This window comes from Pungitius pungitius, chromosome 20 (genome assembly GCF_949316345.1).
Source record: "Pungitius pungitius chromosome 20, fPunPun2.1, whole genome shotgun sequence".
Lineage (NCBI taxonomy): Eukaryota > Metazoa > Chordata > Actinopteri > Perciformes > Gasterosteidae > Pungitius > Pungitius pungitius.
In genome coordinates, this window is record NC_084919.1 from 1667154 (window position 1) to 1802931 (window position 135778).

The 135778-nt window shown below is 49.3% G+C and overlaps 15 protein-coding genes across 18 annotated transcripts in view; 5 read left to right on the plus strand and 10 right to left on the minus strand.

Annotated features, from left to right (window-relative positions):
* The window catches only part of ube2j1 (ubiquitin-conjugating enzyme E2, J1), an 11694-nt gene extending 10195 nt beyond the window's left edge, over nucleotides 1-1499 (minus strand). Inside the window, exon 1 of the mRNA XM_037449542.2 lies at nucleotides 1118-1499. Coding sequence (XP_037305439.1) covers nucleotides 1118-1148 — 31 coding nt within the window. The 5' untranslated portion in view covers nucleotides 1149-1499. The remainder of the gene's footprint in view (nucleotides 1-1117) is intronic.
* A 4850-nt stretch (nucleotides 1500-6349) lies between these two features.
* On the plus strand, nucleotides 6350-14710 carry LOC119195262 (gamma-aminobutyric acid receptor subunit rho-1-like). Its single transcript, XM_037450071.2, has 10 exons — nucleotides 6350-6557; nucleotides 8789-8842; nucleotides 9350-9456; nucleotides 9744-9811; nucleotides 9914-10137; nucleotides 11442-11524; nucleotides 11613-11753; nucleotides 11848-12000; nucleotides 12482-12678; nucleotides 13078-14710. The coding sequence occupies exons 1-10, from the start codon at nucleotides 6454-6456 to the stop codon at nucleotides 13372-13374; spliced, it is 1428 nt and encodes a 475-aa protein (XP_037305968.1). The 5' UTR covers nucleotides 6350-6453; the 3' UTR covers nucleotides 13375-14710.
* A 164-nt stretch (nucleotides 14711-14874) lies between these two features.
* On the minus strand, nucleotides 14875-19116 carry cfap206 (cilia and flagella associated protein 206). The gene is made up of 12 exons (XM_037450069.2): nucleotides 18874-19116; nucleotides 18613-18696; nucleotides 18314-18404; nucleotides 17585-17773; nucleotides 17331-17486; nucleotides 16835-17049; nucleotides 16530-16649; nucleotides 16234-16432; nucleotides 15837-15977; nucleotides 15571-15758; nucleotides 15291-15434; nucleotides 14875-15205 (listed from the first exon to the last, which is right to left on the minus strand). Exons 1-12 carry the CDS (start codon nucleotides 18991-18993, stop codon nucleotides 14984-14986), a joined length of 1869 nt encoding a protein of 622 aa, XP_037305966.2. The 5' UTR covers nucleotides 18994-19116; the 3' UTR covers nucleotides 14875-14983.
* Nucleotides 19117-19581: 465 nt separating this feature from the next.
* Nucleotides 19582-32779, minus strand: LOC119194817 (uncharacterized). Its single transcript, XM_037449228.2, has 23 exons — nucleotides 32363-32779; nucleotides 32058-32135; nucleotides 31710-31833; nucleotides 31523-31625; nucleotides 29724-29837; nucleotides 29529-29645; nucleotides 28491-28651; nucleotides 27969-28115; nucleotides 27734-27836; nucleotides 27505-27633; nucleotides 27191-27373; nucleotides 26822-27063; nucleotides 25648-26541; nucleotides 25381-25477; nucleotides 25122-25229; nucleotides 23415-24737; nucleotides 22929-23051; nucleotides 22695-22823; nucleotides 22373-22565; nucleotides 22085-22209; nucleotides 21562-21752; nucleotides 21332-21465; nucleotides 19582-21229 (listed from the first exon to the last, which is right to left on the minus strand). Exons 1-23 carry the CDS (start codon nucleotides 32379-32381, stop codon nucleotides 20997-20999), a joined length of 5070 nt encoding a protein of 1689 aa, XP_037305125.2. The 5' UTR covers nucleotides 32382-32779; the 3' UTR covers nucleotides 19582-20996.
* A 2189-nt stretch (nucleotides 32780-34968) lies between these two features.
* rmdn3 (regulator of microtubule dynamics 3) lies at nucleotides 34969-40563 on the plus strand. The gene is made up of 12 exons (XM_037449832.2): nucleotides 34969-35598; nucleotides 36207-36396; nucleotides 36553-36693; nucleotides 37103-37439; nucleotides 37638-37740; nucleotides 38230-38290; nucleotides 38397-38472; nucleotides 38782-38859; nucleotides 38986-39084; nucleotides 39291-39344; nucleotides 39543-39623; nucleotides 39739-40563. The coding sequence occupies exons 1-12, from the start codon at nucleotides 35400-35402 to the stop codon at nucleotides 39793-39795; spliced, it is 1476 nt and encodes a 491-aa protein (XP_037305729.2). The 5' UTR covers nucleotides 34969-35399; the 3' UTR covers nucleotides 39796-40563.
* Nucleotides 40564-40681: 118 nt separating this feature from the next.
* Nucleotides 40682-44052, minus strand: rad51 (RAD51 recombinase). The gene is made up of 10 exons (XM_037449834.2): nucleotides 43907-44052; nucleotides 43440-43539; nucleotides 42981-43118; nucleotides 42700-42817; nucleotides 42518-42609; nucleotides 42325-42419; nucleotides 42125-42238; nucleotides 41817-41946; nucleotides 41470-41591; nucleotides 40682-41352 (listed from the first exon to the last, which is right to left on the minus strand). Exons 2-10 carry the CDS (start codon nucleotides 43521-43523, stop codon nucleotides 41229-41231), a joined length of 1017 nt encoding a protein of 338 aa, XP_037305731.1. The 5' UTR covers nucleotides 43524-43539; nucleotides 43907-44052; the 3' UTR covers nucleotides 40682-41228.
* Nucleotides 44053-44354: 302 nt separating this feature from the next.
* On the plus strand, nucleotides 44355-45380 carry smim8 (small integral membrane protein 8). The gene is made up of 2 exons (XM_037449462.2): nucleotides 44355-44625; nucleotides 45148-45380. The coding sequence occupies exons 1-2, from the start codon at nucleotides 44497-44499 to the stop codon at nucleotides 45304-45306; spliced, it is 288 nt and encodes a 95-aa protein (XP_037305359.2). The 5' UTR covers nucleotides 44355-44496; the 3' UTR covers nucleotides 45307-45380.
* Nucleotides 45381-45708: 328 nt separating this feature from the next.
* ddx51 (DEAD (Asp-Glu-Ala-Asp) box polypeptide 51) lies at nucleotides 45709-50744 on the minus strand. The gene is made up of 16 exons (XM_037449461.2): nucleotides 50522-50744; nucleotides 49721-50058; nucleotides 49049-49230; nucleotides 48803-48953; nucleotides 48523-48668; nucleotides 48338-48409; nucleotides 48156-48262; nucleotides 47833-47941; nucleotides 47588-47733; nucleotides 47079-47265; nucleotides 46869-46984; nucleotides 46681-46797; nucleotides 46351-46452; nucleotides 46195-46258; nucleotides 45947-46081; nucleotides 45709-45815 (listed from the first exon to the last, which is right to left on the minus strand). The coding sequence occupies exons 1-16, from the start codon at nucleotides 50542-50544 to the stop codon at nucleotides 45798-45800; spliced, it is 2013 nt and encodes a 670-aa protein (XP_037305358.2). The 5' UTR covers nucleotides 50545-50744; the 3' UTR covers nucleotides 45709-45797.
* Nucleotides 50745-50851: 107 nt separating this feature from the next.
* Nucleotides 50852-68397, plus strand: cenpe (centromere protein E). The gene is made up of 53 exons (XM_037449460.2): nucleotides 50852-51360; nucleotides 52193-52320; nucleotides 52399-52488; nucleotides 52586-52704; nucleotides 52798-52917; nucleotides 53240-53321; nucleotides 53414-53481; nucleotides 53559-53633; nucleotides 53728-53779; nucleotides 53879-53966; nucleotides 54164-54293; nucleotides 54432-54551; nucleotides 54629-54781; nucleotides 54876-55201; nucleotides 55351-55972; nucleotides 56105-56161; nucleotides 56315-56482; nucleotides 56573-56647; nucleotides 56738-56806; nucleotides 56968-57099; nucleotides 57185-57362; nucleotides 57445-57599; nucleotides 57762-57929; nucleotides 58045-58161; nucleotides 58241-58345; nucleotides 58441-58557; nucleotides 58635-58802; nucleotides 58882-59013; nucleotides 59161-59232; nucleotides 59338-59451; nucleotides 59541-59618; nucleotides 59692-59904; nucleotides 60177-60251; nucleotides 60471-60554; nucleotides 60835-61056; nucleotides 61506-61739; nucleotides 61894-62127; nucleotides 62340-62423; nucleotides 62808-62924; nucleotides 63008-63229; nucleotides 63680-63901; nucleotides 64247-64372; nucleotides 64475-64630; nucleotides 64696-64881; nucleotides 65096-65308; nucleotides 65447-65650; nucleotides 65728-65904; nucleotides 65993-66093; nucleotides 66194-66291; nucleotides 66379-66514; nucleotides 66588-67009; nucleotides 67097-67135; nucleotides 67834-68397. Exons 1-53 carry the CDS (start codon nucleotides 51308-51310, stop codon nucleotides 67911-67913), a joined length of 7776 nt encoding a protein of 2591 aa, XP_037305357.2. The 5' UTR covers nucleotides 50852-51307; the 3' UTR covers nucleotides 67914-68397.
* Nucleotides 68398-68967: 570 nt separating this feature from the next.
* Nucleotides 68968-70977, plus strand: gjb7 (gap junction protein beta 7). Its single transcript, XM_037448666.2, has 2 exons — nucleotides 68968-69039; nucleotides 69760-70977. Exon 2 carries the CDS (start codon nucleotides 69769-69771, stop codon nucleotides 70555-70557), a length of 789 nt encoding a protein of 262 aa, XP_037304563.2. The 5' UTR covers nucleotides 68968-69039; nucleotides 69760-69768; the 3' UTR covers nucleotides 70558-70977.
* Nucleotides 70978-71297: 320 nt separating this feature from the next.
* Nucleotides 71298-82778, minus strand: znf292b (zinc finger protein 292b). The gene is made up of 8 exons (XM_037449665.2): nucleotides 82600-82778; nucleotides 80144-80298; nucleotides 79948-80026; nucleotides 79701-79836; nucleotides 79365-79567; nucleotides 78950-79086; nucleotides 78619-78760; nucleotides 71298-78238 (listed from the first exon to the last, which is right to left on the minus strand). The coding sequence occupies exons 1-8, from the start codon at nucleotides 82762-82764 to the stop codon at nucleotides 71924-71926; spliced, it is 7332 nt and encodes a 2443-aa protein (XP_037305562.2). The 5' UTR covers nucleotides 82765-82778; the 3' UTR covers nucleotides 71298-71923.
* Nucleotides 82779-83253: 475 nt separating this feature from the next.
* On the minus strand, nucleotides 83254-84494 carry LOC119195064 (5-hydroxytryptamine receptor 1E). The gene has a single exon (XM_037449666.2). The coding sequence runs from the start codon at nucleotides 84492-84494 to the stop codon at nucleotides 83349-83351; it is 1146 nt and encodes a 381-aa protein (XP_037305563.2). The 3' UTR covers nucleotides 83254-83348.
* A 19602-nt stretch (nucleotides 84495-104096) lies between these two features.
* LOC119194569 (G-protein coupled receptor family C group 6 member A) lies at nucleotides 104097-109629 on the minus strand. Its single transcript, XM_037448698.2, has 6 exons — nucleotides 109224-109629; nucleotides 108308-108599; nucleotides 107259-108101; nucleotides 106957-107169; nucleotides 106143-106260; nucleotides 104097-105989 (listed from the first exon to the last, which is right to left on the minus strand). The coding sequence occupies exons 1-6, from the start codon at nucleotides 109430-109432 to the stop codon at nucleotides 104845-104847; spliced, it is 2820 nt and encodes a 939-aa protein (XP_037304595.2). The 5' UTR covers nucleotides 109433-109629; the 3' UTR covers nucleotides 104097-104844.
* Nucleotides 109630-110455: 826 nt separating this feature from the next.
* On the minus strand, nucleotides 110456-113562 carry zgc:112001 (uncharacterized protein LOC550384 homolog). Of its 3 annotated transcripts, XM_037450173.2 has the most exons (3): nucleotides 112997-113562; nucleotides 112800-112885; nucleotides 110456-112723 (listed from the first exon to the last, which is right to left on the minus strand). In XM_037450173.2, exon 3 carries the CDS (start codon nucleotides 112637-112639, stop codon nucleotides 111746-111748), a length of 894 nt encoding a protein of 297 aa, XP_037306070.2. In that variant the 5' UTR covers nucleotides 112640-112723; nucleotides 112800-112885; nucleotides 112997-113562; the 3' UTR covers nucleotides 110456-111745. The 3 variants fall into 3 exon arrangements, with proteins under 3 accessions (XP_037306070.2, XP_037306071.2, XP_062415706.1); XM_037450174.2 differs by lacking the exon at nucleotides 112800-112885; XM_062559722.1 differs by having other exon boundaries at nucleotides 112800-113562.
* Nucleotides 113563-118208: 4646 nt separating this feature from the next.
* The window catches only part of lrfn2b (leucine rich repeat and fibronectin type III domain containing 2b), a 57955-nt gene continuing 40385 nt past the window's right edge, over nucleotides 118209-135778 (minus strand). For both annotated transcript variants that reach the window (XM_037449597.2, XM_037449596.2), the window contains 2 exons: nucleotides 123876-125278; nucleotides 118209-119214 (listed from right to left, as the gene is read on the minus strand). In XM_037449597.2, the coding sequence (XP_037305494.2) occupies nucleotides 118242-119214; nucleotides 123876-125257 (2355 nt within the window). In that variant the 5' untranslated portion in view covers nucleotides 125258-125278 and the 3' untranslated portion in view covers nucleotides 118209-118241. The remainder of the gene's footprint in view (nucleotides 119215-123875; nucleotides 125279-135778) is intronic.

Genomic DNA, 135778 nt, shown 5'->3' on the forward strand with positions numbered 1-135778 from the left:
TTTGCATACGTGGATCTGTATCTGTGTGTGTGTGTGTGTGTGTGTGTGTGTGTGTGTGTGTACACGAGTTGTACACCTGCAGAGCAAACATTAAGGAAGTACTCGTGAAACGTGGCATGAACCTTAATGTGACAATATGTTCAGCCGGAAGCGCCTTCTCTAGAATAGTGCGCCTGATTATCTCTGCAATAGTTACATATGAACAAGTGCTGGTGATGATATAAATTATTACCATACACACACACACACACACACACACAATGTATGTCCAACCATAACAAAGTCCTTTTTGGATTATATAAAAATATCCTTTATTCAGATGCTGTGGGAAGAGGAAGTCCTAAAAGTCTTCCTTTTAGTAAATATATTACAGCCCAATCTAATGATTTGCAGGATATTCCTCCTTGGTTTCTTTATAACGTGTTTATACATCGTCATGAGGCCAGTGCGTCCCAGGCCTAAATGAGACTGAATTAAACCCAACCATCACGGTCAGGATTGATTAATTGGCTAATTACAGTCTTACTGCAGCCACATTCAGAGATCTCCATTCCTTCATTGAGAGAATTTCCTTTCAGATGTTTTTTTATTACCAACGCGGCCTTTAACTGTAAAACCTGAGCACAGAATACTGAGGAGGAGTCAAGGTGCCACATCACTTTGTTCGGTGGGATTTGTCAAAATCACAAAATCAGCAGCAGTGCATTGAAAACGTGGGTTGTTATCGTGTTGCTGGTGGTTAGGGAAAATAACCAATAAACTCTATACACTATAGACTAAAGATCACCACTATTCCAACTAGGTCCTCTTCTAGTACATCAGAAATAGGTCAATGATTGACACACGAGGACACAACGTGTAGCTGTGTCCCACAGCTGAGCTCCACGTAGTCCTTCAGCCCAGCGAGAGACAAAACAGCAGGTCACGAAGTAATAGAATGTCGATAGATTTAAGATCGGCTTATGTGAGTTCAATAATTTACATTTGGCTCGTGTGAGTCATGTAATTTACATTTAACTTCTGACAATCTGTTGTCAGTAGTGAGAACATGCACATGAACAGATTAAACAGTTGTAACCCTAAGAGCTGCAGGACAGACATTATAAAGAGAGCTTACCTGGACTCTTGAGGTTATATTTATTCTCCATAGCAGCAGATGTTAGCACCCCGTTGTTCGGGATGAAGTGCTGCTGGGTTTCTGTTGCTAACTCGCTAGCTAGCTCCCAAGCTACCTAACGCTACTTTACGTTGGCCGCAGTTAGCTAAACCCGGCTAGCTTCCTTCGGTCCCGAAATACGAGCAGGACAGCGGACACCGGAGGTCGACGGCTGTCCCCGGTGTTCCGGTATTCCGCTAAAGTTCGACGTGTTGGTATCCAGCCGTATTTGGAGAGAGTTTTCTCAAGTTACCGGCTGTTTCGGTTTCTTAAAAGTGGTAGTTGAACGTTATTCTCGTGACGTCATTTTTAGGAACGTAAACAGGAAGTGAATGCCTATTGGCTCCCTTCTCTTCTTCTTCTTCTTCGTCTGGAGAGATCGACGACAGCGCGTGCGTGCTGTGACACTTTGTTCATCATTAAAAACAGCAACAAAAATCACCATGAATGTTGGAATATGATGAAAAATTCACAATTTAATTGCACAAATGTAACCATGGCTGAGTTTAGACACGCCTACCAGTGTATATTATGCGCTGAATATAATAATATAACAAGTTGTCAAGACAAATTAAAACCTTAAATAATGAGCTTATAAAGAAAAAAAATCAACAATGTATGCCTATGGTGACTTTTTTCATCCTGAAATGGATTATGTTCACATTCATAGAATTAAATACTCTGCACACATTTCTAATGTGGAACAATATATCAAAACTACATTGGCTGTGGTGGAAGCTGCTGCATTAGCGGGTGCAATCAGGTGTAGAGGGGAACAGATGAGGTACCATGTCCCATCTTTTGTTTAATTTTCATCTGAGTCGAGCGCGTCGACAATCCCAGTCGCTCTCTGTGAGTCTGGCAGAGGCTCGAAATCTCCCGTTGCCCCTGGAGACGCTGTTGGAAACTCTCTGCCTGTATGGTTTCTCTCTTCTTCGTTACGACAGCAGAAAACAGGTGAAGGTTTTGTCACTTTCTTTTTTGGACCTTAACAATAAGTAACTGAAAATCTGAGATCACAAGTGAGTGTTATGAAGCACACAGAAACATGTGACTAACAGAACAGGTTTACAGAACTTCTCTCTCGAGAAGTATATGCAATGTAATTGTTTATACTTTATTTCATTCTTTATTAAAACTAAAACAAAACCCGTTTTGCAACTTCAAATGTAATTTTTAATTCAGCTTGACACTTTTCTACATAGACAGACAAATAGAAAGAAAGACAGATAGACAGATGGATGGATATAAATAGATAGATAGATAGATAGATAGATAGATAGATAGATAGATAGATAGATAGATAGATAGATAGATAGATAGATAGATAGATAGATAGATAGATAGAAGGATACAACGATAGACCCGTTTGTTTGATTTGACCCCCCCTCACTCTGCAGGGACTTTCTCACACTTGATTCGATGTCAGGTGCTCTGAACTCATCTGGGGTGACTTTGTAGTTTAGTTGAAAGCTTCGCGATCAGACACAGAGGGGGGGGGGGGGGGGCGACAAAGCCTGGATATTTGACGAGCTGGGAGGTGAAATAATCATCTCCCATCACCGACTTTCCCCCGAGTTCCCCGGCAGAAGATAACAGCCGCCGATGATTAGCGAGCAGCATTCCAGGACTCACCCTTCATCCATCTAAAAGTTGGGGCTTTTCTTCGCCCCCTCACCCACAGCCCCCCCCCTTCACTGTAAGCCAGAGCAGAACCGCTCACTTCAGCACAACGATAACGATGTCGAACCTCAGGATCACGTCTCTAAGCGACGAAGGGGACGCCGGCGTCTCATCACAGCACACTGACATCACACGTCATCCAGCTGACGCTTTTATCCAAAGCGACTTACATTATAAGCCTTATCTGGGGAGCAATTAGGGGTTGGGTGTCTTGCTCAGGGACACTTTCACATGGCACATGGGGCAGCCGGGGTTCGAACCGCCAACCTCTCAGCTCCCAGCGCACCACGCTGCTCCCCCCCCTCCCCCCCCCGGTCCGTTGCTGGGGACACGTACGGACCGCCCGAGGCGATTCAAAACACAAAAACACAGTCCCTCAAGGTTGAAGCCCGCAGAAGGACGCGGCTCACAGACCGGCGGCGACCTTTGACCTTCGGCCGCCGCGCTGAATGGTGTACGTTCCAGCCTCCGGTGGCTCCACTTGGAGCCCAAATACACGTTTTATTACAAAGCGTCTGCGATGTATTTGCATTAAACATGAGGCCGTTGTTTTAAATGCAAATGAGGGGGTGTTGAGTCAGAGACGAGGTGCATGTTCGACTCATGCTGCTCATCAAAAGGAGCGAAACGTGGTACAAACAAAGCTCTGCAGAGGTGAGGCTTTTTGTTCAACTCTTAAGTAGGAAAATAAACCTCCAAACTCCTTTGACAAGTTGACTTGAATGTCTGCAGCAGATTCACAGGACAATCGCAGCATAAACAGCCAAAGTGCAGACGCCCTCAAAGGCCCTCACACATCTCAGCGTGGAAGCTGCAGAAAAGGACAGAAGAAAAAGTGGATTTGATGCCATATGGAAGAGTTTAGTGTTATGTTTGTACGTTTGTATTTAGACAACTACTTAAAATTCATCCGGCGTGCGCGTTTGTTTGTTTGGTTCACAGGGAAGAGGAGATTTGTTTGTGTACGCCGGCTCACACGTGGTACTCCAGCTCCGATCTGCAGCCCACCGTCCACACGGCGTTTGATTGGGACGCGTCGGTGGGGTGGGGGGGGCGGGGCCATATGATCATCCGACAGTTGGCGTTTGTATAGATGAACCTCTAATGAGGGGAGAAAAAAAGCTTTATGTAACGTCCCGATGTTGGCTCTCCATCAAGTTCAGCAATCTTCCACTTGCCAAATCCAGATTAATTCTGCTTGTGTTCGTGTGTGTGTGTGTGTGTGTGTGTGTCTGTGTGTGTGTGAGCGTGTGCGTGTGTTTAAATCTGTTGGTTGCTGAAAGAAACCTGCACAAAGTTTATGATTGTGATGATTTACGACCTGACGCTGACAAACGCAGCACGTCTTGTCTTTTAAGATGATTTTTTTCTAGGAAAAGGTATTGGGGACGTCATTATTTTCCTTTTTGACAGGCGTCAAATTAAATCTGCGTTCTCTATACTGACCACAAGGGGGCGACTCCCCTGGTCCCATAGAAACCTATGAGAAAACTTCTCTCTTGGTTTATTCCCTCAGTAAACATTGTAAACTTGAGTTTATGGTCTCAGTCTGTAGCTTCAGGTCTTCTTCAACACAGCATGATGTTATATTCAGTGAATGATGGTCCATCCACTTGTTAAATAAAGTAAATGCTACTCGACTGAAAGCCGTGTTTCTGTTTTCCAAGATGGCCGACGTCCCCGCTGGCGCTGAGGGTTTGACCTCCGTCTCCCCGTCCCCGAGTCGTTGAGCGGCGTCACGCCTCCCTCACAGACATTTGCAGACCATTGTGTGAGTCTGCATTTCAGCAGAATTTGCCTGAGGGAATTACCCACAATTCATAGCATGGTGCCGTTAAACAAGGGATTAACAGGGGAAGCCCGGAGGCCATAAAAAAAAAAAAAAAAAAAAAAAAAGAATGTAGGATGTAAAACTTTAGCCTGGAAAATGAAAAGCACACAGAAACATCGACATTAAAGCAACAGCTCACCTCAATGTTAAACACTTTTCACTTTTTACCTGTAGCGATATTTTAAAAGTTTGAATGTATTCTGAGGTATCAGATGTAGAGTTATCCTATGAGTATAAGTTTACTACACGTAAGAGGATAAATCTGCACTTTTGATTATGACATGACTGCACACCTGTTTGTTTTAAACTAAAGAAAACGGGTTACATTACATTACATGTGATTTAGCTGATGCTTTCATCCAAAGCGGCAATTAGTGCATTTCAACCATAAGGAAACAAATCCAAAAGTGCCATTTCATCAAAGTAAGAAAGTAGATTATTTGACATGTACTTCTCATGTTGAGGGCTTTAATGGGATCACTGGGATTGTGCTCATGACTCCACTACGTTTTAAAGTTTAGTGTTTGCTGCCCTCCTCTGGTAAAATGAACAAACTGCACAGAGATGATCCAAAATAAATATTTAACCGACTTTCACGGATTGAATAAGAGGTTTAATATTTCATTCAAATGAATTGAATTAAATTAAAATGAAATAGAATCCAAACATTCAGTTTTCTGTGTATAAGCGTAAAGTGAAATGTTTTAAGAGTTAGAAGATTAAGAAGATTAAGACATTGACATTAACGTTTTATTAAGCATTAACTGCATTTTTGACTAGTGGAAAGTTAACATCAATAATAAACATTTACATTTTACTACTCTGTCGCTTCTGTAGATTTCAGAAGTCGATGTAATGTAAAATAACGTCTAATAATTAGATGTAACAAACGGAAAGAAAAAATAACAACATCTATGTCATTTTAGTTTCTGAGAGGTTATTATTTCCCTAAACATTGAGTGGTATTTGTATCCATTTTGAGTTAATTAATGAACGAACATTCATTAATAAATGCTCAGGTGGAAACAGGAGATGTTAGAGATGATGGTGAGTTTTGTGCTGAAGGTGGAAATGAAGCAGACTGAGGTATGATATGATGCTCATGGATTGAGAAATAACCCCAGTGACATGAAGGCACTCTGCTGGCATCAGATTCATGGATTAAGAGGCGGTTGCGTAACTTCCTATAGAATACACTCATTGATAATTAGGGATGTGCTTTATAAAACGTGTGTTTCACTGCTAATCTGATTCCAAAAGATCCCAGAATCACACATTCTTCATGTTCCACCTCTGATCATTCACCCGTTGGTGTTTAATTACACCGGATCCCGTCCTGACGTCACTGTGTTACAGGTGGAATCAGCCGGCGGGAATAAAACAAGAGGAAGAAGAAGAAGAAGAAGAAGAAGAAGAAGAAGAAGAAGAAGAAGAAGAAGAAGAAGAAGAAGAAGAAGAAGAAGAAGAAAGAAACACGCGGACAACGTGCTGCGTGCTGCGGACGCGGAGAGTAAATCCGCGGAGGATTTGCAGGTTTCGGCGACATCACCCCCCCCCCCCCCCCCCCCACCCTCCCTCCCCCCCTCCAGCCCCCTCCCCCCCCCCCCCCCCCCCCCCCCTCCCTCGATCTGTGGGATTAAACACCGTGACGTCCATGTATACATTCTCACTATGTTTGCGGCGGGCGGCGAGTGCGGAGTGCGCGTCATGTGCGGGAGTAGCTGCGGGAGCGAGCTGCGGTTGTGAGCGCTTGTGGAGAGGGGGGGCCGGCGCGCGGGGCACCATGCACACGGACGTGGTGCTGCTCTTCCTGCTGGTCTGGTCGGCCGGCGCGTCCGGGCAGACGCGCCCGAAGGCGCAGACGCTGCAGCGGTGCCGGAACGTCAGGTCAGTCCAGACTCCTCCGGTGCGCAATTACGCGCAAAGACGAGCAGAAGAAAAAAAAAAAGACATCCGGTTGAGTCATTAAATGCTGTGTAAAATCCTACATTCATCTAATTGTTCTTTTTTGGTGGATAATGACGTGGCAGATCAACGGCTTCCAAAATAAATACTAAAAAGACTCCAACATAAATGATGCAGTTAATTCTTTACCCGAAAAACAACAGCTGGTAAAAACAAGGTCCACTTACAGGCTCACACATGATCCTCATCGAATTTAAATGTTCGATGAGCCGCTTTGGTTTCACGTCATCGTTTGTCTCCAATCGGCCTTATTATTACATGATTATTGTTTTTCAATCACAGCTCTGCAGCTCTGTTGATGTTTGAGCCTCCAACGCTCTTCACAGCATCACATGTTTCATACATGTGATGTTAGTGATATTAGTTGGCCGTTTACAGGTGAGTGTGTGCACGTCATTTAACACATCTGACGTGCACCTGCTGCGGAGGGATGTCAGTGGGCACCATTTCTCTAAAAGGTGACTGTGTGTGGATCGTTTTCCATTAAACACACCTTTAGTTTGTGTCATGGCGTTGACCTGGAAGCAGCACATGGCGCTGGAGCGTTTGGTCGTAGGGGCAGTAATGTCATTTCCCCTCCTTTGTCACGCCGGCTTCTGTCACGATGATGTAATGTTATTAATTATTCTGAATTAGGGGCAGCGTGGGTCTGATGTTCTCAGAGAGCCGCTGTGGGTTTAGTACATCTGGCCATAGTTCTCAACAACGGAATTTACAGACTAAATCGCCGAATAATTGTCGTTTGTCACGAGCCAAGTTCGGGTCAAACATTAAATGAGGGCATCACAAACCCAATCGCAGCTGCGCTCCAACCCCAAAGGTGACGTGTGCCTGGTTAGAGAAATCACTCACTCTGATTACGTAACCTGTAATCTGAGCGCGTTAATGTGCTTTCTGAATTATTGCTATTGTTGTGGCTTTGTGGAAGGTCGGCAGGAGCGGAAGGAAGGTCAGCAATCAAATGTCACTCTCAGTGTGTAGCGCGTGATGCTGCGTTTCTGCTGCGCATCCGTCAGAGGATGCAGTTACGGATTTGAGAAGCTTATGACTGGAAATTGACTTTACTTTGCCAGAGAGAAAAAAAAAAAATCCTCTGGTGGGTTTAAAGGTCAAATGTGAGAAGCAGAGCACATTAGATAGCGAGAGCGCAAATAGAAAATAATTTCCCTTATTTGCAAAAAAACCCATAGAATTACATATTTTAGATCTAAAATCCATCATGTGACGTCCACCCATTGACATTGTACGAGTCCTATCTTAAAGTCAAGTAAAGAAAAGCCCTTTGTTGGTTTATGCACAAAAATCACGGCATTGAAGTAAGTCTTTGCGCCTTCATATGCGAGGTATTTGGGAATCAGCCTCGTCGCGTTTTAAGAAGACTTCCGTGTGATTACTGTGTCGTCAGCGTACATCCGGACAGAAGCTCCCAGCACATGCTGGAGGCAGATCACTGGTAATGTGACAGACAAGCGGAAGAGGAGGAGACCTAGGATAGAGCCCTGGGGTGCTCCAACCAACCATCTGGCCGCAAAGAACAATGAAACGTTGCTAGTTTTACAAGGAGACGTTCGGGTTCGCTGGTTTCTGAGGGCGGCGCTGAGGCGTGTTTCAGAGGCGCCACGCGTGGCTTTAGCCCCCCGTCGGGGTTTGAGCCGACTGTGCATTTCGATACGGGATGTAAAGCAATCTGAAGTTAATCTCCTCCAAGCAGACGGCGGCTCTGTGACCTCTGTGACCTCTGTGACCTCTGTGTCCTCTCTCCAATCAAACGCTCAATCGCGTCTCCGGACTGATGAGTATCAGCTGGACGGAGTGAGGACCAGACGGGGGGGGGGGGGGTCTCGAAGGGGGGAGACGGCTCAAGGCGACCAAAATGTTTCACAGTGTGAAAACAAGGTGGAGAAAGATCTGATCTGATTGAAAATTTCACAGAACCACACCCTGGCAGAGGCCTGTCAATCAGAGGTTAGCCCCGCCCCTAAAAGCGTATATATACTCTGCTCCACCCTAAATCCCTTCAGCCGAAATGTCTCAAACTTCCTCAGCTCAACTCGTCTTGTTTCCCAACGAGCTTCGCTCACTTAACGAGTACTTTGACTCGGCGCTGCACAGCGATCGGGTAGAAATCCCATTTGGTTTATTCCCTCTTTCAGATTGAAAAGAGAAATGCCTCTGACGGAAGGAGCCCGCCGCTTCAGGAACACCAGGTATGACGCACGTCTGTTTGTTTTATTTATTTTTATTCAGTCCAATTAGAACGATAACAGGGGCTAGAAAGAAGGATCTGATAGCGGAGATTAAAGCATCGCGGATTTAGGGGCACACGGTCAACATTTTAATCACACTATTGTTTGCAGTATCTTGGAGGATGGGCCGCCTCCGTCTATTTTACTAAGCCCAATATAATCCATTCTTATCCCTCAGAATCGGGGGAAAGTCATGAGATTATTTTGCGCCAACTCACAAGCCACGACGCACAAACCCAGGAGTCCGGTGTAGGCCGCGTGGGAGGGGGGGGTGAAACCTTGAATACTGGCTCAATAGAGGCGGTGATTAGAGACCGACCCGTTTTGACCGTCATCTCACAGGCTGCAAAGTGCTCGTCACTCACTTCAAGTCACCCGTGGTTCGTGGACTCCCCCCATCGAAGGGAGTCGGGGGCCGAACTCAAAGAGATTAAAACCCGATTTGTTTTTCCAACACGTTTCCACCAGCTCCATTTTCAAGAGGAGTCCCGACATCACCAAAGTCTGGGGCCCGAAGTCCGAGCAGCTGCTGAAGATCGACAACCACGACTTCACCATGCGGCCGGGGTTCGGAGGTGAGGGGGGGGGGGACGCCGTCTTTCCTCCTTTCTAACGTCTCGCTGCCTTCCACAGAGTGAGAGAACATGAGTGGAGCGTCACGGTGGACTTAGTTGAGAAGAAGAGGAAGAAGACGAGCAGAAAGCAGTGGTTTCAGTTTGAGGATAATTAGCAGATATGATTGGGTGTATTTTGTGAAGGCGACGTTCCTCATGTGACCGTAAAGAAGCAGCAGCTCGTTCTAAGCCCGTCTGATCTGGATCCCCCCCCCCTCCCCTAAAGCCTGACATGTCTCTCTCTGCAGGGCCCGCAGTCCCGGTGGGAGTGGATGTGCAGGTGGAGAGCCTGGACGCCATCTCGGAGGTGGACATGGTGAGAAGTCGGGGGGGGGGGGGGGGGGGGGGGGGGGGGCCGAGGGAGGGGGGCGGAGAGACCGACTTTGACGCCGCGCGTTTGTCTTCTCGTCCCCTCCAGGACTTCACCATGACGCTGTACCTGAGGCACTACTGGAAGGACGAGAGGCTGGCCTTCAAGAGCAACACCAACCTCAGCATGACCTTCGACGGGCGCCTGGTGAAGAAGATCTGGGTGCCCGACATGTTCTTCGTCCACTCCAAGAAGTCCTTCACCCACGACACCACCACCGAGAACGTCATGCTGCGGGTTTACCCGGACGGAAAAGTCCTCTACAGCCTGCGGTAAGTCACCGATGCTGCTGCAGCCACGTTAGCTTCATGCTGCTCAGCAACAGATTAAGTGCAGCTCGGGATTTAGATTTATATGTATCTAAGGATTAAATATCATTTACTGCATCATTAGTATGATCTCTTACTCTCTCTCTCTACTATGTAATCCTCGACTGAGGGTTACTCGGAAAGAAATGAATGTTTCCTTGTTAAACTCTTGTTTAAATACAAAAGAAGAAAATCACATGCTTTTCCAAATTAAAGCCCCGGACACGGAATGTTAGACTAAAGACAGATGAGGTTCTGGTGCAAATGGAACGTTAAGAGTCTTTGTTCAGCCAACAAATGTCGGCCACTTTGTTCTTTTTATTACACCTTTATTAATATTAGGCCGGATAGGCTTAGATATACCGTTATAATCTGTCCTTATAGTTCACCAATACTCAGAGATTTGAACCCAAATGCGTCTCCTGAGGATTAAATTGTCCGTATGGTTGGTTCAGAAAACATGATGCGGCGGGGGTAAGGGGGTGGGGGGGGGGGGGGCACGTACGCTACAAGATGGGCATTTAACTGCCCGCCAATGACGGGCGCCGATGCCGCCGAAAAAGACCCCCGGCGAGCGTCGGGATGTCCGGGGGGCCAAGATGGCCGACTTCGTAATCCCGAGTCGGGACAGAGATTCTTCCAGCTGGCCATCTGCCCCCGGGGCCCCCGCCGACCCAACAGGCCGGAGCAGGAGCAGCCAAAGTTCTGCAACGATGACATCGAGCATCTGCAAATGGCCGCTCGCAGCGCTGTGTGGTGAACGGGGGGGGGGGGGGGGGGGGAAGAGTAGCCGGATGGTAAGCGGTGGACGGAGGCGTGCTGGTCACATGGGGAGGGTGGGGGGGGGGGGTTAATCCGTGCTGGTCGGAGATTTCCCCGGACTAAAGGCAGATTGGCGGGTGAGGGTGCGGCGTCTTGTCCTATGAGCTGGATTATGTATTTTCATTCATCATCTCTTTCTGGAAGCCAAAATCTGCTGAACCGCCGCCGTGCGCGCACTGCGAGGCGCGTGGCGCTCTGCTGGAGGTCAGGCGAGTGCCCCCCCCGCGAAGTCACCAGGTCCTCCTTCATCGGGCCGGGCAGATTTTCGGCAAACTAGAGCGCACGAAAACGCCGTAGTTTAAAGCAAAGTAAAGCAAAGTAGTTTAAAAAAGGGGCCAAATATTGGATTCGTGATGCGATTGAAGCCAGAGCCTCTAAATGCACGGCGGTGAATGCTGATTGGAGCATTTGTTGATGCATTGTTTCCCTCGGATGCGTCTCTGCAGGGTGACGGTCACGTCCATGTGCAGCATGGACCTGAGCCGCTTTCCTCTGGACACGCAGACGTGCTCCTTGGAGATAGAGAGCTGTAAGTTGGCCGTTTCCGTTTCCCCCCCCCCCCCCCCGCCGTGTGAAGTGTCTGAAATCGGAGGTGGCCGTGCTCTCTGCCCTCTCAGACGCCTACACGGACGACGACCTGATGCTCTACTGGAAGGAAGGGAACCGCTCGCTCAACACGGACGAGAAGATTTCCCTCTCCCAGTTCCTCATCCAGAAGTTCCACACCACCACCAGGCTGGCCTTCTACAGCAGCACGGGTCAGACAGGAAGTGCAGGGCGGCGTTTTTTTTTCTTCTTCTTTCCGGGCCTTTCCGAGTCCCCGCGTGACCTCTGACCTTCCCTCCCCTCCAGGCTGGTACAACCGTCTGTACATCACCTTCACCCTGCGGCGCCACGTCTTCTTCTTCCTGCTGCAGACCTACTTCCCCGCCACCCTGATGGTCATGCTGTCCTGGGTGTCCTTCTGGATCGACCGCAGGGCCGTCCCCGCCAGGGTGCCGCTGGGTAAAGCTCCGCCCCCCCCCCCCCCCCCCGCGCGCCAATGCAGAAGCCGGGCTTTTGGCGGGATTTTTTGCGTAATCCCTGGAAACGTGTGCGTTGTGTTTCACAGGTTGTCGTTTCAACCTGTACCAACAGTCCTGTAGAAGGTCTGTTGTGTAGTGATAAAATACAATAAAATATACATGCAACATTTTGCTATGTGTATGTTAGCGATTAGGATTAGCGCGCTAGCGATTAGCATAAGCCGTTTTATAGGAAGTGGGGGGGAGGGGGGCTCGACGAAAGCTGCATCCATAAAAATTCCCATAAATTGCCATTGCAGCCAGTCGGCTCGGGGGCAGATTTACTTTTCAACCTTCTGCTTTCTTGTGACTTTTATTATCGGCCGTCTCACATCTTCATGGAATCCGTGGAGGTCAGCGACAGTCGATAAGACTAAAACGTGTGCGTTCCCCCCCCCACCCCCCACCCCGCTGCGCTTCAGGCATAACCACGGTGCTCACCATGTCCACCATCATCACCGGGGTCAACGCCTCCATGCCCAGGGTGTCCTACATCAAGGCCGTGGACATTTACCTCTGGGTCAGCTTCGTCTTCGTCTTCCTCTCGGTGATAGAGTACGCCGCCGTCAACTACCTGTCGACTCTGCAGGAGCGCAAGGAGAGGCTCCTCCGCGAGAGGGCGAGTATCCGCGAGCATCTACCCGCGCGTCGCCGTGACGATAGATTACATCACTAAGGGGTCCCTAACTATGTCCGATGCTTTGCTTCATCGCCAAATTCCCACCAGCCTTTGCTTTGCTTTAATTGGTGATAATTTGCTCCTTTTTTGGCGTGCGATGGAGAAAACATTAGCATGTTGATTAGCATGTAGCTTAAGGGCAGCAGACAATTCTAACCTGGATTCTACTAACAATTGTCGAGCCACTTTATTCCCAAATGGAAGGCTGTCAACGTAATTTGCTAAATAAAAAAGAGCCGATCTTTTTTGCGGTACTTTGAAAAAACAGTAATTTACTGTTAAAAGCTCTCATGACCCCCAGCGACCCCTCCAGCTAAAGTAGCCGTTGTCTACCTGCAGCTGCCGTGCACCTGCGGCCTGGCCCATCCCGGCATGATGTCGGCCAGCTACAGCGAGGTGGAGGCCAACGCCACGGGGAACTACGGCCTGCCGGAGTCCAACGGCGTGAAGCGGGAGAGGATGCTGGTGCAGCTGGCGATGGAGAGCGACCAGGTCACGGGCCACGTCGGCTCCAGCGCCTACAGCAACGTGTGGATCGACACGCACGTCATAGACAAGTACTCCCGGGTCCTCTTCCCCGGCTCCTACGTCCTCTTCAACATCTTCTACTGGTCCATCTACTCGCAGACGGGATGAAGCCTTCACGGATGCTCTCGTGCGGACCACAATTTGGGGCTTTTTTTTGGGGGGGGGGGGGTCTTCAGATTTGAAGGAAGAAGATGGACCTTTAGGCTGTCATCGCGGTGGAAAAACTGATGTTGTATGATTGCCTTTGTGTACACGCAGGTTCTTGATAATCTTCTGTCGTTGAGAGATAATGTTTCTATTTTCAAACTAATACCTAAAATGATGAAGGCACTTGCAAAAAGTGCTTCAGTTTTACCTCTTTACTTTTGATCTCATTTCAATCTTCTCCTTTTCACAAAAAGAACTAAAACACGGACCCCGGAGACGCAGAAAGTAACGGTTGTGAGCACAGGGGTGGTTCCTGGTACCTGAGGTGTAGCAGAGGACGTCTGTGTGAGGAAGGACTTGGGTCACCGGGTCCAGTCACTGACAAACAGCAGCTGTTTGCCATGTACATTATGGTTTTTTTTGTTTTTTTTTAAAGTAAAATCTTCAGGGTTTCATTGTTATATGTCATTCTTTGTTATGTCATTGTTTTATTACTTAAACCTGTTCCTCATATGCTTGAACGTACACTTTGTCGTAGTCACGGACAATCTCACTTGCAAATGGAGCTTTTTTTTTTTTCTACCGTCACGTCTCCGTCTCTCATTAAATGTTCTCCTCAACATGTTAAATCATGTAGTTGGCAAGTTGTACAGAATAAAATACCCTTTTTCTTAGTTGTTCTCAGGCTGTTGACTTTACTCACATAGTCAGCTTTCATAGATCAACGGGGGACATTTTTCAAAATGTGTCCTTCTGTTGCCTTTTAGCTTACGTAACGTCTGCTGTGACATCTGTCCTGGCTTATGTCAAATTTAAGACAAAGCCGAACCGGCAGACATGGTAGACATAAACGGAGAGCTTAGTGAAATCATTGTAAACTGCCCAAATGAAAACAACAATCTCTCTGTCGCTCCTAAAAAAACACGTTATGGTTCAGTGGCTTCATTTAGAAGTAAATGGATCATAATCATTGTCGTTTATTATCATCATTATTATTGTTCACTTGGTTTGGGTTTGATTCTGGTCTCACTAAGCTGGATCATTTATAACCATGGTAACCATGGTAACCTACGTGTATTTATATCTACGCTATATTAAATCAAAATATGACATCCTGATATTGATTTTCATGTGCAGCAGGCTGTGAAGGACGACAAAGGCATTGAACTGTGTAATTATTCAGAAGTGTTTAACATAAGAACTATAATATAATGAATTAATACAACAATAGGCCTATATGTTAATAGCGCAGATAAGTGTCCTTTTTTTCTTTTTCTTTTAAAGTGATGAATTAAAAATATGCTGTAGTAATGTATAAAATGTAGACGTGTAAAATGTAAAAAAAAAAAACATTTTAATTGTCAGCGAAAGGGTTAAATTGACAGTGACCTAGATTCACAAAAGCATGAGAAGCTCGACACACAACTCTGCGAAATGTTTAAAGGAATGAAAGATGAAGGAGAGAAGATGACGATTCATTTAATGAGCTCCATGGCTGTACGTCGTCTACAGAAGTAACAGAACGTTTCCTCTCTTGATGACTTCATCATTGAAGCATCTCGTCTGCTGCTCATTCATCCACCGACCTGGTCAGGTCGGTCCTCACCACGCGTCCGTCCCTCTGTCCCCTCAGACCGGACAGGTAGACCTGAGGTTTGGGCGCGCCGCTCTCCCCGTCCCGCTTGCTCTGGCAGGCCGCGTCCTTGGGGGGCCACGTCTGAGTGGCGCCGTCCCGCCTCATGTGGCTCAGATCCGTCTGCGCCGAGTGCGTCACTTTGGTCCTGATATCGGCCTGGAACGACGACAGGAAGACAAGTGCGTGTGTGAAAGACGTGTTCGCTGTTACCCGCGCGGCCTCCTGGTCTGCTGCGGCTCACCAGCTGGATGGCTCTCCTCCGGAGGGCCCACTCGTTCCACTCGTACGCCCGAACGAGGCCCGCCCCCGCCGGGTGGACGTCCATCTGCGTGCCGCTCTCACACTGAGTGGCGGGCTTCACCGGCGGAGTCTCTGCCGGCAGAATCTGCAACGTCCACACGGCGACACCTCAGTGTGGACCACAGAGTTATTCTCTACGCTGCCAACCGGGCATGACGGCGAGCAGAGTGAATAGTATTCTGAGGGACAGCGGCGTCCAAACCGAGGGACACGCTGCTGACCTCTGGGCCGACGCAGGAGAACTGTTGGTGCAGTTTGAGGAGGCGGATGAGTTCGGGGCGCTGCTTGGCTTTCTCCGCCACCTCGGCGACGAAGGCGCCCGGACTGGAGGCGAACTTCAGCGCAGCTTCCTTGGAGCTGAAGGCGTAGAGCTTCCCCTCGTGGCTGAGGACCCCGATGTGAGGGTTGCCTGCGACATGAAGGACGCTCGTCAGCGGCGCGGCGTGCGTGCGTTCGGTGGAGCGGTGGGAGGGAATGAACGAGGTACCTGGGAGCAGGAGCCCATCTCTGCTCACCAGAGCGTGGCCACACACGGCGTTGTACTGCAGGGGCAGCTCGCTGAACCCGGCGGTCGTTTCAGGAAGGAGCCACTCCTGAGTGGGCATCTCCGCGGGGACGACGCGCTCCACTGAAGGAGACAAAGAAAACACATTTTAAGGGAAATATATATTATTAGATCATGTTTATCGTCTAAACTATTCTTCCTCAAGGGGAAGTGTGAGAGGCCTCATCCACATTGCTAAAATGAGCTATGTGACAATTGAAAATCTTTTAAATAATTCCAACTTGGAGCCGCTACACACGGCCCTCAGGCCTTAGTTAAAGTGATGATGTTCTCCTGTTCCTGGCACGGAGGAGATGAAGCAGGCCGCACGCTTCCGTACCCGAGGACGCGGCCATTCTCTGCTCGTCTGTCTTCACCTCGCACGCCTCCAGCAGGACGTCCAAATACGCCTCAGAGAAGATGTGGGCCTGGGAGGCCACAAAGGGCTGCATGTTGAGCGTGATGCTGTAGAGGACGTTCAGCAGCTCGGCCTCATCCTGAAGTCTCAACCACAGCTTCGACGTAGACTTGAAAAGCGGCTGAAAGACAATGTGAGGCGGGACCCAAATGAGGGAAAAGGAATCTAATAATAATAATAATAATAAAAGCAATGACGACAGGCAGAAAGGCACTTACAAAAACCTTTGCAGTCGGTACAGCCGTCTTTGATTGCACAGTTTCTCTCAGCAGCTCCAGGTGCGATGAGAGCTCAGCCTGCAGCATCTCAACGTGCTCAGCACACACACACGCATCAGACTGGTGGAAAAGGAGTAAAACAAACCAAGCTGTTATTTACCCTGTAGTTCACTCTGAGACACAAAACACAAATTCACCTGCCTTCCTTTACTCAGCTGCAAAATGGGTGCTTCTTTTGCCCTAAACTCACACAGTAATAGTAACAGATGGCATCGCCACAGGCTGCAAACTCTGTGTCGCCTCACCAGTAGCATTTTGAGGAAGGCTTCATGCTGCCTGACGTTGTAGAGCGCCTGTTTGAGCAGGACAACGAGGGCGTCCCGTCCCGCAGGCGGAGCCACGCGCTCCGTGAGCCTCTCCAGCACAGCCGTGTACTTCCAGGCCCGAGTCTGCGAGGCATTCAGCGCCTTTTCCACGCTCTGAGCGGTGACCGGAAGAGCTTCGGTGAGAACCGCGGGCACTGAAGGAAGGAAGTAGCATCAGTACCGGATGCAGCATTGGTCTTAGATGTCTTCTGGTCGAATGAAAACGACGATTCTAATAAGTGAATTCCAGCATACGAGACAAACCAAACGACTTCTGCATTGTAATAGTGGGAGTTCCGTTGGGTGTTGTGAAACGTGAAATACTTTACTCAGAAGGTGGTATTCTTTACACAAACATTTAAAGCTTTGATGTGACCTGCAAACGGCTCCACACACGGCCTGTAATGTAACCCAGTAAAGTAGCCGTGTCCCCTACTTAGTTCACTGAGGTCAGCACTCCTGCCGGCTTTGTTGAAGAGTCGGATCCCCGTGACGAGCATGCAGAGCTCGTTGAGCTGCTGCTCCTTGTCCCTCTTTAGGAGCACCATGAAGGCTCCCAGTTCAGCCTGAGGGAAGACGCTCTGCAGGGCAGCTGGGACGAACAGGACGAAGGGGGGGTCAAGAAAATGTGCACCGCTGTTAACTCTGTCATCGCTCACGAGGCTTGGATGGAACAATGTGACGTTGAACCTGCGGCCTCTTGCACAGCGCCGTCGTCCGTGGGCGAGCCCATGCCCGACCGCAGCTGGATGTACGTGATGATTTTACGGTACAAAGCGTGTAATTCGTCCCGTGTTTTCACTCTGCTGTCGGTGATCTCTCGGCTCACCGCACTCAGCCTGGACCCCCCCACCCGGTGGATTTCCTCAAGAAACTCACCTGCGTGCACACAAGTACCTGTTTGGTCACGATATTCATATTATAAACAAATGGTCATTTGTATTTTTGAGATTTTTCACGTAATTTCAACATCTGAATGACCTGTACAGCATATCAAAGTCAATACACCACATAGAAAAATGTGTTATCATCAACATCACATTTTCTCAGCTCCGCTCACCTTACCTACGCAGACAAGAAACTATATTTCCTTTCTAAGAGTATATTTCCACTTTAGTACAACGGAAAAAACTATTATTATATTGACAGTATCTATATTGACAGTTTCTCATTCATCAATGGATGGAATATGTTTCTAAAACGTGAAGGGTTGCTGCTTTTCTGTTTTGAAAGCTTGTGATCCGCATTTCACTGTATGGGAGGCGTTGAATAATCAAACCATATAGTGACGGATTGATTGATGCAATGCGGCAAAACGTCATTCACAGGGACGGCACAGTTAATACATGGGATCCGTAAGATAATTTGGTTTATTCCTTATTTCCGAGGTCATCTGTTGTGATTTCATGCAACACTTACGTCGGGAGGTGTAATTCATATCGAAATACACTTGCATCTTGATGGTTTCGAGCGACGGGCTGCACTCTTCCATCAGTTTATCGAGACACAGCTGGACAACAGATGGAGGGTTAGGAAAAACTAAAACAGGTTGGGTGGAAGAAAAAGTGGAACTTTGGGACAAAACATTTCAGTCAATGGTAGAACTTTACATGTCAAATGGTTCTTTGAGACATGATTTGATTCCCAGCGGAAATGAATTAATTCAAGATATTCATTTAAATTAAGACCCTGTATATACAGTAAATACAGTAACTCACCCCTTCCAGTTTCTGGATGTCTTGTTTTGTGAGTGTTCGATCAACATTAAACCCATTTCTTGGGTCCAAAACCACAGCTTTCACCTGAGAACATTTAGAAAAATAAAAAATTGTAATATATATATATTTATATATAAAAAAGTTTAAGAATTGGCATTAGCATCCGGCTAGCTTTCGCTGACGTCGTTACACTAAACGTTGACCTAACGTTTGTTAGCTAGCATTAGCTCCGCTGCTAGCATCTAGTTACGGTTCACTGACCATAAAAGCCACCAAAGCGTCCGGCGCCGCGCGTCCCCTCACTGCGCACTCCCGCGCTACTGCGCCTATAATGCTTTTAATCACGCTTTCTGCGCGAGCTCCGGACATTCCCTCCGACATAATGTCCTTTATCTCGATGGTTTACGGTTAGTTATTTGGTACGGATTCAACTAAGCTAACGTTGCCATAGTAACTGTTGGCGTGTGCTGGAGACGGGTCGCCAGTCACCGTTGCTAGGCAACGACTTGGGTCTTTTACTTCCGGCTAGTTAGGCTTTTACTTTGTCAGAAACACATTGGGACGTTTTTAAGTGTGTATTATAAAATACTACGTTAACGCAGTTTCATGTCGCAAATTAAATGCGAATCAATTTTCAGAAGATGGAAATAATGACAAGAAATTTTAGGGCAGTATGTTAAACTTCACTTTCCTTCCAAACAGTGGAATACTGAAAAAAAAAAAGCAATGCAAATGCATTTTATTTTGCTGGTATTTAAGAGGGATATGGAATAATGCTTAGGCAAAAATTGAATTAGAACTAGTTATAATTCGTCCCATCTAATTTAACGTTTGTTGTCTTTCCAGCCTGTTACCATGGAGATAATACTAAATGCAGACATTGGCAGAAATATATTTACTTACTTATACTAAAATCGCGACAAGGCGTAGACCTGATCAACAAAGAGGAACAACGCAAAAGAATGATGATTAAAATATTTATTATAAAAACAGACATGACAGAAAGATCATGCTTTGGGTGAAACATTGCGAGACTCCGTCCAGACAGTTCGGGTACGTTCAGGAGGAGGAGACCCAGTAAACAAGGCACACCGAGCGCGTCAGAGTATTGTGTACGAAGTAGTAAGTGCAAGTCACATTTCATGCCAATTTCCAGTTGAGATGAACTTGGGTCACACATAAAACGCCAAAGAAAAACATGCAGACACAAAAGTGCACATCACATGCAACATAACAGCATGCAAAACAGAACATTCCAAAGAAACAGATCAAGTATAAATATACACAGGATTGGAAAAGTGAGTTTTCAGAATCAATAATATTGGATAAATGCAGAAGTTTGGCACCATTGGAAAACTGATCAAAAATATCATCACTAACTGTGCAAGTGTTAAATCAGATCAGACATTAAAACAAAACACTGCAGTCAAATAGAAAAACATTAACTTAAACTTCAGAAAATGGACAAAACACTTGCAGCAGTAGCATTTGACATCATCGGCTCAGTGATGGCGTAACCAGAACACTGCACTCATTCCTCATATTAAAATAGTCATACAAACCTTCCCAAAACCAGAAGTTCACTCAAGTGGAGGATCGACATGTGACTGAAAAACCTCATTACTTCTTACACCGAGACCACAGTCTCCTCTCCAGCTCACATTACTGTGTCATCACGTATTGATTTCATTCAGGAGTATTAGGGCCACTGATGTGGAAAAAATGTTTTCCATGTATAAATATTCTAAGATTTTAGAAAAAAAAAATGTGAGTTTGCAAAACAAAGCAATATACGAAAAAAAAAAAAAATAGTTAATCATTTTCGGGGAAATTAATTGAACAGTAAAAATCAGTGGCCCTAATAATCCATAATATAATTCAGCGATAATACAAAAAATAAAATCCTTGTTCTGAACACCACACAGAACTTCGAAAGGAACGCAACTTCACCAAGTCTATCACATAAAAAAACAAATTCACTTGTTGGATAAATACACTTCATAATTTGATATTAGATTAATATATAATTTGGAGTCGGCACATTGAGTTTATTCCTGAAACAAAGTTGGCAGACGTTGATCAAAGGCCAGCTTCAATTCTAGTCCCTGAAACCACACTTGCTCTTAAATTCCAAAAGACAGAAACATTTTCCCAAAAAGGGAAACAAATAAAAAAAGGTTCTTTAGGACGCCGACTGACATGAATTTCATGGACAAACAGATTTCATCGGTAATGTTGTTGGACCCTAGTAGATAAGATCTAGTGACGACGAGGGTCAAACAGACTCCACAAGGAACTCGAGACATGAGAGACAAACACATAAAAGCCTTAAAAACGGCTCGTACCATATTGCACTCGGGGGACACGGCGTCAACGGCGCCGCCTCAGAAGCACTTCCTGAAGACGATCTGCGGCCCGTGCTCCTCGTATTCCTCCTGGCTGATCCACGCCTCGCCGAAGGCGGGCAGGTTGGCCAGCACCGCCCCCCCGCGCCACACAGAGAAGTCTCGGTCCCCGGGGCTGGTGACGCGGACGCTCTCCCCCACGTCGCCGGGAACCAGCCCCCGGATTTCAGCCCGCAGCCGCTCGGGGAGGCCCGGCAGCAGTGTGTTCCCGCCTGCATTACGGGGGGGGGGGGGTGGAAGAGATTTAAAAGTGACCTGAAAGGAGTCTCTGTAGATCACGTTTGTGCAGCCCCCTTAAAAAGAACAAAAGTTACCCGAGAGCACGATGTTCCCCAGGAAGCAGCGCCGCAGGTCGATGTCCGAGCTGAGGACGGACTTGAAGATGCTCTCGTGCATCCCGTAATGGTCCCGTCCAATCAGCTCGGGTTTGAAGAGAATCTCAGGAGCCCTGCAGGGACGAGGAGGCGGTTTTGAGAGAACTCAGACTTGTCTGATAAAAAAAAAAAAAAAAAAAGAAGGGGGGGAAACCTCCCAATTGAGTTACCTGAACCGCTCCGTGCCGAGCGTGACGATCTGTCCGTCTGGCATGCTGTAATGCTTCTCTCTGCGGGGGTCAACCCCCCGACTCAGCTCCGCTTCGTAGTCGACGGCCACACAGCAGCAGCTCTCCTTCATCTCCCTCACGATCTCCACCTCCGCCGTGGTGCGCATGCTCACCCCTTGTTCCTGCAGAAGCTTTAAGCACATCTCAAAAGGGTCACGCACACCGACCCACACGCCGCTTCTGTGATCAACGCACACAGAAGCAAAGAGCTCATTTAAAGACATTGTCTAGCTCACTTGTGGGTGAGAAGTGAGTCAATAAATAAAAAAAGGGTTCTCATTTAAGAACAAACTTCTCTATTTGCCTTCCTGCTTTAAACAAAGCACACGGTGCCAACTCAAAACAATCAGTGTTGACATTCTAATAGAAAAGTAAAAACCTCTTGGTCCAAGCCCCGTATGTTCAACTTCTTCACCTGTGGGTTAGAAGCGTCATACAACAGTCAACAGAGCAAAGTGAATACCTTCTTCAGGTGCAGGGTCACGTCTGCACCGGCCAGAGGGAAGCGCTGCACGGCGTGAGGGAGACAGTATCCCTCGAACACAGGCACGCTGTGGCTGACTCCGTCTCCAGAGTCAAACACCACACCTGCAACGAAAACAACACGTCAGCAGGACAGTAAACTTTATTCAATACTACCATGTTACTTTATCGTGAAACACTTCCCTGAGTGACTGTTTGGTGACTTATTGAACCATGTATAGTCATGCAGCATAGTGCGGAAGTGGAATGCATAAATGAGTCAAGTCACCAGTGGACCTCCCTGCAGCGTAGAGCGCCAGCACCGCCTGCATGGCCACGTAGGTGAAGGGAGCGTTGAAGCACTCGAACATGATCTCCACCATGCGCTCGCGGTTCTGCGAGGGGTTCATGGCCGCCTCGGTCAGCAGGACGGGGTGATCGACTGGATCCACGCGCAGCTGCTGGAAGGTGTGATGCCAAATCTAAAAAAACAAAAACTCATTAGAAAACAGTTGAGGTAACGAACCCGCTGATTCAGGTCCTGAATCAGCGGGTTCAATGTTTTCCTGGAAACTAAGTTCTTGAGTCATCTGGCCTCTGCATCACTTCACCTTTTCCATTTCATCCCAGTTGCGAATGATTCCGTTCTTGATGGGATGTTTAAGAGCCAGAACCCCTCTCATGTGTTGAGCCTCATGTCCAATGTAGATCTCCCTTTCAAGGTTCCCATTCATTATTTCCTGCAAAAATAATACGTCTGATCAGAAAAGGGCTTGAGGCAAAGCCGAATCCTTAGTCGAGGGTATTACTTATTTTTATTGCCAATTAGCTGGTAATAATAATACCTCATATTTCGGCATTCCAATAATTGTTGGAAAGATAATGTTTGGGAGGTCTTGATCTGCAAATCCGGCTTTCATCAAACCGGACCCCGTATCCAGGACGATGGGGGTCTTGAAATCCGTCATCTGCAATCACATTCAGAAGGACATCCATCTGAATCAAACAATAATGGAGACCATGCTCTGCAATCTTTGCTTTTTATACACAATGGTTGCCAAATATCTTTAAACATATTACCTAATAACAGATGTGCTCTGAATAAGCGCTAGAAATTAACAGGCAGTTTCATCTTTTATTCTAACACATTATGTAAACTATGACTTGCACAATTTAATATCAGGAGGTTATGGCAATGGTCTTTAATAAAATGAAGGGAAAAATTTTGGGTTTTTGGAGCCTTTAGCTGTGCAAAGAAGACGTAGCAGTCTTTATGCTAAGCTAACGACGTCATAACGAGACGCCCTGCTGTGTTACAGGAGATGGCGTACCTCTCTCGTGTTGATGTTTAGCTGGGCCCGAAGGCCAGGTGACCCGGAGCCCGATATCCTCATGGCCTCTGAGCTCTGAACACCAACAGCCTGCTCAGCTCTTCCACCGGGGTCAAACCCCAGAGGTCGGCCCGGGGGCAGCTGGGGAGCCGACTGCCCACCTGCAGCAGGTACAGTCTGGTCCTCCTCTGCAGCTTCTTCTGATGCATCCTCTTCACATTCAGCGCTTATTTCAGTATTCAGTTTCAAGTGCTCCAATGAAACACTGCATTTCTCTGTGAGCACACTGTTGTTATTGTTGTTGTTGCAGCTGCGTTCCTCCACATCTGGACAGACTAAGGTTTGACTGGCGACTGGGCCGACATCCTCGGGCCGCCCGGCGAACGTCACCAAAGCGGGATCAGAGGCACCGGCGGGCCGAGCTGGACCCTGCAGCTCTGTGTCAGGAGGAGGTTCGTGCTCAGCGAGGTTGTCGCGGTTCACGGGAAGAGCAGCCGGTCTCTGCTCGGGGGGCTCGGGCGATTTCCCCCCGGGGTCAAACGCGCCAACATCTGGCTCAATTCCAGAGGGTGACGAGGCATCTTCACAGGATTTGTCTAATTTGCTGATATAGATGGAACCTTGAGGTTGGATTACCACCTCTTCCGCGGCTTCCTTCACATCTGAGGTGGCTTTAATAAATGCTAACGAGCAATCACCGTGACATTGGGAATCTGGAGGTGGAACCATGTCTTGTGGTGTAGCGTCTTTGGCAACACCGGGACCCGACACAGCTGGAACATTCTCAGTGTTACAGGTTTCCTGAGAATCCTTGTGGACCGGAGGTGTACTCGGAGATCTACAGCTACCTGCTAAAAGCTCATCACACAGCCAGAGGTCTTCTTGGTCTTCCTTATCCTGACTTCTAGCCTTCTCCATTACAGAACATCTTACGACCCTTCTAGCTCGGCCTTTGTCCTTCGCTTTACGTTCCCTGTCCAAACTCTTCTCGAGCTTCTCCACCTCCCGTTTCTCCTTTGCGAGCTGCAGCTGAAACGCCTGCCTCTCCTTGCTCATACTTGACAGCCCGTTGGTATCTACAGGTTCCTCTTCAGGGTTACCGTCGCAGCTTCGCATGTCCTGGATCTTCAGGTTCTCCTCCATAATCAGCTCGTCCAGGATCTGGACTTTCCTAATCTCCGTCAGCAGGTCCGGCTCGTTGTGAAAAGCCCCCGTGGCAGCTTCAGTCTCAGATCTAGACTCACAGAGGTAGTCCGAGTCTGCGGGGCTGAGGTAATCCTCGAGGCCAAGAACACCAGCTTCAGCCAGCTCACTAGACGACATCTTTGAAATATGAACACAAGCAATCCAGGTTAACGGCTTTTGTTAAATGTGAACCTGTGCTGAATACTGCAGTTCTTACTTAAAAGTACAAGTTGTCATAATATATTATTGTCGTCATTTTATTACATTTGTTCAAAGAAAGTGCTTCTAGTTACTTAAAAAAAAAAGTTAGCATCCCTGGGCTGGATGCTTTTAATTCTTCAATTAGCTGAACTTAAGTTTCTCCCCTTTTGTTGTTCAGAAGATGAAAATCACCTGCTCGATTGGTATAATTAAAAGAAATAGCACGTTTAACTTTGCACTCCTGAAGATCGTGAAGTATCACTTTATCTCGAGGAAATGTAATGCAGACAAGAGGGCATTAGATGCTAAACCCAAACGTACCGCACCGAGCTGGTCCTCACTGTCCCAGGGGGGCCACTGATGGTGCCTCTCCTCAGACCTCAGCAGGGCATCCAGCACGGCCTCCTGAGCCAGAACGTTTTCTTCTTTCTGAAGAGGACGACGTTTAAAACAGGCTTTTTTCTAACTTGAAGTGAAGGGCTTCGGAAGTTAGAATCCTCATTTTGCAAATAGTGAAAACCTCCCCGGCTGGGGGCCTTTTAATGGCGACCATCGTTCGCTCCTCTACGCAGACTCTTACCTCCAGGATTTCATCTGCCCGGTCCAGAATCATCTCCACTGCCCTTAGATCCTCCTGCTCCTTCACATCCCAGTCATTTAGGGAGACATCCACCGCACTTAGGGAATCAAACAAACAAAATGCTTTTTTTTTTAAAGCACAGAACGTGCAGCATTTGGAGGTTGAAGTAAAAAACAGCAGATCTTAAGTCGATGTTTTAAACAAACATCTTTGAACTCTGTACGAAAGAACAAGTGTGGAATGGTTTAAGTGATTTAACTGCGTTACCCGTCCACAGCGTCCAGATTCTGGTCCCGGAGGTCGTACGAGTCCCAGAGAAGAGTAGGAATCCCCTCCGTGGTGCAGACCGATCCGTCTCCTCCTCCTTGTGTGATCGTGCTGGAGAGGATGTGGCGAACGGCGCTCAGTTCCGGATCCTGCGGACTGCTTTGCGGGTGCAGCCTCCAGTTGGCGCTCCGTGAGCGTCCGGGCGGCGTGGCGTTCAGAGCCTCCGTCTGCGTGGGCTGATCTCGAGACCCTTCGGCCTGGTCGGGGTCGGAGGGCTGGCGGGACAGCAGCTCCCTCTTCTGCGGCGTCGGGTTCTGCGTGATGGTGACCGTGTACGAGTTTTCCAGATCGTCTATGGGCAAGCTGAGCCAGGGGTTGTTGGGCGGCGCCGCCGAGCGCTTCACTTTGATCTCCAGGTTGAGGGACTCCGCGGTGACCTTGGGGACGATCTGGATGCTGGCCCGGGAGGAGTTCCCCAAGGAGCCAAAGTCCAACTCCTCTCTGGGATCCTCGCCGCCCGAAACACCGGAGGCCTTCTCTCCGTGGAGCAGAGGCTGGCTCAGGGCTCGTCTCGCACAGTCCCCGTCCCCGCACGCCTCCGGGTGGTTGGTCCCGGCGCCATCGAAACCCGAGTCGAATGAGCTGAGGGAGGGGGGTTTGCCCTCAGCCAACGCGGAAACAGCAGACTTTTCTAGGAGACGGCTCGCTTCCTTCCCGCCGTCACATCGATAAAGGTCCTGCGCATGCTCGGTCGCGCCGTTTGTGGCGCCGGCGGAGGAGGAGGGGTCAACGCTGCCGCTCCGCAGCAGCTCGTACTGCCACTGTAAGGCCAGCTGGAGGTGACCGACAGCCACGGGGCCCGAAGACATCAGCAGTTTCCTCAGGGTCAGGCACCTGAAGAAAGTAATCTTTAGGTTAATTGATCTTCCTGAAGATTGTACGACTCCAATCGTCGTCACAGCTGATATAAACGCCATCGTCACTGCATCGGAGGATTCAAATCCATAAATCAGAAGCAGTTTCTACTTCACTGGTTTGATAGTGAACAGAGGAAACGGACCTTCCAGAGGTGCGCTTCATTTAACAAACAAGCACGTACTTCTATTAGCATCCATTAAAACAAAGAAAAGCCAACGTTTTCTACGGTGACATCAGGCTCCATGCTCTCGCTCACCTATGAGACATCAGCTTTCCTGCCTCCTGGACCTCGTCATCCGGAATGGCTTTGGACAGATGAGCCAGGTGAACCAGCTCCTCCGTATCTGGAGGTGGATTATTCTTCAGGAATGTGGACATCTTGTACCTCCACGCAGGGATCGTCCCCCAGTTCCTGCTCTGGACACCGTCTCCAGCGACGCCGGACAGCAGCAGCTGGAGGACGTTCTCGCAGAGGACCCGGTGGTACCAGCTGTCGGCCTGCGGGAGGAACAGACACTTTAACACACAAGTGTTTGTAGATTGAAGGGTCAACAGATCTCTTCAGATTAGAGACAAAACGTCAATGACCACATGTTCAAAAGGTCCTCGGAGGGGGAGAACCTGCCTTGTTGTAGTGATGGTGGTAGCTGGAAACCGCTCTGAGGGTTCGGCGGACGAAGTTCACGGCCGAGTGGAGTTTCTCCTTCAGCCTCTCCACATCCAGAACCCAGCGCTCTCTGGTCTGACCGTCATACTGAAGGATCTCCACCACTGCGTGGATCACATCCTCAGCACGGCCAATGAGGGCCTGGTAGGGGTGGAGGGGTCATTTAGAGAAGCAGGTCAATCACAGTGCTTACCCCAAAGAATGTACAGATAGGAATACGTAGGTCATAAAGAGGCCTCACTATGAAACAGAGCAAACAGTAAAACCGTTACCATTGCAGGCGCGTGAATGGACACCTCAAATTCTGACACCAACATCACTGCCTCCGCAGCATCCTTTGCGATCTCTATTTTGTAAAGCTGGAGCTTCTCTTGGAGGAGAGTTTTGATCTGCTCTGTGATCTGGAAACAAAGAGGAAACACATTGGTTCATGGAAGGAGTGCCAACATTTGAGAGACAAACGCGGCACGGCGCGTTTAAACCGTGGAAGCACGGACTCGCCTGCAGAGCCTCCTCTCGCAGCTGGAACACCTGCAACTGGAGGCGGGCCTTAGAAAAGGCCTGCTGCCACAGAAGCTCCACTTTTTCCATAGCAGCAGTTATTCTGTAAAACAAAGACATCTTTAAACGAATAAAAAGCTCTTGGCTGTAACAGTAGTTTTGAGTTAATTCATAATTGATTGCTCAGTCGATTGTGAAATGTTTCAAACAAAGGCCGCACAAGTGAAACTTGTACCTGCTGTGGTTCTGCAGCATGTCGAAGGCGGTGTGGGTGAAGAGAGCGGTGCCGGCCAGCGCCTGGTAGCACGGCTCCTTCTCGGGGTGACGTAGCTTCTCCACGACACTCTCGCAGTGGTTCAGCAGTTCATCCAGGCCCAGCTCCCTGAAGACATGAACAGGCATAGAAAGGCGGGTTAGTTTCAAGATGCCGCTAAAGGATACATTATCTATAAAAATGTGCCAACTGTGTATCTTGTTTCCCAGTGAGGAAAAACTAGCAAAACGGGAAATGATGAAAACACATGCGAATGACAAGATACCATAAAATACAGTTTCTTTTTTACCAAAACACTGGCTACACGTCGTTGATAATTAGAATAAAAGGGAAGTAAGCAATAAGTCACAGAGGGACACTTAAATAGCGCCGCTTTGCCTCCATTTTCCAAAATCATTCTAATCAGACCATCGACTAAACAGCCGTTGCCCCACAGGAGGAAAGAGAAAGGGGGGGGGGGGGGGGGGGGGTTGTGAGCCCGACCTCCTCAGCTGCTGGAACTTGGCTTCGTTGGTGGAGCAGAAGTGCCGGAGCTCGTCGAAGGTGGAGGGCGGAGGCAGCCTGGACAGAGCCTGCAGGGTGGAGATGCACGCGGGCAACCGCTGGACCACGGAGAGGAACTCCTGAACAAACTCATTGATCTCCTGCGAGGGGGAGCAAAAAAAAAGTCAATATTTAAAGGACTCCTGGTGTTTAATAATAAGTGATCCTTTAAATTTAAAATAATTTATACTATAGTTTTACAATTTAACAAGCTGCTGATTGACGTAACAGTTGTTTCTGAGCTGCCAGGGTTAATGAGTACCGCCATCATGGCAAAGTGCCCCAGATAAAAACATGAATGAATGTATAATGCAATGGGAAGACAGGGTTCCTTTCACTTGCTAATAAGGTCAGCTGACCACGCCATGCGTTCGCTCAAGCTTCACCACGGTAACGAGACAATAGCGCCCATGAATGGATTCACACATGAAAACCTCTCCTGACTGAGTGAGCCGAGCGACTCCCTCGTCACAAAGAAGCGCTAGTCGGAGTAAATATTTTGGTCCTCGGCTCGTAAAGCATTGGGTTTGTGGGGGGGGGGGGGGGGGGGGGGGGGGACTATTTCTGTGTGCGTGAACCCAGGAACAGCCGTCGAGGACAATGTGACTGTGTGTTAAACCCTCCAACTAATCACAAGACAGATTCATGAGACAGTCTTTGATTTGCTCAGAGGCCCAAACACGGGTTTCAACCAGAAACCAGAAACCATTGCTCATATTTAATGATCATCTGTGTGCATTTGTCAAAATAATCTAGGGTCAAGTGATTAGAGCTGCAGATGCAAACTGTTCACTTCACATGTAGGATTTTTGTCCTATTCTCATTCTGCAGACCCAGATTTTCCCCCCACGTTTGCATGCATCAAATCTTACACACACACACACACGAAAAGTGACAGATGTTATTTTTCTGCTTTTTTAAAATGTTGCAAATAACGTGGCTCATCATTCAAAGTGCGTTTTAAAGGGAAGAGATGACCTTGATGAAGGCCACCCAGCTGTGGTGACAGTAGACCAGGTAGCCGCCCAACGACGCCGTTAGCTGGCTTCGGTCAATGTGGTTGGAGAGCTCTGGGATCTCTTTAAGAAGAACCTTCTGCAACGAAGATGAGATGAACGTTTATCTCCCAGAGCCAACGGGCCAAAAAGCTTCAGCACGAGTCGCGTCGCTCACCGTGAAGGAGGCCGTGGGAGACTTTGAGGGCGTCAGCAGTTTCAGCAGCAGCTTGACGCCGTCCTTCTTTTTGGGCTGAACGATGTACACAGTGTGTACGGTCCGCTTGTTCCGCTAGAGAAGACGGGGGATAGAATGAGGAAATACAAGTAAGACAAAAAGGATGATCTGATGGATTCATTCTGTGGTTTAATCATAAATTACAGCCTTTTTTGGCTGTCACCATCTTTGTTTTCTCCAACAAGAGATTGTATTGAGGTGGAAACCCCTTCTGCACTTCAAGCAAACTGTTGATCACAAGGTAGCCCTGCCCCACCCTGACTTTTATAAAACTTTGAGATCATAAACTCATGTTTACGAAGGGAATGAATGAAGTAATTTCTTTGGACCAGAGGATTCGCCCCCTGGTCGATAGTAAAGAGAATACAGGTTCTCGGCATCAGAGTCACTTTGAAAAGCAAGGGGTTTCCGTCTGAAATTACAAAAAACCCATCGGCATTCAGTGAAAAGAGACACTTCCCCCCCCCCCCCCAAACGCAAACAGCATTCTACATGTCATTCCCCACGAACTAAACACATGTAAACAAACTGTGCTTTCTGGGGTGGACGAGAGTTGTTCAAAGGGGCAGTACATAATGCAATATATAGGCTTTTCCATCACATAACCAAGCATATGACCAGAAATGCATGTGACCCCTCCCCCGACCCAGGATTTCTACTCCCACTACAGACTTCCCACACTTTGTGTTGTGCCTTGAACAACCACTCAGGCTATGGCTCTTTGAAACTATGAAGCACTTGTTGCATAACTTAAAATGCTGCAAGAAAGAGCTCCGGCTAGTCAAGAGGGCAAATCACAAGGTGAGCGCGTCACTGTACTGTGTGCAGAGAGGACCCACTCTAAATCCTGCATGCATTATTCATACAGAGCCAACTGCAGCGACTCCAAGCTACGGTTTCTCAAAAGATCTGTGCGGAACACACGCACAATACTTTCACTGTGAAACTAATAAAATAATACCGGACGCCATCCTTTCAGCAGCAGAGAGCAACGCTCTCTGGACATTCCTCTCAGCCCTGATTCAGTTCTGTGGTTGCAGTTGGACTTCCCTCACAGGAAATTACACATCAAAAGCTGAAATGAATCCTGCACAGATCCTACAAACAGAATCTTTTAGTCCGGAGCAGTTTGTTGCCAACATGAACTGGAAGTCAGCGTTTATTTATCCATCCCACAACCGGCATATTTCAGTAACGGCACTCCTGTAGTCCCATGAACACAAACAAAGTAAGTAATTTTTTTCCCTTTGTCTAAACATAACTTTAGTTGCATTGAGATCTTAAAGCAACTATGTTTCTCACCCACCCCCATTGAGTTTAAGCATGTGGTGGATGAATTAAAGAATTCAAGAAAATATTCATAAGAAATGTAATTTCAGCAGATTTCAAACATTGGACTCAGTTTCTATGAAGGAAACCGACTCAATTCAAAATGTGCATCTAAAAACGGCGTCGTTTACATCCATTTGGCGCGTCATCTTCCACATCTTGGCCCTGCAGTTGCAAGAGATTCTAGTGGAATCGTTTGAAACCCCTGGACGGCGTGTGAAGAGTCACATCCTGGTGCGTGCACAGGATACATGCTTCTGGATGGTTACACTACTAATCAGGTTGTTGTTGTTGTTTTTGTTGTTTGCATCAATACAGAAGGTTGCAGCGTTCCATCTGCAGAGCACACATTCCTTAAACTGCAGGTGCAGAGGGCATCCACACACGGCGGCACTCGGCCAGGACCGTACCTCAAGCAGGAGCAGCGTCTCGGCCACGAATCTGGTGGTGTGGAGCGAGGCAGACCTCAGATCAGCCACCGCCGACACCAAACTCCTCTTCTCCTGCCGCTTACTGCGGCGAGAGGGCAAATCCATCAGTCAATACATCCTCCCCATCTCAAAGACACACGCACAAAGAATGTGCGACTTGACGTACTTGTGCAGACATAGGAAGTAATTTATGAAGTCCACCACTTCTGCTTTGCTGAGTTCTGAGGAGAGTTTGGCTTGTTTGTCCGCCGGGAACACGATCAGAGGGCAGCCGTGTTGATCGAAAGCACCTGGACAGACAGGTAACACGATAAATGATCAGTCAATCCTGCCCATACAACTCTTGTTTAGGATTATTGTCAACATGCAGCACTTGAATGCAATTACTCAAGTACCCTAATAGGCTCTACAAGTCTTAATTGGCGGTTTTCCTCCCTGGCGGAGCTTCAATACAAACCTCACAACTGTGCATTTAAACCATATTTAAAAAAGAGGTGGGGGATTGAATAGCTACCAGGGAATAGCACGGCTGCAGAGTCGAGCATGTGATCAGCAGGCAGCGGCGGGGACTCCTGCGCAGACTCATGGAAGTCTGAGGAAAAGGAAAATAATAAAAAAAAAAGTTTCGTTTTATTGAAAACACGACAAGAATGTTTGAGCAGCGGGGAAGAAAACCGGCTCCATTTTCTCCAATTCCTCACCACAGTTTAAAAAGGGGGGGGGCAACTCTGTGCAGTGATGAAGTGTCCACGTGAATAAAAGGTGCATGAGAGGAAATATAAAAGTTATCACTGCGCGTTCACGCGGCGAGCCTCCTACCTGTTGCGTGTCGGCTCATCTTTCCTCACTAACAGCTCCTTCTCCGTGACAGGTTTTTTTTTTTTTTTAATTTTCTTCCAATCTTTGTCGTGTCCACTGACCCTTCCCCCCCCGGTACGCCAGAGGACCACGGGGCAAGGTTCTAGTGCGTCGCCGGTGAGCCGGGCCGGTGCTGCTCCGCCATGTTGTTCGCCTCTTCACCAACGGCTGACCGCGCTAACCCCGCGGACGGGACGCCGCTCGCCTCCGTTTATACGAGCCGAAGAGGGCGGAGAAAAAACAAAAGGAGGAGACCAACTGGGGGGCGGGGGGGGCCCTCCTCCCTCGGTGAGGAGAAGTGCTGTGTCCGACCCATCGTAAACACGAGTTTTATGGTATTATAAAACCAGCTTCGCGTCTTCTTCAAAACTACGTGATGTTTATTCAGGGAATTATGGTCCATTTAGAGGGAAGCGGAGTGCGCGTTGGGGGCGTGGTTACCTTGTGATTGACAGGCTACCATAGACCACACACACACACCAGTGGCTGACGTCACGATAACGGCCTTTTTGTCAAACATACTATGCGGCAAGGTAGGCTAAAGGGCGGGGCTACCTTGTGTTCGACAGGACGCCGCGGTTACCATAGACCACACACACACCAGTGGCTGACGTCACGATAACGGCCTTTTTGTCAAACATACTATGCGGCAAGGTAGGCTAAAGGGCGGGGCTACCTTGTGATTGACAGGTTGCTACAACGTCGTTGACCGATCGCTGACCGATTTTTACTTTTCATGGTGTCCCCAAGTCCATGAAGGGTACTTTTAACATTTTGGTTGCGTAAAAATGTCGTTTTCAGCGTTCAGTTGTTCTTGTTTCACTTCTTGTTGCAAAACATTAAGAAAACTTTGGGCTTCAAAACCTGTTTAAAACTGAATTCCAGGAAACCAATGAGTGAGGACATGTCATATTGTGTTATGAGAAAGGTAATTAGATATCTCTTCTGCTTCAGTTTTTAAACATTCTTTTAAATCTGTTCTCTTACAAAAAAAACCTTATGGGATGGCAAAGGTTCATCTCTAAAATACTACTACACCTTGTCCTTTGTGTCACGTTCATGTAGCTATGATGACAAAATTATGTTTATGATAAATTAATAGACAAAAGAAATTCACACGTCTTATCTCTTATAAGCAGCTAATCTGGTCACCTGTGAAAACAGGCTTTTCCTGTGTAGGAGCAGCCATGTGTCACCTTTCTGTTGATACACCAAACAGGCCCGACAGCATGGAAAATTGTTCTCAAACAGAATCTCTGTCAAATCTAAGTCCTTCACTTAACTTTGTAAGATAAAAATCAAAGGCTGCTTTCAGTCATTCAAGGGGTTCAGCATTCTATAGATCACGCCAGTACTTCTTAGGCATAGATGTAGATATATTAGTAAAAAGAGTGATTTTGTAAGAATTTTGCTGTCAGGATTTTCAAATCTTCCTGCATGACATTTTAATTTCCATTGAACACATTCTTGGCACGCCTCAGTTGCAACACGAAGAAACTAACAGAGTTTCATCCATTGTCTTTGTGTGTCTGGGTAAGACTCACAGAACAAACATGGCTCAGCAGCGGCCATTTTTTGTGTTACAAGTCTTCAGACGGTCTTCATTCCTACCCTCACCTATGGTCATGAAGGATGGGTCATGACCGAAAGAACTAGGTCACGGGTCCAAGTGGCCAAAACGGGTTTCCTCAGCAGAGTGGCTGGCGTCTCCCTCAGAGACCCTTAGAGGGTGAGAAAGGGAAGTTCGGCGTCCCCTGCTGGAGCTGTTGCCACCGCGACCCGACCCCTGATAAGCGGTTAAAGATGGGTGGATGGAAGTTTTCAGAAACGTAACATTTGAACATGAAAATTGAGCATTATTGTCTTAATATATAATAATATATATGTGCTATTTAGCCTATTTCCAGAACTGCATTCTGAACATGATTGTTTAATTATAACGACATATTAAAGTCAATAGTTTTTTAGGGAATTTAGGTATTAGTCCTATCATAACAGATGTCAAAAAGATTGTACTGCCATAGGAATGGCCTTTACAGATAAATTGCAGGTGACACTAAAGATGATTCAGATGTACTAATAGATATCATCAGGATAGGTCTATGAACTCTTCCATATTATATGCTTCTCCAGCAAATCATGTGAGACACCATGTGATCAGCACATGGCTTTCTGTTCATAAATAAACATCCCCGGCATCAAAGGCAGACGGTAAAATAACTGCAGGGTCGGATGAGGCCACTTGAGGGCCGTAGAGGACAAATTAGCTTCCAATATTTGGTTCCATTCTCAAATCCACAAAACAGCCTCTCTTTTCCACAGAATCCATTCATACAAACACTGGGCCATTTAAACATTTTAAATAAATATTCTGACCTACACACAAATAATACAACTCCTACAATAAGTCGACTTAGAAAAGCTTTCAATTCAAATACCCCCGATACGTTTCTATGACTTTTATCCTTCCCCTATTTTAAGGGCTGACTTTTATGTCTTATATGTTTTATATTTATTTTATTTTCCTAACCCCATAAACCCGTCAAAATCTTTTATTTTTTAAGGCAGAACCGGAAGTTGTTTTCAAGCGACATCGGCGCTGATGTGATCTAGTGACGTTAAACGTGTTCCTCGCCGCTAGCCGACACACATTTACACACCTTATGACGATGTTAACAGACCGCCTTTTTTCTTCCTTTAACAACACAACGTGTGTTTTTTAGCATAAACTCGGTTGAGTCTCATACGAAAGTTGTAGCATCAAGCTAATTATCGTTGTTATTATTATTAGCCAGTTAACGCTACAACGGTGACATGCTAATGAGCTAACGTGCTAGCAGTGAGCGTAACCCGTGCCGACCGTTATTCGTCGGAGCAGAGACGGTTGACCCGAGGAGCTGTTAAAAGATGTCCGGATATCTATAACGGAGGCAATCGCTGTTTTTTGTTGTTGTTGTTGTTGTTTTAAAAAAAAAAAGAAGAAATCTGCGGGGTTGAGATGAACACGCCGCTCGGCAGGAGCGGCTTGGTCGGGCTCGCAGTCGGAGCCACGGCCGGTTGCGGCTTGATCGCCTTCATGATTTTCCGGGAGATCAGTCGGAGGAGATCCCGGAGACTGGTGCTGGAGGCCCGGCCGGCTCCCCGGCTGGGTGACGGTTCCGAGGAAGCGCTGCTGCGGGACACGCTGGATGCTCAGGGTGGGTTCGGGTCGTCCCGGGACCGACCGCTCTGGCTCTAATCTTTAATCGCATTTAACAAAACATTTAGTCATGATGATAAAACATCACACACACACATATAAAGCTTGTATCCGATGGGTTAAATTGTTAACTAATAGGATATAACAAGCCTTATTTCATGATTGAGTTTGGTCAATTTAAGGCTTTTCAACATTTACAACAGAAACATTGACTGGCATGTAAATTTCAAAATATCTAAACATTTTAAAGGATGACTTTTACTGTGCAATCATAAACACCCGAAAAGGCAGAAGGCAAGGATCACCCAAAGTAAACTGATCCCAGGTCAGTCGCACTGCTGAGATGAGATGAGATGAGATGAGCTCAAAGATTTACCGAGACGTTGACGGGTGACACCTGAGATGTTTCAGGCACAACGAAGTGGAAGGAAACCAGGGGCGGCCTCGCGTTACGCTGAATAAAATATCACGTCTAGTTAGAAAGTGCTCGCTGCGAAGAGCGACGTGCTGGGCCTGCTGCCTCCTCAGCCTGCTAAGCAGACAGATGCATGTGCCTGCCCCCCACCCCCACCCCCGGTGTAACTTTTTTTCTGTCTCCTCCTCCAGAGGTGGAGGCCCAGCAGCAGGCCCTGGCCGCGGTGGAGGCGGTGGTGCAAGGCCTGTCCCCCGAGCAGCAGCTGGAGCTGCGGACCCAGCTGGACCAGGTGCTGAACTGCGTGGTCTCGCTGCGCTCCGAGGTGGCTGAGCTGAGGGGCGGCCTGCAGGACATCGCTGTGCAGATAATCCAGGATGTCAAGTGAGTCCCGCTGGTGAGACGTCCGCTAGCTGCACGACACCTGACGGATCCAATGGGCAAATAAAACCGCTCACCATTGTCAGAAGGAGAATGTGTGAACACACAAACGTAAAGGCTACGGTCACATTGTAGACACCCCTCCTCCCCCCCACCCAGGAAGGGCGTGGAGGAGAGTCAGCGGGTACGTCGGCGGCGCCACATCGTCCACAGGGAGCGCACCGACTCCACCGGCTCCAGCTCCATCTACTTCACTGCCAGCCAGGGCGCGGCCAGCGCGTACGAGACCAGCGAAGGGGGGTACGACGCCCATTCCGCCTGTAGCCGCCTGAGGGGACCAGTGCACACACACACACACACACACACACGTGCACTAAACAGCATGCGGCTGTTCACAAAGCACACGGGAGACTTCATTGTTTTGTTGCCATCCAACATCTTTACATTAGTGCTAGAATAGAGGAACGTTTTCATAATTCCTCAATGCAACTTCAAAGTTGAGATTATTCTTTGGCGGCACAGATTAGGTGACAAAAATGTCCAGGCTTCATTAGCTAATTCAAATTAATCACTAAAACCGTTACAGACTGTTAACCAAACAGTGCAGAGTGTGGCTAATAGTAAATGACTCTCTTAATAGTAAATGATTACTACTACTTTTACTACTCAAATTAAAAAACAGTTAAATAAAGAATGCGCTCGCCCCCAGGTACTCTACGGCCTACGCGGAGTCGGACTACACCGATCGGGACACGGACAAAGAGGAGGGCGAGCGGGAGCCGGAGTCCGAGGGGGAGGACGAGGACAGGAGCTGTGCCACTGTCCTCACCCTCCGTCAGGAAGACTCCCAGGAGGAGGAAGCGGAGGACAGAGGGCTGCTGGAGGAGGAGGAGGAGGAGGAGGAAGAGGAGGGCGGGCTGCAGCTAGTGACGGAGGTCCCCAGCGGGGAGCTGGCTCTCCTGCTGGCTCAGAGCGACGTCCTGCACACCGGAGACGGCAGTCTGAAGGCAGAGGGCTTTCGCCTGCTGCTGGACAACCGAGCAGAGGTGAGGCGCTATGATCAGTGTCATTATACAGAAGAGTTAGAATACATAATGCAAACTACACATGATGCAGGTATGAAATATATATATATATATATATATATACACAGCTTTTTTGATTCAGCTGACTAAGCAAAGACCCCAAATATTTATCGGTAACATTGATGCTGACTGGTGTTTTTACTGATTCTGTGTTGGCAGTACGGAGACAGCAGGGAGTTTCTATGGCGACTGGCTCGGGCTTACAGTGACATGTACGAGTCCACTGAGGACAAACAAGAGAAGAAGACCTATGCTCAACAAGGTGATGGACACACACACACACAACCCAAAATAAAGAAGACTCTAACTGAGAATTAAATCAGAGGAAAAAAAAAATGTTAGAACAAATCAGTCAAATAACTTTCTGTTTGTATATTGGCAGAAAACATTTAAAACATATCTTTAACCCCAGCAGCAGGTCGTCAGCTTTGACTCCTAAGCGGCACCTAGTGGCAGCTTGATGAAAGTACACCAGAAATATACATGTACTTCTCTCCACTTCTTACAAATCAATTCTGCACGATTGATTCACGTTTGTTGCCATGGATACTTAAGCCTGCGTGTCATTACGGCGTGTACCGTATTTTCCTAAAGTGGAGTATCCATGTCAACAACACCGTAAAAGGCTGTTCGAGGAACCTGGGAGTTTGTCACATACACAACGTGAACAGAACTAGACGGACTGCGTCTGACCGTGACCCAGGTGTGACGGTTGTGGTTCCTGTCACTGAGCTGTGGGCTGGTGTTACAGGTCAGGAGGAGGCCGAGTTGGCCCTGAAGAAGAACGGCCTCAACGCCGAGTGTCACAAATGGTAAAGTAACACTCTGGATCTCCACCACGTTTGGACCGTTGCTGCGCGTTCTGACGTCGGTGCTCTCTGTGTGTGTGTGTGTGTGTGTGTGTGTGTGTGTGTGCAGGTTTGCTGTGCTGACAGGACTGAGCTCCAAGCATGAGAGCATGCACGGCAAGCTGAAGAGCAGCAACATCTTAAAGGTACCACAGGCGCACATCGGGGGTATTTAGCCAGTGTTTGTTTTCACAGGCTGAGACGCTTACTCACCAACTTACTTATTTGCTACTTTAATTACTCACTAACTTGCTTACTTAGTTGCTTAATGACTCTCTTACCATCCTTAAGGGGAATTTGCCTCAGGCACAGAGCTCTAGTCTGTTGCCTTAAAATACAAAATAAATCCTCAGATAATCTACATCAAACTCATGTTCATCTTCGGAGAAGAGAGGATGTTGACTCCTGTCAAGTTTTGTACTTTGATGTGATTTTTCTTCTTCTCTCTTGTTCAGGAGCATCTGGACCGAGCCCTCGCCCTGAGGGACGATGACCCCATGTGTTACTACTTGCTCGGCAGATGGTGCTACGAGGTGAGAGGCCGCCTGATACCTCCGGTCCTGTAAGATCCAAGCGGTCACACACTCTACTACTCGTACTCTATCCGCCACTCGAGATTGAAAGTTGTTTTGTGTGTGTGTGTGTGTGTGTGTGTGCAGGTAGCTACTCTGGACTGGCTGGAGAAGAAGGCGGCCGCCGCCCTCTACCAGAGCCCCCCCACCTCCACACTGCATGACGCGCTGGAGAACTTCCTCAAGGTACCGGAGTTGCGGAGATGACGGGGGATTTCTGTGCTCATTTCAATTATAATGAACTCAAATTCAGCGATTGTCTCGAGCACCGTGACGTTTTGAGAAAAATGAGGAGGGGAAAGTAGGAGATTGTGTTTTTATTTTGTGTTAACTGTGTGGTTGAGGAAGCCAACGTTCATCACTACAGTATTTACTCTTGTGCTATATTTCAGGCAGAGGAACTCAGTCCAGCTTTCTCCAAGACTGTGAGACTTTACATCGCACAGGTAACGCAGCGTCCTCAACACGGACACGTCAGTAGATTAGGTTCTTCATCATTGGTACGTTTCTCTATATTATGAAAGCGTCACATCTCGGACACACAAGTCCACTAAAAACTAACGACATTCAATGACGTTTGATGGCAGCAGATTTTATACCTCAGCATGTCTGACCTTTAGCGTGATGTGGACTTTGAACTTTAGTGTCACAAGGAGCTGGGAAACATCTCTGAGGCCACGAACTGGACTGCGCTGGCCCTGAAGACCCCCACAAACTCTGATGATGTAAGAGCAAGCCGTTTAACAACCACCACCAAAAGTGTATTTCTGTTCATAGCTTTTGAGTTTGTGGTGATTTTTGTCACAATGTTTCCCCAAATGTGTGCATTTTTCTTTGTAGGATGAAACGGCTAAACTAGAGGCCCAGCTTCGAGTCCTAATTGACAGAAGCATCTGAAGAAGAAAGAAAAACTATATATTTATATATATATATATGTCCTTGTATCCAACTGATGAGGCCAATGGCCCAGATTGGCTCGTCAGGCCGCCAATCTGATCTCATCCCCTTTTCATTGGTGGATACTCGTGTCATACCCTCACTGTGAAAGATGGACTATTGATGTATATTTATTTTCTTTAATTGAGCAAATATGGCTAAAAGTAATATTTATTGTGATGTTTGTAATATCTCTTGTTTAACTATTGATCTGCCTTGTTAACTGATCCTTTGATTTATTTTAGTCAAACATAGTGTATCATTTCTGTAGACTGACTGCTAAATGTTATTTGGTCCAGATTAATTAATCAGGGATGTTCTCAGATCTTTAAGTCAAAGAGGGACTTCAAAAAGGATACTTAATTAACTTATGCATCCATTAATTAAACTTTTGTTCTCCTGTATTCTAGTTGTGCTGGGTCCATCCCAAATTGTCTTTGAATGATGTGTTGACACAATTGTAGTATTATAGTAATTTGATCTGAATATATATTTTTCAGCTCCAATTTCCATCACTTGATTATGTAGTTTAAAGCATCTGCACTGATCCATAATCTGACTGAAAAGCAGCTCTGTATTTTTCTGCCTTTTAGCTTTCAGTGTTTTTTCATTTGTTTCTGAAGTGAAAGTTAAGCTGCTTTGATCTAACATGTTTTCTAATTTGATCCTGTGATAAAAAGTCAATATGCACTCAAATGCCCTGCGTATAACACAATACAATTTTTTTTTTGTATTCATGTCTTGTCAACTTGTGTTTAGCAACCAAACACCATAAAAATGTCAATTTAATGGAAAACAAATTTAATTTAACTATGACAAAGACAAACTAGTAGAGCTGGAAGAAGAGAAATGACAGTGAAACAAAATAATGGCATTCAACAGAAACACCATGAAAACAAAGAAACGCAAAAAAGATGACAGTTTAGACTTTATAATTTCTTTTTACCACCGAGACAAAACTCAAGAGGTGCATTTAAGCAAACAAAAATAAAATGACAGTATCTTTAGTATTTTATATAATTACTGAGACACTAACTTATGAGGCACATCCGGTAATTACACTCCATTGTCTCAATGCAGAATGAGACAAATATCTGGTGAATATAATCCAGTGTCCTCACAGATTGTGTAATTATGAGAAACCTCTTCTGTGTCTTACATGCTTGGGTGTGAAAGAAAAGGAAACATCCCATGTTTGTGATGCAGATCTGCAGCCTGGACCGTCTCATCCGCTCTGCCTCCGTCGGCTTCAAATCAAATCATACAACCTTTCCTCTCGGGACTACTCGTCAGTGCATCGCTCCGTGTGAAGGCCGCACACTTCCCTTTTGTCCGGGATGGAGTCCGAAGGCGTGACAGTAACATTTAGCCCCTCCCCCCTGCTTCCTGCCAGCTCAGTCCTTGGCGTCGCCCACTCCATCGGGGTTAATAGCAAACATGGCTTCGGCCTCCGGGAGGCAGGGCGAGTCGTAGATTTTGCAAATCCTCGTCTCTCCTCGGCCTTTCCTCAGATACAGACTGCACAGACAAATAAAGAAAAGCGAGCGCTCTTTAAAAGTCGTCACGGTGCTGTAGAGCCTCGTGTACCAAGCGGTCTCTCCTCCTGCTCCGTTCAAAGGGCATCCCGTCACTCACCGCGTGGTGGAGGCGTGAGCCAGGATGTTGCCTCCTATCGGTTTCTTGGGATCCGCGGAAAACATGGCCGCCCCATCCACCTGCGCCACCACCTGGTTGGATATCACCACGGCAACGCCGAACTGTCGCGACGTACGATTGAGTCAGCCACAAAAGGATTAGAAAGTTAAAATGCATCGTCACAACCATGTAGATTCAGAAGGAGTTGGACAGTGAACTGGACTAAACATCATGTGTATTTTAACACGCTGCAGCAAAACCACCGAGTGACACAAAGCAAGGCGTTCACTGCAATGGGAGTACGGTCACACAACCAGCCCGCCTCGGCCTCTCCAGAGAGCACTGACCTCGTCTGCCAGGCGGAGCAGCATGCGGAGGAAGCGACCCAGGTGACCCTGTCGCGCCGACAGCTCGCCTCTGCCCGAGTAGTCCGTTCTGTACAGAGCTGTCGCGCTGTCCACTATCAGCAGGGCATACCTGACACAAGGGGGAGGGAGGGAGTGAGAGTTATACAAAATGACTACACTCAAAGGCTTTTATTTTAAAAACATTTATACCCATTTGCAGTTTTAATTTAGTACAATTCCACAACTCCTACATCTTCACACGCAAATGCATTTCAAGCTGAGGCGAAAAACATTCAGCGCTGCCTGACCTGGACTCCGCCATCATGGCGGAGGCTTGGTACAGCAGCTGGGTCTGATGGTCCGTGTTGAAGGCTCGGGCGTAAGCCACGTTGTCCAGAACGTCACTGCCTACCAGCCCGTACCTGCAAACACGGAGAGGACGCGAGAAGTTCCACCAACAGCTCCCCAGTGTACATCAACTGTTGAAGATAAAAAGGTGCTGACTCACCTCTCGGCTACAGCGAGAAGTCTCTCTGGTCTGAAAGTTCCCTCTGTGTCGATGTACATGGCTTTGCCTTCTCCCCCCCCCTGATCAATGGGCAGCTGTGGACGGGAAAGACACCGTTAACAAGAACCAATGAGAGTCTTTCATATTATTCTGTGTATCTTCTGCACAGTTGATGCAAAAATCCAGTGACTACCTGACAGGTGACGGCGAGTGTGTGGCACAGCTGGGTCTTCCCCGTCCGAAACTCCCCAAACATCTCTGTGATGGAGCCGGTCTCGATCCCGCCTGCAGGAGAAACAAATAAGTGGAGAATGAGAGAGTAAACCTGATTGTTTCTACCACCGGTAAGCATTGAGTCCACAAGGCTTCGCTCACCCTGCAGGAGTTTGTCGAGCTCCTTGGAGCCGGTGGAGATCTGGATGATCTCCGCTCTCCTCTGGTGGAACTCTGTAGCCGTGGTGAAACCCATCGGCACAAGTTTGGCCGCTTCCGCCTGGGAGGGGAAGTGTTTTTTATGTGCCAAACAAGAAAAACATTAGAAGTGAACCAAGAGAGAAGTAAATCACGAGTAGAGTCATTTTCTCATAGAGGAGTCGTGCCCTGGTGGTCAGTCCGACCAGCACTCATTGATTCCTCTGGAGACTGCAGTTTCTTACTAGAATTTTGTCGGCCTTGGCCTCACTGATGCCTTTGATGTTGAGCAGCTCCTTCTTGGGTGCGTAGGCCACTGCCTCGATGGTGTGGAAACCCGACTCCCCCAGCTTCTTGATGTCGCTGGCACTGACGCCACATTGCTGCATGCAGAGACAATGGAACACGAGACAGCCCAGCGTGACTCCACCAGGAGAGAAGAATTAAAAACTTTCTAAATCCTAAATCTCACTTTATTTGTAACTTTTCAGTAAATATAATTGAATCGATGTCCATGAGGCTGACATGCAGGATTGTAAAACAATCATTTTACATAATAAGGTGCATGTCATAGCTATAGGTTTGCATTACAAATGAGTTGTGAAGACTGTCAACCTCCCCAAACAAAAGCCCCCCCCCCCCCCGCAGGGCAGGGAAGGGGCGACTACAGGTGCACAAAGTGGAGCACAATGCAGGATACAAACCTCCAGCCTGCTCAGCGGCTGTGGCCCGAAGCTTTCCTCCTCCTCCACCTCCGTCTCCACCCTGGCCTCGCTCCTCATAGCCATGGTCCGAGTGTGAAACCTGGTCAACAGAGAGGAAACCGGACAATCACAGCGCCGTCTTCCCTAGAATGACTCCGGTTGTCATCATTGCGTCACTTTGCTTCCCTGGACTTAATGACGAATAAGTTTTAACCTAAACATCTAACATGTTAAGTTAGAACAGTAATAACTAGTGTGCTAGTAACCCAATGTGCCCTGCGAAACCAATACACAACCAATATGGCTTGTGTTATGAAATTGGTAGTAGTTTTTAAGCCCGACACTGTTTTGCCGTTAGCTTATTAGCATTAGCGGAGTTTTTGCATCAGTTCGCTGCTTTTCGGCAACGTAAACCCGCCAAAGTCCGCTTATAAGCCAACAAGTTCAATACGTTACGTATTTCTTACCTTTCGTTTATAATAATAAATTATAAAAGGTCGTTTTTCCTTTGACACGGCCTAGGGATTCGCGTACTTGCTGTCTCCTAGTTTCTCTCGATTGACTGTTTAATAACCGAAAGCTCCCGCGCGCGACGTACAAACAAAACGTGATGACGTTGTCATGATGACGTCGAGAATGAAACCAATCAAAACTCAGTCGATGTATCCTTCAAAGTAAACGTCCCAGCAGGGAGTCCAAAACAAGTAAAGTCTGAAATCATCAAATAATAGAAGACTGATGAATATAATTTAAGGGTTTAGTTATCATCATCACCATTATTATTAAGTTTAGTTTTGTAGGTAATGCCCCCAAAAGCTAACTGCTTTAAAAAGAAAAAGACGAATAATTCAATGATCTTCCGCTCCCCACCACCAGGAGGTGCTGTGACATTTCTAGTCCTCGATCGCCTCCTCTTCTTCCTCTACATGATTCCTCGGCCTTGACTTTCAATACATGGCTACGCTTTAAGGAGCCAGCCCTGGACCACCGAAAAACAAGTCTGCAATGCTCATTTTCTGAGTTTGTTCGTTACCCCGCTCGTAGCTTTTGACCCGACATGTCGGACAAAGAGGTCAGCGGAGGGAAGGACAGTGCCCCGGAGAAAGGGTTCAGGACCCCCGGGCTGAGAGGCGTACAGACCTCCACGCTGTTCCGAGCCTTCAACCCCGAACTCTTCATGAAACCGGTGAGGCTCGAACCACAAATAGTCTCTCCATGAACGTTAGCTCAGCAGTTAGCCTAGCTACATAAAAAACAGTGCTAACCGGGTTCAAATGACGTAATCACTTGTTTTCTGTCTGTACATGATAATACACCGTATCTGTAGTGTTGAGATTACTTTAAGTTATAACACTTCAAAGGGCAGCAATACAGGTTTCTTTCTCGTCTGCAGGTGTTTCCTTAACTAGTGTGGTTTAATAATCTTACCCGTCTTCATCAGCAAAAAGAAAAAACTTTTTTGCTTTTACAGAAAGGGGTTTTCTAATTGACACTGTTAATTCAATTCATGTTTGACAATGACAATCAAAAGATCAAAATGTGCAGGAATCCAGAATCGGGACGAGAAATGGACCCGATCTTCAGACTGAGTGACAGCAGCTGCTGTTGTGTGATTGGCTGTTTAATATGTTGCGCTCACACAGAACGGTGCCGGCTGGATGCATTTCATCCAAAGGCTTCACCGACACATACCTGCGTTGTTTTTCAGAATAAACCCGTGATGGCGTTCGGACTGGTGACCATCACCTTGTGCGTGGGCTACCTGGGCTACATGCACGCAACCAAGGAAAACGACCTGCAGCTGTACGAGGCCATCGACAGCGAGGGAGAGAGCTACATGAGGAGGAAGACCTCCAAATGGGACTGATGTGTTCTATGACTATATGTATTATATTAATATGTTGTGTGTGTGATTGAATTAAAACTGGATGGAAGAAAGGACACCTGAAGACTTCAATAACTTCTATTAAAATGTGTGTAGAAATATGACGAAACTTCGCAGTAAAACAAAAAGATCTATGAAAGATATTTTAAGATGTTGGGTGTTTCAGTGAGATCCATATTGTTGATCAACCTAAAACCATTTAAGTAAATGGTTAGTAAAAAATATCTTGGGTTGGGAGCTGATCGGATCAATGAAAGAGAATTGGGACCGCTGACCTTTTTATTAAAATTGATAAAATTCCAAACCCTACTTTGATCATCAGGCTCTCATTGATCCACCTGAATCATTCGCTCATTTAAAAGACAGCCGGCTTCACCACAAACAGACACTTTATGTTTTATTAAACATATATAACTGTAAAAACAGTGAAAGCTGGTCTTTGACGCAAAGACGTCCGCTCGCAGGTTGCGCCTTCATTGAAATTTCTCTTCCTGCAACATCAAAGATAAATTGACAGTGATGATTAAACGGGAATTCAGTAATAACAACCAGATATGCATTGGAAGCTGTTAGACTGTGGACATTCTGTCCTTTTAACCATTTAAAGAGTGATCGGTGGTACCTTGATGGCGTTGGCAAGCTCCTGCAGAGTTTGTTCAAATCGAGCCTCCATCCCCTTCAGGTTCTCCGGTTTAACGATCTGCTTCTGGATCCCAGGAGTTCCTGCTTCCACCACCATCTGAAGGAAGCTCTTCTCCTGAGTGGGAAGAGAGAGAAAAAAACCCCCATTAGCTTTGTTTTCAACCATCTTTACACACGGTTAATGTACTCTCTGATCCACATTGCATCATGCATGAGGAAGAGCTTCACCTGCACTCCCAGCAGAAAGGTGAAGGCCAGGCCCGGCTTCCCCGCTCTCGCTGTTCTTCCAATCCTGAAGCAAAAGGACAAAGTCTCAGGCAAAACACAAAGGAGAAAGGATGTATAAATGTAATCCCGGTCCGACGTTGGGGGGGGACCGCTCACCTGTGGATGTACGTCCTGATGTACTGCGGCGCGTCGTAATTGACGACACATTTGACCCCGTTGATGTCGATGCCTCTGGCCGCTGCGTCTGTGCTGATCAACCTGCAGGACGGAGCGCTGGTTTAATTCATAGCTCGTTGGAAATTATATATAGAAAAATACACATTTGCTTTATTAGGTCTATGATCATGGTGACTACTTTGTTCAAAATCCAAACAATCCGACTTGAACTGAAATGCTTGGTAAACAGAAACGCAGACGATCCAAAAAGTCACATTTTACACTTTGGCGGCGAGCCGGTCACTTATTCTCAAACAGAACAGAACTCACAGTTGGATCTTTCCTTGTTCAAACTCCTTCAGCGTCTTCTTCCTCTCGGCGGGAGACAGGCGGGAGGAGAACTCAGCCGCCTGGATCCCCCCGAAGAACTGCACCAGCAGATGGAGCCTGAGGAGGGAAAGAAAGACGCTCACTATGTATGAATACACGCGTATTTACCCATGGAGACCGTGTCCGACCTGTGGGCGGTCTCTCTGGAGTTGGTGAAGCAGAGGACGGGGCTGAGCTTCATGCGCAGGATGAAGTGGAGGATGAGGAGGGGCTTTTTGCTCATCGTACAGGGCACGTAATATTCCTAAAAAAACAAACATCAAACAAATCAGTCATTAACAAAGTTTAATCCGGACAGGACGGCGCCCCCTTCCTGGAGGTCAAAGGTCGCCCCTTACCGTCAGCCCTTGGGGGAAGTCGAAGCCGCCTTGCGTCTGGGCGGAGGCCTGCGGCGTGCCGGAGTGACTGTGGATGGAGCTGAAGAGTCGGGGCTGGTGGAGGCCCAGCTGCTGGAGCTTCTCCGGGTTCTGTGTCAGCGTGGCAGAGAAGAGCAGCTTCTGCAGCGGCATCTGAGGCGGAGACAGACTGAGGGGGGGGGGGGTCGGACGCTTAGGTCGAATAATAATAAACAGCGAGGATTTTGTCAAAAATGAAAACATATGGCTACCAGTAGATCAATTTATTATTAATTATCCGGAGGCTTATGTGCTGAAACTATTTTTCGCACCGAGCCATGCAAGCTGTTCCCACCTGCTTCTAGTCTTTATGCTAACCCACACTAACCAAGTCCTGACTGCAGCTCTGTACCTAACGCACAGGCATACATTTAATATCAATCTAACTCTTTAAATGATTGAAACAAAACTCCAAAGAAGAACTCTGTCTCTGATGGAAGCTTCAGGCTCACCTGGCTGCTGTGACGTGTGCCGGCTCATTCCGCCTGAAGATGGACACGGGGTCCGCGCCGCCTCCGGATCGGTACACCGCCTTCACCACCTGGCTGAGCCAAGACTGGTGCATGCTGTCAATCATCCTGTCAGCCTCGTCAATAATCTGGGATGGGTGAGAGGATCACAGACTTAACAAAACAAAAAAAAATGCTCTGTTTTTTTTTAATTTTCTTTTTAGCTGAACTGTTTTTCAAACACTCACCAGAAACCGAAGGTGCTCCAGGCTCAGGCCTGAGTTCTTGTTGATGTGATCGACGAGTCGACCCGGTGTGGCAACGACGATGTCGGCTAAACTGCGTCTCGTTCCCCCTCTGGAGGCAAAACCCGAGCAGAATGAGCTACAGTGAGTCCTGGTCTGGTATGTATCCATTTAATCATCCTCCCGATGCAAAGTTGCAAAAATGTAGCTTTTCATGTAGCTGTTCATCGCCTGTGCTGCCCCCTGGTGGCAGTAAAGACAAAGACAGCAATCGGTGGATCAATTCTTCTTAGTTTAAATACGACTTTCAACCGGAGGACACTCGCCTGAGTTCGGAGAGCGAGGCCTCCTCGGCAGCAAGAGACTTCTGACCCGCCAGCATCACCACCTTCAGAGAGGTTCCCTCGGCGTACGACTTGAACACCTTGCACACCTGTGCAGGAAGAACATGTTCAAGGATGGACACAGCAGAACATTGTGGGATTACTTCATATCCAGAGGTTCTGACCTGCTGGGCGAGCTCTTTGGTCGGCAGCACGGCCAACGCCCGGACTTCACACACCACACGCTCCGTCAGCACCTGGCGGTGGAGAACGTCTTCATTTAACCTGGAGAGTCCTCCCCTCTTCAAACACACACTCTTTACCCGTAGTTTGACTCCCGCGATTAAAGGATTGCTTGAGGGAAGCTCACCTGTATGACAGGTATGACAAACGCGAGGGTCTTGCCACTTCCCGTCGGCGCCGACACGCAAATGTCTCTGGGCTTGTAGCCGCCTCGTCCAATCAGAAGCCCCTGCTGTGCGCTCTCCAAGATGGCCGGGATTACCTCTGCTTGCACTGGGAAAAGGTGACACTACTCTTCAGAACTCATATCATAACACACACAAATATTAATGGGAAAAAACTGCTCGTTTAGAACAACTTCAGAAACCTGTTGCTGAACAAAAGGAAAAAGAGCCGAGTGTCATCACCTGGAAAGAGTTGATGAATTCCATTAATCTGCAGTTTTTTCACCAGCAGAGCGGAGAGCTGCGGGAGGTCGGCGACGGGGACCAAGTTGCTTCTGATGTCTCTGTGAATCACGTCCGGCTGAGCGAGCCACTGAGGCAGCACTCTGTGTACCTGCGAAAAGAACAACACGCACACTGAAACTCCAGAGGTTGAACGCAGTCGCTGTCGGCGGCGCCGCGAGTGCCTTCCGGACCAGGAGACGGTACCTTTTGGACCGGTTTGCTCTCGAATCCACCCAGAACCGTGAACCCAGTTGGAGCAGGAGTTTTCTCCGTGGTTTCTATTAGTGTCACATTTCCCGCCTGTGCCTCCTCTTCTTCTCCCCCGGTGACCTCTGGCTCGTCTCTCCCGGTCTCTGGAGTGTCGGGAGAACCTTTAACTGGACTGGCTGAAATCCAAAGACCGATAAATCAATCAATCCATGCAAGCCATATTTTGGTCTTTTGTTCATTACAGAAGCGACATCACAATAAGGATTGTGGAGAAGTGAATTACCACCACGTGCTTGTAAATGTAGCATCTGAAACATTATCAAATCTAACAAAACATTCTTAAATGTTGCTGTTTTACCACTTTACAGCATTCTGTCAATTTCTGTTGTTTCAAAATGTAGAAATAAACTTCTTGCATCCTTCTTGTCTCTTGAAAGTTGCACGTGCTGCATGAGTCATGTGGACGTTCAGTACTGAAAATACAAATGCCTAAATTACAATTTCTTGCTATTTATCAGCAGATATATGAAGGCAGTCAATTACCGCCACTGAGCTAAGACTGGCTGATAATATTGGCCGTGCAAATGTTTTGCTCTGTCAATCATGTGAATGACTTTATATAAATTGATCGTCCGGTGTGGTGTCAACATCTGAGTTTATACACACATGACTTCTCCGTTTTTGTCTTCTTCTTCTTCTGTTTGTCGTTTGCACCCGTCTCGTTCCTCTGGGCCTCTTCCACAGGCTCGTGATCACAGTTGGCATTGAATAGAGGCAGATCTTCTGATTTCCTCTTTTTGCGACATTCGGGCTCTTGAGTGCTGTTCTTGTCAGCTTTCCTCTTCTTTTTCACTTCTTGTTCTTCGGTCCGTTCTTTCAGCGGTCGTTTCCTCTCCGTCTGACTCTGTCTCTGCTTCTCTTTGGCCTTCTGCTGCAGTTTAGCCAGTAAGGCCTGAGAGCGAGACTCCTTCGGGACACTCTCATTTTCATTTTCTCCAAGATATCTGTGAGCGACATGACAGAATGTGATTTGATACGCAGTCATCGGTTCACTTCTTCATTGCAGAATTCACAGTCATATCAAATGACATTTATAAAACTGTATAAAATCGTAGCTGATCTGTTGAGCTTATTCAAATATATTAAAGCATAAGTGATTACACTAATTCATATATTTAGTTTGGGTATTTTAACAAAGTAACTGGCAATCGTCTGCCATGTACATGCTTCTTTATACCATAGCAGAAACAAGCCAATAATACATACTCACTATCAGACGGTTCTACTATATGCTACACATGATTTGTTACACGTTACATGTCATATTACATGTGACAGGTTTCTGATACAATATACCTAGCGTTTCGGTCTAAAATATGAACAGCAGAAGAAAAACGTGATATAACTATTTAAAAAGAAACCAACTGTGAAAGCTACAACAGAAAAAAATAATGAACGGTAGCCTACCTGTTTACAACAAACAGAGACATTCCAAAAGCAAGATAAAGCACTCCAATAAAATGTTAACACTGAACACTAATCAACGTCGTCAAGACTCGTTCACAAGTACTATTCTTTAAATCACTGTAATAGTCTAATTTCTATTAAACTAACGTTAACTACTACAACCACCCCTTGCTCATGTGTTTTCCAAACTGCATGAGACGCGGTTTGATGACGCCATCTGAAAAAGAGTCGCCAGGTGATGCGTCACTGCTCGGTCGCTAGTCTTTGAATTTTTCTGTAAAGAAACTTTAAATAAAAAAAATAAAATACTTTTCGATCCTTTAAGGTGTACTCATATTTCTAGTGAAATACATAAACGCAGCTAAAACGTAACTAACTCGTTTGTTTATACAAGCATCGATGGAGGTGTCCAGCTGGAGCACAGGGGTATTTTATCGGATATGATGGAAATGCAGGGATGTGGTACAAAGGTGATTGGGGTATAGGTATGTTTTGTGGGGGCGATGAAGGGGTATTTTGGGATAAAGATAGGAAGTATATTGTCTGATCCACACTCCGGTGCAGAAGGTGGCGGTAATGCACCAATAAGATGGGACGCCAACTGCCAGTAAACTTTTAAAAAAAGAGAAGAAGAAGGTGTGTAGCTGATGACGTCGACCAATAGAAGCAAAGCGGGGGAAATTTAAACAGCAAAGAGGAAAATAATATTCCAAGTACGGTCCCGCAGTTTGTTTTTGTATTACTTTAGTTGTTCCGGAGGATTTTATGTCTGGTGGTTGACTAAAAATGGAAGAGTCGGCGGTTAAAGTATGTGTCCGAGTCCGTCCGCTTATTGCGAGGTAAGTTTTGTGCCGACAGCTAACGTTAGCAAAGAGTTGACGTCAGTTTTAACGGCAAGATATTAGCTAACGCCGTGTTTCTTAACGTTGATGCTAACTGTTCCCAACATCAACACTTCATTTATGACGTTAACGGCGAGTCATTTTCAACGTTAATGCTGAAACGTAACTAATTCTATTCTGTCAGTGTCCGATTGGTCACAACGAAGTTAACGTTACCGGACACTTAACGAGACGTTAAGACCAGAGTGTTGTTCAAATCAACCATTAGTGTATCAAAGGATTCACGTCACGTTAAGACTTGACCTGGTCCGGACAGTCTCATCCACCGGGAGGGTATCGATACAACCCCAAATTCCCCATATTTCATATCTATACACTGTAAATAATGTTCACATTCATAGATGCTAATTTAGACGATGGATGAACTGACATTATGACTGGACGAGGAAATGCCACGAGACCAGCCAAGTTATTACAGCTGAACCTGAGGGGAACAAGAATTTATAGTAATTCATGCAGTTCAGTCTAAAATGTTCCCAGTGTTTGCACCTTTCTCCTTCAAATCAATGAGAAGGCCTGTCCAAACCTTTGAGTTTTACTGTACTCTTGGCTTATGTGTCACATAATTAACAAAAAGGAAATCTGTTTTCCGTGTCTCAAATACAAATTACACAAGGGGCTTGGATTGGCCCCTCTCATAAAACCATCAAGGGTGTTTTTAGAAAATTCAGCTACAAATTAATTTTCACAGAGAAACCGTCAACCTTTGTCTGCTGACTATTCCGTCAGAACCTCCCACGCGTTCTTGATTGTGTGTCCTTGTTCGCAGGGAAGAAAGCGCGGCGGCGGAAAGCCTCGCTCTAGGGAGCCCGAAGCCCGTCCCGCTGTTTTGGAAGGCAGACAAGAAATCAATTCATCAGATCGATGACGGGAACTCCACTAAGAGCTTTGTTTTCGGTATGTCACTGGATCTTTGTGCCTCCTTTTTGTCACAGCCAGAACGTACGTTCACTTTTCCTTCTCTGTTCTTCACAGACCGAGTCTTCACTGCAGATGAAACAACCAATCAGCTGTACCAGGAGATCGCAAAGCCTCTGGTCGTGTCCACTGTCAAGGGATACAATGGTGTGTAATAGAAACGGTACAAGGTGACTTGTCTGGTGGTAATGCGTTGCCCCGTTAAGTCTTTGTACCTTTTGTGTTCGTTGTGTTTGATCCACAGGAACGATATTCGCTTACGGACAGACTTCTTCGGGAAAGACCTTCACCATGATGGGGGGTGACCGTATTCATGGGGTCATCCCTCTGGCTGTCGACGAAGTCTTCCAAACAATTAGAAATGTAGGAATTTAATCCGGTTTTAAAACTTTCCGCAGCTCATTTTTGTTAGACTGGATTTTCTTGCTAACCGAGGACTTCTCTTTTGCTCAAAAGTGTTCAAAGAAGGAGTTCCTTCTGAGGGTTTCCTACATGGAAATCTACAACGAAACGGTCAGTGATCTACTCGTTGACAGCAGGAAGCGGAAACCTCTGGAAGTACGAGAGACCATCAATGTAAGTGGGCTATTTATGTTTGAGGAATTCCCTTTGGACTCTCTTTGGGATTTTCAAGTAACTAACCTTCAATCATTAAATTTCAATTTGAAGAAATGGTTTGTAGTGGAGGCCTGTTTATGTTCAAGTTATGACTCATCGTAATAACAGGTACTGCCTCAAACCTTTACACATTTAGCTTTTTTTTTTTTAGGTGACAGGTTAACGGAACACTACTTTTTGGGTTTAATGATGTCGAGTCCAACTAATCTTTAAATATTTGTCAACGCTGCTGGAAGATGCTTAAATAAGCCCTCGTGATTGTGCCTTGTAAAACATGCAGAAAAACATCTACGTGGCGGACCTGACGGAGGAGCTGGTCACGTCTACTTCCCAAGTTCTGGCCTGGATTCGGAAAGGAGAAGGTACGCTCCGAGGTCCCTGAACATGAGACCGGTCCCTCGAGGATTCACACTGTGTCACAACCAACGTGTTCTCTGCCCCACCCCCCCCTTAGAAAACCGGCACTACGCAAAGACCAAGATGAACGACCGCAGCAGCCGCTCTCACACCATTTTCCGAATGGTGAGCAACGGCACAACGTGTAGTAAGAAACGTCCTTATGGGGAATATAAACTCTTGGTGGTTGGGTTTCCTCTTAGATCCTGGAAAGCAGGGAAGTTAGCGAGCCGGCTTCAGGGGAGATTGCGGACGGCGCCGTTATTGTGTCTCATTTGGTAAGCTATCTCTTTTTTTTCTTTTTTTTCTTGTCTTGCTTTACACTTTGTGTTACGATTGTTTGCTCACCAGCAATTTCACTTGATCTTCCAGAATTTAGTTGATCTGGCCGGTTCTGAGAGAGCAAGTCAAACGGGAGCTGAAGGTAACTTCCAAGACCGGAGTAGGGCGTGTAATGCCAACTTGGTTTAGTGTTTGCACGCTACTGACTTAACAATAATCTGCTTGTTTTTTTTAATTCTAGGCACACATTTTAAGGAAGGTTGCAATATCAATCGGAGTCTGTTTACACTCGGCCAAGTGATTAAGAAACTGACCGATGAAAGCCAGAAGTGAGTAAAAAAAAACACTTGTTTTCACATAACTGATACTTTCTCTGATTTTCCCTCAATTGACTGGTGACATGGATAAATGAATTCTGTGGTTCACAAGTTCACTGTTAACAGCTCGCGTTTGACGCCTCGTTGAACATCGATTGAAGGACGGTGATGACCTTTTCGTTAACGCGGTTGTTCCTCTCTCCCTTCAGGAGTTTCACAAACTACAGAGACAGTAAGCTGACCCGCATCCTGCAGAACTCCCTGGGGGGCAACGCTAAAACAGTCATTATCTGCACCATCACTCCTGCCGCTCTGGACGAGACGCTCAGCACTCTGCAGGTTGGTGGAATGTCTCCCATATTCATTTAATTATACAGTCATATTCTACATTTGTGCAACGTTCAAAGTTTAACTTTGAAACATGAAGTATGAGAAAACAATCCAGACGGTGTTTCTCAAAGTCTCTCTTCGTGTCAGTTTGCCAGCACGGCCAAAAAAATGAAGAACGACCCCCACGTGACGGAGGTGTCTGACGACGGGGCTCTGCTCAAAAGGTACCGCAACGAAATCGTCGACCTAAAGCGCCGACTTCACGAGGTAAGTGTCTGTTTTCTTGTTCTCATTCCCGCGCCCGCGACTCCCGTCACAACGACGTATGCGCGTGTCCGCTACAGGTTTCCTCACACACGCACACCTCGGCGACGGAGAAGGAGGTTCTCTCCCAGCTTCTCCAGGAAAAAGATCAGCTCCAGCGGGAACAAGAGGACCGGATCAAAAACCTCACCACGCTTCTGGTCTCCAGCTCCAACCTGGTTCCGGTTCGGAAGGTGACTACCGGCCAAAGCAGCTCTGTCGGCGGAGCGCCGCTTTCTCTTGACGCGTCGCGGCTGTAACGACTCGGCTCCTGTTGTTTTTCTTAAGAGGCCGAAGCGCAGGGTGACGTGGGGGGGGAAGATGGCCCATCTGTCCACGCGCGACGACGGCCCGTCTGACCTCAGCTCCGGAGAGCCCTTCGCTCGGAGGAGGAGAGCGGATCGCTCGTGTATGTCAGATCTGTGTGAAGGTAGGCAGGAGCGCAGGGAATGCACCCATGTGACCGCTTGCTTAATGGTGGACTGCGCGCTGACCGTTAAATGCCTTTCAACAGAAGAGGAGGACTTTGACGGTCACTGGGAGATTGCTGACGAGCCTTCGTACGAAATGTACATGAGCCAGAGCTCTGTGACAGTTCGGAGCTTCGGAGACAGGTGAGTGTCTTTCACACGGACAACAGCTCTCATTTCACTGTGTGGCTTATGCTCTTTACTGTACATGTGTTCTGTTTAGTCCAGCTGCTGTACATGGAACAAGCCCCTGGAGTTTGCGTGTAATGTTTATTTTTCTTTCTTTTTTCCAGCCCCAAAGACTCTATGTCCCCTGAAGGTACCTACAACCTTTCAGGGAAAGTGTCCAACTTGGAGAGGCAGCTGGAGATGGAGACTAAACACAAGGAGGAAGCCATGACAAAAGTAGAGGCTTTAGATGGCGTTGTGGCGGAGCTCCAGCTGCAGCTGCAGACAGAGTCTCTGCAGAAGCAGGAGGCCCTGGAGAAGATGCAGATGGCAGAACAGAGGGCAGGCGAGGCCGAGCTCCAGCTGCAGCTGCAGACAGAGTCTCTGCCGAAGCAGGAGGCCCTGGAGAAGATGCAGATGGCAGAACAGAGGGCAGGCGAGGCCGAGCTCCAGCTGCAGCTGCAGACAGAGTCTCTGCAGAAGCAGGAGGCCCTGGAGAAGATGCAGATGGCAGAACAGAGGGCAGGCGAGGCCGAGCTGCAGCTGCAGCTCCAGACTGAGTCTCTGCAGAAGCAGGAGGCCCTGGAGAAGATGCAGACGGGAGAACCGAGGGCGGGAGAGGTCGAGCTGCAGACAGAGGCCCAGCTGGAGGCCAATGAAAAGGTGGAGATGCTGAACCTGAGAGTGGCAGACCTGGAGAAACAGCTGGAAGAACAGAGCCACACTTGGAGTGACACTGATGAACAGGTATGCTGCGTTTTTTGATTACACCTGCTCTCTTTCCTCTGATTAAAGGAGAAATCTTCAAGGACACACAAATCGCTGCTTCTGCATGCTGTGAGCTGCTCTCGGTGCTAATCTTCAGACCTTGTTTTCCAGATGAAAAAAGAGTTTTCAGAGACCATCCAGCTGTGCGAGACTCTGGCTAAAGAAAAGGTAATAAATAGTGCAGCTTCTTGGCTCTTACTTTACTTCCTCTGACAAATGGAGCTGGTTTCGCTTCTGAAAGTGGAGAAAATCTGGTTATTATCTCCTAAATGTATTTATTTTAGTCTTGAGTCAAAGGTTCTGTTTTGTTTTTTTACACAGGACGAGGTGACTGCTGAGCGGCACTATCTGAAGGAGGAGCTTGGGATGTTCATGGAGGAGATCAAGCGCCTGGAAGAAGAGAAAGCCACTCTGTCAAAGGAGCTAGAGGAGAAGAGGGAGTTGGCAGAGTTCAATTCTCTGGAGGAGGAGTTCAGGAAAGAGCACCAGGTGAGTGGTCGGTGCCGAGGGGGCGAAGGACGATCCTGTGCTTGGCTTCTTCTCTGCTATGTGGTCATCTTGTTTGTGTCGATCTCACAGAACGAGCTGCAAAATGAAGTCTCTAAACTGAAGAGCGACCTCGAGTCCTCTGAACTCCAACGCCTTGAGCTTCAGGTAAGTTTTCCTCCAGAACATGTTGAGATATTCATTTAGCCACAAGCAGTTTTGTTAAATAACTTTCACGTGTTTTTTATTTTTTTTAAGAACAATCTCGAAACCATGTCCAAAGAGCTGCAGAATAAAAGCGAGTTTGCAGAGGAACTTCAGAGTCTAGTATGTGTTTCCTAATAGTTTTATCATCATCGTGGTTCAGTCTGTTGTTGTTTACACTGAAATCTTTTAAGTCACATTTGTAAATATGCTACTCTAAAAAAAACAGCACTGCTCGACTGCAATGTATTCATCATCGTGTAGATAACGTTTCCTTCTCTCAGAGCGGGAAGGACCTGGTGAAGGAGGTGGTGGCGCTCCGTCGCTCTCTGGACGATGCCGAGGGGCTCAGCAGAGACACAAAGAAGGAATGGGCCCACCTGCGCAGTAAGAACATCGCTGTGGAGGAGATGAATGTGAGTGGAAAGACCAGCAACCTTCGGGCGGGTGTGTCCAGCTTCTTTAGTCGTTTTGTAATACGTGTTGATCTTCCTCCTCCAGGTGAATCTGAACGCCGGCTACGAGAAGATGGACGCGGAGGTGGTCCGCCTGCGCTCTCAGCTGGAGGCGGAGAAGTCTCGCTACAGAGCGATGCAGAGCGACCTCCAAAAGGAGCTCAACGTGGCGTTCGACGAGAACACCAAGCTCACCGCTCTGCTCGACGGGAACGTCCCCAAAAGTACGTCCTTAAAGTCTGGGAGGTTTTTCGTTGCACTGCGGAATGAATAAACGAATTCAGGGAATTTCTTTTCCGTCTGCAGACCTGATAGACGGCTTGGAGCTGGAGAAGACGGCGGCCCGGCTGAGCACAGAGCTGGCCTCGTCTCAGGAGGCAGAAGGGTCCCTCAGAGCCCAGCTGGAGGAGCTCGCCCCGCTCCAGGCGCTTCCCGATCAGGTGGCGGATTTGACAAAGCAGGTCAGTCCTTTTTGAGGGAGCAACACTGGAGGATGAAGCTGAAGAAGAGAGGCAGCAGCTGATTAAAGATTAGTCAGAAAGAATCTTGTTGGATTACTTGAACATGAATAAAGTAGTGACCCCCATAAGTGTAACTGAGTCTGTTCATTTGGGGACGTCCAGCTGAATGAGCTGTCCCAGGAGCTCCAGCGTGTGCAGGCTGAGAAGGACGCTCTCCTGTCCGAGCAGAGCAGCTCTGCAGAGGAGGCGGAGAAGCTGCTCTCCTCCATCACGTCCCTCACAGCTGAGAGAGACCAGCTCATCAGGGACCTGCAGGAACACGTGGAGGAGGTGCGTTAACACGTTGCTATTTGGAACATCTGTGAATAATATACATATACATGATGATATTAACGTTCCAATCCTTTCACAAAAACTAAAAAGTCCGTTCTACTTTGATTTCTAGGCTGCACAGACGCAACTTCTTCTACAATCTCTTCAAGGCGAGCTCCAAGAGCAGACCCAGCAGAACTCCAATATGGTGGAGCTCGCTAAGCAGAAGCAGGTGGAATCGGATCAACATGTGGGTGAAACTGTAGATAAAGAAAGCGGGTTAAAAACCACTCCTTCATTGTCGAGGTACTGACTGTCCAACCCAACAGATGCAGAGTCTGTCAGAGGAGGCGGAGAAGCTGCTCACCTCCATCACATCCCTCACAGCTGAGAGAGACCAGCTCATCAGGGACCTTCAGGAACACGTGGAGGAGGTGCGTTAACACATTGCTATTTGGAACATCTGTGAATATATCTGAAATTTGATGTTATCTTTCACAACTAAAGTCCGTTCTACTTTGATTTCTAGGCTGCACAGACGCAACTTCTTCTGCAATCTCTTCAAGGCGAGCTCCAAGAGCAGACCCAACAGAACTCCAATATGGTGGAGCTCGCTAAGCAGAAGCAGGTGGAATCGGATCAACATGTGGGTGAAACTAGATGAAGAAAGCGGGTTAAAAACCACTCCTTCATTGTCGAGGTACTGACTGTCCAACCCAACAGATGCAGAGTCTGTCAGAGGAGCTCCAGCGTGTGCAGGCTGAGAAGGACGCTCTCCTGTCCGAGCAGAGCAGCTCTGCAGAGGAGGCGGAGAAGCTTCTCTCCTCCATCACGTCCCTCACAGCTGAGAGGGACCAGCTGCGCACGGACCTGCAGGAAAACGTGGAGATGGTCAGTCGTGATTTTAAAATGCATTTCCTCAGCGGTTTGATTTGGTCTTCATTTACTATTTCTTCTTTTTGCCAAACAGATGATTGAGAATCAGGAGGAGCTGAGGACGGCCCTGGAGAAGAATCGTAAGCAGAAGGAGCAAATCAAGCTGCTGGAGGCAGCGCAGACCTCCGAACAGGAAGCTGCAGAGATGGAGGAGATGCAGGTCCAGGTCTGCTTCGAGAGAAAAGATACTTTATTGTTTTGGATGGTTTTGGTCTCTTCTTGAGAACGATCTGGATTAACACCGGCCTTGCCCATCAAAACTCTGGTTCTGTTGGTAAATACTTTAAATAAATGTGGTCGTTCTCGTCTCCAGAGGAAGGAACTCCCTGCCTTGCCTGAACAGAAGAACCAGATGGAAGGTGATCTGCAGAGTGCTCCGGAGATGGTGAGGGGCAGCTGAGCATTTATGGGATTTAATTGCGATCACACGGTCATGTTAAAAAAAGCAGTAGCTCTTGAATCAATGACTGGAATTTTTTATTTTTTTCAGACTGAAGCTTCTCAAAGTCTTCTACAATCGCTGCAAGAGAAAACTCAGGAGCTGATGCAAAAGAACATGGAACTGGAGACACTCCAAGAGAGGAAAGCTCAGCTAGAGCAACAGGTGTGTCCCTTGTGTCATGGTTTCCTTTTCTGGAGCTCTGTGTTCCCTCCGGTGACGTTTTGAATTACGATCTGTTCTCTAATTTTTAGGTCGCGCAGACAGAGTCTCTTCTTTCATCTCTTCAAGAGGAGCTCCGAGAGCGGAGGGAATCTGGCTTGGATCGACAGGTGGGTTGAAATGTTAACTGAGAATAATAAACGACGTCGCGATTCCACGTTGGAAATCTTCTGTCTTCAACAGAGCCTCGCCGAGCAGCTTGAGAGCGTGCGAGCGGAGCGAGACGCTCTGTCGCTGAAGATGAGCTCCTGTCCCACCCCCACGGAGGAGAGCGGTCAGCTGCTGCGCAGGGTGGCGTCTCTCGCCGAGGAGAGGGATCAGCTGCTGGAGACCCTGCAGGCGGTCAGGGAGGAGAAGCAGCAGCTCAGGGCGGAGCTGGAGGACAGGATGGAGACGGTGAGAGCTCGGTGGGGGGGGGGGCAGATCTTTCAGACGAGACGGGGCTAGATGCCGATCATTACCCTGATGTGGACTGGAACCATCATTGAAATTATAACTTGGGATGTCATGATGTGCAAGTACATTGTTGTTGTTGCATAGTATTAACTAATGTTTTCCAAGAATCTGAAAAGAATTCTGCTCTTGGCAAAAAGCTGCAGGGATCTACATGAAGAAGATGTACGGATTTGCATAAAGTCGTCATTTCTCGTTGTCTCCCCGTCCTCCAGGTGCAGTGTGACTTGCAGCTCGGCGCCGAGCCTCAGTCTCTGAAGGAGGAGCAGGACCTGTGCTCCGCTCTGCAGGTCAGAGATCGTCCCTTGTTCTCGTTCTCACACCTCGGTCACGTTTCCTTTCATCTTTGTCAATTTGTCCCCAAACGTTGAACAAAAAACCTCTTAAAGAAAAGTCAAAAGCGACTCGTTGCACTGAGCTCCTACTTTGGAACTTACTGATTCTCAGTTTGCATTCGTACTCCGTGTCCTCTGGAGCGTGTAATAGCGGCGACGTTGATTGTGCTTCAGATCCAACAGCTGGAGGAGCATCTGGAGAAAAAGGAGGAGGAGCTGAGCCAGTTTAAGTCTGACCTTCAAGGCAATGTGGAGCTGGTGAGTTCTTCTCCAAATGGACCTTTCTACTCCGGCGTTGAACATAACTTGGATTTCAGTCAAAGCTTTCGGCGTGAATCACATTGGTGGATCATGTTTCTTTGTCGTGTTGAAAAGGTTAACGAATAAACCGCTGACAAAGTTGTGTACGATATCAGGGGATCTGTCTTCATGGTGAATTAGATGCAAAGCTGGTCTCTAATATGTTTGAATTATAAACTGTTTAAATCTGACTGTGGAGTTGACTAAACATCCCTCCTGACTGCTCCTTCCCTCACAGACGAGGACCCTGTCTGAGAAGCTGCAGCTGGTGGAGGCAGAGAGGGACGCTCTGATCTCCGTGAAGGACTCCATCCTTCAGACCTCCACAGAGGAGACGGAGGGGCTGCTGTGTCGAGTGACGTCGCTCAGCGAGGAACGAGATCAGCTGCTGGAGACTCTGGAGGGAGTGAGGAGGGAGGAGAAGCAGCTGGAGGTCAAGATGGAGACCATGCAGACTGAGGTTTGTGACAACCAGCTTTACTTCTATAAAATAGTGTCCCTTTGTGGGGCCTGACACATTTGGGCCGTGACCTTTGTTCCCCTCGTCGTGATGTGCTCCAGCGTTGGAGCATTTGTGAGGCTCTGATCACTTGGCTGGTACCGATGGATTATTGAGGTCTAGTTTCATTTGATGCTAGTATTAAGAAGGAGGGAGCTACAACTTCTAGACGATGCTCTGCCAGCGGCACCGTCATTCAGGGTCAGAGTCTGGAAAGGCTTCATTGGAACGGTTCTGAACATCTGGTCAAATCAAGTTAAAACTCTTTAATTAGTACTTCGTGTACCTTTTTGTGACTATAAATCCTTCTGGAGTCTGGACATTTGTAGCTGAGGTACCTTGGAAGTGCTGAAGAGCCTCCTTCGCAGAGATGATTCAAACATCCCTCCTGACTGCTCCTTCCCTCACAGACGAGGACTCTGTCTGAGAAGCTGCAGCTGGTGGAGGCAGAGAGGGACGCTCTGATCTCCACGAAGGACTCCATCCTTCAGACCTCCACAGAGGAGACGGAGGGGCTGCTGTGTCGAGTGACGTCGCTCAGCGAGGAACGAGATCAGCTGCTGGAGACTCTGGAGGGAGTGAGGAGGGAGGAGAAGCAGCTCAGAGCACAGCTGGAGGACAAGATGGAGAACATGCAGATGGAGGTTTGTGACAACCAGCTTTACTTCTATAAAATAGTGTTCCTTTGTGGGGCCTCACACATTTGGGCCGTGACCTTTGTTCCCCTCGTCGTGATGTGCTCCAGCGTTGAAATGTTGATGTTTCAAACATTTCTCCTGACTGCTCCTTCCCTCACAGACGAGGACTCTGTCTGAGAAGCTGCAGCTGGTGGAGGCAGAGAGGGACGCTCTGATCTCCACGAAGGACTCCATCCTTCAGACCTCCACAGAGGAGACGGAGGGGCTGCTGTGTCGAGTGACGTCGCTCAGCGAGGAACGAGATCAGCTGCTGGAGACTCTGGAGGGAGTGAGGAGGGAGGAGAAGCAGCTCAGAGCACAGCTGGAGGACAAGATGGAGAACATGCAGATGGAGGTTTGTGACACGTGACCTTTTTTGTTTTAATATTTAGGTTAAACCGCCGTTACTGTGGAATCCAACAATAACTGCAAGTTGAAATAAGAGCCAGAAAACAATCATTTGCGACGGGTTCAGTGGTGAAAAATTACATTTCTATTCTGTCTACATTAAAACTGTGTTTTGTATAATTTTGAGGATGAATACTGATCCTGGCTCTGCCTCAGCAGATCACACAGCTGGAGACGTCTCTGCAGGTTGTGACGGAGCAGAAGGGCGAGCTGGAAGCAGAACTACAGCGCAGCGAGGCGGTGGTGAGGACGCTGCTCATCAGGCTGAGAGCTTGATTAGCTCTCGTGCAACGTTGTTAAGTTATTGGTTGATTGACAGACACAACGGATCACGCTAAGCCACCACTTTTAATCTTTGGTTTATCAGAGGTGTGCTAATTTATTAGTTTCTTTGAAATAAGTCATTCGGTATAAAAACACGTGCCATTAGAGATATCTTTATTGGCCAAACCCAGGGGCGGCCTCCTTACGTTGCTGTTATTATAGATTTCATTTGGCAGTGTTGTGTTTTTTGAGAATAATTTATTTTGTTTAAGTGATTTTAGTTTATGACACTGTACCATGTTTTTCTTTTCCTTCACTGGATTCATATTCGACTGACTCACGTTTTACATCTTGTGTTTTAAGGCTTCCAGCACACAGGAACTGGTGAAGTCCCTCCAAGAGGAGCTTGGTGCACAGAACCAGAGAAACTCTGATCTGGACCAACTGTGTCAGGAGAAGGAACGTTCTCTGGATCAACAAGTTAGTGTCTGATACTTCAATGTGCTTTTAGGAAACCTGTCTTCAAAGCAGGTGGATCCTCCTGACTGCTCCTTCCCTCACAGACGAGGACTCTGTCTGAGAAGCTGCAGCTGGTGGAGGCAGAGAGGGACGCTCTGATCTCCGTGAAGGACTCCATCCTTCAGACCTCCACAGAGGAGACGGAGGGGCTGCTGTGTCGAGTGACGTCGCTCAGCGAGGAACGAGATCAGCTGCTGGAGACTCTGGAGGGAGTGAGGAGGGAGGAGAAGCAGCTGGAGGACAAGATGGAGACCATGCAGATGGAGGTTTGTGACAACCAGCTTTACTTCTATAAAATAGTGTCCCTTTGTGGGGCCTCACACATTTGGGCCGTGACCTTTGTTCCCCTCGTCGTGATGTGCTCCAGCGTTGGAGCATTTGTGAGGCTCTGATCACTTGGCTGGTACCGATGGATTATTGAGGTCTAGTTTCATTTGATGCTAGTATTAAGAAGGAGGGAGCTACAACTTCTAGACGATGCTCTGCCAGCGGCACCGTCATTCAGGGTCAGAGTCTGGAAAGGCTTCATTGGAACGGTTCTGAACATCTGGTCAAATCAAGTTAAAACTCTTTAATTAGTACTTCGTGTACCTTTTTTGTGACTATAAATCCTTCTGGAGTCTGGACATTTGTAGCTGAGGTACCTTGGAAGTGCTGAAGAGCCTCCTTCGCAGAGATGATTCAAACATCCCTCCTGACTGCTCCTTCCCTCACAGACGAGGACTCTGTCTGAGAAGCTGCAGCTGGTGGAGGCAGAGAGGGACGCTCTGATCTCCACGAAGGACTCCATCCTTCAGACCTCCACAGAGGAGACGGAGGGGCTGCTGTGTCGAGTGACGTCGCTCAGCGAGGAACGAGATCAGCTGCTGGAGACTCTGGAGGGAGTGAGGAGGGAGGAGAAGCAGCTCAGAGCACAGCTGGAGGACAAGATGGAGACGGTACGTTTGTCTGATGAGCCTCTGCACTGCATCCATGGGACGTTAACTAAGTTGAACTCAGAGCGAAGAGATGATCTTTAACGCACTCGTTGATTTACAGATGTTTTTATTAAACTGAGCTGATCGATGGTTTCTACGGAGACTCTTTAAGTGACCTGAGTGCAGCACTAGAACCCCACGGGTCTCTAAAGAGGTTCAAACTCCTTGTAAAGTAATTATTTTTACGTGCTGCACTCGGGTACACACACACACACGCACACACATTTAGAAACAGCACTCCATAGAAACACTGATGCAGCTTGAGTCATTGAGCCATTCGTACATTTGTTTGTTTCCTTCGTTCAGATGCTCAGTGACGCCAACTCCACCATCTCTGGCCTCCGAGAGCAGTTGGCCGCTTTGGAACAGCACGCCGGTGGAGGCGAGGCGGCGGAGGCGGCGGCGCTGAGAGACTCTCGCGCTCAGCTCCAGGTAACGCCACGATGGATTTGTTGTCGTGCTTATGAGCAGCTGACCGGAGGCCTTCTGCTGTGTCTGTGATCCCCCCCCCCCTTTAACTCGTATCTTTTGCAGGAGTCCTTCGGCAGGCTGCAGAGGTTCGTAGACGTCTTCCCAAAGTACGACCCCTGCGCCCAGGACCGGCAGCAGCAGAGCGGCCGCCCCGATCCCAGCATGGACGCCTACAGCGCCGTGCTGCGGGAGATGGGTCAGACGCTGGGTGACATCAAGGTAAATATCACCACCAACACAAAGGTCGTCCTCTCTGGATCAGCTGATTAACGTCCCCCCCACAGGAGCAGCTGCTGGTGCGAGCGCAGGGCTACCGGAGTCTGATGGAGTACCTGGTGGAGACCGATATGGCCGTGTTTGAGGAGCGGCGTCTGCAGGACTCGCTGCTGCAGCGGGTGGGGGCGCCGCGCCACTCGGCCAGAGAGGAGGACGTTGGCGCGCTGCTGGAGAAGAGGCAGCTCTACCTGCAGGTGATTGACAAGGGAGGGTGAGGGGGGTATCTGATCGCCCAAACCAAAGGGACAAAACCGGTACAACGGAACCAGTTTGCTCAAATGTCTTCTAAGAACAGAACTGTGGGATTAAGTTTTGTTCTATGAAGGCAGACACCTGCTTCACGGTTGGATTTCAGTTCCCCTGCAGGAACAATGTGTGGTTTAACATATCCATATTTCTGATGGGTAGAAAACGTCCCGCGTCCTGAGGGGGCTGCAGGCCAACAGGGACTCGTACTGCAGCGAGCTGTCGGAGGAGCTCGCCGTCAGGGAGCGCTTCAAGGAGCAGGTGAAGGCCCTCGACGCCATCCAGCCGTTCAGCTCGGCCAAGCTGAACGGCCTCCTGAGCGGCGAGGTGGAGCACAGGTCGGCGATGGCTCAGAGGCGGAAGATGACCCTGCAGGTAGTCTTCCGCAACGCGACGTCAGGGGCCCGCTAGCTACGCGTAGCCGCGTGCTAACCTGCGTTTCCTGCTCCACGCATGAATTGCGGCGCCGCTGCTTGGTTTCTAGTTGTCATGTGACCCAGCTGACTCCCGCAGGGCATCACGGAGGAGCACAGCGGCCTGAGCGGGGAGCTGAAGCGGCTGCAGGCTCAGGCCGACTCTCGGCTCAGCGACGAGAAGAGGAAGACCGCCGCGCTGCTGCAGGCGCTGGAGGGAGCTCCTTCCCAGGCGGAGCCCGGCCTGCTGAAGGCGAACCAGCAGCTCGCGCTTCAGCTCCGTCAGGCTGAAGAGGAAGTCACGGTATGGTCCCCCCCCCCTCACCAAAGCTCTCAGGGGCCCACGTTTAGTTGACCAAAGGCTGTGTTTCCGGTCGCCAGGCTCTGCGCGCGCAAATCAAGCAGCTGGAGGAGGCGCAGCTCAAAGCCAGCAGCAGAGTGTCCAACCACAAGCAGGCCACGCAGCTGCTGCAGACGGAGCTGCAGGACAGCCGCGCCCAGGTGGAGGAGAAGGACGGCACCATCCGGGCCCTCAAGGCCAAGCTGCGTCACTCCGAGGTGCGTTTGAGCGTTTTCAGGCCCCAGAGGCCGCCTGCCGTTTGATGATGATGATGATGATGATGATGATGGTATCTTTCTGCTTCAGGAAAACGCGTCACCCAGCGCTGTCGAGTTGGAGAAACTCCGGGCGAAACTCTTTAAAATGGAGGTGGAGCTGAGTTCGGCCTCGGATGAACACAAACGGGAGTAAGATCCCTTTTTTTTTTTTTGTTTCCTCGATCGTGCGGCGAAAGGCGCCGCCATGTCGGAAACGAGGCATTAACCCCGAGGTCTTTGTCCGCGTCAGGATGCAGACGATGAGCACCGTGCTGAAGGAGAAGGAAGAGTCCGTGAGGAAGCTGAAGGAGACGCTGAGGAAATCACAGCAGCAAGGAGAGGACTCGCGTAAGTCAGCCGCCGGAGATCACTGCGGGACGGCGCTGGGAGCGATGGTGGAGTCGCACGCTGATGTGGTCCCGTTTTGAAATTCAGTCCTGCAGGGGGAGGAGCTTCACGCCAGACTGATAAACCCCAGAGGTCTGGTGGTCCAGACCAGCATTGCGCTGGAGAAGACCAAACTGGAGGAGGAAGTCAAACAGCTTCGACTCAAAATAACAGAGCTGGAGAGGTGAGGGCGGAGCGGCCCGGGTGGGTGGGTCACCTTTTTAGTCCCCCTCTGATGTCTGTCTCTGTCCCGGCAGCCTGGTGTCCAGCCATCAGGAAGAGATCGGCAAGTGGAAGGGAAGAGCCATCAAGCTGAAGGCGATGAGCAAGGTGGAGGGGGACAAGCCCTCCAACCCCACCAAGAGGGGCCTCTCCGTCTCCTCGGACACCTCCGACTTCCTCGGCTCACCCAAGAAGGTCCTGGTTACTCCCAGGAACGTCCTGGACTCCCCCCGGAAGGTCCCGGTTAATCCCAGGAACGTCCTGGACTCCCCCCGGAAGGCCCTGGACTCCCCCAAGAGGGCCCTGGACTCCCCCCGTAAGGCCCCGCACTCCCCTGCGACCTCGTTTCTTGACTATTCCAAGAGCAGTTTCTTCAACGGGGGAGGCGGCTCGGAGCTGTTATCCAGAACCTGCCCAAAGCAGTTCTTTGATAACTCCAGCCTTGGAACAAATCCAGGTGAGGCCCGTCCGGAGTCCGCCCCCCCCCTGCGGTTGTTTCTGTCTCGTAGTCTTAACCTGGTAAACACCTGTTTGTTTTTGCCAGGTGTTTTCGATGCTCCTGATAGACCAGGCGCAGAGAAGGGTAACGTCTGTCGCGTTATGCTCTGAGGGGTCCACTAACCAGGAGGTGTTGCCACTTAGAACCTGAATCGGGGCTGGTGCTTCACCTTCATCGTGTTACGCGGAACCAACTTTGGCTCTTTCAATCAGGGCCAAGCGTCATTTTTAACAATTTAACAAGCTAAATGGAAGCTGAGGTTGATGCTTTTAACTTTATTTCACTATTTGAGAATCCCTAACTCCTAAATAGTATCTAATAATAATTTATTACGGTCATGATTTGGACTTGTCTCATAGATTTATGCAACATTTCGCTCTTGTTATTACAGTAATTACTGTATTCATTAATTTGATGGGTTCCTACTAATATCAAAAACAAATGATTCTAACTATTGATGATTCTCAAACGTAACCACACGGTACAATGCAGGGAATAAAATATTAAATGGTTACTAATTCCCAACACGTTCTAATGTAACAACCTCCTGGTTCCTAGTTTATGAGGAAGAAGTGGGGGGGGGGGGGGAGAGGAGTTCCATGAACCACCTTGATACAAACTTGAGTGTGTGATGTTTTTACAATTAGCACTGACTGGTGACTGGTGCACTTGATTCACCGTGGTGGTGGCAGGCGGGTGCGTTTGATTCTTCGGCCGGGGGAGGGGGGGGGCGGCCATGTCAGGTGACCCAGGTGGTCTAACTGAAGTCTTGTGTGTTTCAGATGCGGCTGCAGGTGCAGACAGGAAGGAGGACTGGTGGCCTCAGTCTCCGAAGCAAGAAGAAATGTGTAAAACGCAGTAGAATGTTTGTCTATTTTTTTGTGTGTTTTTATATTTTTACGCTTGATATTTGAATAAAAAGTCCTAAAGAAATTAGCTTTGTCTCAGCGATAGATTTAGTATGTTCCGTTACAGGACGAAACAACCATGACGTGCTTCTGCAATCACATTTAGCAGGATCTTTTTACCCACAATCCTCCGCAGTGTGGCACAAAGCAGGGTCCCACCTGAATGTGTTTAAGGCCCGAACGTCTCCCCAAAGGCCTTGAACCCTGAACCCTCAGGGACCTTCTGACGTCACCTGGGACTCTGAGGGCTGACCGAACTTCACCATGAAGCCACTGATCTACAAATACTTTAAATATATAAACATTACTGTTTTATTCCTGTCTGAAAGATTCTTTCCTGTGTTTTTTAATTACTGTTCTTTGTCAAATGAAAATAAATAAAGTGAAACCTTTGCTGTGCATGCAAATGTATTGAAGAATTGAATTTGCATGAAAGCTGTCCAATATTTTATTGCTATTTTGTTTTCATTAAAACAAACTAAACAATAAACGGTGACGTGAGTGTTTTTCTAAAGAAAAGTACCATTTGAATCGTAACGAGCGACATTTGAGACACGAGCCACCGGGACATTAAAAATTCACCAGCAGCGACACGCGATCCGACCCACGGAGCGCGCACCTGGCCGCGCAGGTGAGGGAAATATACGCACGCACGCGCACACGGGATGCTGCGCGTCCTCCCCCCCCCCCCCCCCCCCCCACTGAGACAGAACGAAACCGGCTGACAGCAGGCGGTATTTACACTGGAAAAACTCCATGGGGATGTTTGTTGACTGTGTAAACACACACGCGCACACAAACACACGCGCGCGCACACACACACACACACACCGCTTTGTACCTGCAGCAGGTGATTTCAAGGAGACCAAGTTCTCTTCAACAGGTTCTTTTGTTGTAATTCACCATGACCCGTGTCTGTTGAAAACCAAACAACGTGCGTGTGCGTGTGCGTGCGGTAGGAAAAGGTGTGGCGCAGTCGTCCCCCCCCCCCCGCAGGTGTGCAAACAGGTGGAGGACAGGCAGCGGAGCGCCGGACACCACCCGCTGCTACAGGAGGAGGAACCCCGGGGGTCCCCGCCGGTAAGTCTATAGAAATCTATCATTTATTATAGGGGCTCATGTCTCACGCGCACACGATGACGTAGCGGTTGTGCTTCTATCTATAAAAACATCAAACGAGTCAAATGCTTAGTCATTGGTGATTAGGTTCTTCTGGTATTGAATATCAATGGATCAATGGGTTATAAGACCGCATTAATATGTAGTGTTTCATATGATTGTTATACACTACCCCCCCCCCTCCCCGAAGATCAGTCAACATGTTGAGATCAATACATCACTTATCATGAAGCATAAATCAGCATGATGAAGTTTGCCATAAAAGTGTGACACGTAAAAATCCTTTATTTATGGCATAAAAATATGAACTTGTTCTACCATTTAAAGGCCCAGAGTAGAATCAACAAAATAATCGATCAATAACCAATAAACCGGGCTCAGGTAACCGCCCACTTTCAGGTGTTGGTTTGAATATTTGATAATGTGTTTGTGTGTGGTTTATTTAAACAGATTCTACTTTAAATAGATTGTACAATTTATTATGATTCTGAATGTCCTTTAATGTCTTCTAGACTTGAGCATCCGTTCGGGACTTAAAATAAAAATAAATAATGTTTAATGCGTATTAAAGGAGAGGTGGATCCTTCAGGAAGGAAGGTCCTCATTACAACTGTGTGTCCATACCTGTTGGTCCCACCTGTGGCTCTCTCCTCCTCCCCCTCCTCCCCCCCCCCGCGGCAGGATGAGAAGATGAACTGGGGCTTCTTGGAGAACATCCTCAGCGGGGTGAACAAGTACTCCACGGTGATCGGGCGCATCTGGCTCTCCGTGGTCTTCCTCTTCCGGATCCTGGTGTACGTGGCGGCGGCCGAGCACGTGTGGAAGGACGACCAGAAGGACTTCGTGTGCAACACCCGGCAGCCCGGCTGCGAGAACGCCTGCTACGACCACTTCTTCCCCATCTCGCAGGCGCGCCTGTGGGCGCTGCAGCTCATCGCCGTGTCCACGCCGTCCCTGCTGGTGGCGCTGCACGTGGCCTACCGGGAGCACCGCGAGGCCAAGCACCACCGCCGGCTGTACCGGGACAAAGGCAGCCTGGACGGCGGGCTGTTCGCCACCTACGTGCTCAGCCTGCTGTTCAAGGTGAGCTTCGAGGCCGCCTCCCTGCTGGCCTTCTACTACGTGTACGGCGGCTTCGCGGTGCCCACGCGCCTGCGCTGCAGCCAGAGCCCGTGCCCCAACACGGAGGACTGCTTCATCGCCAGGGCCACGGAGAAGAAGGTCTTCCTCTACATCATGGGCGCCACCTCCCTGCTGTGCATCGCCCTCAACCTGGCGGAGCTGGCCTACATCGTGTGGAAGCACCTGTGGAAGTGCTTCGCGCGGCGGTACGTGCCCGCGGCGGCGGGGGGCCGGGCGCGCGCGCGCGGGTCCACCGCCGACGGGTTCGTGTCCGCGGAGCCCGGGATGGAGCCAGAGGTGGAGCCAGAGGTGGAGGAGAGGAGCGCGCAGCTCCCCCCCCCCCACCCCGCCCCGTGAGAACCACGCCGTCCGGTCCTAAAGGACATCTGTGCTGTAAAGACGAACAGACTAATCATAGATATTATTTAAGAGACCAAAGCTTTTCAACTCCCTGTAAAGTATAAACCACCATAACCAGGCGGAAGTCCTTCTTCCAATATTACACATTTTATTCCTCATTTAAACGTGCTGTGGCTCTGGAGGGAACTTCATAATTCATCATAATTCATCATCTGGAGCTACGAGGCAGGGAGGAAGAGGTCATCGAAGTTGCATTGTGGGAAATGTAGGATCCAGTGTTTGTGGACCTGAATAATGACTTTTAATAATTTGTCACCACACCAACTAAAACCCATTTAATCCATCTCAATTAGTTTTTTGTGCATCACAAAAGCTTTGACCCGTTATGAATGATGTCATGATCATTATTACACACACGTGTAGCTCGATTAGCCGTTAGCTCCCTTTTAATGTTGATTGGCTAACAGTTTTGTTTAGTCTAATCTTAGTTTGTAGCCACAGTTCCACAAATCCCATTGTTCTTAGATGAATTATCTTTATATTTGTCAGGTTATAGTCTAAAATCAGTCAAAATGTGTTGATCGTTCTTTGTATACGCACCGTTTAACATTTTAGATCATATTAAACAATGTGAAATAATAAATAATGAATATATACAGCAATAAACATTCTCCTTTTGTCATCTTGGCAGTTCACTCAAAGATGAAGAATCAATGTCAAATGTATCTTATGCAGGTTATTGATGTTTAATATTAAAGTGTTCTAACTTCAGGCTTTGCTCAGATAAGCAAATAACATTTTATTTAGAGTAACAGTTTCAATTTCAGAAATCATGTGACTGCGACTTTGAGCCTCGTTTGTTTTTGTTTTTTTTAATTCAAGATTTTCCCTCAAAAGAAATTCACAACGATCAAAAAATGAAAAATATGTCAAACTGATTGTAAAAAAACTGATCATTTAATATCAAGTCTGCTGGTGGCAGCGGGTGACATAAGCAACGCACAATAATCAACATCTTTGAATCACAAACTACACAACGGCACACTCCGTCTCCGTCTCTACGTCCCACAGGGATTATTAAGACACCAAAAAGTCACCAACATCTCAACAATGTCCAAGGACGCTTTTGTAAGTCCATAAATAACATGCTAAATACGTCATCAAAAAAAAAGAAAAATCTACAAATCATACAGTATAATTCAAAGGGTTTTTTGTGTTTTTTTTTTTTTTAAATAGCTGGATGTGTTAAAAACATTTCACATGTAGGGCACCGGTCTGCAGCAGAGTTCTACGCATTCTGGTCCTGAGGTTCCACTTTGGGGAAAAAAAAAAAAAAAAGTCAGTCTTTTCTTCTTCTCTGCGCTCACAAGACCACGGTGGGCCGCGTGTCCTGCAGCTGCCTCAACATGAGGTCGGTGACCCCCGAGAAGGCCCCGTCTATCACGATCTTCACCCTGCTCAGGGACTTCATGTTCTGCCGGTTGGTGAAGCGGACGCAGGTGTCCTTCAGGCCGCACGCCCGCCGCCACGCCTCCGGCACGCCGGCCTTCGCCTGCTCGCACTTGTTCGACTGCTCCAGGAACTTCAGGAAGGACACCTCGAACCCCATGGGCTTGAAGGAGGCCAGCGGCGCGCTCCCGGCGGGGCACGAGGAGGAGGAGTCGGACTCGTCGGCCAGGCCGTACGCCACCTCCACCTTGGTGCTGCGCGGGATCTTCTTGCGCTTCGCCGACTTCCCGTCGATTTTGCGCGGGCGGCCCCGCTTGCGCTTGACGACCACGGAGCCGTTGGAGCTCTCGTCGGCGGACATCTTGGCCTCGAACAGCGCGGCCGGGGAGCGCGCCGAGGCCCTCTTGCGCAGGACGGGCTTGGAGTAGCCGTACGCCGCGCCGACCCCGTCCTCCGGGCCGGGCCCGGCCGACAGCTCGCCGTCCGACACGTCCGAGGTGTTCTCCGACTTGGAGTCGTCGCTGCGGGCGGGGCGGCACTTCTGGCGGGGGAACTTCTTGCAGAAGATGAAGTGGCTCCTCTGCTGCTCCAGGTACTTCCCCGACAGGCCGTGGCCCACGTAGTGCTTCAGGACGCTGCGCTCCGAGCGCATGACCGAGTCGCAGCCTTTGATCATGCACGGGTACTGCAGGGGGAACACGTTGGTGCACAGCGACGACGCCTCCACCGTCGACTTCAGGGAGGGCTTCCCGTACTTGGTCCAGAGGGTGGTCTGCAGCTTGCTCACCCGCCGGTTGTCGCTGGCCTTCTGGAGGATCTTCTTGTTGCTCTCGATGTTTTCCTTCCCGTTGCTGGTCTTGGCGATTTGGTAATGCAGCGTCTTTGCGTTGGTTTTCACCTTCTCTTCCTTTATCGGCGGGCCCTTCAGTTTGCTCCGGTAGAGGTCCTCGTGCTTCTTCATGAAATGCCTGAGCATGTTGGACTTTGTGGCGTACGTGCGGTCGCAGCCTTCGATCTCGCACTTGAACGCGCCGTTGAACAGCTCCGGTTTGGCCACCTTCATGTCCTTGTGCTGCTCTTTGACGTGCGCGATGTACTTCCAGGCGGCGGTGAAGGACGCCGCGCAGCCCCGCTGGCAGCAGGCGAACTTGCCGAGCTTGACGGCGGACAAGAGGCTGCCGACCTTCTCCAGGCTGAAGCCGTGCAGCTGCAGGTAATGCTGCAGCAGGCTGGACACCTCCTGGAAAACCCGAGAGCAGTCTTTCACTTGGCACCTGAGCTCGGAGGTGGGGGGGAACGCCGCCTCGGGATCCTCCTCCTCCTCCGCGGAGTCGGCGGCGGAGTCCTCGTCCTGCCATTCGCTCACTTCCTGCTCTTTGTTCACCTCCAGCGCCGACAGGGCGGACTGGTGCACGGCCCGGTAGTGCAGGATCAGGTTGTGCTGGATGGTGAAGGCGGCCACGCAGCCCTGGTGCACGCAGCAGTACGGCCTGTACGGGCTCTTGGCGGCCCGGTACGGCTTCTTCTCTTTAGGCTTCCTGATCACGTCGGCGCTCGGCTGCGCCGCGGCCTCGAGCGCGCCGAGGGCGGGTCGTCCGCCGGGAGACGGGGGCCTGGCCGGTGGGCTCTCGGGAGACGGGGGCCTGGCGGGGGGAGCGGGCACTTTGGGCGAAGGGGCACAAACGGGTTTCCCGCCGTGGCGTGGCTGATTGGACCAGTGCGGCGGCGACTGCACGGCGGCGTGGGCTCGCGGCGGCGGACTCGGCGCTCGGCGGTCCGTGGCAGCGGGCTGCGGGGGCCTGATGGCCGTGAAGCGCCCGTCGGCGGGACACTCGGGGTCAGCTGCGTCCGTGTTAGCGAGCGACGCAAACGCCTGCGACGCGTCCTGGAGGGAAGCGGGCGGCGGCGCCGGCAGGTGTTTCTGGAGAGCGGCGGCGGCGTTGGCCTCTCGGCGCATGGCGTCCAGGTCGGCGATCTCTTTGGCCAGCAGCTTGTGCACGGAGCCGTAGTGAGCGCGCAGGTTGGAGTTGCGGGTGAAGCGCTTGCTGCATCGCTGGCACTTGAAAGGCGCGTACATGCCGTACTTCTTCTTGACGGCGTTGACCATGTCGATGGAGTAGTTGTGGCTCTTGGAGAGGTGCTTCCACAGAGCCTCACTGGACGCCGAGCTGAACAGGCAGCTCTCGCAGGCGAACGGCTTGATGAAGTTCTTGTGAGCGGCGGCGGCGAGGCCCGGCGCCGGGATGCTACCCCGCGGCGCGGGAGCCGACAGCTGCTCGGACGTCTCTCGGACCAAGTCGAGCCGCTCCAACGCACTCTGGATTTCCGCCATCCACTGGTGCTGGCCGGCGGATAACTGACCCGGCTCGAGGTCGGCGCCGTCGGGCGGGGCGGGCGCGGGGCCCGGGGCGGCGGCGGCGGCCTCCTCCTCTCTGAAACGGGTGAAGCTCTCCGTCCGCAGCAGCTGTTCAATTTCCGCAGCCGTCCCCGGGATGATGGGAGGGTATTCGTGAGCGACCGGCCCGGGACTCTCCGGCTCGCGGAACATTCGATGGCGCCCGTGGTCGTCGGGGGGAGGGCTCGTCGGGCCGGAGGACGCGGCGCCCGGGCTGGCGTGAGGGTGGCCGGGATGGCACGAGCGGTTTCTCTTTTGAAAGTGTCCGGACAGGATCTGCTCCCGCAGCCTCTTGTGAACGCCGTGCTCCGACGGCGTCCTTTGCGTCTCGGCCTTCTCGCCGGGCCGACTAGCGGGTAACGGCGCCCGCCCCGCTGGGCTCGAATTTGGTGTCGGGGCGGCCGCGTCGGAGCGGCACCTCTCGCTTCCGGGAAGAGCGCAGGGAGGTTTTTCCTCCAGAATCGGGTCGGGGAAGCCGCTGCCCGCAAGCGGCGCCGCGCGAAGGGCCGCGACGTTCTCCGTGTGGCGTATCACGGAGCGCTCGCCGGCCAAAAAGGAAGCGCAAGAGTTTCCGAACAGCGACTGGGGAGCCGGCGCGTTGACGAACAGGTCGGACATGTTGGACTCCGCCATGATCTGCTTGAGAATGTCCTCGTTCGTCTCGCCGCCGTCACACGTGGGCGGGGCTTCCTGCGGACAATCGGGGCCGTTGGTGACGGGCGGGCGGGCCACGTTCGCCGCCTGCTCGGAGTTGAGGAGGTCGAGGAAGGACGCCGGCAGCTCGGTGGCGAGCTGCGACTCTTCGAATTGTTTACAGGTGGCTTTGGACAAGTGGCCCCCGAGGGAGTTTGGGCTGTCGAATTGTCTGAAACACCTGCAGCAGATGTACTTCCCGTCCCGGAGGATCGCCGGCCATTTGGCCCTTTTGTTCCTCCGGGCTTTCTTCTGTTTAGCGTCGGGGTTTGCAGGGATGGGCGGGCCCTTCTGAGGTTGGAGGTTGTTTTGGCTCACGCTGTGAGAGGCGGGGGGGAAGTCCGTCTGCGCGACGCTTTGCATGGATTTGCTTTTCTCGGGCGCCCCGGAGGAAGAGGCCGAGCCGCTTTGCATCTGTGACGCAAAGGGAGAGACGCGGTTTTGCGCTTGGGGAGACGTCGCCGTGGCGAGGGACTCGGGCGACGGCAGAACCGGCCGGGGTCGTTTTTCCACGATTGGCGATTGCAGGCACTCTGACGCTCTGTTCGCAGCCGAGCCAATCACAGAGCAGGGTGGGACGCCGAGCGGCGGCGGCGGGGGGGCACCGCTGGAGACCACTTGCATCCTGGAAGGGTAGATTTGGGAAGAGACGCAGTTTTTATTTGGTTCGCCTGCCGGAGCCGGGAGCCAACTTTGAGCAGCCGGGCCGTGGGACGGCGTCTTCCCCCCCGCCGCCGCCAGCTGCGAGAGGACGATGGGATTCAAAACCTTCTCCATCAGCAGGGACGCATTCTGCCTGTGGGGACACGGGGAATGGGAATGGAGGGCCGAGCAGTTCAACCGCACGCCCATATTGATGTAAGGCGGCGACTGGATGACGTTCCTCCTCTGGACCGCCGGCGCGGCGGGCGGCTGGCTCTGAGGCGCGGCGGCCGGAGCGAGCGGCCCGGCGGGCGGCGGCGCTGCCGCCGCGCTCGGCGCCGGGGCGTAGCTTACCCGGACTTTAATCCGATCGATTTTCCACCGCTGGTAAAAGTCCACGTGGAGCGTCCTCATGTGCTTGACCACGTTCCGGTGGGAGCTGTAGTGCCGCGTGCACGACTCAAACGGACAGTGGAAGCGCTCCCGGTGGCCCGGCGGGGGGGCGGCGCCCGCCGGCCGGTTCCCTGTCGGCGGCTGAGGGGCGACCGCCGGGGGAAGCGGCTGCGACATCGCCGGCTCTACGGACTTTTGGGACAATGTCATCGGGCGGATAGTATGCATCGGCCCTTGTTGCCCCGGCAACTGCGAGTAGGAGCTGCAGCTGGTCGACCCGGTGTTTGAACTGCCGGGGAACATCTGGGGCCGCGGGGGCGGGACGCCGGCATTACAGCTGTGTGACACGTGAGCTGAATCGGCTTCAGAGGGAGGCACTGGTTGAGTCCGTGGGGGGGGGCTCACGTGGTTAAAGGAGGCGGGGCCGCCCGGGTCGGGGAAGTGGGACCTCGCGGGCCGAATGAAAGAATGATTCAAGCCGTTCGTCCGAAGGGGGGCGGAGCCCGTCTCCTGTTCGACTCGCCGCCGTCCCGGTGCCTCCCCCGCCCCCGTCAGCGAGCTCTCGGCGGGCTCCGGGCCTCCCTGGAGACGCTCCTGTTTGACGGGGGAGCGGGTGGAGAGCATCTGCTGGATGAGGGAGGGGCCGGGCTGCGCGTCCTCTTCAGCCGACGCGCTCTCCTCCCCCTGGCGGGCGTGCCCCTCCTGGTGCAAGTCCAGCTGGTGCTGGGAATGGAAAACTTTCCCGCAGTCCACGGCGCTGCAGGTGAACGTCTTGTAGTGCTGCGCCTCGTGGTCGTAGAGCTTGAAGGCCTCGTTGAAGATCTTGCCGCAGCTGGGGAACATGCACCTGGCCTTGAAGAGCGCGTGCGTCTTCCTGTGCAGGAAGAGCTCCGTGTTGGACAGGAAGCTGGCCTTGCAGTTCAGCTGGATGCATATGTAGGGCCTCACGCCGCAGTGGACCTGCAGGTGGTCGTTCAGGTGGGTGACGTTGATGAAGTGCCGGCGGCAGTACTGGCAAACCACCTTCTTGCTCTGCATCTCCAGGAAGGACTTGGCCTCCTCGTTGTCCCCGTGAGCTCTGACGTGCGCCAGCAAATTTTTTAAGAACTTGAAGCTCCGTTTGCATTTCCCGACGGGGCACACGTTGTCGTCGCCGTCGCTCACTTTGCGGCGGGGGGCTTTGGCCGGAGCTCTGCGCCCGGAGCCCCCGTTCTGAGCCGCGGAGGCCACGTTCTGCTGGGCCTTGTTGACAGTCTGCGACTTCAGCGCCGCGATGGCGGGCGCCGCCGCCGCCGCCGCCTTGGGGTCGGCTAGCTTCTTGTTGGTCTTTATGGCGGTCAGCCGCTCTTTGCACGACTGTTTGACGTGCGACGTCACGTGGGGGAGCAGCGTGTCCTTCGAGGCGAAGGACTGCGTGCATATCGGGCAGCTGTACACGCCGGCGCTCAGGTGGGTCTGGGCGTGGCGCACGATCCGGTGGCCCAGGAACTCCTTGTCGCAGAGCACGCAGTACTGCATGTACGCCTGCCAGTTACGGAAGCGGGCGGAGATGAAGCCTTTCTCTCGCAGCTTCTTCATCTCCCGGTTTTTCCTCCTCCTGTCGGTGGCGGCGTTCGGCTCGTAGGTGCCGCCGAGGATGTGGTCCGGGGGATTCCCCTGCGCCTCCTGGCTGAGGAGGTCCTCCTCTTCCTCGGGGTCCTCGGTGTCGTTCAGCAGGTCGATGGAGGACACTATCGAGGCCTCCTCGCCCATCAGCGCCAGACATTGACGCTTCAGCGTCTTCCAGTCCCAGAACTCCGGGTCGAAAGGCCACTGGGTTTTAAACACCAGCAGGAGCTCGCAGCGGAGCGAGTTGGGAACGGGCATGTTCTCCTCCTCCACCTTCTGATCCGGCTGGTTGTACAGCGTCTCCACGGCGTAGTAGGAGTCCACCGTGGGCTCCAGGAGGAACTCCGTCAGCTGGCAGGCTCGCTTCACCTCCAGGTCGGTGGGCAGCAGGCAGGAGATGGTCTTGCACACGGTGGCCTTGGTGGTCCCGTCGCTCGACTCCATCCGCAGGGCCCGCACGCACATTTCAACGCACACCGGCAGCCCGTCGCTGTCGATCTACGAAGAAGAAAGAGTCAAATCAGCGGGAACGCAAAAAGAAAAGAATCAAAAATAAATAAATAATGCAGCGTTTCGGTGTGATTTTCCCCCTCGTGCATACAGCTTTTGAGGTTTTTTGCTTATGGACGACATAAAAAAGAAACCATGACAACCACATTATTTTGATGAGTATCTGCCTGAAACATGACGCCCAGACAAAGGGTCGGCTCTATGATGACACATGAGAGGTTGGCGGATTCTCACGTTTCATTCCCAAACCGGTTTTCCTGCACGAATCCATTGTGAAAGACTCAAAGCTCACAGGGCCGAGTTCTGACACCGAATACACTACTTTGAAGTGAAAAGCGTTTGATTACACCAGCTGACGGTTTACTGACCTCTGATTGGATGACCTTGATGAGGAACAGGATGTGATACACGGTTTTAGAGAGCAGAGACATCTGGCGACATCTGTCGAGGAAGGCTGCCTCCGACGGCTCCAGTCTCTTCAACAGCTTGCTCCAGAACAGAGTGAGCTCCCTGTCCGAAGGAAAGCCATTGATCACTTCATTGATCACTTCATTCAGGCTGTCACTGACCATCAGGGAAGTGTGCATTGACAACACTACGCACTGATTGAATGTGTGCTGAATGAATTTGGATAAATTGTGGGACTAGATAGAATCGCCGTTAGTGGGTCAAGGACTCGGGCGTCTTGGGATTGCTCACCATGCACAGTACGTGTCGCCCTGGAGAAGCTGCCGCGTGAGGAAGGCCGAGCACAAGCTGAACGCCGCCCTCTCGTCTCTGTCCGACTCCAGGTTGCAGATCATCTCCAACACGTCGCGGCAGTCCTCCTTGGAAAGCTGCACGGACCCGTCACATGTGATCAACACGCAGCAAAACAGCCGCTATGCAACAGCATCACCTGATGCTCAGAGAGTAACCTTCCAACGTGTGCAGTCTCACAAGTGGCTTTTAAGTCTGGTCTGCCACCGTGTGGTGGAGCCGGGTGTTACAGGAAAGCCCGAGATGTTTTAGATAGCGTTTATATACACGGGTAAAGGACACTTAGCTGAGCTCTTGTGCATTTATAAAGGAAACCCCGGCAAATGTTCACGTCAGTAACCTCTGCGGCGCTCACCTCGTCCATCAGCTGGTCCTGTTCGGAGGTCGCACACAGGCACACCAGGTACATCTGCTTGAAGAGGCCCTTCCCCTGGAACGCGGGACACTCGGAGCACACCTTGGCCAGCGGTGCAGCCCTGCCCGGCTGGTTCTCCTTCATTATCTGCCTCACTCTCATTTCCAACAGCACCAGCCCCTCCTGCACCAGGAACTCCTCGACTGAAGACACCAAAGAACAAGGTAAATGGATGGAACACTTTCACGTCTTCTACGCATCTTTCATTAACTGTATGCTGCAGCAGAGAAGAACAATCGGATCTAGAAAGGTAAATAGAACTTTGTTGGCGCTCACCTTGTTCCGTCGGAAGGTTTTGGTTGGACAGGAGGCCTTGCAGGACCGCGTCGGTCCACACGCCGTCGTGCCGGCACAGAGCGGCGAGCTGGGTGAGCTGGCTGATGCCGTGCTCCTGCAGCGCACTGCGAGCAAACTGAACGCAGGAGGAAGGACTCCATCAGTGAGATAAACTAAGGGCGCGTGTAGTTTTAGGTAACAATTTTCTCCACATTTGTAAAATTAATCTTCAAATGGTCGGCTTTACCTGCACGCATGACTTGAATTCTTTCCATAAGCCATCCGGAACATCCGTCTTCAGGGAGAGCAAAAGCTCCACAAAACTCCTGCGTGACAGACAGGAAATCAACAAAAACCCGATACGCCGAAGCTCGGACAGAACCAACAAAGACAGATAAAACTCTGAGCGCTGTCCGATTGTGTGGAAGAACTGGGCCACTCACAGCGAGAGCCGCTCCACCACGACGGGGACGTTGTCACACTGCAGCGAGAGGTACGGGGAGGCCTGGGCGTAGCTCAGCAGCGCTACCATGTACACCTCCACCAGCGCCATCGGCTCTTTCTCCGTCCTCCACCGGGCGGCGTACTCCAGCAGAGTCTACAGAGAGAGATAAGAACACGGTCACTCACCCATCAGGGCTGAAATCCATTGCATTACAATGACTTACTTGGTCATAGTATTCTTAACATAACAGCTTCTCAACACTCTGTTCATGCAGCCTCTCATCAAACCGTGCAACATTTTACCGTTCACACATCATTGGTGTTATCCAACTTTTAATTCCCACAATGCAGCATTGAGTCAGCTTCTCCGCATCATTTAAATGGTTCTAGTAGTAAAACCTCCGACAATAACAAATCATTTTAACCAAGTTATGCTAGGAACCTGTTTAAAAGGAAGAAAAAAGAAGATGGGAGAAACACCACAGATGTTCTTCTCTGTAATCTCACACATTTAAATAAACGGTGCGATGTGATCAGCTGATGAACTGGGACAGCAGATGTAAACAAAACAGATGGACCTGGTGCAGAAGTCACAGACAGAGAGGAAATGAAACCAAAACGATGGAAATTGTGTTGCCGTGTCCACAGGTGTATAAAATAGCCTCATAACCAATACAAACCGTACACATGTGGTGGGAAACACCGGTGAGAACAGAAAGCGCTTTAATTATCACACATACAAATTACTGTTTGGTTTCACTGACAAATAATAATTTAGACAGAACCCCAGCTTCATGTCTAATGATTAAACAAAGAAGGGTTTAGAAAAGCACATCTTGAGTGCCAACAAATCAAAACTAATGTTTTTCTTGCAATGCTTGTAAAAAGGTTATAAAGTAGCCCCTGAACACGAGGGGGGGGGGGGGGATACGGATCCTTTCCTCGTACAAACAAACACATACTTATGCAGTGAGAGCTTCTGCACACCAGTCTAAATACACGCTCTCTGCTCACACCCGCAGCCCTCCGCCCACAGCATTGCATTCTGGGAGCTTTGCTGGACCGTTAAACGCTCTTAAAAACACTCAACAAAGAGTAAGCATTTGAACACATCAGTCCGCTTCTGGCCAAAAGGCCGGCCGTCAAGTCGGACACCGGGCCGCTGCTTTTGTGTGCCAAAGTTAAACAGAAAAAAAGACCACATTGTAAGACCTCGTTAGGTACAACAACCCGTGGCCGTTCTCACAAATGGAATTTACCATCAGCTCAGCTACACTTAGTAATAAACGAGGCCCGACAAAGCACAAAATGTGTGGTTTGTGTTATGCAGGGATCGATGAACTGAGAACATCGCTCGGTTTGCCCTCCTGTCGGTGTATGTTTTTGTTTTAGTTATTTTGTTTCAAAAGAGCCCCCTTTTCTCGGAAATAAATAGCTGGACAACCCCAGGCGATAAATACGAGGTATATCACGTATAACCACGACAATGAAAATAGATGCCTCAAAATGTGCACACGAATGCACTTCTATACAAAAAGACCGATCACTGATAACAAAGCGTTCGCACCTCTCCATAACAACAGGGTGTCTCACGTGGGGACAACATCTTCCTCCTCTGCTCCTGCTGGAGACGGTGCAGATACTCACACCCCCCCCCCCCCCCCCTCTCTCTCTCTCTCTCTCTCTCTCTCTCTCGTGCAGATACTGATGGGCAACATGCAGCAGGGGTTGAGTGGGGGGTCTATTCAGGCTCTGCTGTTTTAATATGCAAAAACACGCGCGTACGTTCTGTTTGGCACGTACACACCTTGAAACCCATCGCGGGGGGGGGGCAAATCGACTCAAATCGGTGCTGCGATCCTGCGAAATCTCGCTGTATTTGTTTTTCATTCGAAGAAGTAAACTTAAAAAAATTATGCAATACCGCAGCGACCACGAGCCCCCTGGATGTGCTGACCGGAGAGACACGCACGGACCCCCGCGTGCACGCGCATGTAGCCAAAACACACACAAACGGCTAGGAGCTAAGGCTGGCTAGCCGCAATTCGACCCGTCTTGGCAGATACTGGGAATGCTGAACGAACAGTAACCGACCCGGAGCTGGGCGCGTATCGGTCGGCTGCGACCTGGTCGGTGACACTAAATACATTTAAAGGGACTTTAACGTCAGCCGTCCCCTCCTGCAGACACCGCGGTGAGCTAGCCCGTGCCGTTTGCTAGGGGTGTCATCGGACCTATTTGATCAGATTTCTTCTACTTCTACCGATTTTCCGGAGCTCGACCACTGCGCATCCCTCCAGGCTGCGAGGTCAACCGGCTCCAAATCAAAGCTCTCCCCCCAGGTTCCCCCCGGGAGCCAGGACGTAGCGTTATGGTACCTTTAATGGCCATGCTAACGCTATATCTCACTACTAGGTTAGCTCCCCTTGAATACGCGAGGGGGGGAATAACTCACCCGGCAGAACTCTTGGCAGTACTCCACGGAGGATTGGGTCGGAGAGTCGCCGCTTTCTCGGACCACGACTTCCCGCAGCTCTCGCAGGCGTTGGCCGAGCTCCACGATAGTTTCTCTGGTGCCGTTCTCAGGACTGCGGTCCTGCTCGGCCTCCTCGTCCGCCATCTTCACACCCTGCTCCAGCGCGTACCACTACGACGTAGCTACGTAGGCAGGAAGGGGCGAAGCGTGCGTGTGACGTAGTGAGCGCTGAGGTCACTTCCGGTTTGGTTTCCGTACTCTTTTCCCTACTTTCTGTTTCTGTATATGTATTTGTTTGAGTATGTATACATACAAAGTAATACATTAAATTACAAGGACATAACAAAGCGCAGAAGAGGGAGTAAATATATAAATATTGTTATGTATCAGTAAATATAAATATCTAATTTAGGTTTATTGAGAAAATGCATAGAAATTGTTTGTTGAGATGTAACATAATATATATATTTACAAATAGTGGATATTTGATACAGAAATGCACTTATTGTGAGTCGCTTTGGATAAAAGCGTAAGCTATATGATATGTAATGTACTGAAAGAGCACAAATGATCAAATCATACTCTGGGAATTAAATAAATACATATATACAGTTTTATTGAGAAAAACACATATAGACATTGTTTGTTGAGATGTAACTCCGTATTTGCGTAGACTATAACTTAAGTCAAGGTGTAGACATTCCCCTTGTTGTTTTTAAAACTCGAATCTACACATGCTCTTTTCTCTTGAGTAGCTTTTTAAAAGCCAGCTTGAAATCGTCATTGAAGCTGGTGTACAGCAAGGGGTTGATGAGAGAGTTGATGTAACCCAGCCAGGTGAGCATGTCCGACACCAGCGGAGAGGGCCGCACCACCCGCAGGCCCACGAGGACCTCCTTCAAGAAGAAAGGCAGCCAGCAGACAATGAAGGCCCCGAGAATGAGGCCGAGGATCCTCGCTGCTTTCCTCTCGCGCAAGGTGCACATCTGGTTCTTCTCGTCTTGCCCGTCCGCGTCCGTCTCAAAGGACGGGATGCGGACGGTGGCGTTGAGCTTGTCGGTGGGCAGCGTGGGATCCGAGTTGGACAGGTCGGACACGCAAAACGCGTGGGAGACGCGGCAGTGGTCCACCGAGTTCTGGCTGCCGATGCTGCGGCCGCTGAGGTGCCGAGAAGACCCGCGCTTCTGGTACAGCGTTTTGGCGGCATTGTAAATCCTGTGGTATAAGATAAGAATGATCATCATGGGAAGGTAAAAGGCCCCAACCGTAGAGTATATGGTGTATCCCAGGTGGTCGTGCTCTATGGTGCACTGCTTGGAGCTGCCTCTGCTGGGCCTCTGCCTCCAGAATAAAGGGGGCATGGATATGAAGACGGAGATGACCCAGACGATCCCCACCATGGCGGCGGCGCGGCTGGCCGACCTCTTGCGAGCGTACTCGATAGCTTTGGTGATGGCCCAGTAGCGGTCCAGGGCGATGACGCACAGGTGCAGGATGGAGCAGGTGCAGCAGGTCATGTCCACGCTCAACCACAGCTCGCACACCACCTGACCCAGGGTCCACACCTCCGCGGTGATGTAGAGGATGCTGACGGGCATCACGAGCAGCGCCACCAGCAGGTCGGTGACGGCCAGGGAGCAGATGAGGTAGTTGGCGGGCAGGTGGAGCTTCTTGGTGGTGCAGATGGCGACGATGACGGCGGCGTTGACCAGCGCGGTGAGGAGGGTGAGGAGGCTGAGGACGACCACCACCGCCGCCGCCGCCGCCATCCCGTGACGGAACGGGGCCGCCCGCGGGCCGCCGCCGGGGGCCGCGGTGCAGTTGGTGGTGTTTGGTGTTGAGGCGCTCACTCCTGGGAAGCTTACCACGTCCATCCCCGGACTCCCCCCCCCCCCCTCCGCCCCCCCAGCCCACCTCCCTGGAATCACTCCCAGCGGGTCAAAGGTCGGCCTGAAACAACAAAACGGGGAAACACACACATGAGAGACAGCAAGGGGGCTCCCTGCTTTCAACACAATGCATGCTGGGATACTCTGCAAACTGATGACTAAGCTGCTACGACCCACATCAGGACCCGACAGGATTCCAGCTCGGCACCCGAGGAGCTGCAGGTTGAAGCCTTTTTGCTCTTCGTGTCACTACATAATGGAACTTTGTGCACCAATGCGTCCCTTCAATTCACATTTCTGCATTTCTTTTTTTCTGAGTGTGAACTGTAAGCCGTTTCCCTCTTTTACAACAAACGGGATACAAAGCTATGATGTACACATGGTACTAAGAGTTCAGAAATGTGTTTTAATAAACTGAAACTGGCATCTTAATTGAATTTATTCAGGGATACTAACTTGAGAAATGATGATTGACTTTTCCATTCTCACTGACCCCGTGTGGTACTCAGAGGGTCCTCTAGGGGTACTCCTTCCACCATTTGAGAAACCTCCTATTTAAAGAACCGAAGAGCTAAAAATAGAAGTCTCCTTCAGAAGAGGGATGAACACGGGCCTGGCAACTCGCAGGTGGTATTAGGTTTAGTGCTAAGAGTTCTTTGGGCTGATCAAATAATATTCCCACTTTTAATCAGAACCCCAAACATTGATTATTAAAAGCAGTTTTCAGCTCCATGGGGACTGAAAGTAGGAAATCTCCCCCCAGTTGCTAAGCTACAAAATCATATTTGGTGCACAGTTTTGTAACCGGTACTCGTGGTGAACGGAGACAAACGTGCCATGTGAGGAAAAGTAATGACACAGACTTTGATTTGCTTCCATATGGAGTCAGTTCTGGGTGATTCATACCACTGACAGTCCAAAATGCAAAAGGCATTTCGTAAGAAAAGATGTGTCTGATTCCCTGGTGACCAGACATGTGCTGTGCAGCATTCAGGAGCTGCAATTAGCTGGATGTTGCACGTTCACCAGGGGGTACTGCTCGGATCCCATAGGCCGGTCTGACCCCTGACCCCCCAGTCCATAAAAACACCACCATGAAAAGTGCCACAATGTAGTCCTAAATGATTGAAAGTGGACAGCTGTTAATGTGGAAGTAGCTCATCGTGTGAAGCAGCCTGTTGTCCTCTGCTGATTCAAGTTTACAGGAAGCTCATTTGAAAGCTGCTGCAATTAATGAATGAAGCCACAAGTGCCACTACGAGCAGAACGCTGTGATTAATGCTCCTTGAACTCGATTCTTTTTCACTTAATGAGCTACAACAAAAGAGGAAAGGCAATGGAGGGAGACGGGAGGTGGAAGAGAGGGGGGTGGGGGGGGGGGGGGCTGGGGGCTGGAGAAAGAGATGTGCCAGAGGAACGGAGGAGGGGGAGGGGGGGCGGATGTAGGCAGCAGTGAAAAAGTGGAGGTGATTAGATAATAAGGTCAGAAGAAAACACTGGCGGAGGAGATGCAGCGGAGGACAAGAGGCTTCTCCTCCAGACCGGGAACCTCGAGGCCAACAAAAGAACATTCATCATCTCCGATTAAACCGGCGTCTTGTTTTCAGCATGGCCACCAAGTCCTCATTCAGAGCGATTTCAACACATGATCAATTGATGAAGATTAATTGAGCCACGACGAACCCGTGACACTGCGTCTTCAGGAACATGCATTTGCATTTATTCATTGGCAGACCTCGTGTTTCATCTCGACCCAATGAGAAGGCCGATCTCAAAGACAAGATGTCCTGTGAGCGTTGATGGGGATGGTGAGAGTCTCACACCTAAAAGGCATTGTTTGAGGTGACAACAGTTGGACACAAATCACACAGAAGTCTCGTGGTGCCTTCAAGGACGCCCACACCGCAACCGTCGTGGCATGCTCCGTCTCAGCCCACAGCGGCGCTTCCTACTGACAATCTGTCTTTATTGTCTGTCCAATGGGTTTTTATTTGATAAACATTCCTTCTTTTTTTTAATTTGGCAAACGCATGACGCTTGACTCGCAACTCGACTGGTTCAAGTCGTACTCCAATAAATCAACATGCAGCTAAAACCCCGTCATCCAAGATCCGACATTCAGCCGCAACAAGATCTCCAGCTATAAGACCTTCCTCCTCCTCCTCCTCCTCCTCACAGGGTTTCACCAAAAGCAAAGGTGCTTTAGCTTTTGAAGGGAGTTTACCTCCATCCCATAATGTTCCTCCAGTCCTGAATACACAAAGATGGCGCTGCAGTGAATAGGTCACCCGCTTTAATAACGGTGGATTCACCGGGGGGCCTCAGTCCTACATCATCGTAACCAGTCAGGCCCGGGGGGGGGGGGCCGGCAGCGAGCGCCATTCCTCAGCCGCCATGGCAACCGGGAAACGCGTGACCTTTGCACGGGCAGATTTCACGCCAACGTTCAGGCCGAATCAGGTCGAAGCGGCGGTACGCCACGTCCCCCCCCCCCCACACACCCCCCACACCTCCCCGGCTCTACGCTCAGACTCCATCTGTGAAACTCAACCCGAGGTCTGAATGTCACACGGATCGGCGTGTCGGGGCCCGGGGGGGGGCGGGGACGCACTGGGGGGAGGGGGGGGGAGTGAGGAGACCGATGACAGACAAGACAAGAGTGATGTCACTTAATACGGACGAAGATGGAAGCAGGTGTAAGTGGCGAGGTGAGAGGAGGAGGCGGGGGGGGGGGCCTCACAGACACTTCGACACGTTTTCACAGCACAGCAGGCCACAGGGATCTGGGTTTAATACCGAAAGGGTGGCTGAGTTCATGCATACGGATGTTCTCAATGAAAACATTATGGATTAAAGATGAAAAACCCATTCGATATTTGATCATTTTTACGTAAACAAATGGCATTTTGTCATGCTGGTCATCAGCCCGTCCTTCATTTGTCTCTCAGGGGACACCAGATCTGTGCATCTCACTGGGAAAAAACGCCTCACACCGTGTACTTGTGAATGTGTCTCTCAGCCTCTAAAAATGGCCCTCAGGCATTGATTGACAGTCCTTTACGGGGAGGTAATTCACACCGTGACGGGTGTGTGTGTGTGTGTGTGTGTGTGGGGGGGGGGTGTCGAAGCACAGACACCTGCCAATCCACCTTTTATTCACTCATAACAGAGCAGGATGAGCTGCTGCATCGGGGGCCACGGGGGGCCACCGGCGGCCCGGCGTCACTGATCCGAGGTCTGATTCCACAATCAGGCGCCCTTTGTCTCTTGTTTATTTGCTCAGCGTGCAGCTGGTGGCAAGTTTGCAAATGGAAAAAAAGGACATCCATCTCTTAACAAATCTTAACTTTTCTTTTGTTAAACCTTCCACTGTGGCACATAATGAAACTAATCATCTTCACCACAACGCCATCTGTTATAAAACCACTGCACTTTGTTGGAGAAAGAGACGTTGAGGCATCAGTTTAAGGATTCATGTGATGGATTTTGAGGCTATGGGTCTGATGGTGCCGTGGATCTTCTTCTTGGGTTTTATTCCATTGATCTGGTCGATGGAGGCGTAGCGGTTGAAGTTCGAGCCCTCTGCTTAACGTCAAACTGGGAGAGCGCTGATGGAAACGTGCCTGATTCAACCTTGATGGGAAAAACCACAACATCTAGAGAATATCACGGCAGGGAGAAGAGCTGGGCAGGAGGTAGGCGGTCTCTGCGCGTGGAGGTCAGCGCTACACCTCAAGAGGCCTCGGCGGCCTCGTGGACAGCGAGTTGTAGCCACCTGTCAATCACTTGTAGCCCCGCCCTGACGGACGCTCTCCTATATGGAGCCTCCGTTGGTCTGTTTGGACTCTAAATGGACCAGAGTATGGAAGGAGACTTGAGAACAGAGCTTTAACAACACCTAAACAACTAAACTCACGTTTACAATGTTTACTGAGGGAATAAATAAATAAAGAGGCTGATGGACACACCGCACTGGCTTCACTTGTGGTGTGAAAACCCCAAAGAAGACTTAAAGATTGCATGCATATATATATGTATGTATATTATGCTCCGTCTCTATTCCCAAGAGGTGAGGTTTGTGTCTCGCCGGGAGGGAGCGAAGCCTTTGAAATGAATAATGTGACGGGCTGAGGGCGTAATGAGCGATTGCCTCACGCGCTGATTTGTATTCAACTCCCCGAAACGCGGTGTGCCGATTGAGTGTAAGGAACGCGAGGCTGGCACCAAATAACGGCCTCGCCGTTCCTTCGCCGTTCTAATGGGGTTTTACTGTGGAAGAAGTTGCTGTCCTTAAGAAAGATTGCTTTGGAATGACTTCATTTGTGTGTTTCATTGCCTCAAAAACTCATAAGACGCACGCATTACGGTGTTAGAGGCAACACGGCAGGAGCAGAGGAGACAGAAGTATTTATTCAGTGATCTTTAGTCAAATAAGCCTCCAAACAACAAATCATGGCTCAGTTTTCATCTCAGCGGGGGAGGCTTCCTCTTTGTATTTGTCGTCCTCGTTTCTCTTTTTTGTCGCGCTGTCTTACATTTGAAAAATGATTGAAAATTCCACAACAACACGGTCGTTGTGACATGTTCGTGCCGAAGATCCAAACCACTGCACTGTGGGGTATTTGAGACATTAAAGGGTGATTTCTGAGCTGTGAATACAATGGGCCCGTCCTACGTGGATTGCGCAATTGCCCAATTTTGCACTGGTATGACTCTTTAAAGGTCCTCTGAAAGCTGCGATTTTCAACAAATAACTATACAAACATTGTATTGTATATTACCAGTACAACGCGCTACATAAAATAAAGAATTAATAGAATAAAATAAATAGCATTCCATACTGTGTCACTATTATAATTCTGCCAATCAAGCAAAGGGTTTTTGGGCATCGGCTCCAATTTGGAGATGATTTGGGACAATACTCATACATTTCTCTTATGACTAAAAGATATAGTATAATTACAATAATAATTATAAAGTGAACAGTTACCTTTCCAGTTAGGCTAATTAGCATTTCTAATAACTTTGCTGGCTTGGTCATGGGCGAACTGCCTCGATTGGTCCTTTTCTATCAAAGATGGACAGATGTTGCAGTTGTTTTTCTTGAGAAGGCCTTTGTCACACGAACACTGCGGACAGAACCGACTCAGCTGATGCTTCCATTGACTGGCAAACCGAGCAAGTGAAGAATGGGAGAAACACACGCAGCACTACTGAATAGGATCAAAGTGGCCGTATCAGCGTGACCTTCGACCCTCCTCCCAGTCTGACAGGATCCATCAGGCCCACACACAGCTCATTTTTGTTTTCGCTTCAGCCTTCAGAACTATTTTTCCACTGTATCTTTTGAACGAGCGGCTTTGCCTCCTGGATGTCAGATAGCAGTAAAAACTAGTGTCAAAAACGAGGGCTCCGAAATGCGTCATTTGTCCGATCAACCGACCGAAAGCCAAGAATGTTCCGTTGAGCCTCCCGTGATGAGAGCCGCATTCCGACCAGCAGACATGGGTTCATGTTCTCAATCTCTGGTTTCAAGTCTTTGGTGGGTTTTTGGTCCATTTAGATGTAAACAGACCGCAAGGAAGGAAGATGCTTTGGGGGGCGGGGCTACCTTTTGATTGACAGGTTGCTACCACAGCGGTCTGGTTTGTTGCCGTGTTTTAGTCTTAAAGCTTTAACTCTTTCACAATGTGTTTTCAGTTTGAGTATGTTACTTTATATTTATTTATTTTGCCCTCTTGTTACACTGTTAGACTTCTTCGCCGCCATCTTGTTTCATTTTTGCAACCAACTGGTTGCAAAAATGAAACAAGATGGCGGCAAAGAAGTCTCAGCCAATGGCTTTGTCAGGATGACTCCGTCCACTGCTTAAAAGAAAATGAAATAGAATAAAAAAATGATCAAATTGTTTGTGATTAGTTTAGTGTTGATTGACTCATTGAATAAACTGAATGACCCACCATTTGTTTCCCAATATTAATGTATGAATGAATATCCTCCGCTTGTGAAAGGTTACCTGGTCCTAAAAATGTCACCTTTGCTCCTTTTGCCTCACAAACAATCCAGAAACCCAAATCTATCCCAGCGGTGAGCTACTCAGCAATATGTCAATCAAACACGTATTCGTTATTCTATAAGAATAATAAAACAGTAGTAATAATAATAATAGTAAAAGTAGCCGTTGTACTGTTGCAGCCTTTGGAACAAGACGCGCAGCTGCTGGAGGGATGCTCGATTTATCAACAGGGGTGTGCAGCAGGATGAGTGCAGACAGACAGACAGACAGACGGGGCACCTGTGGAAACACAACCCCCCCCCCATTCTAATACCCCCACCTCTAAGTTCAGTAAAAACTTACCATTACGTGTTGTCATGCGCGTGAATAAAAACACGTTTGTGCTTCTCTCCTGTTGCACAAAGCTGCAGCGGGTTTTTTTCTTCTTTTTTTCAGGTCTCTTCACGTTTTTCCACGAGAAAAAAAAACATTTAAAATGAAAATAAACGTGCATTAATCCGGCGGAATGTGTCACCTGTCCTCCATCCGTCCGCGCAGAGAACACCGGAGAAGTCGCGCGCGGCCGCCGCGCGCTCCGCTCTCCAGTGCTGCCTTCAGGGGACGCCGGAGATGTCGTAAATAGGAGCTTTTGCGCAAAACACGTAGCCTAGGTGGCGGATGTTTGTTAGTGAATAGATACATACATTATTTATTTATTTATTTTTATTGAAGCCTGCCGCAGTGACTCCGGGCTTCAGATCCGCGGGTTCTCAACCAAACACTTCCCCCATTTGCATTTCGTTTTGGTTCATTTCGCTAAACTGCTCAACCGCATGCTGTTTGAAAAAAGAAAAACAACATGGCGCCGAAAATTCGATGCTTCATGACGTCATTCCACAGACCAAAGTATGACGTACAGTCCATTCTTAAATGAAGATGTACATGAAGTCACATAGTTTCCGGGCCACCGTCTGCCGGGCGCTGCTCCTTTCTGCGGCCGTGCACTTTGTGTGGAGAGGCAGCAGTGATGTGGGTGGTGGACGTGACAGGAGAGGAGGTGGAGGAGGGCGGAGGGGTAACAATAATTAATTTGTGAGGTGTTACAATTCAATTTAGTAAACAAGGCTGTGAGGAATAAATCTTGGTGGATTCAGCCCCTCGTTCCAGATGTTTCTCTCTGAATCTTCACGGGAAGTGTGCCTTGAAGGTCTCGAGTTCTTTCTCTTGCAAGTTTGTCTCTCTCCTAATTGGAATCCCAGGGCAGATGTGTTATCACGTAGGTGTTTCATGGCCAGGTGGACCTGTGGGGGTGCTGGAACAAAACAAAGTTGTGTGTGAGTTACTTCTGACCACGATCTGCTGAGTGGTTCAACGCAGCGTTATTATTTCAGCGACCTTCTGCCCCTGAAAATAGATTAAAAAATGATAAGATTGTATGAAACGTTTTCTATACCTTCAGGTCCATAATCACTCTGTATGGAGACCGTTCTCACGTGGATGCGGGACGCCGGTAATCCAAACGTCTTTATTCCGCTGAAGATTCCCTCTCAAAGTCAAGCTGAGTCCGTGGGTGATTCTAACGAGCGTGATGAGCTTTAATGAGCCGGCAGCTAACGTTCAGCAGGAGGCTCAAAACTAAACTCATCAACACCCTCGGTGCCGAGGCCCAGCGGGGGGGATTTTAGAGTGGCGTTTAGAGAATGTTACACGCTGAAGTCTCGCGTGGTAACGAGGCCCGAGAACAGCCTTTTAGTAAAGGGCGGGTTGATGGGACGTTAATGAGGCTCAGGGGACGCATCCAAGCGTTGACTTTTCTACACGTCATTTTCACAATAAATGGTGTTGGAGATGACATCCTATAAAAATTGGTAATTGGAAACCCCCCCCCCCCCCCCCCACCCCCCCCACTGAAGTCACTCTCTCCTTCAGATGTTCTTCAAGGTTTCACACTGAACATTAATTGTAGCGGCCGTACAGAGAAAGAAGTCTTTTTCTTCATCCCCAGTCAGCAGCGAGTAAGTGAATATGCAGTAATGACCTTCTGCCGGGCCGAGGCGGCGCGTGACATGTGGCTGGTGGCATCACGCCGGCTGCGTAAGTGCGAATGAAGCGTGGGATAAAAGGTCCACTCTCACCAAGAGCGAAACCGCCATGCGGAGAAGTCTCAGACAATAAGACGAGAGAAAAGCGGAGGGACTTGTTGACGCTGCAAGTCACACGACGTGCGCTCGCCATCTTCCCCTCGCCGCCCTCGTTAAAGTCAGCCTCCAGCCGCACGCTGGAGTGTGTCTCAGACACTAAATATATCAGCAGACAATTATATTCATTAGTGACACGTCTTATTGTTCAAAGCGCCTGCTGTTTTTGTCTCCTCTTCTGCTGCGGTTTCCTCCCCCAGCGTGGGTTACAAATGGCGGAATAACAATTAAAGATTTGGAAATGTAAATATTATTCTAAAAAATAATCACACATTTTCTAATGTTCCCTCAAAAGTGAAACTGGTCTAGAATTTTTCTCTTGATCATCGGGAAGGTTTCGTGTCTCAGGAGTCGCTGGAGACCGACTGTCAATGAGAGAGAACTCTGGACCTTCAGGTGATAACAGACAGTTGGTCATTAAAGCTGTTGGTATCCATCCATCCATCCATCCATCCATCCGGCGTTTGGACCGAAGGAGGAAGCGAGGGCGCCCAGAGGAAACATCAGATACACCTTTAACTCCGGAAGGCCCGATGTAAGACACACAACGCCCTTATAAAACCTCCAAACACACACACACACACACACACCATTGTGCTGCTGCGGTAGAGCCGTCCTTCGTGTCGCCGGCGAGCTCACGCGAGCGAGTCCGTTAAGGGGCTTGGTTAATTAGGCGGGAGCTGAGCCAGACGAGGATTTAATTAATTCCTGCAATACAAAAACGGTCAACAACAAGGCTCAAGATGGACGCCTCAGTTTTGAGAGAATTGTTTCAATCAAAAAGAGACATTTCAAGGATGTTAATGTGCTGGTTCATCATCAAAGGCTGCCACTTATGTTTATACGGATACTTCTTAATTGGAATTCTTATGAAAGCCGATAATTGCAAATGGACATGTACGCATGCAATCGCTCATAAAAGTATACAAATTTGTTTGTGATTTCCTCTAAATTGAATTCATTCGTGAAATATGTTTTCAAGAGTGTGTAAGCTATTTTCAACGTCAACCTGTTAGTTTCTTTCACCCTTTTCTTCTGGTGATTGAGGTCCCAAATCAGATGAAATGCTAAATGTTGCTGGATGTGTTCGTGCATTTTAATAACATGTTATCCATGACTTCGTAAGACGTGTTTCATGCAGAGCTCATTGAGGAGTGAGTCATGTTTAAACCTTCATCCTTTTAACCAGCAGTGAATTGTAGATTTATTTGTCAAAGTGAACTTTTTGCATCTAGATTGGAGCATCTGTGCATTGGGAGCCTGCGAAGTCACATGAACGATCACATCTGCTTTTTGCAAAGGGGAAGGTCGGGCTGCATTAACAGTATTTCAGTTGAATCACTGCCAAAAGTTACGCAACGAAGGCCCTGGAAGTGGATAATAATTAACATAATCACATTCAGCCTGTAATTAGCATGGTCGCATTTTGAAGAGGCCAAATCAATCAGTGACAATGACCCTAAACCAAATCAAAGTTTATTTGATGTGGAATACATTTGAATAAATCCCAGGCATCGAGCCATCTCCATTAATGTGCTTGTTTCAGGTTCATATTTCTTCCTCCAGACTAACTGGACATCAACATGACATAAATGACACAATACGAGTCTCACCTCGACTACACGTGGCCCTTGGACTGTTCCTCTTGGATGGATTGCTTGTCCCTGTTTGGCAGCAGAAAAAGAGCGAACAGGCTGAGAGGGATTCAGTCAATACTGTAATAAAACACCACTGCCAGCACAAACTGTGCTGCGACCGCTTAGCAGAGTTCAGCCGGTTGGTACCAAGGTAGAAACAGGACCTCCGTGTACTAAGGGGGGCACCGGTGTGTTAGTCACAGGAAGAGAGCTAAATAATGTCAGGTCAAAAAATGTCCAAATATTCAATAGGTCATTGAATGTCATGGAAAGAAATGTAAAAAAAAAAATTAAGTCAAAATATGCTTTGAAACGGTCCCTCCTCCGTATTTTGAATAAACCTTCTTCTCCGCCTCATAAGAAGCATCTCTTATGTTCTCTTATATCAGAGAGCATCAAAAGCATCAAACACAGAGAACTCGATGATCCACTAAGATGCTTCTTAATAATCAGCTTGAAGAATAAACACCTGATCATTAGACTGTTGGTCACATTTAAAGGGAAGTTTCCCTGGATTGTGAGAGCATCCATTTGTATTCTGTGGATATCATTTTTGCCTTTTAAGTTTTCAGTAAACATTGTGAAATTTATGACCTCAATCTCAAGTTTTAAGGACTGAAGGACCTGCTTTGGGGCGGGGCTACTTTGCGATTGACAGGTCGTACCGTCTGTTGGGTTCTGGAAAGGCCGAAGGGAGATCACCCTTCCGCGAAATAGAGAATTCTCCGACCAAGTCAAAGGTGACTTATCAGACCGGCTGCAGGAAAATTCTACCAGTTCTTCTCTCAGTTTGGTATTTTAAAGACTCCCAGGGGGGGTGTCTTTTGTTGCATTTGAATGTCATTGGCTTCTTCTTCAAAGTATCTCCTCCTGGTTCATCCTTTTCGCATCCAGGTGTGAAACTGCCACAGTAACCTGAAACCCCTCTCTGTCTTATCTCTACCTCACATTCCAATGCATTCTATGTAGAAACATCTGGCTTTATGCCTCAATGAGTGAATATAACACAGCATACATAGTTTGTCTTCCTATAACTAGTACACTTCAATTACAACACAACATATAAGATCACAGTACTTAATAAAGTTTAACACAGTTTATCTGGTGCAATACATTGCCTCATTCGGCTGTCTTGCATCCAGTTGCTCATCTAATACCTGACAGGAGAAAAAACTCCCCCAAAAAACCCTCTTTGGGGAAAGTTGGGAGAAATCCATAAAGGACGACAATTAGCTTCCGTCCCCAGGTTTTAACATTACGTCATGACAGGATGTTAATGTGTACAGTATTTATATGATTTACATGACTATAAATTGTTATTGACTATAATGCATTCACTTCATCTAACATACAAATGTAATATCTATTATCTAACATCACACCAACTACAGTTCTACACTAAACATTGCTACATGTAACATACTTCCCACCACTAGGGGTGCACTTCCTCTTAAATTCCCAACATAACAGAACCCCGTCGTACTCCGTATGACCTCGTGACCTCCTGGGTTTACACCCCAAGCTGTTCGGCTGCCGCTCCCTCCTCCGCGACGAAGCACATGGGGACAGCGTGTCTTTCGACCCCCCCCCCCCCCCCACCTCCCAAAGCCGTCTGGGTGGGGGTGGGGGCCCTTTCGAACCCCACGGCGTCCCCCCCACAGCATCTCGGCTCGCAGTTAGCAGCTCTGATTGGAATTACAGCGGCGACTGCGTCCTTCTCGCCGTCACCAGGCAGCGAGCAACGAAGGGGCTCATGGGTCCTTCAGGAGGAACCGGAGTCGACTTAGAAAGCAGAAGTCGAGTGAGCGACGCGCCACTTTCATGCTGAGGTTATATTTCACGTTAAAGGGCTCTTGCGTTAATCCCGCTAAGTTGTGTGGACACGCGCTTCAGTGCTGGTTTCACACTTGTTGGTTGGTGAACCCTTGTGGGCTCTTCACTCAGGGGGCGGGGGGGGGGGGGGGGGGAGTTGTTGTGAAGAGCGGTTTCTAATTTGTAAACAGAAATTTGAGTGAGGGAGTATTATGAATGAAGTCAAAAGGTGAACTCACGTACGCACTTGTAAGCACGCAGCATGCGATGTCAAGTCTATATATTCTCCAGGTTAATTATAAGCTAATTAGCAAGACTGCAGGCTTGTGCAGAGGCCATTGCGTCCCAATTATGCGATTATTTTTCTGAGAAATATAATTCCCCCTTTTGGTTCAGTAATATCTGTATACTGTTGTACAGCTGCACCAAAAAACAAATCGAGGATGTGTTGAAAATGAAGTCATTGAATTGAAAATGAAGTGAATTTAAACAGATGCCACCTGAAATGAAAGACAATAGATGGCAGCATTTCTACACTGAAATCATATCCTTGGTTTGTGGCTCTCTGTCAGTACGCCCACTTTTTTGAAAGTTCCAAGTTGACATCCTAGAGTTTTACCTTTTTTCCAGGCACACCTGGGTGTTTTCTGCTTTGTACACATGAGGGTAGTACACATGAGGGTAGTACACATGAGGGTAGTACACATGAGTGTAGTACACATGAGGGTTAGAGAGCATCACGACTACCTTTGTTAACTCCACAGAGATCCTTTACACGCAGTAACACGTTTCTTATTACGGACAGCAGCCGCTGAACATTCCCATAAAAAGCATTCCCCACAGGTATATTTTAATTTCTTTTTATTGGGACAGCGTCGAGGTAGAAAACATGGTTAACACAAAGGGGTCGCCAGTTCAAAGCGTCCAAAGAGGAAATAGAATACATACAAAAACAGTCCATCTCATCATTTTTTATTTAATGGCAGACTCTTTGGTTAAAGTATAGCAGATAAAAACAACCCCGTTTGCCACATTTTCCTGGATGGAGCTGAGAGGACATCGCCGGAACAACCAATTTAATAAAACTATCAAATTTAAGGTAGATAGATTCAACATACAGTTTTAGTTACTATTCCTTTAGAAACTGACATAAATCAACTCTTCAGAAGTCAGTCCAACAGAAAAGTGGAGACACTATTAATTGACTAACACACTCAGCACAAACGTCTTTTGAAAGGAGAAAGGCTCTAAACCTCAGAACCCTGCTAATCCACAATCTACTCCCTCCCACCTGTTTCCCTGAAGCCACCCTGACCCGTCACAGGCGGGCCCTCGACTGCTGTCACAGTGGCACCTGGATCCAACTGGCCGTCGTCCCGCGTCACCTGGGGGGGGGGGGGGGGCGGCCTGTCGCAGGGCAACAAAGGGAGGGGAAAGCATTTAAGCACATGGGAGGATTATGGTGGATAGCGAGTCCAGGAGTCCAGGATGAAGGTTAATCCAGCGGGGATTAGGCCAGGTGGCCTCTCCCCAGGTGAACTGGTAACATACAACCGGGCAACCAATCAGAGGTAAACTGCGTGATAAAAGCATAGACGAGTCTCTTTGTATACAGACAGATGTTTTAAATGCAGGAGCAACATTTTATCTGTGCATGCAACCAATATCAAGCATTTTGGAATGCGGACATTTTTAAACCAGGGATTCAGCCTCTACCCAACATGGATGAACCAATATTTCCATTAAGCCACGGTGGCCCTTTTGGGGATTTGTTGTGCTGCCGACCAGGAGTTACTTGACATAATGGAATCCTCTTAAAAGTTTGATTTCTGAGGACCAGAAGGTCCTCTAGGGGAGCAGGTGCAGTGAGGATATATCTGCTGCGTGATACTGATCTGCTTCGTGTCTTCTGGGAATGCAGATGCTCAGACACGCTGATGTCATTCCCTTAAGCAGTGAGCAAGGCAGCTGATTGGATCCACCACACAGATGGCTCTCAGTAGACAAGCTCAAAACCCCAAAGTTCAAACTACACCCTTATTGGATGCATTAATGACCATTAGCCCAATCACAAGGGTTTGACTTTTACTCTTTTGGAAATTCTGTCAATGTTTTATGGAGTAAGAGTCTAAATTAATACCTATTGAAAAATAATCATATTTTAGAATAATATACAGAAATATATTAATAACATTTTCTATTGTATCTAATGGTATACTATACTTGAGAAGTACATTTTAGCTGTGGACAATATGTGCCTTTTTGCCAAGTATGACTTAAAAGTACCCACTCAAGCTTTCTCTTTATCCTGAAACCCAGAGCTTTTTAATCATTATTCACCTTCATTTCGTGGTTTGAGGCTCCTTCCCCTTGACCCGGGTTTGGGCTGAAACGGCGTCTTTGGAAAGGGGCTCCGATTGGGTGCGACGCGCTGGGTCGTCCGTCCCTCTCGCTTGGAGCCTCCCCCGGGGGGCCTCCCCCCACGGTTTGGGAAGTAAGGAGCTCCCGGGGGCCGCGCAGGTCTGAAGGTTCTGTGGGTCCTTTCGACAGAAAACCGAGCGCGCGTCGTGAAAGGAGACGGACGGAATGATCTCCTCCGCGTTGTTGTCCGTTTCACGCGTCACAGACCTCGGGGAACTCGGGCGAGACGAGGGCCTGGAGGAGGACGAAGGTCCGAGCGCAGGAGGGCTCGGGTATCTGCGGCACACGGAGGGATAAGATGGCGGAAGGCGGGCTCTGGAGACGGGCGGTGCCGTCACAGGCGGGCCCTGCGAGGGCATCTCGCCCTCGTGGAATTCATGGCTTCCACTTCCCCGACCCGCTCTGGCTGGAGGGGGTGAAGGCGCCCCGCCTTTCGGCTCTGTGGCATCTCTCTTGTCGTAAGATTCTCCTGCGTTGCTCAGTCGAATCATCTTACGTGCCTGCTGGTAGAGAACGTGAGCCTTCTCGGTTCCCGGACGCCCATCGGCTTCTCGTTCCTGCGCCCCGATGACGGCGTTCTGCCTGGCAGGTAAGATACTGATCGATCGTGGCTTCACGCTGCCTCGGTTTGGCAGCACTTCTACATTCTGCACGGACGCTTTGAGGCGCTGACAAACTTTGGTCTTTTGGTTTATGATTGGCAGGACCAACTCCTCCTGTGACCTTTCCTTGTGTCTTGATGTGCCCTCGGTACTCTGGAAGGAATCGTCCATCAGAACCTCTGGGGGCGGAGGTGGTAGGCTGTCTACATCAAGGTCATCCTTGCTTTCAGGCCATCTGTTATTGTTGTTGTTGTCATTGATGACCAAACCCTCCTCATCTCTCTTTACCGTGTTGGGTGACCGAATAATCCCACATTTTCTGGACCTCCTGATATGAGGTGGAATATTAGCCAGGCTCTGCCCTGGTCTACCATCAACGCCTTGGCTAAAGGTATTTATCAGTCTCCTGACAGACTGGTGCTTGGGTGGTTGGGGTATCAATGCAGGTAAGGTACCAGGTGATTGGTCTGATCTGAAGGGGCCTCTTTGTGCGCTTGCTGATCCGCTTACTGAATGCCGCCGTAGACCAGCTCTATGGAAGTTGTGGTGAGGACCCGCTAACTCTTTTCCTCGGTTTTCACACACATTTTTCACTCGTTGGTCTAAATTCTTCTGGCTCTTTTGTAGCTCCATCATGATGTTCACACATCTGGCGGAGGAAGAGTCTTTGGTTGAGGAGACAGCAGTAAGGGGCCGTTCGGCTAAAGACTGCTGATCCTTCATGTAATTTGCACACATGAAAATAAAGGACTGACTGGGATCCGGTGGGGAAGAGTTTGACCTCTTCCTTTCAGGTCCGTCCCCTTCATCATCCTCGTACTCGTCATCATCGTCAACCTCCTCCTCCACCTCCTCCTCCTCCTCGTCTTCTTCATCATATTCATTATAGCCCGCCAGGCTAAGTAAATTACCGGGAAGCGCATCGAATGCGCCACGGACGTTGCTCCCAGATCCGCAACTTCCAGATCCCGTGCTCCCGCGGTGGTGCCGGTGCCTCTCTGACCCCGTCAGGCTCTCGTTTTCCCCGCCGATGCCGCTGTCCTCGCTGTGCAGCGCCGAGTCCTCCGGGTTGAACTTCCACGCGGCGGCCTTCTGCACCCGCGCCAGCACCAGCGTGAGCCTCTGCTCGGCCGCCTGCTTGGCCTGCAGCTTCTCCACCAGCAGCTGAGAGAGAGAAGAGAAATACTCCACCGCCTCCTCCAGCGCGGCGTCGCCCAGCGCCTGCACGGAGCCCCCCACCAGCTTCATTTTCTCCGCCGAGTGCTTGAGCAGCTGCTGTAGCAGATCCGGCGGTGGACTCGGGGGGTTGGCTGAGTCGAGCCTGGGTTTGGCTGGCGTGGCCGCTGGGCCCGTCATCCCGGAAGGCAGAGACATGTGGTCCCCGTGCTCCTTCAGCATCAGCTCGCCCTCTTCGGCCATCTCCTCCAGAGCCTGGTTGATCTCCTCGAAGTGCAGCACGAAAGCAGACATGGTGGGCTGGAGGGACAGCTGCGTCTGGGCGGCCTGGTCCAGTAGGCCCAGCAGGGCTTCGTATTTTGAAATGTTGGGGTTGAGGAAGGCGTAGGCTGCCTGGTGAGCCCTCACCATGTGCGGCGGGAAGTCAAACTTTGTCTGAGCATTAGAGGATTTCCTTTGCTTCTCGGCAGACCTTCTCTTGCCTTTGCTTTTCTTTCTTTTCTCAAGCTTCTTGATCTTATCTGTTTTTACCACCTCGTGGGTTATTTCTTGGGGTATCTCATGGGTCTCTGTTTCTTCAATGTACTCAGCGTTTTGGCCTTCCGTTGTGTCGGAGGTCAACTGAAGATGTTCTTCGGGGAGTAGTGATGGTTGATTTTCTTTCTCGGGAGTCTCAAAACATTCGCCCTCCTCCTCTTCGGGCCGGGAACCAACACCTTCTCGGGGTACTTCCGCCACCAGAGCATTTGGAGGTCCGTCTTGTGGTTCTTCAGCGAGCGGAGCCTGTTGAGGTCCAGATCCTCCCGGCTTTGAAAATAACTTTCCTTTGGATGGCGAGCAGCCCATTTTTGCGCTAAAAAATGAATCAAGAAAAAAAGGAAAAATCTAAAAACATTTGTCAGGAGCAAAAGCGAAAGCCATCGTGTAAATCCATCAGCCTGGCGGGCAGTTGATGAGACAAGGTCCTCTAGAGTCCTCCAAAGACGTCCTTTCGGTAACAGCTTAGCCCCCACATGCTAGTTTCGATGTATATTTCTCCGGTTCTTTGAAGCTTTCCCGTGATGATTTTTTCGGTGGAACGGAACTCGGTGGACTGGAGGCAGCCCTGGACTCTACGCCAGGGTGAGGAGCTGAAAGGATAAGACGGATCGGGGGGGGGGGTTCTTCTCTCTCCGTCAGCACACACAGATGGTCACGTTAAGTGCATCAACACGCACGCTCTCTCGCACACCCACACACACACACACACACACACACATGCATTTACACGTAAGACTTTAAGCTCATCAGGTTAATCAGCGTTTGTCAGGTGATGTTTTTAGCCTCATCACTGCTGTTGGTGGTTTGCAACTATGTGGGTTCACCTGAGAGATAAACAACGGGGTTGTTTGTATGTTTAACAGAAATTTCCCTCTCACTTTGACACATGATATTTTACCCGAACATTCAGTTAAATGTTGGGTAAAGGTTCTCAGCCAAGAAATTCCTAGAAAATGAACATAAGACTGATTCAAGTCACCTAAAACCAGACACTTTTTTGGTGTCGGTCCTTTGACTAGTTTGGCACTTCTGACTCATTTACTCCTTATGTACCACATGACTGGGTAAAAAGTCCATTCAAAAAGTGGATTAACAGGAATTTTAGCTTCACGTAGCATTTATCCAGCATTTAACGAACAGATCTCTGCAAACTTGTTTGTGAGATAAAATCTTGACAGACTTGATTGCCTCGCCCTATAGTCCGCTAATTAACCACATGTCGTTTTACAGGAAGGGTTTGTTTTGTCCCCTGTGAACAGAATTTTTTTTTAACGAGTCTGAGAAACTGAATTTGCAAAAAGGGACAAAAGGAACTTCTGATACACAGTTCAATCAAACAAGCAGTGTTGGTAGAGCGAAGCTCTTGTTTAAACTTCACGACAGAAATAGAAGGTGAGTCTAGAGGTGACCACTATGGACACGCCGAACGGTTGAATCTCACTTCAAACCTATAATCTAACCTGAGTGGACTGGGCACGGAATGAATTTATGAGTTCATAAAAAAAAAAACCTTTCCAGCTGAAGCCAGCTATCTGTCTGGAGGCATCTGTAATCCTTTTTGCAGTAACAGGAACCGAGCAGAAGGAGCTTAGACTGCGGGAGGTCTCCTGTGTTTGTGTCGTCCTTCTTCTTCCGGTTCTCCGCGACCTTGTTGATCAGGTCTCTGTTTTGGTGACACATAACAGGCTCAGCCTGCGTGGCGACATAGGGCATGACCTGCATCACGAGGCATCAAGGGGTCTTCTAGTGGGACTTTTCTCCTTATCAGAAGTTCTCGATGTCGTGTGCTTTACACTCTGTTTATTATCTGTATTGCATCTGAACACTTAGTGTCACTCACAGCTGCTGTCTGCAAAGTACCTGAGTCCCAGCATTGCGACATGTGATAACAATCACAATTGGGAAAAGGCCCAACATAAACAAAAATTACACCAGGACAATAGCAGCATTGTCGCAGACAGATCGTGACACGGAAAAATGTTGCGGCTTCAGGGAAGTAAACAAACCATTTCCCAGCAGGCAGTCACACTTCACTGTGTCATTAACAGACACCGATAGTGTGAAACGTCCTCTATTGTATTCTGAATCAGCGGCCATTTGTGGGTGAGCATGTGTGCTTGCAGCACATAATACCCCTGCAGTAGATTAGTGATCAACAGTCAGTTGTGTAACGGTCTCAGGTCGACGTGCTGTGCCGCTCTCCACTGTTTCCCTTCCAGCCTTCTCTCTCAGGCTTTCACAACAGGAGCACTGTACACCTCTAAAGCTTCAAAATATGACCTTAACTCATCGGTTATGTTTTATACTTTTATTATTATAATATATTATATTATTAATAGTACCCATTGCAAATTTCATTCGGCGTTAGTCTTTAGTTGTAGAAGGTGGTTTGAGTACAGCAACAAACACAGAGGGACCAGCATGGATGTAGAGGTGGTAAAAAGGTAAAACGCAAGGAAAGACCCAGAGGCAGCCCTTGACCCGTAAGCAGTCAAAGTCACGATGGATCCTTGGAGGCATTTCAAGGATGCTTCATCAGCAAATCTCTCTAAAGGACCTCTCCAAGTCTACAGTCTACAGTCTACAGAGAAAGAGTTCATTTATTTCGGGAGAACTGGTGCTTTAAAAAAAGCAAAACACAAACCCATTTGGAAATGGCCAAAATATTCTGTCAAAGTGTGTGAACAAATTTGAGGCGAGAGATTCCAATCCAGCTCATATATTTCTTATTTGATATGCAAAAAGGTTTTTAACTGAGCTGCTGAGGCTCACAGACAGAAACAGGTGCAGATGTAGCGTTTTCACCTCTATCTGTGTAAATGAAGGCTTTGTTTGGGGCCTTGAGAGGAGCATGTCCGTTTCATGATTTTTTTTAAACCTTCATGTAAAAGACAGGTTCAAACGGGGGAGAGTTGGGCCAACACAGGCGCCTCATGGGTTCAGGGTGAACAGGTGAGCAGGAGGGGAGTGCAGGTAAAACTGATCTGGGTGGGGCGGCCCATCAAAATTGGGGAAGCACGGAGGGTGAATAGCCGAATGTAACATGAAACAGGAAACAAACTTACACTCATAGATAAAGACTCCAACATGATAACTGATGAGGAGGAGGGCTGAGCAGGAAAAACTGCATTTTCTGAATATTCGGAGTGGGTTCCCATCACCTCGAAACAAAAAAAGACGTGTTATGTGTTGAGATAACCAGCTTATCAAGAGCAGACTCCTTGTTGATCTGTTGTGATGCATACATTGGGTTGTGATGAAGAAAAAAAGGTGCATTAAAAGTTTATAAGTTTTTTAAATTTTTAATTTAATTGCTTTTAATTGCATATAACACACAAGAGCGCTTTTGTTTGTACAATAAAGAATTCAACAGCTTCGAGCAAAACAACTTTTTTTTAGCTTGGATTAACAACAAAAAGATACAAAATATAAAATACAAAATATAAAATACAAAATATTGTCTTTAGAAAGTTTGAATAATAAAATAATAATGATATACCGTCATGACCGAAAGAACTAGGTCACGGGTACAAGCGGCCAAAACGGGTTTCCTCAGGAGAGTGGCTGGCGTCTCCCTTAGAGACCCTTAGAGGGTGAGACCGAGGAGGAGTTGAGCCGCTGCTCATTTGAGTTGAAAGGAGCCAGTTGAGGTGGTTTGGCCATCTAGTAAGGATGCCCCCTGGACGCCTCCATAGGGAGGTGTTCCAGCCACGTTCCGCTGGGAAGAGGCCCCGGGGAAGACCCAGGACCAGGTGGAGAGATCTCTGCACTGGCCTGGGAACGTCTTGGGATCCCCCAGTCAGAGCTGGTAGATGTGGCCTGGGAAAGGGAAGTTTGGGGTCCCCTTCTGGAGCTGTTTCCCCATGCGACCCGACCCCTGATAAGCAGTTGAAGATGGATGGATGAATGGATGGATGATATACCACTATAGGACAGTAGATACCAGAACCAGTTTTAGATGGATATACTCCTACATCTCTTCAGTTTGTTCCCCAGCTTCCGAAGGTGAGGCATCTTGCAATAGGACATCTGCTTTAGGATCACATCAGAATCGACAGGGCTTAGCATCCCTGTGCTTGTCAACATAGTTGTTGTGCTTGATATGGAAAATCGGTTACCCCTCGCGGTGGGAAAGCCCATTTCAGGGACGTCGCTACCTGTGCGTGTCACCGGATCAGCCTTAGGGCCGGGGTCGACACCTCGCCATCTCCTCAGGACACATTCCAGTGTATCCGCATTCGACCCACGAAGCGCCTCGTAGCACTTGGGTAAGAAATGGCAGAAGATGATGCCGTAGGTGGACACTAGAATGGCCGTAGCCTGCACAGGAGCAGCATTTCTGTGGTTGGTGACGTAGACCGGGATGAAACACATCCACACGAACAAGTACATCAGCATGCTGAAGATGATGTAGCCCGTTTCACTGAACTCCTGCGGAACCTTCCTGCCTTTGGTGGCCAAGAAGAAGCCAACCAGTGCCAGCAGCGCTATGTAGGCCAACATGAGGCCAAAGCCTATGTGTGTGAGACCTTCGCTACACTGGATCAGCCTTTCCATGCTCTGTGGGGACGGAGGCGTGGGGTCAATATCAGGGGAGTCCAAGGTGAGCCAGAGGAGACAGATGACCCCCTGGAGAGCCGTCAGGCTGACGACGATCGCGGTCGGCTTGTAGAGTTTGTGCAGGCGCCCGCAAGTTAGCTGACCGAAGGGAAGGAAAGCCAGGAAGGTACGGTAGGCCTTGACTAGGATGCAGGACACACACAGGGTGAAGCCCAGGGCATACATCAACTGACGGGCTCTGCACAGGTGTACGTTGGGCCTGCCCATGAAGCATATCACGCTGGCAAAGCTCACCGACAGACCGACCATCATGACGTAAGACAACCTTACCTCGGCTCTTTTCATGGGTGGGGAATCTCTGTACACCAAAAAGATGAGGGCGACAACAAACAAGAGCAAGACGCCAAACGCCGCGGCTGCAATCATGGTGATGGGATGAGCGTCTGTCCATCGCAGGTAGGACTCAGATCTTGGCCTGCACTCGGTCCACCCCTTGAGAGCCCAGGTTCCATTGGGACACGCTTTGCAGGTTTCAAGATCTGTTGGAGAAGATGATGATGTACATGTTAGGCAAAAAAGGGGTTGATATACCTCTAAATAAAATTCATTATCCTAACAGGCAGGGCTTTGAGCAGCGACAAAACCAAGTTGGTGGTTTATAAATCCCAAATCGCTACGTCACTGAGTCCTACCTGGGACGTCTGAGAAGGTCCCCTCCACACAGAGCGTGCAGCTGTAACAGCAGACTGCGTTGAGGATCTTTTTCACTGATCCGGCGGCGCACTGCTCTGAGCATCTGTATGAAGGGATCTGAGAGACCAAAAGGAGAAAGCAAGAGCAGCTGAAACCGAGCAGTCTGCAGGGAGACGGCCTTTGTTCTGCTAAACTTTGTCTTGGACACAAATGCACTGGGCTTTATGGCACCAATCAAAGATGTATTAATATTTACTACTCCAAATACAGAGCCACAGGTTCCTTAGTTCCCACATGCTCTCTGAAACCAGTCTGGATACTTGTATTTCTTCAGTATGCATCAAACAATGTAGCCTCTTCAAACTCTTCTTGAATGCATTTATTCAGATACAATATGACAACATATTATCGTGTTTAAAAAAATGAATAAAACCTCACTGGAAGTTTAGGTTAAGGGGTGAAAGTCCTGTGTTTGTACAATTTCCGTTGCTCTGAGCGTCTAAGGAGGACTCGGGTGTGTTTACATCGGAACTGTGTGGCAGACTCCGGACGCTGAGGCGCAAATCCAACGACAACAGGTTGATCGACTCGAGAGGGAGGTTCAAAGCGGCCTTGCCTTGCGGGCTCCTCAAAGCGCAACGAATCCCTCCGAAGGTTCCTAATCCCTGGATTACATGAGGTCTTCAGAGTGTAAAAAACAGCTTTAAAAGCGTGAGGTGTTTACTGACCACCTGACTGATCTCTTCACTGTCCTGAAGGACACACAGGGGGTAATCAAATGTGTAAGTGGATGTTGTGATAACGTTGTCTTACCGTGGCATTGGCTGTTGAAAACCAGGTGATGTATTTTTCAACCATAATTTCTTGACGAAGGACATCGTATTTCCCGATATTTTGGAATCGTCTGCTGTTTCCATCCCGTTGCCACGCGATAAGGTTGTAAAAATTTAAAAGATCACCATTTTCGTCAAATTTGATAGTATAGTTCTCGAACTCAAACGTAATGTTCCTGAGTGCTTCAAGAAGCTGCGAAGCAAAAGAGTAGAATGGCAATTAAAATGAATCATTACATACAATCTCCCAAGCTGTTATTCGTGAGAAGAGATGATGCTCACCCTCCATGGTGGGAAGTTAACCTCTCCCGAGCACGACGTGCTGTTGCACTTCAGCAGCTCTTTGAGAGCCTTCGCTGTGGCCCACACTGCGACTCTTTGAAGGAAGGTTTCCCTCGTGCCCAGAGCCTTCACCAGATAGTCATCGTTTTGCCCTTGGGGATCCTTGAGATTGCACGCGCTGGCGGACTTCATTCTCAGGAGCTCGGGTGAGGGACAGTGGGACGGAGGCTCGACAGAGAAACATTCTGAGCTGCAGTTAAACCTCAGGTTCTTGTATTCTTCAATGAAGTGGTTGTAGCCCCCCGGGGTTGCTGTCAGATTCTTGAGGTAGTCATCGAAGGGTTCGCTCTTTTCAGAAACAAACGTGAAGCCCAAGATGTCCCCAACCTTATTGATGCCCTGCATTTTGGAGAGGGACTTGCTCTTGGTCCAGGAATCAGTGGATATCCAGATCCTTGATGTGTTGCTCTCAATCATCTCCTTAAATAGGGCCCCCACCAGTTCTACCTTAAGGATGAGCAGCACCACCTGGGCGCTGGAGGAGCGGATCACCTGGGCCACTTGCTTGACGCGCTCCGCGCTGAACAAATCGCCGAGGTAATGAGGCAAGACCTCCTGGTAGGCCAAACACACGGTGTTGTTCTCGGCGTCCTGGAGGAAGCTGTGAAAAGCTTCGCTGCCGTACTCGTCGTCGCCGTACACGACCCCGACCCAGTTCCAGTCAAAGTGAAGCATCATTCTGACCACTGCTCTGGTCTGGTGTTTGTCACTGGGAATGGTGCGCAAGAAGGACGGGTAGCGCTGTTTGTTGCTCAGGTCTGGTGCGGATGACGTGCTGCTCAGCTGATGAGAAGATTTGAAAAATAATAATTAGAAATACATTATTTTATGAAGTGACCTCAAACACCCAAATCTCCACCCTGCGAGTTATGTTTTGGTCTCTTGTCTGCATAGCATGGCTACAAAGCCTTATTGGACACAGAAAAGTGCACTAAACAGCTTCAGCAGCTTCACGCACTTGCGGATCCGGACGGGTATTTGAGACCTACCAGAGGGATCATGTACACATTCATCAGTCTGGCCAGGGCGATGGACACCTCAGAGAACAGGGCTCCCAAAACGATCTTGACTGCGGGCCTGAAGTCGGTGTAGTCGCAGGTCGCATTCAGAGAGCCGTTGACCTGGAGCATGTGCCCCACACACTGCAACGCCTTGCTCGCCGAGGCGCACGTGTCACACATCAAATATCCAAGACGCACCCCTGGCAGGAGGCCGGCTGCATTGATGACCTCAATTTCGTGGATGGCAGCCAAGGTTCTCAGAAATGACTCCAGATCAAAGCTGGAAAGAAAGGGAAAAAAATATGAAATCGTCTGTTAAAAATACACAATAAAACAGCTGTTCAAAAGACACGGTGGTTTGGGAGGTGATTTATGTAAGATAGAGAGATGTGCAGAAGGCCACACAGGTGGAACTTCCAGTTGAACATGCTGACGAGGGGAAACGTTTATCAGCATCAGAGTACTGAAGGAATTGCGTAATAATGATACTCAGAGGTTTGGAAGGAGGTGTACATTTTATTTCTAAACTTATTTTCAATACTTGAAAAACAGTTAGACATCCCTGATATATCCTTAAAAAGCCTTTTGTTGAATCCATGGAGTTAAATTTCAGATTAAAGATATTGGGAACATTTTTTACACGTATCAAGTTAGCAGGTCATGCCAAAACATGCACATATTTACCCACTATTTTTCTTCTTATATTTCTGTCAACATACTATTTCTTCAAATTTAAAACAAATTAATGAATAAATATGATAGGACATAAAAAAACAACTAAGAAATACCTTTCTTTGTAAATCGTTTACTACAATCACACAAAAAATGAAAAACATACTTCCTCATGAATATACACACATATAAAGACCATCTGATGTGGCCATTTAAATTCCTTTGCACTCACTTTGAGCAGTGAAAGTTCTCAGGTCTGGTCCGCTGCTGGAGATTGATCACTTTTCGATGACATGGCAACAAAATGCCAATCACCACGTCACCGGGAGCCTGAGCGCCGCAGACCGACTCTGTGAAGTCACATCCGTCCACGGGAGCCGGCAAGCCGCTGGCGAGCATCAGGGCCCAGAAGAAGCTGCACGGCGGCCCACGCACCCGCATCCCGGAGGCCGTATGGGGGCAGACGAGCACTTCTCCTGCTTGTGTGAGCGCTCTCCTTTCCACGCGTGCTCCACGCGGTGACACGAGGAGGAACCTGTTTGCCAAGCGGAACTGGAAGAAGTGCCACCGAGTGTCATCCTGCAGACACTCGGGCGTGTGCTGCCACGAGGAAGTGAAGTTCGGAGCAGTAAGTGACTCGTTTCTCGGGCACAGCCTCTTCTCGGTGGGGGTCCTCTCTGCTCAGATGGAGATCGGCTGCTCTATTTTTAATCCCTGGATCGAAGAAATTGACCGTGAGAGATGCCAAGAGTTTATTTATCTGACCCCTCTCATCTACTGATTCATCAGATATCTCAGGTTGACTAGCACTGTTGTGTATATATCTACAACAAAGTAACAGTTTCACAGTTTTACAGTGTAGCATTGGTGAAATATTTCTGTGCCATAGACGGACACATTGTGGTATTACACCACGATGCTGTGGTTTTTTATTCAACCCCTTGGAAATAAATTGGCAGGCTCAGTGCTCGAGTACCACACTCGAGGTCGAGGCTCCTCACAGACCGGAGACCCTCTGCATTGATCTCCCAGCCTCCTCCACGCCACTTGGAGTGAGGTGGAGTGGGTGAACATGGAGAACCTGACATGCTCATCTCACGGGTCCACTCGATGCCCTTAATGAAGCTCAGTCCTGTGCCAGGCCTCTTGTTCATTGTACAGAGGAGCAATGGACACATCTTCAAAACCAACTCGTTTTTCTTGAACATATTCTCAAGCGACCTTGTTTATGAAGCACAACCTTTGTAATGTTCTCTTCTCTCTGTTGTCATGGAGATCTCCACCAGTTGTGTCTCCAACGACCACAGCTGAGGAACCTTTTGTGAAGGAAACCTCTGACAATGCTGCCCTCTGCTGGTAGGTTACAGCAAGGAACCACTGATCTACTCAAAAGTCTGGTGTTTTCTTCCATGTTCTTGTGATGCAGATGTTTGACTTGGATCATGAACTTCCTGTTACTCACCTACGGTCTGGTCACGTTGAGCCCCTATGGAGATTAAACCTTTCATTTCAAAGCGAAACTCCTCTCGCCAGAAAGATGTAAGATATGTTTAGCTGCTTGAGAGCATCCGTGTGGTGACCTGTTGCTTTGGTGAACCTGCTCACTCAGACCATCCTCCTCCGTCTGAACTCGTCTCCTCATTAAATTGCAGACTGTGAGGACTCTTGTTTTTTTTTTTTAACCGTTGCAGCAAAAAGGCAAATAGGCAACAACAACAGATCATTAAGAGAAGATAAGGACGCTGATGTATTTTTACCAACAAGTGTATAACAAGTGATTATATTACCCATGTGGGTTATATTTGAGCCGTCTGTGAGTCTCTTTTAATACGGCTTTCACATATTTGTGTATCGAGTCAGAGATTCTAATAACATTATAAGTTTAGGGTTATACACCCATTATGATTCAATGCAAAAAAAGGTATCAAACGCACATTATTACTTTGCAGTCAAATGATTAACATTTATTCCAACAATTTAACATAATAAGGGCATCTTATTCGAAAATTTCAGTAAATTAATTAAATAATATTGAGAATATGATATAACTACCATATCGTAACTATTATAAATATCCAATATAAATATCATAAAATACATATATATATATATATATATATATATATATATATATATATGTTAAGCCCAAAACTGAATGTATTTTAGGACTCTGAAATTATGTCACTCATTAACTTTATCAGTGATTGGCTAACTGCTCCTTAGACCCGCCCCGCCGGGCAGGAAAAGCATATATTTTAATTTACAAACTTTTTTGAGTATACTCCATGTTTCAAAAACCACAAATAGACACCTATAGACTACTGTATTTTTAATATAATTTTTGTGGTTCAAGGTGGGGCCGCCCCATTGCCCTCTGCATGCACCAGCCGCCACTAGATCGCTTTTCTTTCGAAATCAACACAGCAAACCTTCAATGCACAGGTTTAGTGGTATTAGTAAAATGTTAGACCATCAAACTGCTTATTTATGTCTCCATTGAACATTAAAGAACAACATGGCTGCTCATTCTCTGCCTCCAGCTGCTGTCAGAGACTGTGACTCCAATCAACACATCTGTAGACATTCCTTCTGTTCCCTGAATGTCAATTTGTTGAAGCCCTATGAGGTGTTACCTGCTTCAAACACACACACACACACACACACACACACACACACACACACACACACACACACACACACACACACACACACCGTGCTAATATAGCGGAGCATGCATCGATGTCTCCCGCGGGGTCACAGCGGTTTCAGGGAGGAGGGGATGGGCAGTTCGTGCAGGCTGTCCGAGAAGGTCGCCGGGCTCAGCTGCCTCAGGACGGTCTGCATGGCGGCGAGGATGAGCGGAGCCGGCCTCCTCTCCACCAGGTACCCGTAGGTCTCCTCGCCCAGCACCCGCGCCCAGCGCCCCGGCTCCCTGCGCAGGGCCCCCTTCATCTTGAAGCGCACCTTGGGCATGAACATGAGCAGGTGGTCCAGGCACTGCCTCCCGCTCCCGCTCGTCTCCCCCTGGCCGCGGTGCCCCCCGAGTTTCTCCAGCAGGACGTCCAGCGGCGTGCAGCCGTCGCGGTCCGGGGCGTGCGGCGACGCGCCGCTCCCCAGCAGCATGACCGCCGCCTCGGGCCGCAGGAGCTCGCAGGCCAGATGCAGCGGGGTGCGGCCGTCCTCCATGTGGAAACAGCCGGACATGGAGGAGGAGGAGGGGGAGGACGAAGGAGGAGAAGGCACGCCGGCTATCCGGAGGCTCTCCTGCAGGATGAGGCCCAGGATGTAGGGCCGGTCGTAGCGCACGGCCATGGCGAGGTGCGGGGCGGCGGGGGACGCGCAGCGGCAGAAGCTCTCTCCGGGCCTCGCCAGCGCCTCGTCCACGTACCGGCCGAGCAGGTAGCGCGCGTACGCCCGGTGATCGTGGACTATCGCGTAAAGCAGCGCCTCCGACGGGGTGTACGTCCGGCGGCCGGCGGCGGCGGCGGCGTCGCCTTCCTCCCGGCAGAACGCCTCCATGGCGCGCATGTCCTCCAGCATCCAGACGGGCTTCAGGTCCCGCACGGCCCGGTAGAAGAGCAGCGAGACGGGCTTGCGGTGCTCCTCGAAGCCGCTCCGGGCCGCGGAACCGATCGCCGGAGACGCCATGGGGCGACGGAAAGGGGGCGGCCCCGAGTTAAAGGTTTGGTCCGGGACGTCCCTTCATCGCTCCGGAACTACGGCCCCGGGGAGCTGTGGGGCCACGGGAGCAGACACACATGTTTAGTCTCCCTACGAGCCCGTTTTAAACCTCACGTACTAAACTCACATTCCCGCACGGTCCTCCTTGACAGCTGCGGAATTCCTGCTGTCGCTTTCTGCAGTGTCGCGCCACTGCGCACGCGCCACCTCAAACTTTATTGACAAACGCGATCAAAGTGTTTCCACGAACCGCAGAACTTTTTACTCAAATTACACCTGTCATGTGTTAACACACACCCATAAATGCAAATGCAGTTTACCCACCTAGTTTATTCTTCAGTGCAAGTTCACACCGCAACATTCTCCAGTATTGTGTTGTCGAATGATTGTGATCACAAGCACCGACCTTCTGCTCCGTGCACTTTCTCCCGAGATAAGAGATCGGAACGCAGGGATGAGACGTGTCCACTTTAATCAGCATCGCGGCAGACTTGTCGGTTCTTGCCAGAGCCAAATATCCCAGAATGCATTTCACCTTAGCAACAGTGCAGAGGAAAACAAACACGACCACAGGTCGAACTTTATGAATACCGCGAAAAGTGATGTTTAGGCGAAGGGGAAGTTAATTAGTCCACATGTCTGCGGTCGGTTTGTCGACATTAAGCCTTGGTAACATTTAACTGGGAGATGTGAGGCGCAGTCAACGGCCCGGCAGACCTCCACACACCGGGCGGTCAGCTCATCTCAGCCCGCCGAGAGCACCCATTTCTCGGGGAGTCTTCTGTGAAATGCTCCGCTGGTGTTCACGTCTCCGCAGCGGTTATACATGAGCTATAACTATTGTAATCCAGTACAGTCAACAACTGTATTCAAAACGTATTAGTAAGACCAGCTGACGCGGTGACGTCATCACGTCAGCTGCTGTTCCCAACTGCGGAAGTCACCGTTCTCACGCACTTTCCTCACTTATTACACAACAAGTATCCTTTCAAAGTAAACTTCCTCCTGAGTAGAAAGTAAATTATTCATAGTAACGCTACACACATTATGTCCTTTCTGAAGCACACATTAGCACAGAGTTGTGTAGTAATCATCTTTGACCACACCGGGGCAGCGTTGGCTCACTCAATGTTACAGATGTCTAAGCACAAAGACAGATTCTCACACACATTGTCTTCATGTCCCTCAGGTTACCAAGGACACAGGGTGGTAAAGATAGAAGTAATGCAGGGGATGTGATGCAGAGAAACACAACGAATTTATGTTAAATGTCGATGTAATGAGTCCCATTTCCACAAGTGATGTCTTATCTAAGGAAAGTGTCTCGGTGACTAAATACTGTTATCGTAGTTACTGTAGTTTGGCTCTTTGTCCACAGTATGGGTGCTGAAGCCTCTGCACCATTTAAACATGAACTAATGAGCAAAAGCAAGACAATTTATGGAGGACAGATGAGACAAAGTAACTTTCAAATTGAGCTTGAAGGTTCATCCTTTAAAAACAGTGATTTGACGAAACCTTTTGTCAATACAAGGATCCTCTTTCTCCAGCAGTTTCTCCTCTTTCTCCAAAGGTCATCCCCAACCGTCGGTTTGATTAACATGGCGTGCGATGACCTCTGCCGCACAACACGTCCGTCTGAGGAGGCCGATCCGCGAGCAGTGTGAAGACATCCAGGAGCAGGGCGCTTACGTCAGTCTGCGAATATATTTACAGCCTCTTCAAAACCAACATCCACCACGACAGATGTGGCATTTAATAGTTTAATCAATTAATGTAGAAATATTTAGCGATAATTCACTCTAAATAATGCATCATAAAAGAACAAGTGGTACAAAAGGGTAAAGGAGAGCGGAGGCTCTATTTGGTTACCAGAAAGAATCGCTCCGGGGTTAGCCTAGCTTAGCGTTACGTGGGGAAAACTACCTCCATGGATGAAATGTAAAAGTCCCCCCCCATCGTCACTGCAGCAGCCACGACCTTAAAGGCCGCTAACGCCCCAGGTGGAGGAGGTCGATGGGTCCAACGCTCTGGGGTCCCTCGGGTCACCACTGTCCAATGTGAGAAGAGTCAGTCAAAAAGTGAGCGAGGAGAAAGAGATAATGATGGTGAAGATAATGAGGCACAGTGTTCCTCTGGGTCAGGCTCAGGTCATTTGCATTCCTGAAAGTGTCCCCCCCTCTCCCCCCCCTCCGAGGTCTGAGAATGAGCCGCCCCGAGGGACACGGCGCGTGCAACGGAGGGAAAGCCGAGCCTCTGGAGCCTCCCACATGGTTTGCACATAGATCTGTGGAGGAGGACCGCGGACACGGCGCCGAGCCTCCGGAGTCTGGAGAAAGGTCAAACAAGTTCGCTCGCGCCGCGCGGATCTATTTCCTCTTGATGAAGCTTCAATGACGGGCCTCCTCGACGTCGACATGAACCACTTCCTCCTCAAGACGTCTCATGTGTTTCCTTCCGTTCAACCACCTGGAGCTTTCAGTCCTAAAAAGACTAAAACAACGAGGGAGACATTGGATATTGCTGTTTATGTATTAAATCCTCATCCTTTGAGTGCCGGCGGAGACTAACAAAAAATAATAGCTGTCAGAAAACTCTGCAGGAATCGTTGAAAAACAGAAACAAAAAAGCAAAGAATTGCAGATTGTTTTTCCCGATGTGTCACAAATGCTGAGAGGCTCAGACGCTCGCTCAGGCAGCGCGACAGCTCCTCAAGGTGACTGACAGGTGCCAGCGGAGCTGAAGGAAAATACATAAATAGAGCTGCAACTTTTTTATTTTATTTATTTTTTCGCTCTGGTTGTGCTGAGCAGGCCCCCCCCCCCCCAACCGAGAGGCTGACTCGCCATTTAATCGATTGAACTGAACGTTTTTCATTAAAGCGGTCGGGTGGTTCAGGACAATAGGAGACGATGACCTTTCAATTTAAAGCAGCTGAAAACCCGCTGCTCACTTCCCCCCCTGCTGACAGCACGTGTTGCCATGGATACCGACATTGCTTTGGGCGTGTTCTACAGGCAAAGACAACCCTCGTGGAGGAGACCTGTCAATCACAAGGTATTACCCCCCCCCCCCCCTCCCCCTCCCTCTCTCTGCGATTACTTTACTTTGCCGATTGATTGATTGATTGACCTGTGTCCTACTTGGGGGTCCAGTGCTGTGCATGCTGGGTAATCCAGAGGCATCGTTATCTGTGTGTGCACCTCAGAGGTTCAAGCGGGTCGTCCCTCAGTTGGAACATCAGCAGTTCAATCCTCGGCCCCATCCATCTTCTCAACCTGGGGAGGGGGGGTGGGGGGGGGCGCAGGATTCGGAGGGTATTCCAGACGGAACCCTCCCCAGCATCAAGGGGGGGAGGGGGGGGCACTCTTACCAGCTTATCAGTTACCTATTATCAATACTTCAATAGGCAATTTAGCGATTAGGAGGAATCACACCATAAAAATCCTCCTAATTGTTTTTTTTTTTTTTAATTCCCACCTTTTTATTATAAGCCAAACAAAATGGTCAATGGCTGCTTTAAGTAAAGTAAAAAATGGTTTAAAGCAAACATTGGCGCTTAGCAAAGGACAAATTGAATGAACACATTAAACAAACGAATGGATACAATTCAGCCTGGTTAACATTTTTATTTGCAATTAAATTGGCATCTTGCAACTTCCAACCGCTCTCCCTCCCTCACGTCGATGCTCACTTTGTTTTCATTCATAACCTTTATTTTTTGTTTATTTATAGTCCCAACATAACCTAAATGCAGCAGCTCTGACATCACATGGCTATCTCGGGAGATTTTTTCCAGTTTTATTTTTAGCAAAAACAACATATTTGAACAACAGCAACATCTTTTCACGGCTCCAGGTACGACGTGAGCAAACAACACGGCGGAGCTGCTGCTGCTCCCCCCGGCCCACATATTCCAACTGGAGTATGGTACAAAAAAATAATCCAATATATATATATATATAGAGAGAGAGAGACACTGTACACGCGCAGTCATATCAGAAATGTCACAAAAAGAAGGTCATTGGGACCACACGTGAGAAGTGAAGAATACGTGTGTTTACACAGGACCGGGCTGCTCATTGGGTCCGTTTGGGCAGAAACATGCGACACCAGACAAACGACTTTGTATTGTTTAGTAAAAACGTCCCGGACGGTAAAATTTCATTATATAGGTTAATTAATACATATTTAAACCCTTATAAAAAACCCAGATCTTCCTCCGATGGAACAGGTTCAATGAACCTTTGACACAGCGCGTTGGTTTCCCCAATGAATGTCAATCATTTGTATGCACCATTTTTTTTTTTTTAGAAATCATGTATGCCTAAAACTCACTAACTTGGTCGACAAAATGAGAGAATCAGTGACTGGACTTGTATTTTTTAAATATACTCAACAAGTAGCAACGTCACACCAAATGAATGTAATGTGTAAAAGGTCATTCTGTTTGTTTTTTTTTCTTCCAAACTTGGACACGTTGTTAAAGGAAGGGGTCCGCGGCGCTTCGTACATCGTGGTTCCAAATTATCCCAAAGCTGCCATTTTGGATCCAGAGCTGCGGCGTCGAGGCCCCCGCCCACATGACCACATGACCCACATGCCCCCCCCCCAACCCGAGAGCCCGTGAGCCACCTTGCTGCGACATTAGCACCACAGTAGCTGAATTGGCCAGCAGGATCCGGCAAATGCTCCTAATGTCTCTGAATGAATCCAGGTGTGATCAAAAGGACGCATGGACGTCATGTGACCCCCCCCCCCCCACTGCCTGCAAAGCTAACCAGCTGTAAGGAACCAGAATTATCTCAACATATTCATCCTTGATTGAGTTTTTTGGCCAATGTTCAGCGACGATGAGTCTTTTAAAAAAGAACCTTTCAATGAATGACAGTAAAGTCCATAAGAACCCATTCATTCCTCCACGAACGAATAAACACAAACTAAATCGTCTCGGAACATCCTGCCCACCCCTCTCTGCTTCAATATTTTGGCATTTTTTTAAAAAACAATTAAGTTTTCACATACAATACAGCCATAGTTTAAGAGATAATGGTGTTTTTTGACTCTATGCAATCACATAAAAATTTCATATGATGAGTTTATTATTATGATTATTGAGTGACCCCCCCTCAAATATATACTCTGTATAGAAAGTAAATATATTCACAGACGGCTTTTTCAATTAAATGTTTTTTTTCTTAAATCTTCACGAATCAAAGCATCACATCTACGTATATTTACTTCACCGTTGGTGTCGCAGGAGGTTTAAACTGCCCCAGTGAGGATGGATTTACAGTCCATTTACAGTACTGTTACCAGCGAAATAAAAAATATAAAACTCCTTACACACGTTCAATTTATACAGAATAACATCCGTGATCAGATGAACCCGAAAGCACGGCTCTTCCGGGCCCTTTTTCGAAGCCAAACAACCATTTAAAATCCGCCTCGTTCTGACGGTTCTGATTCCAGAAGTTTCGTTTTTTTTGGCCTCGACCACGACGACCCCCCCCCCCCCACCCCCCTCGTCGCGGGGTGCAAGTGAGCGCGCTTCATGCGGGACAAAGCCTCAGACAGTACTCTCCATCACCCAGTCGGCGCTGTCTATGGTCCCCTTGCTGCCCCCCGTGTCCCCCTCCTCGTCGCACTGCAGCAGCATGCCGTTCACGGACAGGCTCCTCCTGGTCCAGATGCCGCCGATCCGCCGGGATTTGCCGGACAGCCGGGCGGCGGCGGTGGCGCCGGCGCCAGTGACGTCTCCCATGTCGAAGGACTGGCTCCTCTTGGGCTTGGGGTCCAGCGGCAGCATGAGGAGGCGGCTCAGCCTGGAGTCCAGCGTCCGGCCCAGCAGCGGCTCCCTGTCCGCGCGGCCTTTCTTCCCCGAGGTCGCCGCGCCCCCGCCGCCCCCGCCGCCCCCGCCCGGGTCGCGGCCCTGCGACCCCCGCAGCTCCAGCTGGGACAGGGCCCCCAGCAGGTGGTCCAGGTTGGACCGGGGCTTGGGGTTCGCCGACCTCCAAATGTTGGCTAGCGTGCTGTTGGGGCTGTACTGGCCCCCCGCCACGGAGCCCGAGGACGAGGAGGACGACGTGAGGCTGCTCTGCAGGGAGCCGCACTTGAACTCCACCACCTCGTCCCTCGGGGCCACTTTGGCCTTCGGCTCCGCCGGCGGCATCAGGAGCCCGTTCTGCCCCACGCGGCCCCCGTTGGTCTGAGAGTGCGTGTCGATGACGCTGGTCAGCTTCCCCGCGGGGGGCTCGGCGTCGGCGGCCTTGTAGCGCAGCACGAGGATGACGATGAAGACCAGCAGGGTCGCCACGATGACGCCCCCCACCACCAGGATCATGGTGCCCCCCAGCAGCTGGCTGGGCAGGGAGCGGCACTGCGGGTAGTCGTCCTGGGTGACGAAATGGGTGCAGCCCACCACGTTGGTGGCCGTCAGCGTGGTGGCGGTGTCGTCCCAGGCGGCGAGCACGCACAGGTCGTAGCGGGTCCCCGACACCAGATTGGTCACCAGGAAAGCTTTGCTGGAGGCCGGGATCATCCTGGGGGGACAAAGGCAGGGCAGAACCGGGCAGGTTAATGACCCAACTAGAACTCGAAAAAAGGAACCATACAGTAAATAAACCCTAATTGAACAATTGACATTTGACCAGGGCGCACGCGTCGTTTCAACAGAAGCCTTTTCGTTAAACCGGAGCCGGGCTTTTCATCTGCTTCCTCTCCACTGCTCTGCTGCGGCTGCTTTAACGGACAGCCAGGAGTAATTGGCTTCATCTCCCGCAGCCATCTGTCATGCAGCAGCGAACAGAGGGTCCATTTGATATTGCGGCGTCGGAGCGGTGATAAATAAATAAATAGACAGCGGTACTGTGTGTGTGTGTGTGTGTGTGTGTGTGTGTGTGTGTGAGAGTCCAGCGAGCCTCCAACTGCCCGAGGAGAGCCGCCGAGGGGCCAGATGACCGCAGGTTCACGGCGGCTCTTGAAGTGATGCCGCTGGTGTCCGGACACTGATTCCCCTGCAGGGGGCAAAAAGGCCCGAATCGTTGGGTCCGTTGCTTTAAAACCTTGTGTTTGTGGCGTGGGGGCCGGTGTGACACCGCTTTCCACACGGTTCCACACCGCGTGGGCCAACTACACCCAGTTAAATGATCATTGGCTCTGTGGACGGGGGGGGCCCTCGATGTCTGTGGAGCACAAATACCTGCCGATAACGAAAGGAACATCTCGTGTGCTACAACGCGGGGCCTTCGATTGGGACGTAGAAGCCAGGAGGAATCTCCGCATTGGCCATTCATCTCACATTCTTTAACGTTTATGTGACAGACGGGTTTCGACCTCTGCGTTCCCCCCCCCCAATTAGTCCCCACAGCTCAGACAAAAAGAAGCCGCTTGGCGATAGAGAAGTTCCACTACGTCCAATTTGTGCCACAGTTCATTAGACGATTATAATTGGCTGGCTGCCGGGGTTCGGGAGTGAGATCCTTTCGCCCGGCGATGCTTCCGGTGTCGGCGGCTCGCTCCCTGCGCCGAGGCCTCTAATTGATTTCAGGTCGTCTGCGCAGACCGGCTAATTCTTTTTAATTCATGTGAGCGCAGAATCCTCGGGCCGCCGCTTATCACAAGAAAAAAAAAAAAAAAAGATGCCGTCGCCCCTCCGGGCTGCGAAAGGCAATTTTTGTGGAGTGGCCCGCTCAGCTCGCCATGACGGCGCCAAGCCGCAGCGTTAATCAGAGGGAGGGGAGACGCAGGGGGGGGGAGACGGGTTTTCGATCCCTTTGAGATTCGCTAAATCTTTCAGTCAGGACAAGGACCCGCCAAACGGGCCCCATCGATTCAGCCCGAAGGTGGCGGGTGCTGCTGGGACATCCGCCCGTGCTTATGTAAGCAGACTCGGACTCTGCAGCCGCGCCCGGGCCAGGAGTTTGGGGGGGGGGGCGGGGGGGGGGGGGGGCAAACATTCACAGCCCGGGAAGAAATGAAGTAGCTGTAAATACAAACAAAAAAGATCCCGTGGGATCAATTCGCGGCGTTTACCGACTGGCGAGCGGCGCGAATGCGCTGGGTTGCGGCCATTGGAATTTTCTGCATCAGTTAATCTCTTTCAACTGGTCGTGTTTTTATGGTCGAGAGGTTTGCACAAGTATTTTTTATCTTTTCACATCTTTTTTATAGAAATCCTCATCTGCAACGTCAGTGGAAACGAAATCTGTCCGATAGATGAAGTGGATTAAATAGTCGTTCCATTGTAACACATCAAAGTTAAATATTAGTAGATCAGAGTACCATGTACCCTCTTACTTCTCTTTTTTTTATGCTAAGACGGCGCCTGAGAATGTTGTGATTTGTTTATGCACTAAGATTTATTTCTCATCCTCTTACGTTTCTCTGACCTGACGCTCGCAAAACCAGAACCATCCAAAATCTCGTCTGCTGACAAAGTGGAAGTCGTGGCCTACTTTTCTTCGTGAAACCGGAGTGCACACACTTCATCTCGAGCTCTCTCTCTTTGCAAACTCTTTTGGGGGGGGGGGATTTAGAGTTTCTTCATCTTGAGATGAACTCTGGACCACTGACGTCTTTGCTGAGTTTGCCTCGGCTGGAGAACCGATCGTCACCTACGTCAGCCCCTCCCCTTCCTTCAGACATCCTGTGGAGGACTTCACCCATGTGCTGAAGTGGTGCATTTGTGACGGTAGCCTTTACGTTTCACGTTGTGCTGCCGCGGTTTCATCTGACAGCATCTTTTTTTTTTTGTGCATTCTACAAATATCCAGCTACATAAGCGAGAAGTAAAACTAATATAAAAAAATATAAAAAATTAACCACCAAGCTTTCAGTTTGCAGCGTTAGTGGATTACGTAATTCCTAAAAGGAATGTACGGTAAAAAGTCCTTTGTTCAGTCGACCCGTCCGCTCACGTCACCTGACCTCTTTCATGCATTGCTTTTGTTTCCCGCTCTTTAGGCTAAAGGTCACCTGACCTCTTTAGTAGCGCCCTGCACATCCTGACTGAGACACCTACTCATGCCGACTTTCTCTTGAACAGCTCCTGCAGCCGGCCTGAGATTTTTTTTAAAATAAGCCGCTGTGTGATTTGTTGTCAGAGCTGCGCTTTTTTTCTCTACAGGAGCCACGACGGCGTCTTCAGCTCAGCTAATAACCGGTAATGTGAGGCCCGAGGACGGCGCTTCCAGTGCCGCCGCGCATCTCTGTGACAGAATGAGTCCCGTGACATGTGACACTGTAGCCATTATGTGGTTAAGTATTGCCCCGCGCGTCTCCATTTTACTGAAATATTACTGTCAGGCTGGTGTTCCATTACCTCCAGATTCATCCCTTCCCACACCAGAGGTGGATGGTAATGGGACACTTTGGATTTAATCAGGTGACCTTTTTGAGCAAATTGTAGTTCTAAAAGTAGTTTGAACTCAACACACTCTTCTTCACTCCAGCGGTCTACATTAAGGGAAAAGAAATGATGGCCTTTCCACATTTTCACGGCGTGACAGATGGCCGGTGTGCTGAAGGGGCTCTCCGGCGAGGTAGTCACGCCCCCTTCAGAACTAATAATGGATGAAGCTGTAACGAGATACAAATGAGATGGAAGGACTAATGCCTTGCATGTGTGCAGTGGTGTTTAGGAGAGGGCTGGGCGGGACATCCATGTCAAATCCTCTTTATTCATAACACCAAAGATCAGCAGAGTGTTGAAATGAATGAAACATGCACACAAACTGTTTTCACTTATCACACACAGAAATGTGTATTTAAATATATACCTCAAGATGAATCATTGGGTGTATATTCCAGCACTTTGTGCCCTCTGTTTAAATGTCATATCTGTTATGGATCTATCGGAGGAGGCCGGTTGATAGAAACCAGAAAACAGACCTCATCATCATTCATAAAATGCTTCTCTTTTCTTTGGGAAGACAATTTTGATTAAATGTTTCAACAAGAAAATTTGAGGAGGCAAGAAGGCGTTTGTCAAAGAGCAACAGCTCATATACTCATATTAATGCATTTCTGAAGCTTTGTAGCTTTGTAAGTATAACTTACAGTACAAGCTATTTTAATATGTACACATCATCTCATTTACATTATTACACATTACAAATACAAATGTTGCTATTTCAAATTAAAATGTTTTATGCAAGAACCAAAAGGCTGAATGGAATTCATTACATTACTCTCTTGTTGAGTCGCGCTGTGCGATTACACAAAGGTCTGAAAAACACTCGTCCGGCATTTGTATCCGTCTCCAACAAAGAAGGAAACACGCTGCATAATGAAGAAGAATATTGCAACAAAGGGGGCCGCCGCCGCCGCCGCCCTGCAGCTACGGCTCTAAATATCTTGCTTTCCACAGTTTTGAGAAGAGATTTATATGGCATTAAGTAATTGGATTTTTTTTTTTTCTGGCTGGTTTCACACTGGCTTTGGAGGCTGTGCGATGGAGGCCTCGTCTCACGCAGTTTCATCCACATCGGCTGCTGCCCGATTGACAGAAACCCGGCACCGCGGGCCCAGAAATTGCCTCCCTGGTTCTGGACCGCTGAGCACAATCTGAGCCCGGGCAAAGCACGGCGGCGTGCTAGGTGAGGGTCACGTGATGTAAAGGTGAGGGAAAGGAGAGGGAAAGGAGATTTTTTTTTTTTTTTACTGCTGTCAATCAACTCAACAAGTGTGTATGTGTGTGTGTGTGTGTGTGTGTGTGTGTGTGTGTGCACCGATCCCACAGGAGAGTGTTGTTGTCACACTGCAGCCTGTGAATAAACATTCAATGCATCCATCTCTTTGTGTGCTGAGCCTCCCATTCAGACCCCCCCCCCCCACACACAGGCTATTCTCTTCTCATTGACAGTAATGATGCACCGATGCATCTTCTACAGGACTTATAGGTCAGCATAATAGTTGAAACCTTCTCACTTCCAAGCTTTTCAGGTGCACGAAGCTAAATTTAAACTAAATCCGTGGGTGACAGTGACAAACGCTTTCAGCAGCCTCCACATTTCTCAGGCCTTTTATAACTTCTGTGCATAGCAGATAACCTTTACTGTAACCAATTAAAATGTAGATCTTATTAGGGTTCATTATCTTCTACTGTGTGAGCAGATACATTCTCGGGAAAGAGACTAGATGTTCCACTCTGTTCACCAGCTGGTTCCTAACTTTGCTGAAAAGAATTTTCTTTTTCCTTTACCTGTAAATTAGAACCTCGTCATCGGAGCAGTTGTACTGGAGCTGGTACATCTTCACCTTCGGGGAGGACTTGCTCACCGTCCACTTGACCAGCGCCGAGACGGCCGTCACCTCGGAGACGGACACGCTCCTCTCCGGCGGGCCGCCCCCGCCGCCGCCGCCTTTGCTGATCCTGCTGCTCCCCGTGATGTCCGAGAGGCGGGACTTGGGTGGCGCCGGCTGCCCGGTGCCGTTGCTGAGGTGGGGGAGCTGGACGATGGACACCTCCACGGAGGCGGTGGACTCCCCGGCCACGTTGGCCGCTATGCAGGTGAACGTGCCGTAGTCCTTGGACGTGGTGATGGTGATGCTCAGGGTCCCGTTGCCGTACACGGCAGTCCGGGACGAGTTGCCCAGCAGCCGGTCCTCGGGGGAGATCCAGTGGATGGTGGGCGGGGGGTCCCCGATGGCTTCGCACCGCAGGCCGGCGGTCTGCCCCTCCAGCACCAGCGTCCTGTGCGTGTGCTGCGTGATGAGCGGCGGCTGGCACACAAACTCCTCCTCCTTCACGTTCCAAAAGTAGCGGCCCTTCAGGGCCGGCGGGGAGGCGCAGGTCTCCAGGTCGTCGTCCCTCTCGAGCCGCCGCAGCCACAGCATCTCGCAGTTGCAGTGCAGCGGGTTTCCGCCCAGGCTCAGGGAGAGCTGCGGCGCGTAGGGAGTGGTCAACGTCATCGAGTCCTGGGCGCGGGCGAAGATGGGGTCCGGGGGAAGCTTCTGCAAGCGGTTCGAGGTCAGGTCCAACCTCGCCAGCCGGTCGAGGTCAGCGAAGGTGCCCTCCGGGATGAAGTCCAGCAGGTTGTGGTCCAGGCTCAGCTGGTGCAGGTTGATCATCTGGCGGACAGAGTGCCAGGGCAGAGACACCAGGTTGTTGTAGGACAGGTCCACGTCCTCCAAGGAAGGCGCCAAGTCCTCCAAGGCCTTGTCGTGGATGCGTCCGAGCTGGTTGTTGTTAACGATGAGGTGCTGCAGGTTGACCAGGCCTCTCAGGTCATCGGGGCCCAGCTCGGTCAAGCGGTTGTTGTCCAGGTGGAGAGAGCGCAGGGTTTCCAGGTCGCCAAAGGAGAAGGGCTGAATGTAGCTGATGGTGTTCCTGGAGAGGGTCAGGTCCACCAGGTCCGTCATGTTGGCAAAGTCCTGCTGGGTAACGCGCAGGATGTAGTTGCCTCCCAGCCGGAGCTCCACCGTGCTGCGGTCGATGTCCAGAGGCACGAAAAGAAGGCCTTTGGCGGGACACAATGTCCCCAGGGATTCGGACAGATTCTGGCACACACAGTACTTGGGGCACGCACAGGTGGTCATCACCGTGGCTCCCAGGACCAGCAGGCAGCAGAGGATGTGCTCCATGGTGGAGTCATACACGGGAACCTGAGTGAGAAACAGAGAAACACGGACTGATGAGATCAAAGTGGACTTTTATTATTTTGTATCTGCATAGGGACATTTTTCATTATTAGGAATCTTTGTGAGTCGGGAAAAGTGCCTTTGCACTAAAGTAACCCTAATTTACTAGTCCCTAATGACAACAATCTGACCCAAACAATGTGACCCAAATACGAGTATGAGAGTATGAATATCAATTTCTCTTTAGGAAATCACATATTAATGGGCAGGAAGAATAGGACGAGGATCGTGTTACTACGGGATATATAAAGCATCTAGACAGTGGAATTCTAGTCAAAACAATATCTTTTCCACAATGAGCATCATAGATTTTGTATCATGGGCCCTCGGGGGGGGGGGGGGGGGGCCCGAAACAGCCACTACCGGGGACGTCAGGTGACAGCATCCTGCTGTAACCGTGGTGATAAGCAGCGTTTTTATGGGATCCGTGTCATAAATTAACATATCTCGGTAGTCGAATGAAACAGGACCATTGCAGCCCCCCCCCCCCCCCCCCCCTCGTTAGCCCACTTTTACTGGAGAGACAACGACGCACCTGCTGTTCTATTTATGCATTTCTCCTTTTTTTCCCCCACTCGCCATAATCTCCGTGACACGCAGTGTAATAACTCCGATTTACACTTCATTTCACGCGGCGCCATTATTCACTATTATTATTCAGGACACAGATGCGGATGAAATAAAATAAACAGAAGGCTGTCCCAAATGAACCGAGATTATCCCGTATTTTCTTGCTGCCTCACACCCACACGTGAATGCACACATCTGCACACACACACATCTGCACACACACACACACACACACGCACACACACACACACACACACACAGATGGCTGCACACACTGAAATGTCCCAACGCCGACCCATCTCCGAGCGACTCGTGCTGCACGAGGTTTCCCTGCAAAGACCCCCCCCCCCCCGACCCGATGAGCGTCTAATGGAGATAGACATATAGGTCTTGGTGCGTTTCGGGGGGGGGGGGAGGGGGGGGAGGGCGCATGTTATCAGCTGCCGGGGGGGGGCTCGGTGCGGCTCCTGACGGATGCTGCTGGACCTCATGGGGCCACACCAGGCTGCGGCTTTTCACTGCCCAGGTGGACGTGTGGGGCGGGGGCGGTATGGGGGGGGGGGGGCACTTATCTGAGCACAGCCAGGCCCACATGGTCCCCGAAGATAGACTCGGGAACACGGGGCTCAGACAATTCCGCTACTGCTTTTCGTCCCATTGTGAAAGATTTAAGTCAATATTGAATTTCCTCCACATTCACAGCTTCCCCCGACTGCCTGATGCAAGCGGAAATTTCATTTCGGCGCGAGCTCCGTGGGGTTTGGAGCTTGCACGGACGGCAGCTGGGTTTGAATAGCAAAATATACAGAGCCGCAGTGTGTCTCCTGGTAGCACAATACATCCCAAAAAAATGAAATAAAGTAAAGTAAAATGGGAGCCTGGATCCCAAGGTCCCTTCACTGTGTGGTTGAACTGTTACCTGCAGATGTGGGCGCTGAAGCTACTTATCCAAACTCTGTGCAAGGGGAGTTACAGGAGATAAGTTCCTGTGCTTATATCACAGCTAAAGAGCTTTTTTAAATAGTAAACTTTGCACTGGTGTCAGTCTGCGACAACAGCACGGAAACGCCGAATTCCATTCAAAGTTGGAAGAGGACGGTGGACACCTGCAGGTCCCAGATTGCGTGCGTCCTGTGGGCTTTGCAAGAGGTCCAGCGCCAACGACTCCTCGTCGTGTCAGATCGCCGAACGGCAGGCTTTCGCTTTAATTCCCCCTTTCAGAAATGTGCTTTGTGGGGCCCTGTGAGTAAACCAAACCACAGGAAGGACGCGGAGAATCAATTTTGCAGTTTGTCTTTAAAGGTGAATCGAGTTCCCTCGCAAAGAAATAGATGTTTTCTCCATTGCAGCAAAAACCCCGGGTGTCTCCTGGAGGCCCAACGGACACAAATACCCACTTTAATATGTAATTGTGTCGGCTTGTTTTTCATTTCATGCATCCCGCTTTCAGATCGCATGTTTGTCGGCCGCAGCCGGCTCACGCAGCGGCAACGCGAGTGGGCCGGGGGAATGTGGGAGGGTGTATTTATGCAGCTCCACCGAGCTCCGACGCGCACAGTCCTTGACTCATTTACACCAAACGTCCCCCCCCCACCCCCGAAACCCACGAAGACAAACCGCAGGTCGAGTGCCCCTCCCGACGTGTGCTCGGTTGGCGCATCGCTGCTGTTTCCACGTCACCGGGGGCTAAAGAAGTTACTCTTCATCTTCTATTCACGTTTCTTTTTTAATATGCCACGTCATGTTCTGCAGCGACGAGGGCTCGGCTCGGATGTGACAATCGGACTTATCGCATCCACGGGATTTGAAAGGGGGGGGGGGGGGGGAGGGTGCGGGGGCGTAAGCCTGCGTGTTGAAACGTCGGAGCAGGATCAGGGCCCTGATATTCGGTCTAATCTGCGAGTCAGACGAGCTCCACATTAGCGCTCCCCCCACCGTCGTTTTTTTTTGGGAGCAGCTCTAAGCAGCTCTAGTATCTGCCTCATCGTCTTCGGGGGGGGGGGGGGCTGCCGAGTCGGCGCGACGCTGCATTGAGTTTGCACTTTGGGGGCGGATGAGCGCAGAGTGCGCAGCTCAATAGAGACGGGTGAAGTTGTGACTGTGTTGACTGCTGTGGTGCAAAGACTTGACATCGATGTCTCTTTCCAGAGATCCTGACACGGTGACTTGAGATGGAAAGAAAGTGCAAGTCACTGCAGCCAAAAACACCACCCTCACACACACACACACACACACACTCACACACACACACTCACAGACACACAGCGTTGTGATGAAGTGACTACACACAGCATCAGCATCAGCACTTGACCTGCACCGAGGTGATGAGACTAAACGACTGCGCATTATAAAAAGCATTTTTACACGCCGCGTACGGATGCTGACGCTTGTGTTTGCTCAAATCACCGGGGTCAATCACAGCCCGACACACACACACGCACACACACACACACACGCACACACGCACACACACGCGGCACTATACTTTGCAATGTGTCTGTGTCAGCTGCAGTGCCAGTTTGATTCCTCCCGAATGGCTGCAAGTGTTTTTGTAGTTACACCGATCGCATTTATCAAACGCGACGGGGGAGGCGTTTTCATGGGGGGCCACATGGGGGGGGGGGGGGGGGGGGGGGGGGGGGGGGGTGAAGATCAGCTGACTCAGCGGGGCCGAGGCAGAGGAAAACAGTCCCTCCACACTTCATCTGTGGCTCCGCCTCCCTCTCTCTCTCTCTCTCTCTCTCTCTCTCGCTCAGCCAAAGTGGAAGTGACATCATGGAAACGGCTTCTCCTCCGTGGCGTGACAACAGCGGCGCTCCAGCGAGGGGGGGGGGGATTTTACATTTGAGATGTAAAGGAGGGGACCACAACGAGTACGGGAGGAACTTTAAAAGCCAAAGGGTTCTTCAGCGTCGGTGCAGAGCAGTTTCATGGTGACAAGCCTCTGACACCCCCCCCCCCCCCCCCCCCCCCCCCAACGGGCCAGATCACCGCGGGCATCGCTTCAGTTGGACGAGTTAAGGGAGCCTGGAGATCGGTGTCTCAAAAAGTGCACTGTGTGTTTGTTTGAATGAATTAAAGCGCACGTCTGAATGACTTTCTCAGTATCCAGCGACATAAAACATTGGTTTTGAATGTTACTTCCTGTTGGTAACATGTGGACAGCTGTGACACTTATACAGGTGTGCAAACGTGGTACGAAATACCGCCAGAACCTGGACAAAAGCCCGCGGCGCCGAGCTCACGTCCCGAGGACACGGAGAGGACACGGAGAGGACGCCTCCTCGACCTCTCTTCTCTGCGCCGGAGGTCACTGACCTCCACACTCGGGCCTCTCCAGAGAGATAACACACACCCCCCCCTGATGGCGGAGGTCAGCTGATGGAGGTGGGAGCGGGGATTTCTTACTTCAGAGAAAACATCCGGGGGGGGGGGGGCGGGTTGCACGGAGGACACGGCGGAAGGTTTTGCAAAAGTTTAATGGCAAACTTCAATCTTCAAAGGGAAGAGATCATGATTCGGTTTGAAATAGAACCCTTTATTCTCCTCTGCTGCGCTTTCAAAGAGCACTTTAGATTTTTGCATTAAATGGGGCGCTCGGGGCTTACCTCCCCCCCCCCGCACAGCGACTCCCTCAAGGTCGAGTTTTTTAAGCAGCATTGTCTTGTTTTTATCTTACTGTTGTTGCTTTTTCCCATCGTGCCAGAAATCGTTATTTTATTATTTGTCGATATTCTCGTTCCTTCCTTTCACGTTGTTCTCCTGCTGTAACCTTGGCACAATAATTAACCGGGGGCGGATGAATCATATCTCACGCGTTGTGGTTTAAGACAGAGGCAGAGGTACGCACAAATGTTGGTTGCCAGGGCAACGGTTTTCCTTAATTCCTTAAGAATAGTCTGTGAAGAACGTCGCACGATTCCCACAGTGAAATAGTGGCGATGGAGTTGCATGAATTAGCTCACAGGAGGCGGGTCGCCGTGGAGTGGAGTGGAGTGGAGTGGAGTGGAGTGGAACGCGTCCGGAGCAGCAGGTGGTCCTTCACAAGTCGCCCTTGAGCAAAGCGCTCGGGCTCCGTGCCGCCGGTCGGACGGGAGCAGCCCCGCGATCCGAACATCAGCTGGATGTCAAATGTGTGAAATGTTAAATCACCGCTTCGACGAGGCTCCGGGACACTCAAGGACACACACACACACCCACACACACACTAAACTTTACCTACACACCGCACACCATCTCACTTTGATGTTCTTTACTCTCTGCTCTGCTCCTGATTATTTATGACGTTCCCTGCACCAAGACCTGCCTCTGCAGCTACAAGCGAGTCATAACAGGCATCCATTATGCATGCGGCTCAGCGCGCACGTCTCCCGGACTCCGGGCGTCCGGGGGCCCCCCCCCCCCGCCTCGCGTTTGGGGGAAATGGACTTCCCCCTAAACGCGAGGCGGCAGGCGATGGACGACCCACTGCGGCGCTCTGTTGGAAAAGTCACGCGATAAACCTTCTCTTAATTCAAAAGGCGCCGTCGTCACCTTCTCACATCGCCATCGCCGTTCATCGTGATCGACCCGAGGAGAACTTTTCTAGATGGTGGAGGTATCAGTGAAGTGGAAACATGAGTCCTCTTCGTGTACTGGTGGCTTCATCGTTAAAGGCCTCACCGTCAAAGTCAGTCAAGGTCAAAGCCTGCAGCGATGGAAAATGGGACATGTCTCTAGAAGCTTTCCCTGAGGAAGCAGTTTCATAAGGGGGGCGTGGGGGGGTCCAACATCTTAACCGTATTTGTTGAACATTTATTCGATCGGAGGTGAGGACGCAGCAGCTGGCCTGACAATTGGAAATCTTTTAACCTCCAATTAATCCCCCAGCTGCGTCTCACAGGTCATTCGGGTCCTGATGGGAGTGGAACTGGTTTGTTTTCTACTTAGTCTGGGTCCCCTTTTTTTCACTTATTTCACTATTGTCCACAAAAATGCTTGTTCTCCATTTATAAACGTCCCAAGTTTCCTGGACTTTATTCAGCATATTGAGAATGCTCTTTTTGGCTCAAAGGCACAAACAGCGAGTCGGTCCTCCAACGCTCATCTTGACCTCCAGATGACCTGCGACCATTAAAACTAATAATCGCATTCGTGTTGGAATGTGAACTAAATGTTGAGGCTTGTGGTAAAAGGCCCTCAAGAAAAGTGGCCAATACATTCACTTCCTCCCAAAGCGACATGATGAAAGTCAACTGTGTTTCTGCAATTTGATTGGCAGCTGTTTATTTGGGGGACACGGTGAAGGGAGGCGGGCTTAACACAGCCTCGTAAAAACCTCCTTATTCTTTTCCGTCAACCCTCACAAATGCAATTGTGTCCAAAGTATCGTCAAACTAAGAAAGTTTGAGGGGATTCCACACTGATTTAAACACAGCTCGGCATATTAAACGACACAGCTGCCATTAATCCCCTCTAAATGTCACACACTGTTCCTTTAACAAGAACGTACCTCATGAGGGAATTTAAAAAAGGTCCACAAAGCAGACCATCCACCCACCCGATCACGGCCCGCTGGGCCGGCCGGGTTTGGAAGTCACGGGTTGTGAGGACGACGATGATGATGATGATGGTGGTGGTGGTGGTGGTGATTGCAGTCCCACTGCTTGCAAATGGAGTCCCTGCAGGCCTGGTGCACACAGACGGGTTTGATCAGCGCTTTCTGAGGCGCTGGGGCTAAACCCCTCATTAGTGCAGAGACGACAAACCCAACTGTCGAGCAAACGCGCGGCAAAAGGTGGCGTTTTTGCGCCGCGCGTCGCATCCGCCTCGTTGTTCTCAGCCTCCCAGTTTGAGGCTCATGTGGCTTCATATAAATTACCGCTCATCTACAAGCCGACGGGACGCGGCTCACTGGTTTCCTGCCGCCGCCGGGGAGGTTTTGTCGAGTTGATTCCGAGGCGAGTCTGATCCTCCACGCGGGGGGGCGGGGGGGGGGGGGGGGCTTTTCCTTTCTGGGGGCCGCTGTGCAGCTGACCCACTTTTACCGTTTGTGGGCTTTGCTTTTCTCTGTTAAGGTGCTTCACTGCGAGTTCACCGCGGGCCGGATTGAGGCCGCTGACCGTAAAAAGAAAGCAATTAATTACCTTATAAAAATGTATTGATGGAACGCAGGGTAATCTGGAAGTAATGAAAGCAATTAAAGCACAATGCAATATTAATAAGGGAGGATTTATCTGCCCGAGGCCCACAAATTGCTCCTTCTCCCCAGGCGAGAACTACGGCCCCTCAACGCGCAGCTTGCATCCCGGGAAAAGGGCCAAAGACAAAGATTCAAAGAGGCATCGTTTACCGTCCTCCTCCACTGTCAGATAAGCCATTGGTGTAATGAAAAGCTGTCTGTGTGTGTGTGTGTGTGTGTGTGTGTGTGTGTGTGTGTGTGTGTGTGTGTGTGGGTATAGTCTGACCGCATGGGGACAAGACGCCATCACACTGTTCATTTCAAAGCTCCACGCGTAGCGATGAAGCTTCCGGGCCAAGGCAGAGCCCGAAAAGAGCCCAGTAGGACATCAGCGTCTCCTCACACGCACGTTGGTCCAAATCGCTGCAGAACGGAGGACTCGACCACGAGACATTTAGTCCACAGGAAGCTGGATAGCTTTTGGTAGCTTTTTCTTGGACAGCTTCCACGGACTTGAAAGCATTGGTCGAGGTCATGAACTCATGTTTACAGTGTTCACTGGAGCGAGCAGCGGGGTCATTTTCTCATTGACTTCTACACAATCAGACTTCAGCGGCCCCCTGCTGGTCAGGAGGGAGAATGCAGATGTTGACACACCAAACAGTGATCTTAAGAAGGAGGTATTATAGTTAATACACGCAATGATTCCTTTTTTTTACACCAGCATGTTAACATTGCAATGTGAACGTCATAATGGGGGGGTGTTTGTGCTGACGAAGCTACTCAGCAAGGTGAAATGTGACCGTTTAGAGAGCAAACCTGAAAACACTGGCCCAGAGACACCAGTTCGTCAGACTGGGATCCAGTTCACAGGGTTTCAACTGCAGGCTGCAGAGTAATGTTCAGCAAATGGAGACGGCGTCAGTGTCGTCCTCCCCTGCCCCCCCCCACCCCACCCCCCCATTTCAAATAGAGTTCCAGCTTGCAGAACATTAAATGAGACTAATCCAATTTTCACAAATTCAGCGGCATTTGCTGAATCATGAAAGCACATCATGGACATCGACACACACACACACACACACACACGCGCGCAGCGATGTGCAGACATCTGGGGGACACGGTTGTTATCCGCGACAGCTTTTATTAAGCCACCGGTCTGTGACACGCTGAAACACATTCCCCATCCGAGCCGTGGCTCCTTGACCCCCCCCCCCTTTTTATTAAACGCTGCACTGCGGCCCGGTGAAGGTTCACATGACATTTTAACAGACCCGACTGGGCCGCAGTGCACAGCGATGCTAATCTGTAGCCAACCTTTTAGGGGTAATGCAGCTAAAACCCATTAGTCTGCGGTCTCACTGGGGGGGGGGTAAGTGCCGCCACGCGCTTGAAGCCGCGTGCAATTGAATCCTTTCAAGCCTCACATGATACGATAGAACAGATATAATACGATTAATTAAATGGCTTTTGGCGGATTCAAAAGATTCCACATCAAGCAAAACATCTCCCAACGAAAAGTCAAATTTCTTGCTTCTTCTGCAGCTTTTCTCCGTGCAGCCCCCCCAACCCCCCCGAACAATAAGCGGTTCCCCTCGATCAAAACTGTTTAAAATGGCCCCACAAGACGGGAGACAAACAACAAAACGTATTACAGAAGTCAACTCAGTTGTGTGGCAGCAGAAGCTCCACTGCACCCACAATGCAGGCTGCTCTGCAGATGTTCCTCCCACAACGGGCGCGCAAAGGATTCCTGGACACAGAATCCATTTGAGTGGAATCCACGGAATTAATAATAAGTAGAACTTATTTGAGCCCAAATCTTTTCGTAAACGGAGTGGATTTGTTGCCTAAACCTCGCGTGATGAGGAGTGACTTCTTCATCGCATAGATGTCGGAACAACGTGTTTCTTCTTCAAGATGCTCCTGCAACAGTTCAATAGTTCAAAAATATTCACAATACACCACTTTCCCAAAGTCTCCCAATGCTAAAACGCTTTTCAAAATAAAGGGATGCGACTCCAGCCTCAGCTCATTACATGAATTCTCCTTTCAAAATAAACTACACATTTTGTTTTAATGTTAGGTCTCAGCAGTAAAGTGAGTATCTCTCTCTCTCTCTCTCTCTCAGCGGTTGAATCGACGTGGGTTGGATGCGTTGGACGAGGTGGGGGTGGGGGCGGGGGCATCTCCATCCCTCTGCTCTGCAGGCGACAGGACTCTGAAGCCGCGGCAGCCTTAAATCCCTGTTTGTTTGTCTCCAGGTGTCTCACTGACACCCCCCCCCCTCGACCCCCCCACCCCCGACTCACAGTGACTCATAGAGCCGTGCTAGAGGGGCCAAATGCTGAAAAATTACGGCTCCCTCTGCAATTATCAACAATTATGTTGAGCTTGTGAGCGTGAAGGGGGAGACAGCTGCCACTGGGACCTGCTGCTCCGAGGTGGATGGAGGGTGGGAATCCAAAAGGCTTTAGAGTTCTAAACAACAAGGACCCGGTGAGCAGGTGGGTTTGAAGCATTTGGGTCAGCGGGTAGAAGGCAGCTTTACCACCTTCACGTCTTTTTATTTACTAGCCATTTAGCTGACGCTTTCATCCAAAGCGACTTACATTGCATCATAGCACATGCCTTACATTTTGCCTGAGGAGCAATTAGGGGTTGGGTGTCTTGCTCAGGGACACTTCGACGTGGCACATGGGGCAGCCGGGATTCAAACCAGGTGAAGGCTCCATCGCCTCCACACGTCTCCTCGTGGACCATTGGATCAAAAGCCACGAGACGAGCAATCATTCAAAGAGGTCGACTGTAATTCCAAATCCGGAGCTCCTTTGTGGAGGATCTGCTGTGATCCCGGTCCCAAATAAACCCTCTGAGAGGATCAAAACGGACCCTTTGCCAGCGGATTCATGGGAAGACGCTCGGTCTGACAAGGCTTTACCGTATAGTCTGAAGTTTCAGATTGTGTGCATAACGTGGACCACTGGTGCTCCGCTGGAGGTCCCAGCAGCCTCCTGATGAGCAGCTGACCTCAGCGGAGAGGGAGGCAGGAGGTGAGATGGGTCCAGTGCTGCCGTGGAGGAATTCATCACTACTGGATTGACTTGCTGCTTGATTAGATGCCATCAAGTCTCATGTGATGTGACATTATTTCATGTGATATAATGAGACAAAACCAAAATAAACGGGGCTCCTGATTGTGTTCACAGGCCCCGGTCCTCTTCATCGTCGACAGGCAAGCAGAGTTTTTGGGGGACGACTAAACACTTCCAACCATTCCCTGTCTTTCTGGAGCGTGGTTGTGGAGCCCGAGGAACTGGTGCCCTCAATTTCCATCCAATTAAATCACAATTTGAAGAAATGAAAACGTTGGATTGATGAGTGCGTTTGCTTCACTGTTGCAGACCTGATCATTTTAGAAGTGGATCTTGAGAATTGAGCCGAGAGAAAGAATCTCCTCCTCCTCCTCCTCCTCCTCCTTCTCCTCCTCCGTGGGTAACGACAGGGAATGCCCCGTTTAGGTCACGCCAGCTATACGCTTAGAATCACCGTTTCATCTGAAAACAAGACTTTTTCCCTTTTAAAATGGCCGACAGCACCAGAGTCAAAGATGTTTTTGCACTAAGCAGCATCCAGAAGTCAACCGAAGGGACAGAAGAGGCAGCCGACAGATGTACAACAGCTGTTTCCAGAGAAAAAAAAAAATGGCCTAAAAAGGCACGGCATCCAGCTTT

What these genes read in the sequence shown, in the direction of transcription:
- zgc:112001 (XM_037450174.2), bottom strand. Translation starts at nt 112,639, where the DNA reads ATGGCGTCTCCGGCGATCGGTTCCGCGGCCCGGAGCGGCTTCGAGGAG.
- LOC119194817 (XM_037449228.2), bottom strand. An exon ending in TGCAGCCGTGCTATTCCCTG is followed by an intron (nt 31,834 to 32,057) that starts GTAGCTATTCAA and finishes CTGTCTGTCCAG; the next exon opens with GTGCTTTCGATCAACACGGC. An exon ending in ACTGGGATGAAATGGAAAAG is followed by an intron (nt 22,566 to 22,694) that starts GTGAAGTGATGC and finishes TTGTTTTTTTAG; the next exon opens with ATTTGGCATCACACCTTCCA.
- rad51 (XM_037449834.2), bottom strand. Translation starts at nt 43,523, where the DNA reads ATGGCTATGAGGAGCGAGGCCAGGGTGGAGACGGAGGTGGAGGAGGAG. An exon ending in AGCCGCTGAGCAGGCTGGAG is followed by an intron (nt 43,119 to 43,439) that starts GTTTGTATCCTG and finishes CTCTGCATGCAG; the next exon opens with CAATGTGGCGTCAGTGCCAG. An exon ending in CTTCTCGCTGTAGCCGAGAG is followed by an intron (nt 42,239 to 42,324) that starts GTGAGTCAGCAC and finishes CCGTGTTTGCAG; the next exon opens with GTACGGGCTGGTAGGCAGTG.
- smim8 (XM_037449462.2), top strand. Translation starts at nt 44,497, where the DNA reads ATGTCGGACAAAGAGGTCAGCGGAGGGAAGGACAGTGCCCCGGAGAAA. An exon ending in CCGAACTCTTCATGAAACCG is followed by an intron (nt 44,626 to 45,147) that starts GTGAGGCTCGAA and finishes GTTGTTTTTCAG; the next exon opens with AATAAACCCGTGATGGCGTT.
- cenpe (XM_037449460.2), top strand. Translation starts at nt 51,308, where the DNA reads ATGGAAGAGTCGGCGGTTAAAGTATGTGTCCGAGTCCGTCCGCTTATT. An exon ending in TACAGCGCAGCGAGGCGGTG is followed by an intron (nt 62,424 to 62,807) that starts GTGAGGACGCTG and finishes TTGTGTTTTAAG; the next exon opens with GCTTCCAGCACACAGGAACT. An exon ending in TCGGATGAACACAAACGGGA is followed by an intron (nt 66,094 to 66,193) that starts GTAAGATCCCTT and finishes TGTCCGCGTCAG; the next exon opens with GATGCAGACGATGAGCACCG.
- LOC119195262 (XM_037450071.2), top strand. Translation starts at nt 6,454, where the DNA reads ATGCACACGGACGTGGTGCTGCTCTTCCTGCTGGTCTGGTCGGCCGGC. An exon ending in CGCCGCTTCAGGAACACCAG is followed by an intron (nt 8,843 to 9,349) that starts GTATGACGCACG and finishes CGTTTCCACCAG; the next exon opens with CTCCATTTTCAAGAGGAGTC. An exon ending in AAAGTCCTCTACAGCCTGCG is followed by an intron (nt 10,138 to 11,441) that starts GTAAGTCACCGA and finishes GCGTCTCTGCAG; the next exon opens with GGTGACGGTCACGTCCATGT.
- znf292b (XM_037449665.2), bottom strand. Translation starts at nt 82,764, where the DNA reads ATGGCGGACGAGGAGGCCGAGCAGGACCGCAGTCCTGAGAACGGCACC. An exon ending in ACTGCCAAGAGTTCTGCCGG is followed by an intron (nt 80,299 to 82,599) that starts GTGAGTTATTCC and finishes CTCTCTCTGTAG; the next exon opens with ACTCTGCTGGAGTACGCCGC. An exon ending in AAACCTTCCGACGGAACAAG is followed by an intron (nt 79,568 to 79,700) that starts GTGAGCGCCAAC and finishes TGGTGTCTTCAG; the next exon opens with TCGAGGAGTTCCTGGTGCAG.
- ddx51 (XM_037449461.2), bottom strand. Translation starts at nt 50,544, where the DNA reads ATGTCTCTGTTTGTTGTAAACAG. An exon ending in TCTCTGTTTGTTGTAAACAG is followed by an intron (nt 50,059 to 50,521) that starts GTAGGCTACCGT and finishes TGTCGCTCACAG; the next exon opens with ATATCTTGGAGAAAATGAAA. An exon ending in TGGAGCACCTTCGGTTTCTG is followed by an intron (nt 47,734 to 47,832) that starts GTGAGTGTTTGA and finishes CACCCATCCCAG; the next exon opens with ATTATTGACGAGGCTGACAG.
- rmdn3 (XM_037449832.2), top strand. Translation starts at nt 35,400, where the DNA reads ATGAACACGCCGCTCGGCAGGAGCGGCTTGGTCGGGCTCGCAGTCGGA. An exon ending in AACGCCGAGTGTCACAAATG is followed by an intron (nt 38,291 to 38,396) that starts GTAAAGTAACAC and finishes GTGTGTGTGCAG; the next exon opens with GTTTGCTGTGCTGACAGGAC. An exon ending in TCGGCAGATGGTGCTACGAG is followed by an intron (nt 38,860 to 38,985) that starts GTGAGAGGCCGC and finishes GTGTGTGTGCAG; the next exon opens with GTAGCTACTCTGGACTGGCT.
- LOC119195064 (XM_037449666.2), bottom strand. Translation starts at nt 84,494, where the DNA reads ATGGACGTGGTAAGCTTCCCAGGAGTGAGCGCCTCAACACCAAACACC.
- LOC119194569 (XM_037448698.2), bottom strand. Translation starts at nt 109,432, where the DNA reads ATGCGGGTGCGTGGGCCGCCGTGCAGCTTCTTCTGGGCCCTGATGCTC. An exon ending in ATGTGTACATGATCCCTCTG is followed by an intron (nt 108,102 to 108,307) that starts GTAGGTCTCAAA and finishes TCTTCTCATCAG; the next exon opens with CTGAGCAGCACGTCATCCGC. An exon ending in GACCTTCTCAGACGTCCCAG is followed by an intron (nt 105,990 to 106,142) that starts GTAGGACTCAGT and finishes CTTCTCCAACAG; the next exon opens with ATCTTGAAACCTGCAAAGCG.
- cfap206 (XM_037450069.2), bottom strand. Translation starts at nt 18,993, where the DNA reads ATGTCGGAGGGAATGTCCGGAGCTCGCGCAGAAAGCGTGATTAAAAGC. An exon ending in CGCTGTGCAAGAGGCCGCAG is followed by an intron (nt 17,487 to 17,584) that starts GTTCAACGTCAC and finishes TGTTCGTCCCAG; the next exon opens with CTGCCCTGCAGAGCGTCTTC. An exon ending in AGATGGGCTCCTGCTCCCAG is followed by an intron (nt 15,759 to 15,836) that starts GTACCTCGTTCA and finishes TTCATGTCGCAG; the next exon opens with GCAACCCTCACATCGGGGTC.
- gjb7 (XM_037448666.2), top strand. Translation starts at nt 69,769, where the DNA reads ATGAACTGGGGCTTCTTGGAGAACATCCTCAGCGGGGTGAACAAGTAC.